A 102255-nucleotide genomic window follows, 5' to 3' on the forward strand; every position below is an offset into this window, starting at 1 on the left:
CATCGCATCGACCTGGTTGGCGAGTTGGTATCGCGCTGGCCTCCTATGCCTAAGGTTGCGGGTTCGATTCCGGGCCAGGTCGATGGCATTTAAGTATGCTTAAATGCGACAGGCTCATGTCAGTAGATTTACTGGCATGTAAAAGAATTCCTGCGGGACAAAATTCCGGCACATCCGGCGACGCTGATATAACCTCTGCAGTTGCGAGCGTCGTTAAATAAAACATAATATTTAACATTTACTTTCATCGCTGTCGATCAATTCAATTCAATTTATTAAGCCATTAAACATACAGTGATAGGCTTCGTCACAATACATACACGCGCGACATAACTTTTATCGAGTCAGAGGTTCGCCACTCTCTTCGTTCTCAGGAGAGAAACGCTGCTTAACCACATACTTCGCAAGCTGGGACTACCTTGCGTTTCTTGCTTAATACAAATACGCTGCATTAACCTTATCGTGAAACTTTTACTGGATTGTCTCGAAATTAATGCCTAAATGGAAATCATGTTACAGGGCTTCTTTAAGCCCTGAGGCATAACACAATCTTACGACAGGTTTCAACAGGCAAATTGGAGAAAACAGCTGCCTCCCACTACCGTACTTTGGATGGTTAACTGGAGTGACACAGAGTAGATTTAGCAAATGTAGTCCATTATTTATTTTATTTTTACTTCATATTTTTTTTCCTCTGCGCCAAAATAAATCGATAACAGAAAAACTACATGCAGGTACAGCACCGACTATTGCTTCCGTCACAGAATTTTCTTTCATTACATTAGACTGACACGTTGGCTGAAGATGTTTCACTTCAGGAACATATTCAAAATATTGACTCAGTAATGGCTGCAGTACACAGACCGAAGCTGGAGGACCAACACAGATTACAGATTTTCAACACATCAGCTCGGTTATGTAATGACAAAGGGAACACAATTCTCGTTTGGATTGGTTTCAAATGATTGAAAATTTAGAAATTTTGTCATAAGAATTGTTTTGCGTACATGTCAATAGCAGGGAAATATTTTAAATTCGTTCCCGATAACTCACTGCATTATTTGCCACTGATACATATAAATAATTGATCAATATATTACCAGTAACTCTGGTTTGGTCCATTGTATCAACGGAATTCCAGATATTACAACAATGTGAATCCTTCCATAGAATTTTTTTTTCTCATATTCGAATCTCAACTTGCTCTACGATTTTACAGACGTTGTAAATTTTCTCATTCTAATGTAGAGTAAATTTGTAATATCAAAGAGCTTATGGCAATTATAAAATTAAAAACAAAATCTAACAATTTAGCATACATACAGTACCTGCACAATTTAGTAGAACCACCTACAACTTTTCACACACATTACATTCAATGTAATTTTATAATTTGAAAAAGAATTTAATCATTTACACTTCCCTGGCTCTGAAGACATAATAGATTCATTGATCTTGATGTATTTAAATAACTGACTTCAACTTTTATTAAATATTTACCCAAGGTAATTTATTTTCGCTATAAAGTGCATATAACACGACTATTTCCCTAAGATGTTCAGCACTTCGGAATGATTTTCTCAACAATATGATTCAATTTACTAAAAGAGAGCTCTACAAACCACTAGGTATTATGTTAGAATGAGAGTAAAGTAAATAACACATTTTTCTTAACTCCAATGAGAAGGACAAGATACTTTCCTTCAAATTATGCAGGATTACATGTTTTTATCAGGAGCATTGATGGACGTCACCATACTCCGATAAAACGACGGGTTATTTTACGACGCTGTATCAACATCTAGGTTATTTAGCGTCTGAATAAAATGAAGGTGATAATGCCGGTGAAATGAGTCCAGGGTCCAGCACCGAAAGTTACCCAGCATTTGCTCGTATTGGGTTGAGGGAAAACCCCGGAAAAAAACCTCAACCAGGTAACTTGCCCCGACCGGGAATCGAACCCGGGCCACCTGGTTTCGCGGCCAGACGCGCTGACCGTTACTCCACAGGTGTGGACGATAAAACGAGTATTATGCATATTATATCTATATAATTATCTTACGGTATATATACATTTACTGCTTTCTTAGGAACTCACAGAAAATAACAATTATACATATATATATATATATATATATATATATATATATATATATATATTCCCAAGCATCTGAGTCTAAATACTCTTACACTAAAATCAACATCTAAACAGAAACTACCAAAGATAAAACAAACCCACACACAAATAAACAATACAACACTCTTACTATTCTTTCAGAAAATGAATGCATTTAATATAATATTAATACAGACAAAATGTATGGAATTTAATATATGTACAACTAGCTGAGAACAGGATATACATTTAAAACTATGTAAATTTGTATTGTCACTGTCTTCACGTAAATATGTTTATGATGTAAACATTCATTATTTAGTTCGATCGTATGGCAGCAAACCCTGGGCTAATTTTAGAATATCCGATAAGTTTTTTTACAATTTAAAATTAAAAATATCGGCACTGTAGGGAAGAGTGGTCCACCTTGAGACAGGAAGATTTGTTAATTTTTTTTTTACATTAATGTTTGCAGTGGATATTGACATTTATCTGTGAACAATGTTCGAGCATTATTACATTTTATAATTTATCTAAAAAATTTGTGCTAATTATGATTTTCAGATTACAAGCTGACTCGTACAAAGTGGCAAAATGTCTCGTAGTGGACCATGGTGTTCCACCTTGAGAAAGCGACAGTTCCACAATGAGACACTTTATTTTCTGATGGATTAATATAATTATGATATCAAAGAAGTGACATATATGACTTCTACAAACATCAGATGAGTATATATATATATATATATATATATATATATATATGCTATGTAGTCAGGTTATGTGTCAGGGAGTCAATGAACGTTACCAGCAAACTCGATGCTGCCTTTTTGTCTGACAAGTTGGTGGCTTTGGCAAAATCATTGTAATTTCAGTTTTATTAACCAATGCTTCATCTGGCACTTCTGGAATAATGAAACTGTTCCTATATTAGCACTTCTCCTTGGAAATGAAACACTGTAATTCTTAGTGCTACAAGAGAGCACTTTTCCAATACGAAATAAATGTTTCACACTACCTTGAAATTTTACGAGAACAAAGTCATTCACATCTGCTTCTTCGGTTGTTGGTCCATTGATGACAGATAATTTACAACTTCGAAATCACGTCCAGAAGATGAATGGTTAGAATTTGCTACATCTATCTCTTCAGAGGGATGATATATCTTCTGTGTAACTTTTTTCCTTCATCTTTACATTATTTTTTTTTCTGTTTTAATTCTTTCTCTGCCTTCTTTCCAGCTCGTTTTTATGGGAGTCTTCTTAAGATAGTATGCCAGTGTCTGGAATGGCAATCACATTTATCTCTTGCCCTATAAAATGCTTATTTTTTTTTTCTAGAACAAGTTTTACAGCATATTACATACTTTCAGCTGTGAAGGATCCTTTATTTTAATTTTGCGATTTTTAGCCATTTCTGAAACATCAAATACGTAATTGTACATAATTTATCGTATTAACGTGGTCCACAATGAGACAGCAATTTAGTAGTGCCTCATTCTGCCCCACAATACTTCTTACAATGTAACAGATCATGGTAAACTTCCTAAGACAACTAGGTGCTATTGATTACGGTAATTTGTAGCAAATGAATATGTACTTCACCTGTACTAAATCACATTTTTCTTACCTGACTGAACAGACAACTAGACACTTCAACTGCTGAGGCAAAAAATTCACGTACACACTGGAAAATGGCGAAATGATTACTAAGACGAGAATGTCGAAGGTGATCGATTCGATATCTTGAAAACTTACTACCTAATAGTTCATGTAGGTTGCCACAAGGGTGAGACACTTCTCGGCTAAACCATTCAGATTTTAGAGGGAATGTCTCATTGTGGAACATGTCTCATTCTGGACCACTCTCCCCTACTTCGAAGGATAAAAGTGTGATGAACTGCAGCATAACCTATAACCTAGATTCACTTTGCACATAATTTACATTCCTGAATGCAAGCGTATATGTGTAGCCTATATCAGTTTTCGTATTACTCCGGATTTTACACAGACAACGCATAAATTACGTCTGTCGTGCGTGAAGGCGTGTATGGTACTTTAACCTAGCTTTAAGCGCGAAACTTTTTCCACAGAAATCACATTTGAAAGGCCTTTCACCTGTGTGTAGGAATTCATGCTTTTTCAGATATCCAGATTCAGTAAAAGTCTTTCCGCATTGATCACATTCAAAATCTCTTTCGCATGTGTGTAAGCGTTTATGTCTTTTTCGACATGCCGCATCCGAAAAACTCTTTCCACATACATCGCATTTAAATGGCTTCTCGCCCGTGTGTAGGCGTGTATGTCTTTTGTGACTCCCTGCATCCGAAAATCTCTTTCCACACACATCACATATAAATTGTCTGTCGCCTGTGTGTAGGTGTAAGTGACTCTTTAGAAGTCGTGATTGCGAAAAACGTAATCCGCACACATCGCATTTGAATGTTTTGTCGCTGTGTATCAACGAATGTTTCTTTAGGTATACAGAGTGTGAGAAACACTTTCCACACAGATCACATTTGAATCGCCTCTCCACTGCGTGGATGCCAATGTGATGATTTAGATGACTCGAATGTGAGAAACACTTTCCACATATGTGGCATTGGAATGGCCTCTCCCCTGTGTGAATGCGAACGTGATCTTTTAGTAATCCTGATCGTGAGAAACACATTCCACAGACATCGCATTTGAACGGCCTTTCGCCTGTGTGTTGGCGCGCATGGATTTTGAGATGCGCTGCTTGCCAGAAACACTTTCCACATACATCGCATTTAGATTGTGTCCTGCCGGTGTGCAAACGTGAGTGTACTCTCAAGCCTCCGGAGCGCGAGAAACACTTCCCGCAGACATCGCATTTGAAAGGCCTTTCGCCTGTATGTGTGTTTACATGTTCTTTTAAATGACACGATTCAAAGAAACATTTTCCACACACATCGCATTTGTATGGCCTCTCCCCTGTGTGTATCCGGGAATGTTTAATTAGTTGAGAAGACACTAAGAAACACTTCTCACATACGTCGCATTTGAAAGGCCTTTCGCCTGTATGTGTGCGTTCATGTTCCTTTAAACGGCATGATTCGAAGAAACACTTTCCACACTCGTTGCATTTGTGTGGCCTCACCCCTGTGTGTATGCGGGAATGTTTTATTAGTTGTGCCGACACTGAGAAACACTTCCCACAGACATCGCATTTCCATGACTTTTTTAATGTATGAATTCGGAAATGACGTTTTAGAGATTGTGGCCTTGAAAACACCTTGTTACACGTATTACACTTGATAGAATCATGGCATATAACACCGGAACCATCAAGTCTGTTGCTGCCACTCTGTATTAATTTGCCATCACCAGCTATCTCGTCGCATTCTGACGATAGACTGCTCTGAACATTATCCGCAATGCTGAAAAGAAAATTGATCAATCTATACAGTCGTCAATGTGGTGAGAAAAATATACATCCATGCATATGAACATATAAATATCAAAGAGGAGACGGCCTCCACGTATGAAGGGTAGCTTCGAATATATTGAATAAGCAGTCGTGGACAGCTCATAAGGTGTGGGCCTCCAGCTTAAGGGTTGGGCAAAGGGCTAACAATCCATTATCGTAAAGAACAGCTTATTACGAAACCTCAACATAAGCCTCGGAATGGGACTGATTCTTTTCCACGACTACAGCACTGGAAGACCAGAGGGAAAAAGACCTTTGCGGACGCCGAGAAGTAGATGGAAAGATTTGAGGGAGGTGGGGTATGATCGTAGAGACTAGATTAACCTTAAATATTTGAGGAGAAAAATTCGCTCCGGGGATCGAACCCGGGTCCTTGGTTCTACGTACCAAGCACTCTAACCTCTGAGCTACGCCGAATTCAATCCACAGCACCGGACCGAACCTCCCTCCTTGAATGTTTCCCTTTTGGCCTGATTCCAAGTTCGGCATATATGTTGACGTAGTGTCCAATGTCAACTGCCATTATATTAGGAGCGCACTCAGATGAGTGACTTATTTGGCCGGGATTCCGCAGTTAAATGCACAGTAATCCGTACAGAAATATGCACTGCTAGCTATGAGAATATTAAAGATATTTTTATTAATTTGTCCGGCGTAGCTCAGTGGTTAGAGCGCTTGGTTCGATCCCCGGCACCGGAGCGAATTTTTCTCCTAAAATATTGTCAATATTACAGATATTATTCTGTAGGACAAATTAATAAAAATATCTTTAATATTCTCATAGCTAGCAGTGCATATGTCTGTACAGATTACTGTGCACTTAACTGCGGAATCCCGGCCAAATAAGTCACTCAACTGAGTGCGCTCCTAATATAATGGCAGTTGACATTGGACATATACGTCAACATATATGCCGAACTTGGAGTCAGGCCAAAAGGGAAACATTCAAGGAGGGAGGTTCGGTCCGGTGCTGTGGATTGAATTCGGCGTAGCTCAGTGGTTAGAGCGCTTGGTACGTAGAACCAAGGACCCGGGTTCGATCTCCGGCGCCGGAGCGAATTTTTCTCCTCACATATTGTCAATATTACATATATTATTCTGTAGGACAAATTAATAAAAATATCTTTAATAGATTAACCTTGCTCAGGATAGGGATCCATGGCGGTCTTATGAGAGGGCGGCAATGAACCTCTGCGTTCCTTAAAACTCATTTGTAAGTTGCAAGTAATATATTTCCTATGTACATTATCTCTGATGCGTTCAGTAATCAACATTAGTTGACTGCATGCATTGGCTACCATGTCGGCTACATATTGCTTGACTGAGACGCTACTCGTATAATAATTACAGAGTGGCTAGATTAGCAGAGAACCGGCAGAAAGCAGCATCTGCAGGGGATTGCTGTACAGTTTCGTAGAACTCTGTGATAGGCGGTGTAAATCACTGAAATGCACAGTATTCCTAAAGGTCAAGTATAGCTAAAATGACACACTAAAAAAGTCGGGATAATCTGGAACCAAACGCTTAGATTGACAATTTTTAATACTGTGAATATGAAAGTACAATTTATCCTCTTTAAGCAGCAATACTAAACAAAGGTTAAAAAATTCATTATCAGCCTCATTAATGCATTAAAAAGGCAGTTTTCTTGTTTAAAATAACTTTTATTCAATGCTGTGTTACTTTTTTTATTGCTCTTGAATGAATAAAGATAGAATCATTCTCAAATTTTACTTTTACTCAGAACACTTTCATTTATCTCTAAAGAATAGTTGTGTATGTTGATCAGTGCAGCAGTAATTAATACGTGAATGAGAATGGCTATTATGATATTATGTTTAATATAAAAGAAACTGACTACTTTGATCAGTTCCATAACTCAAAGTAACTTTGTACCTTTTGAAGGATGTTTTACAATTTCTCAGCCCTTGAGGGATGTTTGAATTGACATGATGGGATCTACAATACAATATAAGTTACAACTACTTTAACTAGGTAAGACTGAATTTAACCAACAGCATTCGTTTAAACTAGTTTTTATTAGTTGAGATTAGTTTTGACGGATTTTGGTGATTGTCAGTAAAACTTTTCACAAATAGATTGACAAATTAATTGTGGTAGTAGCCACAAAATAAAGAACTATGCTACTGAAAACCACAAGTTCTATTAGGAGAGTGATTTCCGATGTTTTGTTTCTTTTCGCTAAATGATTTTAACTTTTTAAATTCAACAGAACTCAGAGTGATTAGGCAGTCTGTCGAGAGTTGATCTCGGATTCCAAAAGTTGAATATTTCGATGAAAGACAGCAAATGTAAAGTAAATATGTACACCAACACACTGTGTAATCACAAATCGTGTTTATCCGACTTCTGAAGAACTATTTGAGTTAGAAAATTGAAACCTTTCGCTTTTGTGTGTTTCTTTTAATTGACGGTCATTCCAGAGAAGTTTCTAGGTTTAATTTTTGACACCCTGTAAATCACATAAATTTTTCCTAAAAACAAATGGGCTCACTATTCCGTCCCTGTTAACACCAAGCCACACTCCGATTCTTTGGTCGGGAAGTGGTTTCTCATGTAGTAGATTAAGTATTTCGGAATTCCAATATCGTCAGCTTTGTTACATATGCAATTAAGTTCAAGGAATCTTCAATTGAAAACAAAATGTGATTTGAACTAATTTCTCCATCTTGCACTTAAAGTCAAAATCCATTCACAAAATGTACATGTACTCCTAAATACATCATATCATTTAGTTTAAACTTTCCACCATGGTAAATAGTAGTAGTAGGGTTTAAAAAGGGCGCGTCAGCTACTATGGCTATTTGCGCCCTTATCTAAAAATCCTTCATAAAACAAAGACATAAATAATATAATAATCAGAGTGCTAAAGAAACTAAAAAGCGTTGTCACGGCAAAACGAGGTACACAAATGCGGTATCACAAGGTGATTTGTACAGAATCGTAAAAGTGAGCAATTCTAGGACCCTAGGTGGTATTCAAACGAACAAATAAATTAATAAAACTAAGGCCACCAGAGATAAATTATATATCAGATTTCAAAAACAATAAAATTTTATAAAATATTCGGATGTATAAAGTCCGAAATGTCAACAATATAAAATCAAATACAAAACAACAAATGTGACCTCCGGATGTAAAAGGCCCGGAGGATAAGTAAAACGGGTCAATAAAAGCTAAATCACCTTATCCAATCCTGTATTCGATAAAAATCTCAGAACTGCATTTGCACAATTAAAATCATTTCCAAGAGCATCACGTAATGTCGGCCGAATTCCATATTGCCTGTGGGCACGGTCATATTTTCTACAATGTAATACAAAATGTTCCACTGTAACTGGAACACGGCACATATCACACTCCGGCTGAGGCTCGCCACATAGGAGATGGCCATGTGTCAGATGACAGTGGCCAATCCTCAACCGGGTGAGTAAAATCTCCTCGTGTCGTGATGCTCTTGTGGACGAATCCCAAACTCGAACAGTATTCTTTATATTTCGTAATTTGTTTCCCTCTTGTGCAGACCGTTCGCCATGGTAAAGCTACTGGATTTTTAACGTAAGTAATTTCGTGTCCAACTTTGCGAAAATGTAGAAAAGTCTCATTACTTGAGAAATATGCTGAAGATAATGTTGCAGTAACATTCCCAGTAGCATTTTATGTTTGTGCTTCAGCACTGTACAATGTTTTCTTTGTAACTCATCATATACTTTTCCTGTTTCCCGAAATTTATAGAGAAACTTATGAATCATAGTATGACGTAGAATGCGTATATTTCGGTCATTTATTTTGAAATAATGTCGTGGCAGCACGAGAGGATTTTGTACAGACAAATGAATCGCAATTAAATACTGTTGGAGGATTGTGTAACTACAACAATTATATTCCATTCGAATTTTCTTAACAGACTATACAAATCAGTTAAGAAAGACAAGCATTCAGTCTATGCAGAGTTTAGGATTACACTGCATATGGCGTATCACCTTTGGTTGTTATCACTGTACCTCACGATGCCATCCATGACAGCAAGGAACAAGCCACCCGACCAGTGAATTCTCCATGCTCATTGGTAGACTTATAATCTAGTCATCCAGTTTAAAGGCCTTTGAAATTAACTATTGTGCTTCCCAGAATAAGCTATAGCGTTATATCGAGCAAGGACTAGTTCACGATTCTGTATACTGAATACTGATTAATGAATAGGAGATCCATAAAATGAGAGCTATTAATGAAAATTTGCTGAAAATAATTCTTATGGCACTTTCGAATTAACACTATCAGATTGTGAGCAGAAGGCACATCTTAGGACAGTATAGAGTGTGGAATGTAAAATACCAATAAAGACAAAAAACATATATAAGAAGAGTTTGTTTACCAGAAACAGCTAAATACTGAAATACGTAAATACATCATGAAGTAGTATAAATATGAAAATAGATAAATGTAGAGCTTATATGAAATAAGGAATTGAGAAATAATCCAAAATACAAGCAAGTGTATAGATTTGCATTTATAAATCACTAAACATTTCATTATTGTAACTAGAACAGAAAAATACTAAACCACAACTAAGAGTCTTCAGACTTAAGCTCCAGAGGAAGGAAGGTGAAGTAGAAGTACAGTAGAATTCCTTGTATCCAGCAACTGTGGGACAAAGCCAGTGGCGGATAACTGATTTTGCCGAATAATTGGAAACTATGTTTATAGGTTATGTAAAGACACACTGTACTGCACAAACATTTTTTTTTCACGTTCAAATTTAGTAATTTTTATATAGATATTTAAAAATTAAGTTTTGAAATACGTAGAATGTTAATTTTTAGTACTGAATAAGGTAATGTACATTAATCACTTCGTAATTATTGTAATACAGTAATACATACTACCGTAAAAATACTAAAAGTTTCCGCAACCTTATGACAACTTTAAATGGTGGTCATGTGAGTCATGTGACGTGAAGAGCAGTGTAGCCAATGTCGCAAATATGAAGACGATGAAGTAATGCTCGATGATTTGAGCATAAGAACATTTCGCTTGCATTTCGCGGAATTCATTGTGCAACAGCAGGGCTTAGCAGTAATAGCCATGATACTATTTATCACTCAAATAAAATTTTTGTGCGCTGTAGTGCGCCGCAGCTGGGTCTGGTAGAACTTTTGATCGGTGGAATAAATGATAAATATCATAATTATACCAAATAACCCTGCCATGAAACGTTATGATCAGGACGGTAATCAGTTCGCCGAGGTAATTAAGTGACAACACACATTCTTCTTCTTCTTATTATTTGGTATTACAGCCCAGGTGGGCCTTAACCTCCTCTATGGCTCCCTTCCATCCTTCTCTATCCATCGCCAACTCCCTCCAATTCCTTATTCCTAATCTATTCACATCCACTCGTACACAGTTCCACCATCTTGTTCTCGGTCTTCCTCATAATCTGTTCCATCTGGGTTGTTATTGAAGACAATCTTCACTTTCCTTGTTGTTTCCATCCTTGTGACGTGTCCCAACCATCTCAGTCTTTGACGTCTTATGTGCGCCTCCAAATCCGATTCCTTGTACAGTTCGTATATCTCATTATTATATCTGGCTCTCCATCCATCCACTGTTTCAATTGCTCCGAATATCCTTCTTAAGATTTTCCTCTCAAATACTGCTAGTTGTTTGCATGTATTTTTATTCAGAACCCATGTTTCTGTACCATATGTTATAATGGGTCTTATTAGGGTTTTGTAAATCTTGATTTTGATTTCTCTAGATATTATTTTATTTTTAACAATTGGTAAAAGTGAATAATATGCCCTGTTAGCCAGATTTATTCTTCTTTGTACCTCATTCCTTAGGTCATTATTTGCTGTCGACAACACACATTCCTACGTTAAAGACAGACATTTATTTAAAATAAACCAAATAATAGCGTCACACAGACTATATATATATGTGTCACAGCGTAATGTTAAACCCAACTGGTTACCTTACATGAATGGTAATTCCTCTTTGTTGGCATCCATCTTGTCGACTCCCCTCACTCATAACCAATACTTAACACACATATAATCGTTACACTGAAAATGGACACCCCTCACACGTCACACAACAATGAAAACCTCCATTTTGAATTCCGTACTCGTACAAAGTTTATTGGTGAAATCTCTAAGTAAAACGTTCCAGAATAAGGCAATAAAACTTCTAGTAGCCCGTGGTTGACTATTAGTTACATCACAGCTTGAGAGACCAGAACTGCAAATAAAATACCGATCGGTATTTAAACAGAGTTGACTGCCCGATAGTTAAGCAGAAAATCGCATCCAGTTCAATATAGGTAGCACATCAAATGACTGAGTATAACTTCCCGACCTCGGGAGTAAACGTTACCATCCTCTATCAGTCTTTCTTCCACGATCCAATCGTAGGTTCCCGCAACAACGTGTATGTAACTGAAACTGTCAACACACTCACGGTCTGCATGCTGCCCGCCACCAGACTTATTTCTTCCGCGATCCTATCGCAGGTTCCCACAACACGTTGGACTACACAGTTACTAGTAGACTTATCGAACCCGGTTTGATCCCCGGCCTACATAGGAGCTCGTGCCCATCACAACGCACATACTACCTCCAAGCCATCTCTCTAGCGTACTGACGCCACTAGCCACAAACAACCCGCTTCACAGACGAAATATAAACTGGCGACACCATCTTAACCAATCAGCAAGCACTATTATAAAATATTAACTGCTCCCTGGATCTTAACCAATTAGCAAATGTTATTATAAAATAATAACTGCTCCCCCGGTTTCAACTCATCACAGGTTATAGGAACAGAACCAGAGAATACGGAAAAACAGAAAGATGGAGAAGTAAGCCATCTATATAAAAGAAATAAGACTAGATCAGAAAGGAACAAACTACAGGCCATCTATGAAGAGTAAGAAGAACTAGAACAAACAGAGAAAGGCATAAGGACAGAAAAATGTAACAGAAATAGAAAGGAAAAGAAAGACGTGCTGAAATAAAACAGCACAGAAGGAACAGAGAATTTCATACTTTTCTCTTTAGACTCATCCAACACCCCTTCGAAACGGTTGAGTTCAAGTGGTAAATTTAAAGATATCGCCTCTGCACATTCTTTGCAAGGTCCAAGTGACAGCTTACCGATGCTACACAATATACTCCAGGAACATAACTTTTTTTTATCTATGTTTTCATGCGTGAACAATGTAAAGAGTAAACACAACATGCGGTGTGTGCGTTCCATGAAAACCACTCACATCTTCATTGAACTCTTCCCTTTCGCAGGAATGACTATTTTTTTTGGTCTAGCCAAAAGTGCCGTTGTTCTGGTATTGCCGGTTTTTTGGGTGCCAGATACGAGGGATATTACTGCACATCTTTTTAAAAATAATCACAAAACATTTATAGTACATTATGCAACGAGCCTATAATGATAGGAATTAAGAAGCGAGTATGGATGTTTATGAAATGAGCGCAAGCGAGTTTCATAATTTTCATACGAGCTTCTTAATTACCATTATAGGCGAGTTTCATACGCCTTTTTATGCTCGTCCATATTTCTAACTTGAAATTACCGGTATTCAGATGTATACATTTTATTTGTAGATATCTGACAAGATCGGAAGTGACCTTGTTCTAGGTCGTGAATTGTGAGATGTGCGCAGACGATTTTTTCCGAGGAACAATAATGTCATTGACCTTGATGTAATCCCATTAAACTTGATAATATTATAATATTATAACCTTGATTATTGAATTCGACATTGAAAAACGAGATGACAAATTGAATTTATTTGAATATTAGTTACAATTAACGCTAATTATTATAGTAACAGAACATAACCTTATGCGACAGTATAGGATTTCCAGCCTCCGTGACTTTTCGCTAATTCTCTTTCGATTGCATATCCGAGAATAATCGATACTTGCGGTTTTATAACAGTACAAAGCTGACTTGTCATTGGCTGAACACATGTAAGCTGTGTTATCATTGGCTGAAGATCTGTACTTTAATGAGTAGGTGTACTTTAATGACATGCATTAAAGGACAGCTACCAGGTGTATAATTAGTACATTTCGGCATGGTCGAGCATAAAATAATTAATATTCATAGCAACAATTATATCACGCTAATAGAACAGTTGGATGGCAGAATAGCCAAAAATAATATTCCAAATAGAAAAGAAAAATCCATTGTAAATGACCTAAAACAAAACTAATAATATGTCCTCATAACGAAATAAAAAATATAAAAATATAAATCATACTTATAATATGGTATGCCTGTAGAAAGTAACTGAACCTGTTCTTTTGTGTAAAACATGAATCAATGTCAATTTCTCTACAAGTTTTTACAAATAAAAATACATTTCATAACGTTTATTCCAATAAAATAAACTATATATAACAGATTTGAAATTACGAGTTGAAAAGGTATATGCAAGATAAAGTAAAATTGTTATGAAAATAGTTCTCCCTACTAATAATTTCTATTTAGTCAGTTTTCTCATTACTCAGAAATCATAAATGTCACGGCTGACGTGGTGATGAGGCAGTAGGACAAGTGGACAGCTTCAAATACCTGGGCTGTACTATAGGCAGTAACATGAGCTGCTGCCAAGATTGTCAAGAGGAGAATAGCAATAGCAAAGGAAGCTTTTAATAGAAAAGGGAGCATCTTCTGAGGACCTCTGGAAAAGAACTAAGGAAGAGACTAATGACGTGCTTTGTGTGGAGTGTAGAATTGTATGGGGGAGAAACATGGATATTACGACGAAATGAAGAGAAGCACTAGAATCATTTGTTATGTGGATATGGAGAAGGATGGAGCGTGTGAAATGGACCGGTAGAATAAGAAACGAATGTAATCTTCATCTTACGATCTTTGGTGACGTATATACGTCCGTTGATGTGCCATATTAATGAATTTAAATACTATTATAGTCACAATCATGCCATGGTATGTAAGAAAAATTACACAACCTCGAGTGGGAAGCGAACCTGCGACTTCCTGTCTCAGGTTCGATTCCCGCTCGAGGTTGTGTAATTTTTCTTTCATACCATGGCATGATTGTGACTATAAAAGGTAAAAGATAAAGGTATCCCCGTGACATGCCATGAAGGTACTTGGGGGCATGGAGGTAGAGCCCCATGCTTTCCATGACCTCGGCACTAGAATGAGGTGGTGTGGTCGGAACCACGCTCTGACCGCCTTTTACCCCCGGGAAAGACCTGGTAGTCAATTTTATAGAAGGCTGAGTGAACCTTGGGGCCATTCTGAAAGTTTGGCAACGAGAAAAAATCCTGTCACCACCTGGGATCGAACCCCGGACCTTCCAATCCGTAGCCAGTTGCTCTACCAACTGAGCTACCCGGCTGCCGATTGTGACTATAATAGTATTTAAATTCATTCAAGAAACGAAGCTGTGTTGGAAAGAGTGGATGAAGAAAGAATGATGTTGAAACTGATCAGGAAGAGAAGGAATTGCCTGGGTTACTGGTTGAGAAGAAACTGCCTACTGAAGGATGCACTGGAGGGAATGGTGAACGGGAAAATAGTTAAGGGCAGAAGATATCAAATGATAGACGACATTAAGACGTATGGATCATATGTGGAGACTGGGAGGGAGTCAGAAATTAGGAAAAACTGGAGAATGGTGTTTACAATGAAAGATCTGCCCTTGGGCAGGGCACTATGAATGAATGAATGAATTAGAAATGTAAGTCGTTTCGTCATATATATGAAACTGTGGAGGGCTGGAAGACAAAAGTAACACACTACACTTACCTCTTATTCAACAGTTCATCCTCCTCTGTGGATACTTCCGCCTTCAGTTCCTGCTGAACTCTGTCCAAATCGAGCGAGTGTTCCTAAGAAGGAGAGTAAATAAATAAGATAGCTTTAGTTGGTCGTTTAGTTCATTGGTTTCCTATCCCTGGGATTCCACGTTCATTTCTGAAGTGTCCAATCAAATTTTTCAGTAAGACAGTAATACCTTGCCTTGACTATCGAGCTGCTTCCCCCAAATTACTTTGAGTTATATCCTATATCCATCCTTAAATTCAGGTTTTTGCCTATACCGTATTACAACGCATAAGACACACCATTGAAAATATGTGCTTGTGGTTTATAAATATACTGATAATTAGGTAACCAGACTTTGCTACAATATCTGAGGTAAATAAACTGGTAAAGAAATGACTGCTCTCGATAACACATTCAGTATATACATATCAATCTTGAAAGTTTTATTTTCTCAAATGCACACTTTCTAATATGGTACGTTCTTGTTAGTTGAAATGTAGTAAAATCAGTAATAAAAATGCAACAGCAGCAGTATAAGGAGTAGGCGTATTAGTTACTTACAAATGGCTTTTAAGGGACCCGCTGGTTCATTACTGCCCACACGTAAGCCCGCCATCGGTCTCTATTCTGTGCAAGATTAATCCAGTCACTATCAACATACCCCACTTCCCTCAAATCCATTTTAACATTATCCTCCCATCTACGTCTCGGCCTCCCCAAAGGTATTTTTCCTCCGGTCTCCCAATTAACACTCTATATGTATTTCTGGATTCGCCCATGACCATCTCAAACGTCTAGATTTAATGTTCCTAATTATGTCAGCTGAAGAATACAATGCATGCAGTTCTGCATTGTGTAACTTCTGCGATTCTCCTGTAACTTCATCCCTCTTAGCCCCAAGTATTTTCCTGAGAACCATATTTTCAAACACCCTTAATCTCTGTTCCCCTCTCAAAGTGAGTGTCCAAGTTTCACACCCATACAGAACAACCAGTAATATAATTGTTTTATTAATTCTTACTTTCAGATATTTTGACAGCGGAACAGATGACAAAAACTTCTCAACCAAATAATAACACGCATTTCGCACATTTATTCTGCGTTTAATTTCTTCCCGAGTATCATTTATATTTGTTACTGTTGCTCCAAGATATTTGAATTTTGCCACCTCTTCAAAGGATAAATTTCCAGTTTTTTTATTTTCATTTCGTACAATATTCTAGCCACGAGACATAATCATATACTTCGTCTTTTCGGAATATACTCCCAAACCTATCATTTTACTTGGTTCAAGTAAAATTTCCTTGTTTTTCCTAACCGTTTGTGGATTTTCTCATAACATATTCACATCACACGCATAGACAAGAAGCTGATGTAACTTGTTCAATTCTAAACCCTCTCTGTTATCCTGAACTTTTCTAATGGCATATTCTTGAGCGAAGTTGAAACATACGAATGATTGTGCATCTCCTTAGCCCGCAGTGAATTGGAAAAGCATCAGATAGAAACTGGCCTATACGGACTCTGCTGTAAGTTTCACTGTGATTCAAGTCTTACACCAGACGCATGTCGCAGTATTATGCCCCTACGGGAATAACCGCCTGGGGTGCCCCACTCTACGCTGAACACAACAGCCAGACTACTCGGCTAACTCCGACCTCATGCACCAACCCGGAGCAATCCAAGACCGCATAGCTTCAGGGGACTTCTGGTTGGTTACACTGCGACACCCATTAGTCAGCGGTAACATGTTGGAGCATTATATCTGCCCTGGTGAGCAGGATCGTTCATTGGGACGTCTATATTGCTCTGGGCCCCCATTGGGGCTCTACGTGAGTGTAGTCGACCTCTGGTCTGGGCTCGGCATCTAACTTGCACATAGGGGCAGTATGAAGGGTCCACTATTGCTTCATTGCTGGGCGCCCTGTCAGGCCAGACAATTCGGATGTCATGCTTGAAACCGTGGGACAGGACCACAGAGATAGGAAAGATCCCTGCTGGTGAGACGGGAGTTATCTAAGAATATAGATATAATAACTAGAAGGGGAAAAAGGATGAAGCCTCACCAGACGTCCTTAACAAATCCCGTCATGGTGGCAGACGTGGCAAAAACTAACAGCGGGGATGGAGAGATGGAAATGTCTGTGATGCTGTGGTGGGTGTTCCTCATGCAATGGTGACTGGCGATGACAAATAGTGATGAGAAAGATGAGAGAATGAAAAGGGCTGGATGGTGATAATACGATAAATGTGCAGATAGGAATGAACGAAAGCCACCATTGCATCCCTCCAGTCACCATCTTAGAGGAACCCACCTCAACCAGAGCACAGTCATTGCCAGACAGTTGACAACATGAATATATTGTAAATTTAACATGAATCCTGCTCCTAAACATAGCAACTTTCTTCCAACTTAAGATAATTCCCTGTTATCTATCAAAAATATATGTCAGACAAATAAAATGACATCCGGATCCTAAATGTAATATCATTTCCCATCTTGACCAGTTCTCTGTTATATATGTTTATTTATTTTATTGGGTTCTTTTACGACGCTATATCAACATCTAGGTTATTTAGCGTCTGAATGATATGAAGGTGATAATGCCGGTGAAATGAGTCCGGGGTCCAGCACCGAAAGTTACCAAGCATTTGCTCGTATTGGGTTGAGGGAAAACCCCAGAAAAAACCTCAACCAAGTAACTTGCTCCAACCGGGCCACCTGGTTTTGCGGCCAGACGTGCTGACCGTTACTCCACAGGTGTGGACTATATGTGTATATATATATATATATATATATATATATATATATTTTAGTAGTATTATTTCACTTCAACTGAAATTAAAACAGTTTAAATGGAGCTAATATTGGAAAAATAGAGAAGAATGAGTTATAACCTAGCATTGTTGATGGTATGATGTACTAAAATATATTGCCGTTATATCTGTAGAGAGATAGTGAAACTCTCACCTCCCCTTCGTACTTCACCATTGGGATGTCCACAGTCATTGGATTATCCTCAATTTTTATCTCTGATGTGAGATCATAACTGTGGTCCAAGAATTCTGTCTTCATGCACGTCGCTCTCAGGTCCAAAAACTTCTTTTCCTACAAAATATAAGGACATCAATAATCAATAATTTCATTTAGCAATTTTAAAGGTACTTCATGTGTAACAGCCATCACTTTGGTCCAGAGTGGCAATATGTGGCTACTACTGCTAACACAGGTGAAAAATTACGCGAACTGGTCATTAAAAGCTACAAGAAATCACTGATGATAGCCTAGGCATTCCACCTTAAGGGGTTAGGTACAGTTTACAGTAGTAACATTTTTGGAAATATTCATCATTTTTTCCTCCATTACTGTATCTTAAGTATAATAATGAAAATTGGTATGAGTAAAACACTGTCCTTCTGCTATATGAAAAAAAAAATTTTCGATTAAAAAAAATATATATACAATTTTTTTTTTTCCTTTTTTTTTTTCAAAATTCAAAATGGTGGCAGTTCACTGTGCAGTGATGAAGTGTTTCCCTCATAACTCATAAACTTGTTAACTTTTTCATGTTGTCTCTCTGTTATTTTATTGCTGAAACTCATGTTTACAATATCATGCTCTTTCAACTACATTCCTTATTAAATAATATTTTTCTCTTATTTTGTATTAGAAGAAAATATTGATATTTGAAAAGTTTTCAAATGCATTTATTTTTTTTTTTCAGACAGTATATCAAAAGTAGAGAAGGGATTTTGTATCATATTGTACATATGACATGCATAAATGCACACAAAAAATTTCATCACAGAATGTTGGATAGTTCTTAAGTTATGAGGGAAACGTTTCATCACTGCACAGTGAACTGCCACTATTTTTTTTAAATCGTAAAAATATTTTATTCATATACCAGAAGGACATTGTTTTACACATACTAATTTTCATTATTGTAAGAGATACAGTAATGGAGAAAAAAAAAGTTGAATATTTCCAAAATTTTACTGCTGTAAGTTCTACCTAACCCCTTAAACAATTTTCATATTTTAATATGTGTAAAAGAGAGCGACTTATACACAGTGAGGGCAAATTTCGTTTCGAATTGGATAATTAATTTATTACATACTTAGGACTGGACCAAAGTGGAACTATAAATCATAAAAAAAGCAAATATCCAACCACATAGTTGTTCGGCATATAGCAGCTAATGGTCTTGACTTTCAAATACCTTCTTTGGTGAAGTGCTTTATGTAGAGTGTGGCATTGTATGGGGGCAGAAACCTGGATATTACAACGAAGTGATTAGAAACGACTTTGAAATATGGAAATGGAGAAGAATACGGCTTGTGAAATGGACAGAAAAAATAAGAAATTAAGCTGCACTAGACAGAATGGTTAAAAAAGGATAATGCTGAAACTGATCAGGTAGAGAAAAGGAAATTGGCTGCGTCACTGGCTAAGAAGAAACTACCTTACCCAGGCCGTTGCAACCTTGCTATTGACAGTTTTGATTTGAGTTGCTGAACTTACCTGCGAAAAAGATGAAGAACGCTGTGAGCCAGTCTTCTGAATCGATTGGAACGTAGCATTTTCTATCAGCTGCTATGTGCAGCACTGCTGTGTTGTCGGTTTGCTACTCATGCTGTCACATAGTGTTATTACCATGCGCGTAATTTATGTTAGTGTTATAATGTTTAAATAATAGGTAATTATGCAGAAGTACAGCAGCGATTTTGTTATTTTTGGTGGTTTGGTAGTGTTTAGTATTGAATTTCGTTTATTAGTACTTGCATATTATGCGTAGGTCAATTACGGATGAGGTAGAGTACATTTTTTTAATTATGAAGAAGAATAAAATTGAACATTTTTTTTTCTCGTTTAGAAGACTATGTTGTTGAGTGCATAATTTTTAATGTATTGTCATTTGATTGGCTGAAGCGTTGTGTGTTCTTTTTGGGTGATGTGTCTTCCGGTATGATTGGATGGTTGTGGTTAAGTTATAAAGCATTGTGTGTTGTTATTGGGTGATGATTTTTCGGGTATGATTGGATGGTTGTGGTGAAGTGATAGCTGTATGTTACGAGCTAGAATTTCTTTAAGTCATTGGCTGTATGATTGTAGTTTGTCATAGTTGATGCGTGTGTTATTCTCATCTTGTAGGTGGTCTATCGCTGTGAGTTGTAATGGATGTAGAATTTCGTTTTTTATCTGTATAGAGTTGAGAGAGAAGGATATTGAATACTATTTCGCATGATTTGCGAAGTGTGTTGCCATGAGTTGAGAGCAAATAAGACGGATCTGAACTTCCGTTGTGGGAGATTATACCGGAAGTATGCGAAACGGAAGAATGTTGGTCGTTGTGGTACCTTTCTGGCACGTAGTAAACTTAGTGTTATGGACATTTTTCGTTTGGTTGCGTCATTGGATATTTGAGAGAATAAATGTTTAAGTGTAAATATCTCATGGAAGAGAGAATGTGCGCATTCTTTAAAGCAGCTGCAAACCTCTATCCTCGGAATTATTAAGGTAATGTTCATCATGTTTGGCATTGTTTGACGAATTTGTGAAATTGATTCAGTCTTTGTGTGGCTATTTTGGTTAGGTTAGGTTAGGTTAGGTTAGGTTAGTTTAGGTTATTGCTGCTTATATTTGTCCTCTTGAAAAAGGAGTGAAAATTAAGGTTTTTGATAAAAAAAAATATTACATTAAGTTTTTGCGGTTTACGTTGTTTTCCTACTTTTGTTTTTAAGTTTTTTTAAAAAACGGGGTAAAAATGTAGGGTTTTGGGAAAGAATAAAATTTAAAATCGCTTCTGTAGCTGTTATGCATAATTACCAAACAATATGTAGTGCTGCTGTGAAATGCCGCAAAAAAAGAAAAGACGTCGTTCAGAAATGGTTATTCACGCGTACCTGGTGAGAATCCTTTGCGTGTACAGTCAAGATGTCAGAATTGGTGCGAATGACTCGTCAATTTCACGAACAGGAGAAGGAATCTGTCCGTATATACGGACGTTTCTTCATCTCTGCTGTTAATGTAACACAGCAGACATAAAAAGATTTAGATCTCTCTAATACTCTAAGAGGACAGGAATAAAGAACAGAGTTACATAATAATTATCATTTGATTTAATGGAGAAGAATAGCAAACACCGCGTAAGTTAAGTCAGTTGTGTAGAAAGTGGTCATTGCAGTAACGTCGCATCTCCCACTACCAAAATTACGCAAAGCTGTCAGGTGCAAGGTTACGAACGTCTGGGTATAATGAAGGACGCACTGGACGGAATGCTGAATGAGAAAAAAGTTTCTGGCCAAAAAAGATATCAGATGGTAGACAACATTATAAGATATGCGGATCAGACTCGGAGTTTAAGAGGAAAGCACAAAATATAGAAGCTTTGAGAATGCTGAGTTTGCAGTTAAGTACCTGCAGTTGAGTACCGTAAACTGGGGTAAAGAGGATCACATGTGGTAAAGTGGATCATATGTCTATTGTTAGATAAGTCAGAGCCACATGGTTCACACATGCAAAGAAAACTATTTTTAGTGGCACTTATAGAAAAAAGGTTTTCTTTTCATGTGTGATCCATGTGGCGCTGCCTTATCTAGGCAATACACATATGATCCACTTTACCACATGTGATCCTCTTTACCCCAGTTTACGGTACAAAACTATGAATGAATCAATGGTTTTCTGACGCTCTTACACAGACAAGTAAATAAAATATATGGTAATATTTTTCAATTTACCTCTGTTAAAGCCGTATTCTCCTCCATTTTGTATATGTTATCATGCTGTTGTAAGGCCAACGGGTCAACCTCAAGTTCCAACTTGATCAAATCCATCACAACTGAAAGAAGAAGAGGTTATGTATTACTGTGCAGAAACACTTACCAAGATCCTTATGAACTACTTTACAGATTTCAATTTCCAAACAAGTCCGACTCTAATAATGACCTAAACTGAGAATCACGTAAGTGTAGTTCCTAAAAGGCTAATTTGGCCATCTCTTCAGTGTTGCCAGATATCACCAAAGAGGGTTAAGTAAAGTCACAATGTAATGTAATGAAATATATTATTATTATTATTATTATTATTATTATTATTATTATTATTATTATTACAGTATTAACAATAACAATATCTTGCTTATTTACCACATTCGTATTTATATTGGGAGGTATTTTCTAAATGGTTCAATAATTTATGAAAGAGTAAATTTTCCTCCTGGACCCTTCGCGCATTATATTGATAATTAGTAGATTAGTATGATCTAGTTTATTGTAAAATGAATTTGTTCTGAGAACATGAAATTCACTGCTCCGACTAACAGTTTAAGATTCATAAACCTAACCTAAAAAATGTATTTTGTTTTATCACGTTAAATAATTAGTACGAATTCCGAAAACAGAATACCATTTTGAAATGTATACCCTACTTAAAATTTTTAAGTATGTACTTTAAGTTAAAATAATACTAAGTCGATACTATGCTAATTCAATCTTGGATATTTTAATAAAAATTTGTCCATTATGCACGTGCATGTTTCACACCAAGTAGGTCTATAAGTTGTATTTCATTTAATTACACTTATTGGAATATTGTTCAATTGAAATTACAACGAAACACAACTGAATTACGTATTGATATTAATACCGGTATTACTAAGTAATTATTAATTACGTTCAAATTTCACTAGCTTAGTTATAGACTACTTCCACTTCATCATTTTCCATTACTCTAAACCGAAATTATTGCTGCCAACATAAGAGTTAGAAAATAACAGCAAGTTCTATTTGTCAGAATCGAAATTCTAAACAAATTTGGTACAGTGAAAGAAAATTCAACCCGACATCTAGAAACTCACTATAATCCAAGGGAATTAAGTAAACTGATCTGAACTATACACAAAAATAGATAAAATATACTGTATTTAGTACCTTTATAACGAAAGATGCATTATTTCATTTTCTCTATAGACAGTAAATAATTTTCTAGAAATAGTGTACTTCATCTAAGCCACCAGGGTTATTATACGAACTGGGACTTTCGGTAGGAAGGAAGTTTTGTCATAAGTCATTTGTTTATACGAGTATGTCTCACACGCGGTTATTTATTAAGTCTATGGTCTCACAAGAAAACTGTTTAGATACATACCTGAGGAACATAAGGAATTTTACCGAGAGATTTGTGACTTGCCAGTGCGTGAACAAGTGGAAGACTAGTGAATATATGCAGTATGTTCATTAATATCAGCAGGAAGTTATGCGTTACTAATAACTCAGTTTGCAGAATATTATTTAGTTATGTGATTCCAAGATGATTTAAAGTGATATCTATGGAAATATTAACAGAATAATAAGGCAATACTGCTTTATTGTGAAATAAGTGCTGTTATGTGATCAGTAATCTAGACTTTGAGACATCTCTAGCAACACAAGGACGTTTAATAAAGTGAATTTGAACTGATTTATAACATTTACTATCCACTTTTGTTGTCTCAACATAGTATTTTTGTTTACTTGTATAAACAAGGAATAAATAAACAAATTATTTCAAGAAAATATCATAGCATTCAGAAAGGGCCTAAGTCCACCATATTTACTTAATTTTATAAAGAGAGAGAACATTCTAATATCACGTTGTCATGAAATAACATTGACAATGTTTGACACTATAATACGAGACTGTTTTCTGTCATTAGAGAGGGAGGCAAAGAAAGTTAAACAGTTTTTTTTTTCTCTCTCGAAAGTGAGGTACTTGGAGTCTGTATGGACCGATTCAATTATAAATATCTTCAATTCAAAATGATGTCTTGCACTTCAGAAAATGATAAATTCGTAGTTTTACATACCTATCCATGAAAAGTTTTAAGAATGTAAGAAAACTGACACAACTTTTATAGCAAAGAAATAAGAAAATTACAATATTCCCTTTTTCAGAAGCTGAATACCAAGTTTTAACAATGCCATATAAAACCGATATTACTGAAAATATCTGATGTGTAAGAAATAAATGACCGCTATTCACATTTGTAAAAAAAAATGAAAAGTACATTACTTCGTGCTTTTCTATTCACATTTGCAAGGAAAAAACAACATTACATCGTCACTTTCTACGGATTGCATAACTAGATTCTCAGTTACATGCTTCTAAAAATGTATTTTTCGTGCTTTCGTACAGGATGGATAAGTAAATGATGAGGTCACCAGACGTCCCAGTTTGGTCGGAATAGTTCTGGTTTTCAGAGTCATGTCCCTTTACCCCTTCCAGGTTCAGCTGGGATGCTTGGATGTTCCGGTTTACCCAAATAAAATGAAATGACCAATTATTTGTGATTGTAAATGTAATTGTTTAACTTTCAACACTAGTGAATAGTTACAAATATAGGCAGAGTTAGGACGTTAGCGTCAGGTTAAGTCGTGTCATGAAGTACCATTTGGTCAATGTGACCGTACTTATGTCCTGCCCACTATAGAGACATAGGCCAATTTTACACATATTTAGTATAACTTGTTGCTTCTTTGACAGGTTAGATTTGGTTAGTTTAGGTTTTTGTTATAGCCTACCTTACATATACGATTAGCGCAACATTGGCAGTGATAAAAGTGAAATATTCGTTCAGTGGGAGTTGGATACTCTACATTCATCTACCATTTTAAATGGGCGTAATAAAAAAAGACATGTCATGTAACAACGTTTCTCGCATTTCATCAAGTATACCCAATTATAAAAATGCGTCGCTAGTAAAATTCCTTCCATGTTAGATGTGTCACTCTTACATGTAATAATACAGCATGACATTGTTGAATCAGTGTTACAATCGTAACTCACAAGATAATCCGAGATTTCATAGCTCATAAGTTCATGCCCCTGTAAAAACAGAAGCATAAAGGAAGCATGAAGCAGTTGTGGATGTGTGTAGATATGGCCGATATTTCGCAAACCGATATTTTGTCACAGATAAACCTGTGACTGATGACGCGAAATATCTGTGAAAAAATATCGCTATCGAAATCCTGTCCGTATTCAGTATTCTGTGACTGATATTTCTATCACGAGATCGATTCAGTACTCTTATATTATCTCTTATGACAGTGAGTCTGTGACGTTCTCAAAACTTTCTCCTTTACGTCGTGGATTTGCGTATGCGCATGATACAGCAATTGGGCAGTGATATTTGCTTATTTTTTCGTGATATTTTGTTCAGTATTATTTTTTGCAAAGTGATGATTTGTTGAAAAGTTATTAGCGGCATAATAATAATAATATAATCATGAGTCTGACATTTCGTTTTTATGGTCAGTCTGTATATATGTTTTATAAATATTTTATGTATTTCCCGAGATCTTTACATTTTCATATAACTGTGAATTTATATTAACTTATACAGTATGTGTTTTCCACCCAATTTTTACGCAGTAAGAATACTTTTTAAGTTACACTTCTAATTACAAACAGAATAGTTGAAGCAGTCCACAACATTATTTTAATAACTTTACCTGTACTTCTCTCATTTATTTATGATCTAGTTTTAACGTATAGCTCTAACACAAACAGTGCATGGTAGTATTAATTAAAATAAATAAACTTAAAATATAATTATTTGTAATAAGTTCATTATGGTGTTTATGGTTATTAACTCTTAGGAAATCGCACAGTGCTTCCTAACATGGTTACTCTTGTGGGGTGTTTTTCCACCCCAATTAATAGGCCTAGTTAATGTTCTAAACTTGGTATTTAGTGATATTTGTCTAAATACTGATAAAATCATCAACTTGCAAGTAATTTTCAACTTTTAAATATAATATGGGGTAGTTAGCAAAAATTGATAATTTTATAAATTCCAAAATATCTGACATCTAGCAGACACAGCTCCATCAAATCGCTCTCATTGCCCTTGCACACTTTTAAAATAGGCCTACACTTACACATAAACGGGATAATTAATTACATTTGAAAATAAGGGGTATCAAACGTAAATCATGTTAATTCACTCTATGTCACTGAACGTTATGCTCTTCCAAGCTTTCGAAGCATTTCTCACAAACTGACAACAGTACCTATTGTATTTTTATTTTTTTATTTTATTTTAGTAGATTATTTTACGACGCTTTATCAACATCTTAGGTTATTTAGCGTCTGATAGAGATGAAGGTGATAATGCCGGTGAAATGAGTCCGGGGTCCAGCACCGAAAATTACCCAGAATTTGCTCATATTGGGTTAAAGGAAAATCCCGGAAAAACCTCAACGAGGTAACTTACTCCGACCGGGAATCGAACCCGGGCCACCTGGTTTCGCGGCTAGACGCGATATCTGTTATTCCACAGGTGTGGACACCTATAGTATTAAAACCGAACGAGACAAAACTGGCTAATATGGTGGACAACTTATTTGGCTAAACTAAAATTGAGGTAATTTCCTTCGTATTTCCCTTATACACCTTGCATATACGAATCTGTGACAGGTCAGGTGTGGTTAGTTTAAGCTTTTATTATGCCTAGACATATACGATCAACAACTAAACTAGCGCTGATGTAGTTCCCTTCGTACTCCGCGTATACACCTTGCATATACGAATCTGTGACAGGTTAGGTTTGCTTAGTTTAGGCTTTATGACTTGCATATACGATCAACTGCATCTCCACAAAACATCAAATTCAACGATTTTCACTTCCGAAATCACCAAAACTACCTCAGAGCTAGTTTAACCCGGTCAACTGCATCTCCACAAAAAATTTCCTTATAATTGCAACGATTTTCACGTCAGAAATTGCCGAAACTACTTCAGCCCTAGTTTCACCATCTTATTATAAATGATGTAGTGATTACACGATTTAAATAATAACAGCATTGGTTACCAGTACTACTTTATCTTGTGTAAAATCCTGTCTGAACAACTGTTTTGTTTTGTAATTATTTTCCAGTGTTATTTCGAATATTTATGTTTCGTTAATTTTTATTTTATGACTCAGTATTATAATGTTAATGCACGACTTAAAATAATGCATTCATTATATATTATACAATAAAAAGGATCAATTTTTAAAACGATTAGGATAATCACGTAACTTCAATTTCTCCATACCCAACTACATTTAAAAATTATGAACTGATTCAATATCTACAATATAACCTCTTGGTACATGACGTTAATTTTGACATTTATTTATTTGTTAGTGGTGCATGTAAGTAATAATTTATTTGTGAATTTTTCTCATATAAATCACTGATGTGTGGCGCGTATAGAGAAATCCTATTCACATTTCACTGCTCTTCAATATTTCCTGTTAATTTTTTATCGGTGTGACAAAATGTCGGTGTAATTAATGCATATTGTGCTTACTTAGCCATATAAAATATCGGTGTGACAAGATCACCTATGAAAGTCACAGAGATTTAATTGTCACAGATACTTGAAAAAATCGTTTAAGCTCATGTCTTGCCGTGTGTAAAATAATATTTGTACCTGATCGGCAAAATTACCGAGAGGGGATTGTTGCAGTAGTTACCTATTTGGTCCCAGTTTCGACTCTGAGGAATATGGTCACCTTATATAAGGTCGATTATATACCATTTCGACTATAAAAATACTAATTTTGCGAAAATGTTTATTAATATTGTAATTTAAAACCGGTCTCCTTAATCCCTTCTCAAAATGCTTAATTTGTACTTTTATACACATATCAAGCTAAACATTCATCGGTAAATATAGCTTCATTATAGGGCTACATTGAAACGACAAAATCGTTCCTTATTGAAAGTGAAAACAAATTTTGAATTGCGATATAAATCCGAAATAATTAGTTATGTCTTACACATTACAAATAAAATTCTTCACATTCATTAAAATAAAGTATATCATTGGGCGTATTTAAAGTTTAAAACCTCTGTGGGTGTCCATATTTGGCACTTATTGTTGGAATCCTGTTGCAGTGTGTTTCGTCGGCGACTGTTTACGTAATTGTTGCAAGTTAAAAATTAGGCAGGATACATTAGATTGGCGGATTACGCATGTGACTGTGATTTATTTCGGTGAAACGAGAGTTGATTGACTTCCGCCATAACTTATGTCCACTTATATACGTTTAAATACGCAACATCCCTTTCAATTATTCCACAATTATTGCACTTCTAGAAACGAATGTTGAACTACCTACCACGAACAAGAGGGCTTTAATATTATAGCACTATATAATAATCCATTTGGCCAAAACACATATGAGGCGTTCAGAGCACAAGGGAATCAAGTCACAAAAATAAACTTTTCAGAAAATTAGACTTAAAATCTTTATGCCTAGTTAATGACCCATTAAAGGTGAGCGTGATTTTAAACATCTGCACCATTGCGAAGATTGTGAGAACATGATTCTTTTATGCTCTGAAAGTAGCCTGCTAGCCTCATCTAAGGTAAGTACAGACGAAATATTTCCCAATTGACGGAGTGGACTTGATTCCCTTGTGCTCTGAATGTTCCATATATCTGATATCTGGACTCACACCAAGCACTACGATCAATACTGCCGTGAAAGAAAACCTTTGGCCAGGGTCGCGAAATTGGGAGATTCTCGCTAAATCTTGAGGTCTTAACCCTCAACCACCCAGACCTTTGCTGTTGGCCACACTGCTTATATCTCATTCCAAATTTAATTGTGCAACTGTGGTTCTTTGTAATTGTTAATTATTGTCGACGAAGATCTCTGTCATAGGGATTTGTTTGTAACTGTCTCTGAAAGTAATTTATTACAATAATATTGTTTCGGGCGGTCTTGCATACCATGTCTGGTACTCATTATGGCTAGTAAACCTGCTCCTTGTATGAAGTGAATGTGAATGTAAATAATCCTTGTCTTGTTCCCACGGCGCGTCAAGACGCGTGGCTTGGCAAATCTCGAGTGGACCACTTCTTCAGTTTAATTTCTTTCGTTGTTCTTTAATTTTAATTCTTTTTTGGTTAATGGAAATAATTTTCAGTAAAAATGAATAAAGTTTATGAATCGGACAGTGACGAGGAAGTAGACATTAATTTATGCAAATGTTGTTACAGTATCTACGAATAACTACTTCAAAAATAAAAATGTAAATAAATGAAAACTGAAATAATATATCGATGGGTGAGTCCACACCTGTGGAGTAACGGTCAGCGCGTCTGGCCGCGAAAGCAGGTGGCCCAGGTTCGATTCCCGGTCGGGGCAAGTTACCTGGCTGAGGGTTTTTCCAGGGTTTTCCCTCAACCCAATATGAGTAAATGCTGGGTAACTTTCGGTGCTGGACACCGGACTCATTTCACCGGCATTATCACTTTCATCTCATCCACACGCTAAATAACCTGAGATGTTGATAAAGCGTCGTAAAACAACCTACTAAAATAAAAAATCGATGGGTGATCGGCAGAACATCTTAAGCGCCACTTAAAAAAATGCTTTTTTTTTACGTAATGAAGAGGGATAACCATAATGCACAGCCTGACAAAAGACGTAAGCGAGTCTTTAATATCGAATGAGAAAACAAGACGTACAGTTAACTGTTTAAGAATTATTTTAGTGACCAACAAATCGTCTTAAGACATGCCCGGTTCCCAAATAATCATTGTATCTTTTGTTACCAAGTGGCTCATAAGACAAGAAATTCCGGCTCTTAAGATAAAAATGTATGGTTGTTAAGATATTTATTTCGGGTCCTATTCCTCGCAATAGACGATAATATAATCAACTTTTTTTTCTGTTTACACTTCATAGTAATTCATTACCGGTACAGAAATGATCAATCATTGTGAATTTAGTTTAATTTTACGTACAAGCACAATGGTATTAAAAACAGCGATAGAAACTATACAATAATGATTATTTAAACTCTTTTGCGCCTTTTCTCTTAACTAATTACTCAATGCAGGTTCTCTTGTCGTAATCACTGAACTCTATTGTTGTAACATACTGCGCACGAATAAAATCAGCACAGTAATTTGCTTACTATGCTGTTGGAATCAGTACAGTTTGTGACTAAAATGAGTAAAGAAGTAACTTTTCTAAGTAGAGGAAAATTCTTCGTCACTTTGTCTTGACAGAACAAGAAAACAAAACACCAGACGATCAAAGTCATTTGAATATGATAATAATCTTCATAGATGTGCAAATTAAAGTTTGTCAGAACTTGTCCCAGATGACTCTTCGCTACACCAGAGTTCAGTCAAATGATTTGAATTTTTTGCGGATAAGATGTTTTAACAAATAGCCATCGATATATAAAAACCTATGTTTCGTCTTTCCACATCATCAATAAGAACTATTACGAGTATTTAATAAGAAATTATCATAAACGCTTCTTATCCCTTGGTGTGTAAACAGTGTGCAAAAATAATGCCATTTTGTCGTACGCGAACCATTCTGGCTTGTATAATTCGATAGTTCCAGCCCCACTTCTTGTACTTCTATCTATCTGTCTGTCTGTCTGTCTGTCTGTCTGTCTGTCTGTCTGTCTGTCTGTCTGTCTGTCTGTCTATCTATCTATCTATCTATCTATCTATCTATCTATCTATCTATCTATCTATCTATCTATCTATCTATCTATCTATCTATCTATCTATCTATCTATCTATCTATCTATCTATCTATCTATCTATCTATCTATCTATCTATCTATCTATCTATCTATCTATCTATCTATCTATCTATCTATCTATCTATCTATCTATCTATCTATCTATCTATCTATCTATCTATCTATCTATCTATCTATCTATCTATCTATCTATCTATCTATCTATCTATCTATCTATCTATCTATCTATCTATCTATCTATCTATCTATCTATCTATCTATCTATCTATCTATCTATCTATCTATCTATCTATCTATCTATCTATCTATCTATCTATCTATCTATCTATCTATCTATCTATCTATTTTTGACTTTCATCGCCAATTTCCTGTAAGTACCCATCAGATGTTCCTTCTTCTTTTTTTTTTTTTTGGCTCTTTCAAAGAACACTCAATGCTTGCTTAAATTAATTTGAATTCGTTTCCAAGCATCATAAACCTGGTTCCTATCGTTACGGTGTTGGTTTTGTGGATCCCATATTCGCTACACAATCTACAACAGGCCGTCGGAACGGGTGCACGAGCCGCACTCAGGCCTGTCGTCCGTCGATCCACAAGCCTTTGATGTCCGAGTATTTACCGACATTTCACGGGAAAGGTCGAGCCACCTCGCGCAATAACGCGTCTTTACGTTCCCATGGCGCGAGGATTGACAAACTTCAGACCAGGTTGGACAAGCCACACGCCGTGGGAACAGGGCTTTACGGATACAACACTCGAGAGGTCTGGGACGCAATACCAAGGAATCTGATAGTGTCAGACCCGGCTAAAGTCTATACAGAGGTAGCTTGAGCTCCATGTTGCTGATTTTATATCACCATACCAGAAAGGTGGAGGACATCCACTATGAAAGTGATGTACAAAGGGAAGGGTGACGTAGGGGATATGAACGCATACAGAGGAATCGCCCTAGGATGCACTGCTTTCAAGGTCTTCAGCAAACTCCTCACCAAGAAACTAACAGAGTTGACTGATAACAGGATACCAGAGGAACAATTCGGCTTTAGACAGGGACGATCAACGCTCCAAGCTGTGCAGTGCCTACTAAACGAGATAGTAGAGGTGCTCAAACATCAGAAAGGAAGAGTGATATGCACTTTCGTGGATTTCACCAAAGCCTTCGACCTACTAGACCGTGGAAAAATGATACAAAAGCTAGCCGATACCATAGGAGCAACGCACTATATCACCACATTAATAAAGGACATCCTATCCACAAACTACGTGCAAGTGAACGACAACCTAGCTACATCCAAACCCATAAAACAGAACATCAGCATCCTACAGGGGGATCCCTTAAGCCCATTGCTCTTCAATCTAGCCACCATGGACGCCATCAAGGCTGTGACAAAGGATAAGGTAAAAGTTTTCGTGTACGCAGACGACATGACAATTCTCTCCGAATCGCAAAGTTACCTCCAAGAAGCCTTCAACGACCTTGCAAAGTGGGCAACCGAAACCGGCCTGAGAATAAATGAGACCAAAACGGTAACAATGGTTTTCAGGAGGGGAGGCAGAACAACACCAAAAGACACCATTTATTATAATGAAACCCCCCTATCATGCGTCAATCACTTTTGCTACCTCGGCATCACCCTGCAGCCGCAAGGAACAACGTTCACAAAGCACGTGAAGGAGAAATCTAGAAGTGCCATAGTAGCCATGAGTGACATACGGAGCCTGAATAAACTGTCCCTGAACACAGCACTCGCTCTCTTCAAAATGAAAATACTGCCAATATTGTCCTACGGAATAGAACTCACATGGCCACACCTCACAGAAGGGAACATAGCAGAACTGGAGAAAGTCAAAGCGGTCTATCTAAAACGCTTACTATGCCTGTCGCCATCAACCCCATCGAGGCTGGTTTATGAATTAACCAGGGAGCCCTTCCTGATCGAAGAATTAAGAATCCAATACCTGTTACCAGCTACCAGAGCGAGCACAGCATTTCTACAGAAGTGCAAAGAGAAGAAAGAAGACATCTGGCCTGAATTTTACAGCACCGAAGCGATGACATCTGATCTCTGGACTCATGGATACTACGAGCTGAGACATCTAGTGACAAGAATGGCTGTACATGGTTTCCATCACAAAGTCTGCAGCAGTGCACACTACCACTCACCAGATGGAAGCTGCGTGTGTCTACTGTGCAAGAAATCCTGTGAAAGATACCATATCCTATGGTGCACCGAAAGAACGAAATCATTGATTTCATACAGTGAAGACAGCGCCCGTAGGGAAAAGCCCTAAAACTCTTTCTCTTTGCACGAATGTGCGCTTTCTCTTCTTTATTATATCATCTGCTGATCAGTCTTGCGGCACGGCATCCCAGATCTCAAAAAACACGTGTTCAGTGCTCGAGGGCATTGTCTGCAACTAAAGGCACTTCCATGTGAAAGATAGAAGCGATCCTTGGAGTATTTCTAATTGAAAACATCTGTACTGCAGTAGCGGCTCGCCGTAAAAATAATATGTGAAGTGCTGTTCGCATACACAAATGCATAAACAGTTTTACCAATATAATGAATACGCCTACTATTCGTAAACTGCGTGCAATTTTAATAGTTCTAGAACACATGCAAACAGGAAAATTAATTTAGTTCAGGACTCACTCAATTTCTTGCATACCAAGTCAATCCTCCTATCTTTTAAAGCAGCAAACCTGTAGATGATGTTTTCATAAAATGTCTGAGGGTGGACAGTATATCTCTATGCAAAGGTATGGAGCTAATGATGAAAGTCTCTCCTGTGATGTAGCATTCCGAGTGAAATTTTCCATCTCTTCAAACAGAAAAGCTTCTTTCATCGAAAGATTTTTTTAAAGTTACTTTATACAACTTTTCTATATTCTTAGCTCTTTTTAAAACAAAGAACAAATGGAATTGTAGGTCGTCCAGAATTTAAAACATCTTCTTTATCCTCATATTTAAGTGTACAAAACGGCATTTCTAATAAATTACAAACCGTGTCATTTTCGGGATACATATTTCACACCGATTTATCAATATTTTCTATGGACTAGTACCTAAGTATTTGTATAATTAACGTTCGTATTTACTTTCAAATACAAAACTGGCAAGCTCATGAGTTCATGAGAAGAAATAATACACGCTGCGGAAAACAACTTTTAAACTCTACGAATGTATGTGCGGTGTATTCCTGATAAAATAACATTAATTTACCGCTGCAGGGGTGGCTGCTTGGACACAAGGAATGAGAATACTATTCTCGAGTCAGGTAGTAGATACTCTAAAATTTCACAGCCCTTAAACAATAGCCTCCGGCCTTGGAGACCAGCTTCAACCCTTCTCTACCGTTAGATCTGCAAACTGGTTACTCCACCTACAAGTCTTGACAGTTCTCCCTAACTGAAAGACTCAGAAACGCACTTCACTCAAACAATCTTTCTTTAGTGCGTGACGTCACGTTACCATGGCAACCGAGTGCTGTATGAGAATGGGAGCCCAAATAATTTCACCTCTACAGTATTGTAAGTTCCAATAGACACCGCTCGGCGCTCGTAACAGTTGACTTCTATTCAGCGGACGGTTACAGGTACTATTTCTCTGATGGGCGATCATAACAGTACAAGTCAAAAAACCTTATTTTACAGGAGAGCAAAAAAACTGTTTAACATCGTAAATGATTTTGAAGATACTGTTATGTGCATCAGAGAATGCGGCGTTCTACAGCAGGTTTTGACTTGTACTCTTTTTACCAGACATAGATATCGAGCTGATGATGACAAAACTGTACATATCTCAATTTCGCCAAAAATTGACTTGTACTCTTATGATCGCCCATCAAAGATTTATACAACTAAACACTATTGATAACGACTGGCAAAAAAAAAAAAAAACTTTTTATTTTAGAATGTGGTACCGGTAATAACTAGAATTAATTAGTAATACGAGATAAAATTGTGTTTTACGCGTAAATAGGTGAAGTCGCACTTCACCTACTTCACCTGAATAACCGCCCCTGCTGTACTGCAATAGAGGACTGGCCGAAAGTTGCATGCATGTGCGTAAATAAGGCGGACAATTTGTAGGAATGACTGATGCATTGTGTGCGAATAATGTGCAGGTATTAAATTTAAAATCTTTTACCGCATTTTTTTATCATTCATAAAATTGTATGTAACAGAATTTATCGTAACACTGAAAGAATTCCATGAGCAAAATCAATGGAAATAAAACCTAATACATTTATGTTTTATTTAACGACGATCGCAACGGCCGAGGTTATATCAGCGTCACTAGTGTACCGGAATTTTGTCCCGCACTTCTTTTACATTCCAGTAAATCTACTGACACGAGCCTGTCGCATTTAAGCATAAGGGGCCAGGATCGAACCCGCAACCTCGAGAACGGAAGGCCAGCGCTATACCAACTACGCCACGCAGATCAAATCTAATACAATATTCGAAAGAAAGAGTGTAGGTGGATTGTTACTGTTTCAATGCGTGTCATTATGAATGGTGAAAACATTTATTTTCTTTAGAATTTATGGAAACTAACACTGACCTAATGAACTTTGCAATATACCATGTGTGTGCGTGTGTGTGTGTGTGTATTAACACTACAACTGGATATGGGCTACACTCGGTGGCAGTGATATACAGGATGATCCGTTTGGGTATGGATAAAATAAAAAGACCGTAAAACATTTACTACTGAACTTTATTTTTTGAAACTTTGTACATACAACATTGAAAGATGGGAGATTCCTCAGAGCTCAACATGACCTCCATTACGCACCCTACTCAACTCATAACGGTGATGAAATTCAGCCCATGTCCGTTATAACATAAGATGCGTGATTTGTTGGAAAGGTTGAGTAATTTTTAATCTCGGATCATGAATGTTCCTGGGTTTCTGTGAACAGACAATGCCTTTAACAAAACCCACACGAAGAAGTCAGGAAGGGTTAGATCTATGGAGTTTTGGGACCAAGCAAAGAGATAGCTGCTTCTCATACAGGGTTTCGCCTGCGACCTCCTGCATGTTTTTTTTTTAAACACAGAACCTGTTTCTACAAATGTTCGATACCACAACATTATGGAATCGTATTTACGTAGGTACATTACACGTCGCACACCATACTCACGTCGAAATTCCCTTTAAACTCTTTTAACACTCTCAAATTTAGCATACCAAATAACACATTGTGGCCGCTGTTGATCTGTAGTTGTCATTTTAATCATCTACAATTTTCATTTGTCCTTTCAGATTATGCATTGTTCAGTGTCATATAGGAAACTCCCATCTTTTAATCATAATATAATCGGCAAGAAATTTTTCCAACTATCATAATACTGTAGCTTTATAATAATAAATTTATATTAACCATACTCAAACGTATCTGACTGTATAATATACAATAATAACATTAAAATAATTAGAGTAATAAAATTATAATAATTACAGCAATAAAAAATAAAATAAACGTAAATTTAATTCCAACTATAAATAAATAGATGCAATAAAGCTAGGACTATAAATAAAGATTATGCTATAAGAGTTTACGTCCAGAATATTTTACCCTGGAAAGACTCATCATGCCATGTTTCAGCTGTGAGCAGTATGGAATGAAGACCATGGTTGTCGCAAGAAAGATAAAGAAGGTAAGCTTGTGAATTCTAAATGAGGCAGTAGAACAAGTAAAAGCTTCAAGTACTTGGGGTAAACTATAAGCAGTAACAAGAGCTACAGCAAGGATATCAAAAGGAGAATAGCAATGGCAAAGGAAGCTTTTAATAAAAAAGGAACATCTTTTGCGGACCTCTAGAAAAAGAACTAAGGAAGAGACTAGCGAATTGCTTTGCGTGGAATGCGACATTGTATGGGGCAGAAACATGGACATTACGACAAAGTGAAGAGAAACGAATAGAGGCATTTGAAATGTGGATATGGAGAAGGATGGAGCATGTGAATTGGACAGACAGAATAAGAAATGAAGTTGTGTTGGAAAGAGTGAATGAAGAAAGAATGGTGCTGAAACTGATCAGAAAGAAAAAAAGAAATTGGTTGGATCACTGGCTGAGAAGAAACTATATACTGAAGGATGCACTGGAAGAAATAGTGAATGGGAGAAGAGTTCGGGGTAGAAGAAAATATCAGATGATAGACGACATTAAGATATGTGGATCATATGCGGAGACTAAGAGGAAGGCAAAAAATAGGAATGATTGGAGAATACTGAGTTTGCAGTGAAAGACCTGACCATGGTACATGTATGTATATATGCCATAATAACGCCTACTATTAATAAAGTAAACGCAACTTAGAAATATTTCTATTAAACCCAACTATTTTCAACTTCAGTAATTATAAGTCACATTAATTAATTACATATCAACTTAATTAATTATATGACGACTTAGATAATTACACTGCAGCAACAATTAAAGTTTCAGTCTAATCGTCTTAACCTTTCCCTGAATCACCATGGAAGTTTGCCGCAAGTAGCTGTTCCAGTCTATTATTGTGCGGTCAAAGAAGGAAAATTTTGCCACGTCCGTTCTTTGCTTTCTGCATTTAAACTTATTAACATGATCAGCCCTGCCTAAGTGTGATTGTATCACTAATCTACCAATGACGTCTGTCCATGCTTTGTGTTCCATTTGTACGTTAAAGAATGCGGTCAGTCGCATTTTTCGTCTCCTTGATTTTAACAATTCCCACCCTAAGTCTTTTATTATCTCTTTGCCATGTCCCTTTCCCATTTTGATATATTTTGCTGCCCTGCATTGAACCTTTTCTATTGAATCAATTTGGTTTTGTCTGTAGGGATCCCGATCTACTGCTCCATACTTCATTATTGAACGAACGAGAGTTTTGTATGCTAATTCTTTTGACCTTCAGTTAGCTTTCTTAAGAATACGCATAGAAATGTAGTGCTTTCCAGCCTTTCCTTGTAAAATTAGTGACTTGTTCTTGCCAACCCAGGTATTTACAAGTGTTCAGTTGTGGCACTGATGTACCATTCAGTTGATAGTTGAGACAAATTTCTTTATGTCTTCTGTAGAGAAGGATATTGACTTACTTTTATTCACATTGATTCTTATATTATTTTCTGTCGTCCAGGTTTCAATAATATTAAGATTGTTTTGTAAGGCGGCGATATCGGATTCATCATTAATTTTTAGATATATTATACAGTCGACCGCGAATAACCTTATCTGAGAAATAGTATTTCTTGAGCAACGCCTGATGTTACAGTTCCTAGTTCCGATATTTATTTTCCTAATTTGAACTTTTGGATCCTGTTTTCTAGGAATTTATACATCCATCTTACTGTTCGATTATCTATTGGAAGCCTGCTTATTTTCTCTAAAAGTTTTTCGTGAGCCACTACGTCAAAAGCTTTAGCAAAATCGATCACAACTCCATCTATTCTTCCCTCTCGCCATCAACTTTATTGGATAAATCTTGTATTAAGGATGTGTTTTGACTTTCGCAAGAGTATCCTGGTCTGAAGCCATGTTGGTTTTTGTTCAGGCATTTGTTATTTTATAAAATATTGCCATTATTTTGGAGGGGCGGCCTCAGTAGCGTAGTTGGTATTGCGCTGGCCTTCTGCGCTCGAGGTTGCGGGTTCGATCCCGGCCCAGGTCGATAGCATTTAAGCGTGTTTAACAGCGATAGGCTCATGTCAGTAGATTTACTGACATGTAAAATAACTCGTGCGGGAAAAAATTCCGGCACACCGGCGACGCTAATATAACGTCTGCAGTTGCGAGCGTCGTTAAATAAACCATAATTTAGTTTTAAATGATGTAGCAGGAAACGATGTGAGACCGACAGGTCTGTAATTGTTCGCATCGATTTGTCTCCTGCTTTATGTATGGGGATTATGAAAGCCGATTTCCAGTCGTCTGGTGTACTACAATTATTTGAGATATTAAAAATTTGCATTAACTACGGTATCATGTCTTCACCTCCTAACTTTATAATTTCTGTCGGAATATCGTCTGGAACGCGCGATTTTCGATTTTGTAGTGTTTTTTTTTCTTCTTAAATTGTCTGACATATCGAGATCCGGCCATTTAATCCATGAATATTTCACACATGGGACAATTCACCCAAGAAAATTCATCCAAGAATATTAATCCAAAGATATTTCGCCCAACATATTCCATTCTTACCCTCACTCTAGGTACAGTCGCCCAACAATATTCCTATATCCATATCCATGGTAATATAGTAATATTTCTATTTTGTGAGCTTATACAGTTTTAAATTTGCAGTTGCTCATAAATCAAGTCTAATGGGCACCAGGGAGAAATTATACAAAGTGAAAGGAATGGAATGATTTTGGTCAACAGAGGTTACCTATACAACTTGCACTCAAATTTAATTTGTTAATCAAATATTTTTAATAAGAAGTGGAACATCCACAGTAAAATTTTTAATATTTACTACCTTATTGTCATTAGGTGGACTAAGTTTAGAATTTATTGTTTTGATATTATTTTTAATGTTATGTCATTTAAATATTTTTAATAACGAATCTACTGGATACAGAAAAAAAATTAAACAAATAATACAGCATAAAAATAGCAACTTCACCTCAATGTGTTAAAGTAATTACAGTACTTATTTTTTTGGCTACCAAATAGAATCACTTACTAGCAACCTGCAATAATTTCCTTCCTCTTGTTCATATAACTGTTCATGTTTATGAGAAAAACATTCAGTATGCAATCAATGTTAATGCAAAGACGTTGTTAATCACTAGCATTGATCACTGTACCTGATCAGGTTATGAGCTAAAATCATTCTGCCTGTACAGATATTCTGAAAGTGATATTGAGGTGTACAGGCAGAAGGTATTAAGTGCACATTTTTCACATTTTTGGACTTAATACCTTTTCCTTGTAAGCCCACGATATGATTTACGTATCTATATGATACAATTTTCATACAGTATTCATTGTTTGCAGTTGTGTTTATTCTACGCACAAGACATGCACTGGAATTATGTGATCCCCTTATCACAGACTGTTCAACAACTGTAGTCCACCACAAGAGTCTAGCCCCTGCGATATTACTGTGGCTCCAAGCATGCGTCATGCGTGCTACCGGCTGCGCGTGAGAGAAGACTCGAGCAGCAGCTGCGAGAATAGGGAAGCAGATTCTCAGAGTGAAAGAAGAGTTATACGAGTATAAATAATAATAATAATAATAATAATAATAATAATAATAATAATAATAATAATAATAATAATAATAATGAAGGCAGGTTGAAATATAGAATAGTAGTTTCAAGACACGAACATGAACATACCTGATTTAACCAAATCCAAATGTGGACTTGGCTTACTGCAGATGTTTCGATTCCTCCTCTCCGGTACCATGAAAAGTCATTTAAAGATACTCCACTTGAGTTCAAATTTTTACTGCACCGTTTAAACATACTATGAGCACTTAACTCAGTTTGATACTATATAATAAAATACACTACTACAAGATTACACTATCATATATAGGCACCGTGCAAGGGTCTGGAAATCGTACTGGTGGCGCCGCGCAATGTCTCAGTTCCTAATTAACTACAGGCTAGCATTCATTCACTAGTTATGTGTGATATAGAAATTACATGCGGCTTTCTGCCGATAAAAAGTTGTAATATTAATAATAGGTTCGTTCATTCATAGTGTTCTGACCAAGGACAGGTCTTTCACTGCAAACCCAGCATTCTCCAGTTTTTACGTATTTAATAGACGCAGTGGAAAGTTCAGTACTTTTAGAGGAGTGTAAAAATGTAACTACAGAGTTCCTGAAATATCAGTGTAGTTGTTTGGCATTTAAATCAGATTTCAGACCATTGAATGAGGCGGAATAGTCATATTACGAAAACATTGATATACTTACATTTGATGTCATGACGTGTGTAATATTTATATGTGTATAGTGTCTCTATAAATTACGTATTTTAATGTGATTTAATTCTAGAAGTAGTCTTTTTTATGTTATGTTTTATTTAACGAGTAGTTTCTACTTCTTCAGCTGTTAATCTGTTATCATGCAGATACGGTAAAGTAACAACAATGATCCCTTTATCGGAGAGGTTTGTTTTTATTCCGGGAAAACCTGACTTCATCACCACCTTCTAATAGAATACTACATCAGCTGTTATGAATGTGTCACTCGATCTGCCACCGTAGCATTTAGATTTGAAGGCCACCATTTGATCCACGTTACGTGGCGTTTCACTTTAACTTCAGTACAATCAGTTGTCACTCTGCATTTTGAGTAGTGTACTTTCTTTGCAATATTGCGGGCATTGTTTCCTGAATACTTTTTCTGCTAGGCCAAAACACAAAACTACAGTAACCAACAGCAATAAAGTGGTGGTAAAAATACATCATAATTATAGTTGTCCGATGAACTCCGAACATCACCCTCATAGCAGAATACGATAATTCAGTTTTCAATTTAATTTGAAAATATGAGTAGACGATTTTCTTCACTAATCTTACTGTATGATTGTGTTTCAATTGGCAGCAATTTTAACAATATAGTCAAAACCACAAAATGTCACTCCCACTAAGTCTGGTAGTTCTGTCTCATCTCTTTTTGAAGAATAATCTTGGAAACTTTGCATTTCATTAAACATATCATCTGTTCCTGAACTCTTGCCATAACATTTCTTATGTGATTTCAGTTCGGGACGTAATGGAATAGACACTTGAGTAGACAATTCTCACAATTCAATTGTGAAAGAAAAACCAAAATCACTCAGAATGGCTTCATTTACTTCTGCCTGTATGGCTGGGTATTTCATTTTTCGAAATAACACTTGTTGAGCATTCACCTTCCGTAATACTTAAATTTTCATCTTTTCTTCTCCTTTTTGCGTCTCTTTCATACCTTTTCTAAGCTAGTTGAGATGAGGCAACCTTTTTCTTTAATCTTTTGGAAAAATACTGGGAACAGTATGTTAGTTTTGGGAGTGTCCTGCTCTCTGTCCCAATAAAATGAATACCGCAAATTCTTATTGCGAGTGTTGGTTCCCAAGGTGAGCCATTAGCACTTGAAGTCAAGGATTAAATATCGATATGAATAAATTTAAAAATAAATATATATTATTGTTTCTAATATTATACATTATATATATACATATATATAAAGAACTCGGCAATTATGTACTATGTTTTTTTTTTTTTTACTTTTAAATATAATCGCATATACAGCATTGGAATTGAAATTACAAATTCCCGTCGTTGTTAACTTAATGATTATTTATAAACATAATATAACATATACATTCTATCTTTTACATTAATATATAATAATACTATGATTATTTACAAGCAGTGCAGCCTACTTACTTTCGTCTGCGCTTGGATCCACAATTAACATCGTTCCGCTTCAGTTTTCTGTTTTGGAAATGAATATTCCTATAAGAATTACTGCACCCAACAACACAGTAATTTGTGTTACCTTTCCGCTTTTTAGGATTATCCATATTTCTAATCATTTAACCTGAGACGTTAATGTACATTCATACGCTTCAAGCATAACTCTATCGCTGCTGTCCTGCAGTTAGTAACAACAGTCGCCACCAGAGGAGCTCGCACGGTGCCTATAGGCCCTACAATTAAATTGGAGACAAGTTTATTAAACGGATCTGCCACATCAATTTTCTTGAATTAATGAAACAGCGATGTTCTGAATCTCTGTATCATTAGGTTTCGCCATGACATTGCTTTTCTTCTCTTTTCTTTTTTTTTTCGTAGAAAATAACCGTCTTTGAGGAACTATATTTCCTTTATGTGGTAGATTTGATTTGCATGGTCTTATATGGTCGCATCCTTTTTTAGAATGAACAGCATCTAAGGTAGCTTTCAGTGATGTCATATGTCGTTTATAAACTTAAAGTTCGTTTCCTGTTGTTATTTCCTTAATTACATTTAGCATTTCATCTGCCAGTTTTTCTTTCTGGCTTTCTAAATCGAGAGAGAAATGTGGAATGTCTTTCTTCGTAAACTCTTCTATAATATTGCCTTTCTCACCAGCGTCATTTTCATCGATGTGAATAAACAAATCATCTTCAATATCGTCATTGCTATAATTTCTTCCTTCATTATTTTCTGAAACATTGAGACAAACATCCTGAAGCTGATTCTGACTGATTTTGTAAAAGCAAATACTATGAATATGTTTGCACATATTCCATTTAATACTGGAATCTTATGCATGTGCAGGTGTACTGATGAATGCATGCTTTACATTCTTCGCATACTAATTTGCACTTGCACTGCACATTATTTTCTCGTACAAGATACATCTGCTTTACGTCAGAAGACGACGGTATATTCCAACAATGTTCTTCTTTTATTATGAGGTCAGTGTTGAGACGAAGGCTTGACTTAGTCGGCTTCTAAGGTCTTTAAGCTTACTTGTGACCTTACCTTTCGTGAGAACAATTAATCTGTCATACAGCTTATCTCTCACGAAGGTCATTAAAGCATTAATTGCTTTGTCCAAACGTTTTACATTTTTACCATGTAAATATATATACTTCAATGTCCTGTGCATTCTTCCAATATGCATGTTGGTGTTAAGGCCACTATTTACTCTGTAACAATAAGCCCATGATGTTACATTCTTCAAATAGTTTTCACGAAAATAAGCAGCAAATTCAGCTGTTTCCGGATCATCAATCAATCGTTTCATTACGATTGGAACCTTCATGTTAAACACTTCAACGTCTCATTCTTGCATCAGTGTCATTATTTTGTAGACTTCAATTTGTTTTTCTCTTCCTTTTACATTTGAAACGTTCTTTCTCCATGCCCTATCTACGTGCCACGAACAGATAAGTCTCATTATTGGTTGATCCATTATTAAAGACCAAGCATTGAAGAATGACTCTGCCATGTCGGACATAAATACACTGGGATTTATTTTTCCAACTTCTTCTCTTATGTAATCAAAAAACACAGTAAGAACATACTGGTCACTTCGATTAGATATGAGAATGGCACAAGGAAATCCCTGTCTCATATCGTCTAGTACAAGAAGTGTTATCAATTCGAAACCGTAACTGTTAATTCCATGTGTTCTGTCAATACAGATGCAATAGTTTCCATACTTTTTAAGACTTCTCGCTGTGCATTGTTCATAATAATTAACACAAAGTCATTGGCCTAAAAACCCGATGTTTATCATTTAATGTGTCTTGCGGTTTATAAAATAGCACACAAGAATTATCACTAGAGTTCATTTCATTTACCCAAGCTTCGACACTAGCAGGGGCGATTTCTCAGAGCATGCTATGCTTGCTGCGCAAGCCCAATATTTTCGTTGAATGTGTATTTCTGGAAATGGGATTACGTATATTAAAATTTCTTTTGATTTTTGGAACATTTTACATAGGCGTCATACCATCCGCAGGTTACACACCGCCAGTATCGCAACGCTTGCTCGTTTCTCGGAACTACAGGAAAGACGTAGAAATAGCGAGAATATGATGCGCGCGCAAATGCCTTCCTTCTTAGTCCGTCCTAGGCGCACATGCTTCTGTTATGCATTGTTTGAAGCTCTGGTCCGAGAGCTACACCAACAACTATTTAACGTTACACAGAGCAGTATTGACAGCGGGAATGTGCTGTGATTTGCGAGTGCAATGTAATTGTATGAGCGGAATGCATGTGTTAGCTGCTGCATGTATTATTAATTCTTAAACATTAATTTGAAGTATTGCAATGGGTTCGGAATTGTGTTTATTGAAACCTTATCATTAAATCCATTTTCCCGAAGGACTATTCAAGAGAAGACAGACATTATAGAGAATATGTGCGCTCGTTCATTGCAGCTCAATACAACAATATGCATTGGTTGGCAGGGTCGAAAAAACTAAATAAACTGTTTTGTTGGCCATGTTTGTTATATTATATCGAACTTCTACATCTGATAAGTGAATATGATCCATGACTCATAATTTTTAGTAGGTTATTTTACGACTCTTTATCAACATCTCAGGTTATTTAGCGTCTGAATGAGGTGATGATGATAATGCCGGTGAAATGATTCCGGGGTCCAACACCGAAAGTTACCCAGCATTTGCTCATATTGGGTTGAGGGGAAACCACGGAAAAATCCTCAACCAGGTAACTTGCCCCGACCGGGAATCGAACCCGGGCCACCTGGTTTCGCGGCTAGACGCGCTAACCGTTACTCCACTGGTGTGGGCCTTGACTCATAATGGTTTCATAATTATAAAATAAATTATTTATGTGGGTCTGGTTATTTTTATTAATTATGAATTATTATATCCTTCCATCTTCCCCTATGAATAAAAGAGCAAGCCTAACTTTCGTGACTAGCATTCGCTCCTGGACACTAGTGCCATCATTGCTGTGTCTCACAGACGAGGAACATAGATTGTAGCAGTGTTCAATATTATATAAGTCTTTGTTTGTTAGAAGATGAATACGACCTAATTTATTATTTGACAAAGAATCCCGGACTTTGTCCAGTATGGCGTCAAACGAAATGTTATTGGCTATATCTGAGGCCAAACTTCTCCTTTCTAAATCTGTAAGATTCAAATGAGCTATATCATTTTCATGGCCGACATGTGTGAGTATGTAGTCAATTTTATAGGCTCCATCTTCACACTCAAGTACCTTCATGCCCGCAGGGCAGATGCCATTTATCTTATTGCTTCCCTGAGTTTTCGCGTGCCTAATCCTTTTACTCTCAGAGCAGAAATATCCTGATCGATGACAGGCATAATAATGTCTGATTGTATTGTCAGCTCCACGGTGTGAACCACGTTTTTTTTTACGTACTTTGACAATGTTTGCTTTTCAACATCTTCTTTCCATTCAAAAAAACTTTCTAATGACGAAAACTCCTGATGTTCTGGCTTAATTGAAACAATGTGTTCTAATTCCAAGTGTTCATGTAAACTTTTCTGCACAGCAGTTGTGAAAGCGCACAGAGCACATTTCAATGTGTTTTCATGAATGTATCCAGCCCCGTGAAATTTTCTTTCATGGTATTTTAAAGTGTACTGATTATTAAACTGTTTATCACAACTTTCACACTTGTGTGCATAGGACTTTTGGCTCTTTTTCAGCGGAGCGATATCACCTAATTTAACAGGGTGTTCTTTTGACATGTGTTTCCTAAGGTTTTTGTTATAGTCATAGCTATTCCCACATTCCGAACAGATATATTGCTTAGGCATGTTAAGTATCGTAGTATTGGCATCTAGACACTTACAAACTATTATAAAACAACAAACACATATTTACAACACATGTAATATCTTCTAAATCACTGCAGGAAACAACAAATCACGACAATAATACGACTACCACAAACTGTTCGAAACATACTATATCTAAACACTTGTAGGCTATATAAAATAACAGACGAGTTATATATTTACAACACACGTAATTTTTACTAAAACACTGTAGAAAACAAACTACGATGTTTTCGAGGCGCGAAACAATAAGACGATATTTTAGAGGCGCGAAACAATAAAACTACCACAAACTGTCGGAAACATTCGTTCGGAGACGTTCGTCTTATTCCGGTGATATTCATGTCCTTGGAGCCATAGTAATATCGCAGGGGCTAGACTCTTGTTAGTCCATCCTCGTTTTAACATTATATTGATATAACAGCTTACATAAGCATTTTGTTGATTTTTTAATTTTAAATTTTAATCACATACGATTTTATAATTGTATTTTATAACTAATGTTTGCAACTTCTGTAGTCTTAATAGTGTTATATACTACAGTAGATCACATAAATGCACATTCAAACTCCTATGTATTCTACGACATAATGTGTACAAATAACTTTTAGTTATTTTGTTTCAAAGATAAGCATGGACGGACCTTGTTGAACCCAGTTTTATATAACTGCTTATCGGCTTCAACATGGTTTTTAAATTGTAGGGTTCAGTTATGAATTTCCTGATTTCTTTTTTACGAAACAGAATTACCACAAGTATCGCAGTAGAATATTGTAGGGCCAGTATGATTTGACTGTATGACATTTTGAATTTACCTCACGAGAGAAAAACAATCGACAGACACGACTTCGAAAGGTCCTGAACTTTTAAGTAACAGGAGTGTAAGAAATATCTACCATACACATCGCATTACAAAATTTTCTTGTCAATGTATTTAAGGACACGTTTTTTACTGGCATGTTTGAGTACATGATTACTTAAGCTTATCAGCAAAACATTCTCACAAACATCATATATGAAAGGCTTCTATCCTATGTACATGCGCATATGGCATCTTAAATCACTTAACCGCAGGACACAATTATTACACTTACTACAAACATCACATTTAAAACGTTTTTCGCCTGTGTGGCAATGTTCATGCCTTTTTGGGTTATTCCTCAGCAACAAACACTTATCACAAATATGATATTTGTAAAGCTTATCTCCCGTATGCAGGTGTTAATGATCTTTTGTGCTATGTGAACGTGATACCAGCGAATAGGGATTATAAAGATTGGACACTGAGCGAATTTTCCTGTGTTTTGTTTCTCTGTGCGCCGGCGTTTAGTTCCACTTTCAAGCGCTAGAGGTTAGTGTAATCGAGCATACGCTAAGATAATAATTGAGAATAGAGTTGGGACACAGGATCCAAACATTGCCTACCTTATTGCATAATTAAGTAACGCTTTGCTTCAGATAAATTCAAGTTAACAGCTTTTCCTTATTTCTCAGTGGCATACTAGTTGTAATAATAATTTGTTATATTTTATATATAATAAATTATATTATAAAATGATATAAGGCATTATAAAATTGTGTATCAAATTCATTTAATATATGTATACACTATAATATAGGAATATGGTTTTACTTCTCATAGGAGTTTTGTTTTTCCATTTTCAGCGCTATCAAATCATTACATATTTTAATTGTTGTTGGGGTCAACGTCTCAACTCTCATTATAAAGCAACTCTAGAGACTAGACATTACAATTAATGACGGATTATTTCATTGATCCAATTTATTTTGAGTACATAATGTACCTAGATGTATTAATTGTATGTGTTATATTTCCGGTGTGTCGACTGCTGGCTGGTGTGATGTCAGTGCCAACTCCTGGGAGAAAGCAGAAACTCACGCTCAAACTGGTTTGAAAGTCATTGAAATCAGTCCTGCTACATCAAAGGTACCGACGCGAAGTGTCCATACTGTATAATCCCTATTCGCTGGTGATACCACAATCCAAACTCCTGAAAGAGTACTCTATTGTGTGCAGGCGTTTACATCTTTTTAGGTTAGTCAGATCAGGAAACTCCACAAACTTACTTCAAAGGTTTCTCGCCTGTGTGCCGGTGTTCATGGCCTTTTAGGCTCCTAAACTGCGAGAATCGCTTACCACAAACATCGCATTTGAAAGGTTTCTCGCCTGTGTGTAGACGTACATGCCTTTTTACGTTACTGGACATTGAAAAACGCTTACCACAAACATCGCATTTGAAAGGCTTTTCGTCTGTGTGCCGGCGTTCATGGTTTTTTAAATTACCCGAATGCGAAAAACGTATACCACACACATCACACTTGAAAGGCTTCTCGCCTGTGTGCAGACGTTCATGGACTTTTACGCTATATGACTGGGAGAAATACATACCACAAACACCGCATTTGAAAGGTTTCTTGCCTGCGTGCTGGCGTTCGTGACCTTTTAAGCTTCTAGACTGCGAGAAACACTTACCGCAAACACCGCATTTGAAAGGTTTCTCGCCTGTGTGCCAGCGATCATGAACTTTCAGATTACTCCAATCCGAGAAACACTTACCACAAACATTACATTTGAAAGGTTTCTCGCCTGTGTGCAGCAGTTCATGCCTTTTTTGGCTACTCGACTCCGAGAAACATTTACCACAAATGTCACATTTGAAAGGTTTCTCGCCTGTGTGTACACGTTCATGTCTTTTTAGGCTACTCGACTGCGAGAAATATTTACCACAAACATCACAGTTGAAAGATTTGTGAACTGCGTGCAAACATTCATGGCTCTTTTGGCTACTCGAATTTGAGAAACACTTACCACAAACATTACATTTGAAAGGTTTCTCGCCTGTGTGCAGTCGTTCATGTCTTTTTTGGCTACTCGACTCGGAGAAACATTTACCACAAGTATCACATTTGAAAGGCTTCTCGCCTGTGTGTACACGTTCATGTCTTTTTAGGCTACTCGACTCCGAGAAACATTTACCACAAACATCACAGTTGAAAGATTTGTCAACTGCGTGCAAACATTCATGTCTCTTTTGGCTACTCGAATTTGAGAAACATTTACCACAAACATCGCACTTGAAAAGTTTCTTGCCTCTGTGCCTTTGGATTTTTGTCGAATTCGCTTCGAAGTCTAATTGCTTCTGATCGTGTGTCCGCACAGATATTTCCGAAGAAACTACAATGTTGATATTCTCACACACAGTCACGTTCTCTTCAAGTGCAATAATGTCGAATTCAGATGGTACAGTCCTTTCACTGGTAACTGCAATTCTGACGAAAATATAAACATGAGTTTATAAAACAGTTGCAAGAAATATACATTCAGTTAATGAATATTCAAACCAAAATAAACCTATTTCACCCAGAGATAAATTACCATTAGAGATACATCCTTGTAAATAATGTAACGTTTGATGTATAAAAACTGTTTCAATATTTTGTTTGTTATTGATCTATACAACAAAATTTATGAGGAAATATGACGTCTGTCAAATCTTAGTTGGCTTCTTTCCTTACAAAACCTCTGTGTCGAAAGTCAGATGACTTTGGGCACATTTATTATTTTTAAACACAGAATATTAAAATCAAAGTTAAAGAAAAGATTGCAGGTTATTAAAGCAATTGAAATTCCATTTTAACTTTTTTTACCTAGTTATTTAAAGACGCTGTGTCAAATACTAGGTTATTTGGCGTCGATGGGATTGATTATAATATGAGGTGAGGATTCGACATAAATTACCTTATGACTAGGAAAAACGTCTGAAAAAAACCCAACGAGATAATCAGCCCCAGCCTAGGTCGATGGCATTTAAGTGTGCTTAAATGCGACAGGCTCATGTCAGTAGATTTACTGGCATGTAAAAGAACTCCTGCGGGACAAAATTACGGCACATCCGGCGACGATGATATAACCTCTGCACTTGCGAGCGTCGTTAAATAAACCAATAACATTTAACATTCAGTCCCAACGGACTCGAAGCCGCGCCCGAGCGCAAATACGAATCGGCAGGCACGCGAGCTATGGCGTTGGCTAAATTATCTGTTTCAACCCATATGTATAATCAGCGAGGGAAGTGAGACGGTATGCGACGATATGGAATACCGCCACTGGTTTCTATGGCCAGAAAACATACTGTTAGTGGAAAATGACATACTGTCACTGAAAAAATTTGATCGTAAAAATTTATTTATACATTTCTTCACAGCAAATCTAAACCATAGCCTTCTGGAACTGTATTCAGTGTGTATTTAGACGCACTTATTTGATAAACTCAATCCCTGGAATGCTTGCAACGGTAGCATTTCAAGTATAGAAGGCTATGATCTGTAGCTTCTGGTGGCCATTGTTGCCAATTTAGTAACTGTCATTTTTTGTTGTTCTTTTTATTAATAATTAAGTAAGGCACTTTGAAGCCTTAACATTATTTTAAATGATGTCTCAATGGATATTTATAAAACAATCTAGTAAATAACTGAAGTAACTTGAAATTATTTTATTAAGAAATTTAATGTGTTGCGTAAGCTTCAAAGATTCCCGTTACTGACTGCACGAAACAATTTATTGTATACATCATTCATGTCTATGTTGTAAGGTAGAGGGTATGTTTTTTTTTTTAAATCGAGGTATGCCAGAGGAAAATCTTGGGGTAGCACACCACCTCTGGTTTGTTTCCCACTTCCCTATTTTCTTGATAGACTCAAACGTGAAGTGTGAATATAATGGCTGATTATATTGATGCATTATTCAGACAAAGTCCTTCCGAAACTGCTTTTCGACAGTCAAGAGAACGGAAATTTCAAACAAAATGAACTCTCTACGTGAAGAGTCACACATCACACTTACCTTTCGGTGAAAACTTTGTTCTCCTCTACCGTTATTTCCACCTTTTGCTCTTCATTCACTGTGACCAAGGCACTCTGCTCTTCCTAAGAATAGACAGCAAATAACACAATTTACAATGGGTTCATGCCATGTCAACGTGTCTCATATGTAAAATAATTATTTTCCATAAAGAGCCTATTCATGTATGTTAAAATACTCTACGCTGTCCAGGAGACATGGATATATAGCATTTAAAAATAAAAATGTACATTTTACCATAAACAGCACAATTAAACTTTTAATCGAGTGATAACTTCAATCGTGGTTTTCTTTCCTATGTTAGCTATAGTAGGAGTTCATGGATCTAGCAAAAGAAAGAACATATTTTTTTAGTTAGTTATTTAACCGCACTGTACCAACTACGAGGTTGTTTAGCGTCGATAAGAATGGTGAGAGCGAGATGGATTCGCCATAGATTGCCTGGCATCCACCTTACGGTTGGGGAAAACATCGAAAAAACCCAACCAGGTAATCAGCCCATGCGGGGATCGAACCCGCACCCGAACGCAACTTTAGACTGGCAGGCAAGCGCCTTCACCGACTGAACCACTCTGGTGGCAGAAGGAACATTTATCGATGGAGGAAGCTTCTACCATAATTAAAATGGTGAAACAATCAAGAGTATAAATAAGCGTGGACAGTAAAATCAAACAGTAAAATTTTGTGGCCACACGCACGCACGCACACACACACACACGTATTTTAACTATTTTGTCACACTCGTAACATGTTATGAATATTCTGCATAACCTTCGTCAAACGTAAATCCAAGTTTAAAAAGGTAGGCCTAATTTTGTTCTAAAAACCTTACAGATGCAGAAAGAAAGTCTTAATCTTTCAAAACTTGCCAATTAGCAGAGTTACTGAATGAACTACATGTATGCGGAATATCACTGGAAAAAGTTTGTCACACCTGTAAAAATTAGTCTTCCCTTATCCCTTTTCTTAAATAAAAGATAAGGAGTTCAAATTATGCATCAACAACTAGGTAACTAAAGGTATATACCGTAGTTTTTTCAACTGCTTATAACAGACGTCTCAATAGGGCCTCCTCGGAGCACTTCCTCCTCTCTCTATTTTTTCCATGTAAAAGTGGAACAAGATGCGGGAGCAGTTCGTGTATCTCTGGATTACGTCATTGACCGCGACGTTTGAATAAACATCTGCAACCGCTACGATGTTGTGTCCATCTCCGAGGAAAGGATGTCCTTATTACCGCAAATGTATGAAGAAATATAAGCTTTCATAAGGAAAGCGAAATTGTGGGAGTCGCAAGTTTCAGGGTAATTGTTACCACTTTATGAATCTAAAATTTGTTACCTGATTTGAATCAAGACCAGTGCAAGAAATATAATGAAGTACTGAATGACTTGAGAAAAGAATTTGAGACCAGATTTAAGATTGTTTGTGACTTTCTAAGATGCTTTGGTTATTTTTAATTATTGAAAACATCACGAACTATATTATTTAACTATTATTGTAATTAATATATTAATATTGATGTATCGTAAGAATACGTACTTTAACAACCACAAGTTTAATTGTAATTTTATTATTATTTAATTGAATTTTATTTCATTAAATATAGTGTAAACTTAAAAAAAAGAAGAGATACCAAAAACCATTTACTAGAAATGAAGTATTTTTCTTGTTAGTCAACTGTCCGAAGATAGGTCTGAACCTCACAAGTGATACCAACAAGACACCACTTAAAGACAACTAGGCCAGGAGGTAATGGGGTAGGGGGGCCAGTTCCTTGTGCTTAAATAATTACGTAACATGTATGGTTCTTCATGCTTCAGATATTTTATTTTTACTCATTGATATATCATTAGAAAATAAATTTATTATTATTATTGCAGCCTACTCAACAAATTTTATTCCTTCCGAAAACAACCGTCTATTGTCACAGTAAAACTCAAAACTACAGCTTTGTAGCATTTCTCCCACGACAGTTACAACTTAGCTCACTCATGCTTGTAATATGAATCAACGATCGGCTGTCTTCGGGTATTGCGCTTATCTCTTCTGCTGACTACACTATCTACATTTGCTCTCTGTAACAACTTTCATCAGTTGGCCTTGAGATGCCTGGCCTACAATATAAGAAATTGTCAATCTTATGTCATTTAGTGAATATAACTACATATTTGTCACAGCCGTAACAACTGAATGGCCCATTACCGAAAGAGCACACAGAACTGCATTTATATCCTATTGGGTTCTAATACAATTTTAGCTAACGAAAGACAATTTTTTTGGCAAATTTTTCATCGGTTACTTCTTTTCCTTTAGAATAAAGATTTAATTACCCCAATGTAGGAAGAATTACAAAGGTCGACAAATTTTTACTTTCTGTCTGGGGTTTGCATGAAAATATTATTTTCTGATTAAATCGATTGCCCTGATTACGAAACTGATGTCTGTTTCTCTACATCACGTCAGGTTTTTGCACATTCATCATCATCTGTACCCAACGGAATTGTAAATCAATTACAAGAAAATGAAGGCAGAATGGAACAGTTGAAATGGTAAAAAGGCAACGAGGGACATATGTGATATTACAAGAAACATAACTATGGTGAAATGGACTATATATGGAGGATTATCGCCGCCTACAGACACAACATATACGTGTAATATACACAATAAGAAGTTTGAAACTTACTAGGCTGACGTATTACTTCCATTGAAGTTTGCCTATGAATGAATGCCTGATGCCTTTCTTTTTTGGTGTCGCTTCTCTTTCACGTGAGATACACCAGCAGTAGTCAGACATCATGTTTATGCCCCAACGACTTTAATAACGATGTTCGAAAGTTTTAAGTTCCTGATGGAACCGTTCACCATATTCCTCAGATGAGTCAGCCACATTGTGCTGAAAATTGTCTAGGTGTGACATAAGTTTTAGACTCTCCTTGCATCCTAACTATTTACACTTCTGCAGCATATTGTGAAGAATGGCGCATCAGGAAGTGTGCGCGCGCATCTAGCGAGAACAAGAAGCGGGGAAGGAGGAACTCCAGGTGACAGGGCGGAGAGAAGAGAGGAAGAAAACGCCTAGAAGCGGATTGTTCTCGAACGGCCAGAAGCCGCGCGACATGAAATTCTCTGGAATGTCTGTGATGTATAAATAAGACCATCAACTGTCGAAAGTCAGTCAGTCTTCAAGCGAGCGAGCGAGCTAGGAAGTCAGTCTTCGAGAGCAGCAGCAGCCAGTGAACCGCAGCTGGGAGAACTGAAGACAAGGATTAATGTAATGTCTTTAATTCACATAATGTTGCAATTTATATAAAATTTTCTCGGGAACACACATGTACATAATTCATTACATTCCCTAGAGCACACACAGTCAAAGCACACATATTCTTCTACAAGTTAGACCTCACGCACAGTCAATGTCCTGACTCACTTTTATGCGAGCACACACATGTTACAAGTTAGACCCCATGCAGTCAGTGTGTTGACCCAGTTCCATGTATACACACGTCACAACTTTACACACTGTTACTGCGTTCATTCGCCTTTAGTTTATCATCAGCTGACAAATATAGCATATATTTTTTCTTTAACACTGTTTCCAAGATCTTCTCTGTTTGCAATATTCGTCTTTTAACCTTTCACGATCTACAGCCATTTGCATCCATATTCCTTTTCTTTCTTCTTCGTCTCCGTTAGGTATTACATACTTGTTTCCTAACTTCAGAAGAAAACCTTACTTTCTTTACGATATCCATGTGTATACAAGTACAGAATGTTTTATACAAATTTTGTGCACAGCTTATATACATATTTACAACATGTGACTTATACGAAATATAAAAAAAAATACATGAAAATTATAGTAAGGCCCGTCCATCACTATAACAACGAGCTAACATTCCTCACACAGTACCCGCATTCCCAAGACATCTACGGCCATGCGCCAACGTGTTTATACCATCTGGCAAAATATGTCGCATGTCATCACGACAATCCAGTGTTTTTTTATTAACACAGATAGTATAAACATTATGACGGTCTGACACTATTAACCGATTCTTAATATATGTGGTATCTCCTTCCTTCAGGCAATTTATACAGTCCTTGAAATGAATGTGATTTTGAATAACGTTCTTCTTAATGCCTTTCAGTTTCTTTATAGAAGAGGTTCCAAAATTTAGGGCGTACATTTTTGCTCGTAATCCTACAAATGATTCAATATTCTTGCCAGCAGTCTCATCTTTCATCATTCCTAAAGTTCCTTTATTCACAAGCGACAATAGTGGATGATCTGTAGGATACACACTTGTATTCAGGTATTTTGCAATGTTCTTCAGATCTTCATATAAATGTTGGGTTTCAATTGAATAAATAAACGAGTCGGTGTCCATATGCTATTATTTTATTCCATCGTGATAGAAGGGTTTCATGATCGAATAGTGAAAATTACATATGAGAGTCTTAGCCATATCCAAAATCGCTATCCCCACATACATGCTTTATCAAACATCAATTTCGTCTTCGCGAGATGAACACCGACAAGATTTTCGTCATAAATAGTTCGATCAACAAAATTTATTTTAGAAATTCATTTCTCAAGGGTTTTTGCATTTGAAACAAGACGAAAATCTATTCTTTTTCTAATGTTCTCCATGGTTTTGCCAAAAACTGCATTAGTCATTAACTTAAAGAAATCCTTTTCAAAATTATTAGTGGCCGCTTTTCTTTTTTCATTATTTAGGTCGATGTATTTCTTAAGCCATGGAGACTGGCTAAACTCAATCGCTTCATGAATTTTGAGGAGCTTAAGGCCATGTTCAAGTGCCTGCTTCAACGATTTCACTTTCTTTTCTAAGGTAGTGTTTAAGTTCTTCACTTTACTATCGCGCGGACATTTCATTTCAGCGTAGAACAGAAGATCGGAATGTAATGTATGCAAACTATCTGGATATTCCAAGTCTACTTCCAAAATATAACCTTTCTCACTTGTATCTGACACGGACGTTACGTCCAGTGTCTCAATATCTTCATTCGATAACCACTTGAAATTATCAAATGGACGATACTGAGACACTGCCCATCCATACAGATTATCGGCATCGACGTAGTGTAAATAACTATGCGGTATGATCGCGTTACACTCGCTACACCGATCGTTATTGGAAGCGGCATATCGAGTAACACTTTGACAAATATCACCTCGGACGCCGCTCTCTATAAGCATTATCATGTCCACATCAGTTAGAAGCGAGAGTGGAACTTCTGTGTGTTTTAATATTGGCGTTCTAAGTCTATGGGACAATCATATGAGAAGGCCCTGTGATTGGTGACACCGTCATATGAGAAGGTCCTGGGATTGGTGACGCAGACGGTTCTCGAACGACGTCATGCTGTGACGGTAACACAAGTGAAGGATTTGCCTGTAACATTTATAAAACAAATAATTATTGAAAAATATAAAAAAAAATTAATAAATGTAAATCATTCAGTATTACGGTATATGGTACATACACGTGCACCATGTGCGGCAGACTTGTTGTCCTTCAAGTATCTCACGCTCTTGAAGGACGCTTTCACAGGTCGCAAGGAAAGTTGTCACTATTGTGCACCTCCCGAGTATGACGTCGCAGGTTTGATAATGTTGTAAACACCCTGCGACATACGTTGCACTGGAATTCCGTGTTACTCTCATGTTTGTCACGGCAGAGTTTCTTCAAATCTTTGTTATGTCCATAAGTAGCACCACACAACTCGCAAAGGAATCGCTGACACTCCATCTTGGACGTAGTTGATGATATTATGACCTGCGATTCAAACAGTGTCGTTATAAATATACAGAACTCCTGCTGCGAGACCTCCTGCGTGCACGGTCTGTATCCGATGTTAGGGAAAAGGCATTGAGACCTGTTGGAAGTGCCTCGAGAAGAAAGGCTTCCAGTCGAGTCCGCCATATTGGGAGTGTCGCGAGAAACGCGGGCAAAATTTGTGGCACGCTCTTAAGTTTGACCGTGCCGCTACAAAAGTTACAGAGTATTGTGAGATACGCTAGAGGTAAGGTCGGTCATATTTGGAGCAGGGGCGGCCCGCCCCTATGTGCTACAATGCTACAGCACAGTGATCATTTTTGCTAAAATAATGTATTTGTAATAACATAGTATCTGATCAGTCATTTAACAATTTCCCGTGGTTATATTCACGACGCATTATCGAGTGTTTAGTCTTCGCTCTTCGCTCTTTGGTGCCTCAGGGAGTTCGTTGTGCTACTCTGGACTTTGTATGAAAATGTAGACATTTATGTGCATGTGCGAAGCTGAAATCACTGCTCTGATTGGCTATTTTTACGCGAGAAAGTGCTGTAGTCAGCTTCAGCACAACACAGCTTGGAGATTGCAAAAGTAAAGCGTAACGAAAGAATGCTTGTTTGTGGAAGAACTCGGAACTATTTACAATGTATTTGGTAATTCAAATATCGGACTGCTGCTGCCATCTACCTGTAGGCCTATGAGGTTCCTCCTGATTCAGCTAGCAAGCGACGGAAAATGGAATCCTACAAAATTGAAGCCAACGAAGTATGTGACTGTGTAATTCAGAAAAATACTCACCGTTTCCAGTCTTTAAGCTACCTAGACGCAACAAAATTGTTAAACAGCAAAATTTTTGAGAATTTTTCGTATAAATTTCGTGAACGCGAACTTGAAGTTGCTGTCAACAGCTATACTATACTGAACAAAAGTGTGTTAAAGACACACCTTGGAGTTATATACGGAAAACCCGACTTCCAAAATATAGATGTCTGTTTAATTGTTACAATACATAGTCTCCAACAATTTACAGGATCCATTCGTGAAGTAACGAAGTTGTTAAATATTTTGGTTACAACACCAATGACCGCTGCTGAGCCAGGAAGATGTTTTTCTTGCTTGAAACGCATAAAAATGGTTTTTAAGGAACACTATGTCCAAGGATCGTCTCACTGCTCTTGCAATACTGTCAATAGAAAAGAGTATGAAGTCCAAGATGGAGGGGCTTAACACCAGGATAATTGACAAGTTCTGCAGTAGGAAAGAACGTCGTATGGACTTCATATTTCGTCACTAGGCGAGTCTCAAATTAAGATAAATACATATAAGTGTATATAGTAGGCAGATATATAGATTGTAGCACACTCATTATTAGACCACCAGCCGCTACTGATTTGGAGTACTCAATCTTGGGAGTGCCGCCATATTGGAAGTCCTTGGAGAAGAAAGTCATTCGCGAGAAAATAGTAGACAGCAGTCCAATAGTAGGACTTGTCAGAACTTGAATACTCAGCGTGTGTTTCATTAAGAATAGCCCGCGCTCTCGTTAGCGATGCCGCACGGATCCGCTGATGGCAGCCATCTTTTTTCGAACTTGTCACAACTTGCATTTTGAATGTGGACAGCGGCCATATTCGCCGGACTTGTCAGAACTTACATGCTCAGCGCTCAGTGACGTCACACGGATCCGCCTATGGCCGCCATCTTTTACGAACTGGACACAAGTTTCATTTCGAGTGTAGACAGCAGCCATATCGGTAGGACTTGTCAGAACTTGCGTGTGGTCCAAGTTTCATTTGAATTACGCTCTCGTACTTACCACGGATCCGCCGATGACGGCCATCTTTTTCCGAAATTGTCAAAACTTGCACGCTCGGCGTGGTCCAGGTAAAATTCGAAATAAACCGCGCTCTCTTTAGTGACGTCATACGGATCCGCCATTTCGTCGGAATTGTATCAACTTGCGTGCTCAGTGTGTTATCCAGACACGCGCTCTCGTACGTCGCCCGGATCCGCCGATGACGGCCATCTTTTTTCCGAATTTGTCAAAACTTGCATGCTTGGCGTGGTCGCAGGTATCCGCCAGCAGCATTTATCTTCGGAGTGCCTCGAGAAAACCACTCCGAATCGAGTACGCCATTTTGTGAGAGCCAACGATGGAGGAATGTCCCGAGAAAACATCTACGCCATATTGCGAGTGCCTGGAGAAAACATTTACGCCATCTTGGCAATGCCTCGAGAAAATCTGAGCGTCGTATTGGTAGTGCCACGAGAATAAACTAACAAAATATTGGATTTAGGATTATTTTACATTAACATTTACTTACGCCGCTTTTGCGAAACAGTCCCGCCATCTTGGGAGGGCCACGCTGGACGCCATATTGGCATTATAACGGAAAAATTACTTTTATTCGACTTAGATCGCTTTTGCGTAAAATGTACTTGCGCCGGTATTGCATCCATGTATTGGGAGTGCTTTCAGAAATACAGTGCCGCCATATTGGAAGTGCCTCGAGAAAAACAATGCCGTCATCTTGGAAGTGCCTCCAGAATCGCTGGACGCCATATTGGCATTATAACGGAATTTTTTTCGACTTAGATCGCTTTTGCATAAAGTGTACTTACGCCGCTATTGCACTAAGAAAATGCATATGGCGTCACACGGATCCTCTGGGATCCGATCCGCGGGGGGTCTACCTCGGGGGGTCCCGCACCCCCCTCCCCCTTGACCACTGGTCAGTTGAGTGCACAACCTTGGGTGCCAACCATGAAGCTCGAATTTCGTCTTCCCGCGCTTCCCCTCGCACTAAGGCATGCGGAACTCCCGAGGCAACCAGATCTTGCAACACAGCGCCACAATATTTTATTCCTGTCTAGCTCCATAATTTTTGCCAGGCAATATCATGAACTACATATACTATTATACTAAAGCTCCAGTACACAGGGATTACTTTGCAATGAATACAAGGATCATTACAGTTTAGAGATAAAAATTGGTTAGAAATTTCGTTCAAACGTTTCGTCTAATTGAAAATTTTCCCGACATTTTTAACTTAGTTGGAGTTTACCCACAATAATTTCAAGATAATTCAAACACTTTATGTCTATTCCTAGTAATTTTAAGATTGGTACATTCAAATTTTTAATTTCACGTTTCTTTACATGTATTAAAATGAAATCCACTTGACAGAGTAAATATAATAAACAATAGCTTCTTGTATCCTGTACCTTTTCGATCGTATAAGAACAATTTGCAAAATTTAAAACCTATTCTGGAATTCACCCAAAATTAGCTCGTAATTTATTGCAAAGTTACAAAATATCTTTTCTCTATGGGCAACCTAATGTTCTACGCAAATATTTCAAAACGATGGGTGAAAAATAAATGCAGACAGGGAATAACGAATGTACCTACATCTAAAGCAAAATCAATTATTTGGAAACTGTAAAAAGTATTGAGAATTTTAGACAAAGACACAGACAACAAAAAGAAGTCGTGACCTTAATTATTAAAATATATTATCAAATAAACTGTAGGGATGTGTAGCTTGGCAGTCATTAAGAGTAAGTCTTACAAGCAGTTTGGTTTTCAAATTTGTAGCCTAAAACGAGACAAGAATTCATCATTAGAGTTCTCTGCAACAAGACATAACTTGTAATAATATATAGTAATGAGATATTTTTATCTCTGTCATAGCCTGGAAGGCACTGCAAGTACTATTCAAAGGAAGTAATTAATCCGTTACAATGATAACACAAGATAAACACACAAAGTGTAATCTCTGTGCTGCACTCACCTCAGGTTCACGTTTCACGACAGGGTACAAAATTGGTATCGAAACTTCCTCTAATTTTATTCCACATATGGGATCAGGGCTCTGGTTCACATATTCCTCTTTTATACCAGTCACATGCTCATCCAAGGAAATCCGTTCCTGCAATACAAAGAGACTTCTTAAATGAGAATTTATTACACGGTGTTAGAAGACGACTTCTAACGTTACAAGTTTCTCTCTACGTGTTTGTATGCCACAGCTTGACTGCAGCCCGCAACACTATGATGATTAGGACCAGGATTCATATGAAGAGTCCACTGCAAGAATGATGGATGTCATTTGGAATACATTTTTCAGGAGAAACAATTGAAAGTTTGAAATGCTTACTGCTCAAACGATGAAAGAGTAATGGAACGGAGAAAAATTCTCTCCGGTGCCGGGATTTGAACCCAGGTTTTCAGCTCTACGTGCTGATGCTTTATCCACTAAGCCACGCCGGAAACCCACCCCAGCGTCTGACAGAATCGTCTCAGATTAAGTTCCAACTCTTGGGTTCCCTCTAGTGGCCGCCCTCTGCACTACGTCATAGATGTCTATGAATGTAGGACTGAAGTCCACACTTGTGCTGAGGTGCACTCGTTATGAGTGACTAGTTGGCCGGGATCCCACGGAATAAGCGCCGTCTTAAGAGAGAGAATTTTTTTCCGTTCCATTACTCTTTCATCATATGATGACTCAGAATATCTGCATGGAAATATCATATGTACTTCGTGATTTAAGACGGCGCTTATTCCGTCGGATCCCGGCCAACTAGTCACTCATAACGAGTGCACCTCAGCACATATGTGGACTTCAGTCCTACGTTCATAGACATCTGTGACACAGTGCAGAGGGCGGCCACTAGAGGGAACCCAAGAGTTGGAACTTAATCTGAGAAGATTCTGTCCGATGCCGGGGTGGGTATCCGGTGTGGCTTAGTGGATAAAGTATCAGCACGTAGAGCTGAAAACCTGGGTTCAAATCCCGGTGCCGGAGAGAATTTTTCTCCGTTCCATTATTCTTTCATCATATGATGACACAGAATATCTGCAAGGAAATATCATATATACTTCGGTATATTAAATAATATATGTGATATGCGTAAATCACTTCGTGATTAAGACGGCGCTTATTCCGTCGGATCCCGGCCAACTAGTCACTCATAACGAGTGCACCTCAGCACATGTGTGGACTTCAGTCCTACGTTCATAGACATCTATGACGCAGTGCAGAGGGCGGCCACTAGAGGGAACCCAAGAGTTGGAACTTAATCTGAGACGATTCTGTCCGACGCCGGGGTGGGTATCTGGTGTGGCTTAGTGGATAAGCATCAGCATGTAGAGCTGAAAACCCGGGTTCAAATCCCGGCACCGGAGAGAATTTTTCTCCATTCCATTACTCTTTCATCGTATGATGACGCAGAATATCTGCATGGAAATATCATATGTACTTCGGTACATTAAATAATATATATTAGTGCTCAAAGCTTAACTGTGATTTTCCGATTATTACTGGACAATGACTATCAGTGTTAATGCCATATAACTCTCTATGTACATTCTCTATGTCTTAAGCTATGCACTGACAGTCTTGGTTCATTTTCGACAAGAAAGTGACAGTCTTGGTTCATTTTCGAAATGAAAGTGACATCCATCATTATTGCAGTGGACTCTTAAAATGCAAATGCAAATTTTTCATGCAAAATTTTTTTTTGAACATGTGAACATCTGTGATGATGAATACGAAAAGTTAATCCTGCATATTTATTTGCACATTTCGGTCATTCCTTCATATGATATACTACTGTGCATATATTGTAGCATATTTTAAGATTGTGTTGCATTAAATCCAAAATTTGCATAGTTTTGTAAAAAAAAAAAACTAATACGCTTCTGGATTGTTCTGTTGACAGCAGGTAATTTTTTTTTTCTTCATTGTTCTATATACACTTTCAACACATATAATCACTGATTAACTTTACAACTTCTTTACTGTGTTAACATTTTAAGAAATTACTCGGCTCACTAGTTTCTAAGTGTTATTCTTCATTGTCCAAAGCCTAGGCCAGGGAATTTCTTAAAAAGTTAATACAGTACAGAACATGTAAAGTTTATCGGTAATATTTTCTCGTTCACTGTACCGGATGGCTAGACAGTTCTTGTGTATGAAGTGAAGCTGTAGAAAAACCAAAACCAGCACTTCCTGTTTTAGTTATATTGAAATGCTGCAAGAAAAGAAGTATTCCCAAACATTCGAGCAGCAAAAGGTACATGTTCCAACAACTATAGGAAAACTTTGCACAAACCACAAGTAAATGGATACAAGTGGCCAGTCAGACGGCCAGATAGGAGTTATGATCCAATGAGATTGTCTTGTAGTCTGCAATGCCGACCCACATATTTACACCGAAACTGACTTGATTGCCTTAATCTGAGTGTATAGACCTCAAGTTCCATATTATCTGAAAATGCTCGTTAGAGCATCCTCTATTTTCTGTTTAACTCTAGCCCACTTTTATTGAATCACCTGGTAAAACTTATTTTACGATTTGTTTTTATTTTCACATTGATTTCGCCAGTGGTACATTTAATATTTGTAATAAGTTTAAATTTTGTATATTAACATTGATTTCTATACAGTTTCTACTGTCAAACTAAGCTGTATACTCTTTTCTTTTGCTAACTGATGCTGTCTCCAAATTTATCAAAAATATTTCTTCCCTTCCTCATTAGAATGTATTTGAATCAATCCATTTCAGTAGTTGATAAATCAAAATACGGTGGAGACGAAATGTTCCCTTCTCTCAAAACGAAATGGGTATAACATTATCAGTCTTTCACACCCAGATGCATACCAAAGTAAGACACCAGGGAAGAATATATCAAGTAGAATGGCATTCCAATAATGATGGAGCCACTACCGAACATATCATAACACGTCATCAATCTTGGAGTAATAATAATGTGGTAGATAATCCCCTAAAGCAATAATGGATAAATAGAAAAAGAAATTCTCCACTGAACTTAGTAACTGATTTACGTAAAGAGTAATTTTTTGGTTGGAAATAAATCCCGAAAAGACAAAGTATACGATTATGTCTCGTGACGAGAATACTGTACGAAATGGAAATATAAAAATTTGGAAATGTACCTTTTGAAGAGGTGGAGAAGTTCAAATATCTTTGAGCAACAGTAACAAATATAAATGATACTCAGGAGGAAATTAAACACAGAATAAATATGGAAATGCCTGTTATTATTCGGTTGAGAAGCTTTTATCATCTAGTCTGCTGTCAAAAGATTTGAAAGTTAGAATTTATAAAACAGTTATATTACCGGTTGTTCTTTATGATTGTGAAACTTAGATTCTCACTTTGAGAGAGGAACATAGGTTAAGGGTATTTGAGAATAAGGTGCTTAGGAAAATATTTGGGGCTAAAAGGGATGAAGTTACAGGAGAATGGAGAAAGTTACACAACACAGAACTGCACGCATTGTATTCTTCACCTGACATAATTAGGAACATTAAATCCAGATGTTTGAGATGGGCAGGGTATGTAGCACGTATGGGCGAATCCAAAAATACATATAGAGTGTTAGTTGGGAGGCCGGAGGGAAAAAGACCTTTAGGGCGGCCGAGACGTAGATGGGAAAATAATATTAAAATGGATTTGAGGGAGGTGGGATAAATGTTATGTTTTATTTAACGAAGCTCAATACATAAACAAAATATACTCAAAACTCCAATACACACTAGAACTTGAAAACAATAAATCCATAAATTTCCTAGACATCACCATAACAAAAGTTGACAACAAACATACCTTCAAAATATACAGAAAACCAACCACCACCACCACCACCACCACACACATACACAACACATCTAATCACCCCGCACAACACAAACATGCTGCATTCAGGACAATGGTACACAGTTTACTCAACATACCCATGAGCCAACAACACTACAATGAAGAAGTGAACACAATCAAGTACATAGCACAAGAAAATGGTTACAACCCAAACATAATAGACAACATCATAAGGAAGACAAAACAAAAACACACAAAACACAACACAAACACAAGAACACAAGAAATACATCACACTAACATACGAAAACAAAAACACACACAAGATCGCATCCTCATTCAGAAAACAGAAATACAACATAACATACAGAACAGAAAACACACTACAAAGACATCTCAACACACAAACAACACAAATAAATAAATACAACCATACAGGCGTCTACAAACTCACATGAAATAGTTGCGACAGTTTCTACATTGGACAGACAGGCAGATCATTCCAAACTCGATACAAAGCACACATTAAAGCAATAACCAGAGGACACAATACATCTACATATGCCGAACACATAACCAATGCTAACACATAACCACACATACAATAACATAAATAGAGACATGGAAATCCTACACATACAACCCAAAAACCAAATACTCAACACACTAGAACAATATGAAATATATAGACACACTAAAACACACCCTAACCAAATCCTCAACACACAGATCAGTTTTAGAACACACACACTATTTGACTCGACTCTTCATCACACGAACGCACCCACACAACAGGCAGCGAAGTTGAGATAACACCGAGACACAGAAGGCTCTGAGGATGGTGTCAAGTAGCATCGAAACAGCTGTAAGCCGCACATGCTTACATAATTAACACGAGTAAGATTGCCATTTAATCAATTATTTATATTCAAGCGTTAAAAGTAGTGTACGAAAGATTCAACATGGATAAAAATTTTAGTTATCTCGTTTACCAAATTTCATATGAAGAAGAAAAAGATTGAATGAGAAAACTACTAAATTCAACAAAGCAATGGGGATAATTAATCAGATATTCAAACCAACCTTAGTACAAGAACACACGCGCACCAGAATTTATAAAACATTGGCCAGACCTACACTCTGTTTCCGTAGTGAAGCTTGGACGATTCGTAATATTGATTCACAAAGATTAACGGCGGCAGAAATGAGATTTATGCGTCGTACAGCGGGATACACGAGAATGGATCACATGAGAAATTTTGACATTATGAAAGAACTGGGGATTGAACCGATTACGGAATACCTACAGAAATACAGACAAAACTGGAGATCACATGTCATCAGAATGCCTCGATCTAAAATTCCACGCCTAATTTTAAATTACCATCCTGTGGGCAAGAGATTCTTGGGCAGACCATTCAAGCGTTGGCAGGAGACCGTAATGGGCCACTAGGCCCAATACAAGCAAGGATGATGATGATGATGACGATGATGAAATTCACAAAATGTATATTACTAGTATATATGGTTAATAATAACATGTTTAAATTGCATCCCTCTTTGATAAGTGGGTTTCATTTTATTAATATCTTAATAAATTATTGTATTGCTTTATATAAGAAGTCCCTTGAGCCACAATTTACATTATTTTTAATTGATATTCACTTATACGATTCTTTATATTACATTGAAACAAACATTACTATTGTAATTTTATGTAGGCCTACAGTGGAAGGATAAATTACAAGCAATTGTTTATAACTATTAATTTTCTATTTTATAAATAATTTACTGATTAATTTTACAGCAAAACCCTATAGTAAGCAATATTTCAGTAGCCTATAGTGTCCCCTTAAATGCGGAAGCCGGAGAGTTTGCACGAGGAATGCAGTTGGAAATGTTTAGATTTATTATCATTTGTTACTTGTAATTTATTAAGTTTTCTCAAAACTATCCCATAACTAATTTTATGGGTCACTATGTTCTTGTCCACAACCTTCAATTCAACATTAGAGTTCTCTGCAACGACATAACATGTAATAGTAAATACTGTTGATTCTTTCTCTATTTCCATCATAAATTGAAAGGCACTACAAGTATTGTTGTAAAGAGGTAGTGTCCGTTACAATCAATACATAAGATAAATACTGGAAGAACACGCTTTGCATTCTTTGTGCTCCACTCACCTCAGGTTCACGTTTCAATACAGTGGACGAAATTGACACCGGATCATCCTCAACCTTCACCTCAGATGTGACAGCATGTCCCTGGTCCACATATTCCTCGGAGTAATAGGACATCATTGCGTAGGACTATGTACAACACACTGTCGGTCGTGGAATTGTCTCATGCAGTACCTCCATCATTATGTTATACAGGGGTTCGGCCGGTCAAGGCTGTCTAACTTCCAGATGGCCGTGATGAGACAGATTGTCAATCAAAATTCAAGGCTTCATCCTTAATTGTTATTAATTTTACTATTATTAGTTTTGTACTATAATGTTGCTGATTAATTGAATGAAGCTATTGCATCCACCCCCCACTGTAAACGAATATTACAACATTTTATCACTGCCAATGCGAAATACCTTGAACATGAGATTGGACTAATAGATAATATCGGATGTGATCAATTTCAGAGCTGTATGCCTACCCAGCCCACCCCAAATACTTACGGTACCTTAGTTATATACCAAATTCGTTCTGCGTGAATGAAGAACACCGCCATATATTATATCTTAAATGTGACGTAATTTGAGAGAGGGATTAAGGGAGTCTTCAGTGTCGCCAACAATTGTCACAATACTACACACTTGATCTAACCTAACTTAATCTCTGACATTGCTACACATTTAATCTAACCTAACATAACCTCTGACAATATTGCACACCTAATCTAACCTCTCACATATTACTACACAACAACCGTAACGTAGCCAAAACCATACATAATACACACCTAATCTAACTTATCCTTTAATCTAACCTAACATAACCTCTGACAATATTACACACCTAATCTAACCTCTCACATAATACTACACAGTGTTGCCAACACATAAATTGTATCCCCGTCAGTAGAGCACTTGGAAATCCGTCAGAATCCGTCAACATTAAAAAAATATAGAGAGAGAGAGAGAGAGAGAGAGCAAATTATAACAAAACTTATTTACAAATCCTGATTAAAATAATAATTCGTCACCATTTAACTTGATTACGAGGAAATCTGAAACAGGGGATTCTTAAACATAGCACGGAACAGGCAAGGCTGGTCAAATAAAAAGTAAAATATCCCAAAAATTAAACAATTAAAAATTACAGTAGCTAAAAATGTCAAAAGACAATGTAAACCTAATTTCCGCCAAAAAAATCCGTCACCCGTCAAAGCCATTTTTTTCCCGTCCGCTACGTTGAATTTCCGTCAATTTTGACGGAATTTCCGTCCAGTTGGCAACACTGATACTACACACCTACCGTAACTATACATAATACATACCTAATCTAACCTATTTTAATTTGTCACATAATACTACACATGTGCATTAACATTCCTCACGATAATATCATGTAATTGGAAAACGTTGCCATGTCTGCTATACGCTGTTTCCAGAGCCACCTAATGAAATAAGTGGGACATGATGGCGGGGAGAGATTATAGAGACTCTCTCTCCACTGCTCATATTTACATAATTGCATTTGGTTAATTAATTGTTTATGTTTTGTGCAATAATCAATGTGTTAATGTAGTGATAATTCCATATACAAAAATTCAAATGTGTTGTGGCTGTGATAAGTGTTGAAAAGTGGTTTACAGAGTCACATTGGCAGTGATAAAATTGTGCGATATTCATTTACAGTGGCGGGTGGATGCTCTAACTTTAATGTCTTTAAGGATGAAGGGTTATTACGATGAGGAATATTGTGGTTTTACCTCGTAGCTAAGGGATATATAGACGCAGATAGCTGAAAATACCTTGTTTCAGATCACTCTTTCTTAAGCCGAGACTGAGATTTTGCACAATATGAAAATCACAAGCTTAAGTGCGACTGTCAGGTACCATTATATCTAATAAAAGTAAGGTAAATGTGGGAATAATTGACCATGTGTTAGTAGTTGACCATTTCGAAGGAAAAATGTTAAAATAAGTTTGAATGTGGTTTAAAAATTTAAACAATAGCGCGAAAGTACGCTTCTGCCATCTGGTGGTAAACACTCAAAACGCTGCGCAAAAGAATTGCATTCTGATCTAAGATGGCTAACACTGAATCTTAACCTGCCGTTCTGTTGTCTTGTTTTTGAAGTTTTCTTCCAGAATTTGCTAAGGAGACATTGCAAATAATGCTAATTCTGAACGGTAAATACATTATATTTCAATGTTAAATAATTATACATCAAAATAGGCATGTTTTATATTAATTAAGAGATATTTATCGTCTGTTTACTGTACACCGGAAGTTAGTTAGGGAAGTGGTCAAGTAATGAATAAAAAATTTACAAATTTTCAATAATTGATCACCCTGGTCAATTACTCAGTGATATCATTCTTTGTTTAAACTCTTCATAATTGTCCCGTTTATTGTTTAATAGTATACCAAAACGTTTTATATAATTTTTAATGTAATTGGTTAGATTCATCTAATAGATGACCAGGTGGTCAACTACTAGAACAATGCTGTGTCAACTTCTGAATCTATTTTGTTTGTATTGCTACATATCAATTATGCCTCCCATAAAAGGCCACTTCCGCAATTATACAGAGGAGACGATGAGGGAAGCTATCAATGATGTACGACCTAACAATACTCCAATCCGGACAGCAGCAAAAAAATATGGAGTACCAAGAATTACACTGAAATATAAAGTGGAAGGCAAATCACCCATAGAAAGAAAAATGGGACCCCAAACCATCCTAAGTCTTGAGGAAGAAACCATTCTTGCGAACTGGGTCTTAAAAATGGCAGAAGCAGGGTTTCCCGTAACTGTGAAGCAACTTCAGGATAGTGTTCAACGTTTCATGACCGACTTTAAGAGAGAGAATCCCTTTGTTGACAATCGTCCAGGAAGAACATGGATCCAAGGCTTTCTGCGGAGAAATAGCAATATATATCAACGAATAAGCCAGAACCTGACAGTGTCTCGGGCATCAGTGACAGGCTGGTTTGCAGAAGTAGAAGATTACTTAAAAGCAAATAATCTATTCCAAGTACTGATGGACCCCTCGCGACTCTTCAATTGTGACGAGACAGCATTTTTTCTTAATCCGAAAGGAAACAAAGTCCTTCCAAGAAAAGGAAATAAGACAATTTACCAACAAGTCAATTCGGATGAAAAGGAGTGTCTCACAGTGCTTATTACTGGAAGTGCCAATGGTAGTGTTGTAACTCCTTTAGTGGTCTACAAATATGAGCGTCTCCCTCCTGAAATAACACTTAATTTTCCTTCTAATTGGGCACTTGGAAAAAGTGATTCGGGGTGGATGCAGTCTGAATTATTTTACGAATTCTTGGCAAACTTCTCCCACTCTTGGTTAAAAATAAATAATGTAACACTTCCTGTTATATTATTTGTAGATGGACATGTTTCACATTTGAGTCTGCATACGAGTCAGTTCTGCGACCAACCATTTAGACAACCCCATTTTGAAAAAAAAAAAAAAAAAAGATTTTGCAAAACTGCTGAAAGAAGTTGTAGATAAGCATGTTACTCATTCTGTGTTGGCCAGTGGCTTCCGCAAATGTGGACTCTATCCTTGGGATCCGACAATACCTAGAGTTTCAGGACATGAAAGTTGCAGTGCCAGGCAAAAGAATGATGTGCAGAATGACTTTCATGAACGTTTGAAATACATCAAGCAGGAATTCCAATTTCTGAATAACGGTATTGGAAAAGAAAAATTGGAATTATTTGAGCGATCTGCATATGATTGGGAAGGAGATCCTTCTGACCGATCACTTTTTCTGTTGTGGAAGAAAACTGAATCGGAACTTAAAAGTCTGAGCACTACATCTGAACAAACTGTTTTCAATGACAACACTCTTGAAGAGGATGCGGATACAACTGTTTCCAGACCAATCAATATACTTCAGGGAAGTGTAACACTCGAACAGTATACTCCAAACGTCACTCCCATAGTTGAAGGCAGTGACGAAACCGTCATTACAGGACCAATGGATGAAGAGGAAGAAGATACAACCACCTGTGGACCATTGTGTGTATCAATGACTAGTGCAACTTCTGAATTCATTGCTTCAAATGATTCCATTACTGTCCCCAATTCAACGAATATACTGATAGATGCTCTGAAAGACACTTCCATGGTTGAAGACAATGAAGATGTCGCCATTCCAAGACCATCAAATGTACCATCTCCATTTAAAAAGTATATGTTCTGTCCCACTGTTGACAAGAAAAAACCACAGAAGAAAAAGCCAAAAGAAAGATTACCTGCTATAGTGTCTGGAGTACTTGGCCGAAAGTATTTCCAAAATAAAATGAACAAAAAGAATGATATAGAAAGATTGAGAAAAGAAAGAGCAGCTTAAAGAGAGAGAAAGAAGGAAGAGAAAATGAAAGAGAATGAGAGAAAAACAAAGAAGAAGGAAAGTAAACTGAGAGTGAAGAAACAGAAATGGCATGAAGAGTCAGATTCAGAATCATCTATTTCCAGTCCTGATCTGAGTGATGGTGAAGGTTCTGACTGGAACAAAGTTTCTTCTGACGAAAATGATACAATTACTCTGGAAAAAAATGATTTCGTAATTGTGGAATATGAGGGGAGCTATTTTCCAGGGAAAATAGTGGAAATTGTGGCCGATGGTTATGAGATAGTCACTGTGGTTAAGAGCGGTCTTTCTTCTTACCGGTGGCCTGATAAAGAAGATAAGCTTACTTACACGAGGGAGCAGATAAAAAAGAAAATCCATTGTCCAAACTTGTGTACTCGCCGTGGCTCATACCTTATACCAAAAATGAACATCTACTCATCATTTTGTATGTAAGAAAATGTTGTAATGTTGTGTGTTTACTACAGGAATACTTACTCGTTTTAAATGTGTCTTTGATGTGTTATAATTACTGTAATAAAATAAATACTTTATGATCATTGCTGTCGTTTTCCTCTCCATGTACATATGGTCAACCACTAAAACAATAGATGGTCAAATAGCAAAAAAAAAAAAAAAAAAAAAAAAAAAATTTACATGGTCAATTACTAACATAACATTGTGTTTTGAAAAAACCGCTAGAGAAACTAGAAAAAAAAAAGTACTTGTGAAACATTTATCAACCATGTGCTGGCAGAAAGTGTGGCAAGTAATTTGGGCTATAAGCATTATATAATTGACTAATATTTACAAGGGTATAAGAGCCTATATAATTTTTTCCTTAAAAGGTCAACCACTGGTACATTTACACACATTTAATCTAACCTAACATAACCTCTGACAATATTGCACACCTAATCTAACCTCTCACATAATACTACACAACAACCGTAACATAACGAAAACTATACATAATACACACCTAATCTAACCTAACATAACCTCTGACAATATTACACACCTAATCTAACCTCTCACATAATACTACACACCTACCGTAACTATACATAATACATACCTAATTTAACCTATTTTAACTTGTCACATAATATTACACACTTGCATTAACATTCCTCAAGATAGTATCATTTAATTTGAAAACGTTGCCATGTCTGCTATATGCTGTTTCCAGAGCCACCTAATGAAACAAGTGGAACATGATGGCGAGGACAGATTATAGAGACTCTCTCTCCACTGCTCATATTTACATAATTGCATTTGATTAATTGTTTATGTTTTGTGCAATAATCAATGTGTTAATGTAGTGATAATTCCATATACAAAAATTCAAATGTGTTGTGGCAGTGATAAGTGTTGAAAATTGGTTTACAGAGTTACAATGGCAGTGATAAAATTGTGCGATATTCATTTACAGTGGCGGGTGGATACTCTAACTTTAAAGTCTTTAAGGATGAAGGGTTATTACGATGAGGAATATTGTGGTTTTACCTCGTAGCTAAGGGATATATGACGCAGATAGCTGAAAATACCTTGTTTCAGATTACTCTTTCTTATGCCGAGACTGAGATTGTGCACAATACGATAATCACAACCTTAAGTGAGACTGTCAGGTACCATTATATCTAATAAAAGTAATTACTATTTCATAAAATATTGACCATATGTACATTGTGAGTATCTCACTTGTCTGAGATCTATGACTTTAAAAGTGCTCCTCAAGACACTCTTGCAACAACTAAATTTAAGATGTCGAAAATTCAATGGGTAAGAATAACGAAGGACAAGCCTGGCATAGTGATGACTCGAAGAACATTTCAGTTTTGAACAGTGGACGGAGAGTGTTGTTTTCAAAAAAAAAAAAAAAAAAAAAAAAAAAAGTGAATTTGAACAACAATGTCTCCTCTCTGAAGCCTTTAATTGTAAGCCTCTCAGCAAACTTTCAACTGGAAAGACCTTTTTATGAATTCATAATACGATATTATTTCAAAAATAAAATATTTGACGGAATAATGGTTCTCTTATGAAAGGTTTACTTCAATTAATTTATACTTTTCATTATTTTAAGGAAAGTTTATTCTTGTTTGAATAATTATAGATTTCAATTTTTGTATTTAAGGGTTGATGGAGTCCCATATTCACATTGATTCATTTTGTTCCACTCATTGTAATTAGTACAGTAGGCCTATAGTTCACATAGCCCATTATATTTCGCAGACTTGTAGCACTAAACCTCATTTCACCCTTTTTGATAATTCATCATATTTTCATTGTCTGCTGGACCCCGGACTCATTTCACCGGCATTATCACCTTCATCTCATTCAAACGCTAAATAACCAAAGATGTTGATAAAGCGTCGTAAAATAACCTACTAAAAAAAATTTCATTGTCATGACTGCGTACAAATAAGAAACAAAGTGATAATATAATTATGGTTACTTTAATAAAATTATGACAATACATTGTATGCCTGAAAAAGTGTTTATGATTTACAATAAAGGAAACGACAATCCATATGTATGTGAATAGTGATATATGAAGTCGATATTATGCATTCTGATGTTACTGGTGCATAATTGATCGTTGGTGTTCTCTCATGAGTACAAGATATGACAGAATATTTAATACAATTCATGTCATAATCTAGTCAGATAGACGTAGTATCATACTGAAAGGAATTCTACTGAATTTTTCAGTTAGACTCGATGGATGAAGATTTCAAGTTACAGCCTCCTTACAAGAAAAAATACGAGGAGGAAATAGCTGTATGATGAAATCAGAGTGAATCAACCTTCATATTCCCGGAAGTTTCCTCATTAATTACGAATGCTCACCTTTCAATGTACCTACGTATTTGAAAGGTATTACCATTCTCAGTTTACTGTGGACAAAGGCTAAAAGTTTCTTGCTTGTGCTAAGATCCATGTAGTTTTATCTTATAGGACTGAGAGAAATACATACCACTAAAATCGCAATACAAAATCTTTTCGTCTGCATGTTGGAAATCATCTGAAATAATTTTCTAAAAGAAACACTTTTCACAGACATCAAATTTGAAATGGTTCTCGCCTACAAGCGTTCATGGGTTTTAGGCTACCTGACGGGGAGAAACACAAACCACTGTAATCGCATTAGAAACCTTTGTTACCAATACCTGAGTATACCTACTAGAGAAACATATTTGGCAACCATCGCATTTAGAAGTTTACTCGCTACTAACTGTTCATGGCTTTTTACACTACTCAACTCAGAGAATCGCTCAACACGAACATCGCATTTGAAAGGTTTATCGCCTCTGTGCTGGCATCTATCTAGGTAACACTGCGTAACAAATCTTAATTTTTTTTTCTTGCGTTGGACATGTGGTACATGTTTCGTATATAATTTGGACCTCATGAATACGAATATGACAGTAAAAACAGTTGTTGGTTATGGATTTTCAGAAATTTTCGAGTTTATACCTATTCAAAATACTGCTTTATATAATGATAATAAGTTCAATATTCACTGTTCAGAAGATTATAGCTTCCTTTTTCTGCATTTTCTATTATGCAGGGCATCACGTACATCACGAGCTAAAGTTCAACAATAGTCAGATAGTCTGCTAGCATATTGGTAGGTATTCCACTGTTAGTTTTATGTCTGGCGCAAAATGACCAGTGTACCGTAAAACGGGCTAACTTTGGTCACTTTGTAAGTTTTTTTTTATTAATTTGAATGTGAAGATGATAACTAATAGCCATATTTAAATTCGAGACCATTCTCCATGATCTGTTATGTATAATCCCATGAAAAGATAACTGCCATGTAACATTTTGTTTGCTATATTAAATTTTTAATTGTGGACGAAGTTTTCCAAGAAATGGGGTAACTTCGGCCACCAACGAAATATTATTAAAATTCGAAGTTAAACACGCCTGTCGTTACTTCGGCCACTTGAAAATGTATAGGAAAACGTGTAAATTGTTTTGGATTTAAAGATTTATTGGGAAATTAAATAAACAAGTGATTTAAAATCTAAATTTATTGAAATAGTAAATTAGAACAAAATCACCTAAACACCATACAACATGGATCCAGCTGTCTTTGCTGTAAGATTTTATTATATGTATATATATATATATATATATATATATATATATATATAGTAAATTTTATTAGTAACAACAATGTAATTTATTCGTCACAACAATAATTCCTTTTTACAATTCACCTTAAACGCTCTCGTCAACAATTGGATCTTCACTCAACACAGTATTCGTTATAGCACTCCACCGACGACAATGACAATTTACTTGGACTATTACGCACAACAATGAACTGTTAATCTTAACTAATATTTACAAAGCACTATTTACAAATCAGAACTATCAGTTCTCAGTTCACAGTTCTTCTATCTCAGTCACTCGAGTTCAGAGTATCTCGAACCACAGACCTTCAGAGACAGTTCACTGTACTCGAACTCGGGTCCCTCCAACTGCGGCCCCTGCACTCGAACTCAGGTCCCTCCAACTGCGGTCCACTGCACTCGAACTCAGGCCTTCGGATGCTGACGCAGATGCGGACGCACACTCGAGTCGAACTCCGGCTGGCTTGCTTGATCTGGCTTACTCACTGACTGAATAACTGAAAAACTCTAAAACTGCTGTCGTTCTTTCGCGTCCGTAATTTATAACTACAGCGACGTAGCCTCGAAAGTTCGAATTCGCGAGTCTTCCATTTCGACGGATTTCTCGGCCTCTCTAGGCAAGCAGAAGATGCGCGCGCAAACTCTCTCCAATCTCTCGCCGCGTTGGCCCTCTCCCCTCTCAGCCGCGCGCCATTCCAAAGTGCTCCGCGCGATCTTCTCTCTTGCGGGACGCTGGTCGTGAGTTCGAATCTCACGTCGCTGTCACAATATATATATAACAAACAGGAATGCACTTTAGGCCCTCAACGCTGCCTGTTATGCCCTGGAAAATGTATCTTCCACGCCCTACAGGAAGCTGCATTTTGAATTTTCTCACAATTTGATGTTTGTTTATTGTACACACATCCTCGATGTCAGGAAAGACAAAGATGAGATTTTTCCCTGCTTTTTTTCTCAAGCACTTGATGACACAAGTGTCAGCAGCTTCTAAAATCTCAACTGCGTAGAATCTTTGGGTCTTATCAGCATCGCTAAAAAATTGCACAAGAACAAAGTCCCCTACTTCATATGAATCTGGCAGTGCAGTGGAGGTCTCAGCATCTGTCTCAGCCAAACTACAAGAAATCTCAATTTCAATCAATTTCACTTCATCTGAGGTAGAAGCAATTTGTTGGAGCTCCACTTCAGTTCGGATGATGCCCTTAACAGACACACTCCTTCCAGGTTTTATGTTGATTCGCTTGCCCTTGAATTTCGTATTTTTTTTCTCACCCAAGCGTGCTGTTTTGAGGAATTCCGTGAATGAGTCACTCCAAGATTTCTCTCAACTGCCTTTTTTTTGGGAATCGGGGAGTTTCTTCAGCACAGCCTCCCTGTTCACAGGGTAGATTCCTGTTGATAGGAATCCAGATTTAAAGTTTTTTCCCAATCTTTCAAGATCAATACCTTCAATTGCTCTCTTCAATATCATGGGAAATTCAATTTTAGGCCATGTGCCCCGGTTCTTTTTCCACTCATCAAGCGCCTTTCTCTACGCAACCTTTAATGGGTGGAAGACAGCAACATCGAGGGGGTTGGATCAGATGTGTGGAGTTCGGGGGCTGTCGCACAGCCTGATTACCTCCAGTGAAAGGTGACTGGAAAGATTATATCCGATTATGATTTTCTTTCCAGTCAATCTTCTCATGTAAGAAAGGCGTAACTTCAGGAACCAATCCTCAAAAATATCCAGATCAAACCACACACTATCATTTCTGTTATAATGGGATCCGTCGATGCCACTCTCAGTCCAGCCTTGGTATACAGTAAGTGTTTTGCCTTATACAGCACATATGGCGCAAGAAGATCTCCAGATGCTGTTCCTGTCATCATGACAGAAACTCCACTTTTGGACATGTCTGTTATTCTTTCTGGATGTTTCGTCCCTCTTTTCACAATGACCTTCACTTTCCCAGGGTCATCAACAAAATTAGTTTCATCATAATTGATGATGTTCTGAGGGGGAACACATTCCAGGGACTTCTCCAAGTTATCAAAATATTCATTAATATCAACAGACCCAACAGAAGCTCTGGCACGTTTAATGTTTTCCGAAAACCGAGATGAAAGATTTTGATGCCTCTGTAAAAATCCTCTAACCCAGTCTTCTCCAGGCAAATTTTCTTTGAAAAGGGACACAGTTTTTCCTTCTCTATTCAAGTAGTTTTGTACTACCATTCTCATGTCCTTTCGTGTCAAAAGAAATCCCCATGAAGCACATTGGGAAAGTCCATGTACAAGAGCATCTTCTTCCTAATGAAATACATTATAAAGTTAGGCCTAATGTTTTAAGCCTATGTTTTTGAACAGGCAGTTAAGTATGTCACGAAACTTAAACATTTCAGATATCACTGTCGAAATCACAATAGTAATATGCACATTAGCTAACCTCTGCAGAAAGGACGTAAGGATGCCCGGTTTTCCCTGTATGAATCTCCTTCATTCTTTTTGGAGGGTTGTTCTTGGAACAGCATACTTTTCGGAGGCCTGGCGTATTGAAATTTTGCCTTTCCGAATCTTTTCCAGAGCATTCTGTAGCCATACGGAGTTATAATTGCAATACGCGCGACCTCCAAACTTTTTTCTTTTGTGTTCTAGGCATGGCCGAAGTTACCCTGAAAAGTCACGTCCTCCATTAAACACAAATTGTTATGTAAGTATATTTTATGATATTCTTATTGAATTTGGTATTCCCAAGAAACTAGTTCGATTAATTAAAATGTGTCTCAGTGAAACATACAGCAGAATCCGTGTAGGTCAGTTTCTATCTGATGCTTTTCCAATTCACTGCGGGCTAAAGCAGGGGGATGCACTATCACCTTTACTTTTTAACTTCGCGCTAGAATATGCCATTAGGAAAGTTCAGGATAACAGGCAGGGTTTGGAATTGAACGGGTTACATCAGCTTCTTGTCTATGCGGATGACGTGAATATGTTAGGAGAAAATACCCAAACGATTAGGGAAAACACGGAAATTTTACTTGAAGCAAGTAGAGCGATCGGTTTGGAAGTAAATCCCGAAAAGACAAAGTATATTATTATGTCTCGTGACCAGAATATTGTACGAAATGGAAATATAAAAATTGGAGATTTATCCTTCGAAGAGGTGGAAAAATTCAAATATCTTGGAGCAACAGTAACAAATATAAATGACACTCGGGAGGAAATTAAACGCAGAATAAATATGGGAAATGCGTGTTATTATTCGGTTGAGAAGCTCTTATCATCCAGTCTGCTGTCCAAAAATCTGAAAGTTAGAATTTATAAAACAGTTATATTACCGGTTCTTCTGTATGGTTGTGAAACTTGGACTCTCACTCTGAGAGAGGAACATAGGTTAAGGGTGTTTGAGAATAAGGTGCTTAGGAAAATATTTGGGGCTAAGCGGGATGAAGTTACAGGAGAATGGAGAAAGTTACACAACACAGAACTGCACGCATTGTATTCTTCACCTGACATAATTAGGAACATTAAATCCAGACGTTTGAGATGGGCAGGGCATGTAGCACGTATGGGCGAATCCAGAAATGCATATAGAGTGTTAGTTGGGAGACCGGAGGGAAAAAGACCTTTAGGGAGGCCGAGACGTAGATGGGAGGATAATATTAAAATGGATTTGAGGGAGGTGGGGTATGATGATAGAGACTGGATTAATCTTGTACAGGATAGGGACCGCTGGCGGGCTTATGTGAGGGCGGCAATGAACCTTCGGGTTCCTTAAAAGCCATTTGTAAGTAATTAAGTAAGTATATTTTATATGTATATATGTTAAGTGATACTTAGCCAATAATTCAGTGAATGAGATACTGGTTTTCAAAATCAAGATATAGCTGTGCAGTAGTTTGTTTTCATACTTCCACGCTACGTTATTCAGCACTGACTGGGAATCAGCTGCCACTGTACTGTAGTTTTCGCGCGAGGAGGCAAGTAAGTGAAAGAGGATGCCAGAGACTTCTATCCAGTAAACATTACAACTTTCAAAATAGTTAAACTATCAGTTCACTAGATGGCAACAACAAAAACAGATTGGAACAACATAATGGCCGAAATTTGCCTAGGTGGCAGAAATTAGCCCATTTTACAGTAAATCTATGAAATGTGTTAAGTTTAATTCCAACAGCACTCCTGCGTAAACTAACTTTAGAGGAAGGTTGAAAAAAAATATAACTCCTTTTATAGTTGTAGGCTTATATTTCTCACCTCAATTTAAACATTTCACACTGTGCAGTGGTCATAAAAAATGAATTACTCCTTACATGCCAGCGTCCTGGACTGTCCATTCCACCTGTATAAGAATTTGAGGCTCCTAACACCAGGACAATTTTTGTCTCAATTATATGATCCACTATTTCGAAATTTATATTTAAAAGCGTAATGTAGGATGTATATATAGTATGTTGTAATATAAATGTTGGTAAGTGAGATTTACGGAAACCAGGGAAAGTTCGAAAAGACGAGAATAGGTCCAATCTTTTCAATTTCCGAGTTCTGTAATACACTTTACACATGTAATGTATTACATACTGCATATTTTTTACACGATGGATGAACTGGATTATTTTTTATTTTAACTAATATATTACACGTTTCACGACTATTTATATCAACTGAATTATATGATGATAGAGATTAGAAGATAAATCTCGTATATTGTTGTTATGGCAATACGTTTGTATCAGTGGCGGCTCGTGATAAAATATTATGTGTGTTCACAATTTTGTGGTTCCAAAATCGAAGAGAATTTGCAATCGTACGTTTAGTCTAATATGAACTGTCATGATTCCAATGTTTGACTATCGAAAAAAAAACCGTATATAAATTCAAAACAACATATAATAATAATAATAATAATAATAATAATAATAATAATAATAATAATGAAACTCAGTCTTTTTATTTCCAATTTTTCTTGGTAAGCCAGTTTACCCAGTTCTTTACTGTTCAAAATTACTTGAACAGAGTTCATTGTTTACGTTTGTTAAAAATGAATACATACCACGGTCTCGTTATTTACAAACGCGTGTGTTCAGTAATATATTTTGATTCACAACACACTGATACACTATAGCCTATACCAGTACTGTAATCCCACTCACATAGATTACTATAAATACATGCCAGTAAATATTATTCTTAAATATTATACACTGCCATACAGATACTTAAATTCATACCACCGCCACAGTCAGCCAGCACGTGTTTGAAAGCCAAACCATGCTATTATGCTAACACTGAAGTATAGTAATTCACAAACTACACTCTCGTAGCAGCACTGTACACGTAAGTAAACGTTCCTACAGTCAGATGCTGACATCTACATCCTCGAGATATAGCACGTGAACGATAGGCATCGATGGACCTGACATCTGTAGGATAGATACTCATCATGTTCACTTAACACTTTGTGCTCTTGACGAGTCATAAGCGGCTAGCTAAAGACAATTTTCTCCCGCGCATGCATGAAATTCCTGTAACCAACTCGAAAAGAGCACGGCTTGTACGTGAACGGATGTTGCCAAGTTTACATAAGAAGTTTATGCAAGATGCGGGAAGTTTAAAATACTCGATTCTGATATTATACATCCCTACTACGTCAATACGGTATCAACTAATAAAACTAGTCGTGCATTAATGGAAACAAGGTGTTCACGTGCTCTTGTGCTCTTATTGACGCACCGCCACTGGTTTGTATTGTTGTCCATGTCGCCATATTTTGAAAGGCATAAAAGCAATTCAATTTGTTATTTATTCTCTAATTATTATGCAAAATTATGGATGACGTGTGCAATGATGTAGAAATCGAAGAGGATTGGATTACTGATGTGCCCGGTTATTACCGAACAGATCTAAACAGAGATATGACCTGGTATATACTACATTCTGTAAATGGTTAAACGAAAAAGTTGTGAATTTAATGAGAAGAATGTATTGGCGTATACTATTCTTTGGGATGAATTCACTTACGGCACTAGTGCTTTTGGTCAGTATTTCAGCATTGAGATTTATTTTGTTTCCATAGCAACTAGATTACATGCAACTTACGATGCACATCAACTATATCAGTAAATACTAAATATTAGTTACATTGTGCAAAACCAAATATACTTTACACTCTTTGAAACGTTTCATTTGTATTTTTAAAGATTCTCAAGAGTTTTAAATGCAAGCCTCCTGAAAAGCAAAAAGAGTATAGGTATATTTTTGCTGTCCACGTAGGTACTTTTTATATCAGCTCTGGCTGTATGTGCACGTTCATTCTTTTTCTCATTACTACTGTATATTACGAAAAATTATTTCCACGTTTATCACAACTGAATGGCTTGTCACATGTATACGCATCCTTACCCTTTCAAATTATCCGATTCCGAACATTCTTTCCATATTATATACATATATCCCAATTGAATGTCTTTTCCCCTGTGTGTACCACTGTATACCTTTTTTAGAGTACAGGATTGCGAAAATTTCTTTCCACATATATCCCAACTGAATATCTTTTCCCCTGTGTACCAGTGTATACCTTTTTTAGAGTACAAGATTGCGAAAATTTCTTTCCACATATATCCCAACTGAATATCTTTTCCCCTGTGTACCAGCGTATACCTTTTTAGAGTACAAGATTGCGAAAATTTCTTTCCACATATATCCCAACTGAATATCTTTTCCCCTGTGTACCACTGTATACCTTTTTTAGAGTACAAGATTGCGACAATTTCTTTCCACATATATCCCAACTGAATATCTTTTCCCCTGTGTACCAGTGTATACTTTTTAAGTAAAAGATTCCAAAAATTCTTTCCACATACATCACAACTGAATGTCTTCTACACTATGTGTAAGTGTGAATGTCTTTTTAGATTTCCTGATTGAGAAAATTTCTTTCCACATATATCACAACTGAATTCCTTCTCCAGTGTGTGTAAGAGTGAATGCCTTTTTAGATTACCTGATTGAGAAAATTTCTTTCCACATATATCACAACTGAATACCTTCTCCTGTGTGTGTAAGAGTGAATGCCTTTTTAGATTACTAGATTTCGAAAATTTCCTTCCACATATATCACAACTGAATTCCTTCTTCACTGTGTGTAAGAGTGAATGCCTTTTTAGACTATCAGATTTCGAAAATTTCTTCCCACATATGTCACAACAAAATACCTTCTTCCTTGTGTGTACGGTTGCATGCCTTTTTAGATTACCAGATTCAGAAAATTTCTTTCCACATATATCGCAACTGAATTTCTTTTCCTCTGTGTGTAAGAGTGCATGCTTTTTTAGACTAACAGATCCCCAAAATTTCTTTCCGCATATATCACAACTGAATGCCTTCTCACCTGTGTGTACGACACCATGACTTTTTAGACTACCAGATCCTGAAAATTTCTTTCCGCATATATCACAACTGAACGCCTTCTCGCTTGTGTGTACCAGTGCATGCTTTTTTAGAGTACAAGATTGTGAAAATTTCTTTCCACATATATCACAACTGAATTCTTTCTCTCCTGTGTGTATGAATGCATGCTTTCTCAGGGTACCAGATTGCGAAAATTTCTTTCCACATAAATCACAACTGAATGCCTTCTCTTCTGTATGTAAAAGTGCGTGCTCTTTTAGACTACCAGATTGCGAAAATCTCTTTGCACATATATCACAACTGAATGCCTTTTCTTCTGTGTGTACGAGAACATGCCTTTTTAGACTACCAGATTGCGAAAATTTCTTTCCACATACATCACAACTAAATGCCTTCTCCCCTGTGTGTACGCGTACATGCTTTTTTAGATTACCAGATTCCGAAAATTTCTTTCCACATATATCACAACAAAATGCCTTCTTCCCTGTGTGTACAGATGTATTATGCTTTTTTAGGTTACCAGGTACCGTAAATTTCTTTCCACATATATCACAACTGAATGCCTTCTCCCCTGTGTGTAAGAGTATATGTCTTTTAAGAATACCAGATTGCGAAAATTTCTTTCCACATATACCACAATTGAATGCCTTCTCCCCTGTGTGTACGAGTGAATGCCTTTTCAGACTACCAGATTCCGAAAATTTCTTTCCACATGTATCACAATCAAATGCCTTCTCGCCTGTGTGTATACGTTTATGTTTTTTTACACTGCTCGACTCCGTAAATGTCTTCCCACATATATCACAAGCGAATATCTTCTGGCCTGCGTGTACACGTGCATGCCTTTTCAGATCATTCGATTTGGAACATTTCTTTCCACATAAATGACTACACAATGACTTCTCCCCCGTGTCAATGCAGGCGTGTCTTTTGAGATGGTCCAACTGCAAACAATCCTTTCCACAAACATTGCAAGTGAATGGGCTCTTGAGCGTGTGTGAAAGAGCATGGCTTTTGAGGCTTGCAGAGTCCAGAAACCACTTTTCGCAAACATCACATCTGAATGTCTTCTCACCTATATTCACGCATTCATCTTCTGTAATACTGTCGCTGGAAGCTGGCTCTCCAATGCTGTGAAGAAAATGTGCTCTTAGTTCGAGCAATAAAGGTTAAAGCAGAATAAAGCACGAATAACAAGACTACATCCAATACAAATATATTATACTTAGTAATGAGAAAGTAATGCCGAAAAATATTTGAAAGTATACAATTTATAGTTGTTTAGTTAATTATTTTACGACGCTTTATTAACTGTTATGGTTACCTAGCTTCTGAGTGAGATAAAGTTGATCTAGCAAGATGAGTCCAGAGTTCGGCGCCGAATGTTAGCCAGCATTTGCCCTTAATGTAATCACGTAAAGCCCGGAAAAACCTCAACCAGATAATTGTTTTCGGCATATGTATGGTAAGACTTTCCTGTGTTAAATTTCAACGTACCTCGTTTACATGTTTCGACCTATTTAAGGGTCATCTTCAGAACTGGTCGTTCTTGGTCTTGGCGCCACTTGTTCTGTTTCCTGTGAGGGTGTGTTCCTGTGGTATAGTGTAGAGTCAAAGAGTGTATGTGTTTTGAAGTTGAGAATTTCGTTGGGGTGTGTTTTCGTGTGTTTGTATATTTCATATTGTTCTAGTGTGTTTAGTTTCTGGCTTTTTGGTTGGATGTGTAGTATTTCCATGTCTGTGTTGATGTCTCTTGTGGGTGTGGTTAGCATTTTTGATGTGTTCTGCATATGTGGCGGTGTTTTGTAATTTTGTTATGGCTATGATGTGTTCTTTGTAACGTGTTTGAAACGATCTGCCTGTCTGTCCTATGTAGAAGTTGTTGCAGGTGTTACATTTGAGTTTGTACACGCCTGTGTGATTGTATTTGTTTGCTTGTGTTGTTTGTGTGTTGAGGTGTTTTTGTAGAATGAAATTTAACACAGGAAAGTCTTACCATACATATTCCGAAGAGATACAGTGTAAAAAGTTGTGTAATCAAGATGTACAGATAATTGTCTCAACCAGGACTTGAATCCCGGTGCACTAGTTTCGTAGTCATATGCGCTGTTTCTTCACAGCGGTGGACCGTAAACAGTGTTAAATTCTAACAATACATCAATATCATAACAGTAGTCTACTACTGACGCATTTGAGTTATAAGATGTGGCTACCGCATTTGTATTTGTGTCAATGATTTATTTTTGTTTAGAATATGGATCTATAATATGAAAAGTAATTAATGAAGTGCATGCAATCATTTTCTTTTCAAGCCAAATTCCGACAATAATTCCAACTCACATCAAAATTCCTCAATGTGGTTTCCTCGAAGCTTATTCCGAAATCGTATTTGCAAATCAATCGAGTGGCAGCACATGATAGAGTTGTGCCAAGATAATTCTAAGAGGCCACATCACATGCACAATTTTGGATCACTCATGCCTGTAGCGAGGGCAGGTATCAACATTCTGCAAACTCTCACAAGTTACATTGTTTCATGGCTTCACTATGCACAACATTAGCATATGTCTCAACACACAACTCAATTTCAAAACACATATACTCTTTGACTCTACACTACGAACGCACCCACACAGGAAACAAGAGCCACCAAGACCAACAACGACCAGTTCCGAAGATGACCGAAAATAGGTCGAAACATGTTAACAAGGTACTTTAAAATTTAACACAAGAAAGTTCTTATCATACATATTCCAAATAGTTTTTTTTTTGCAATATCAATTCTTGTTTTTCCTTGCTTGAATAACATTTTACGTAAATCATTAGTATTATTATTGCATCAATAACTACAGTAGCCTATAATAATAATAATAATAATAATAATAATAATAATAATAATAATAATAATAATAATAATAATGTCTGAAAGTAGAAGACACTGGTAGTTCACTTTCACAATTAAAACGAATTAGAGAGAACGAAATCTGAAGGAAAAACACGTAATTGAAGACCTTAAGTCTTCAATATGAAATTTAGAAGTGAGGTTATGTCTGTGCGATACTTAAGAATGAAACAATATGTTTCTTCCTTTCAGGTATTTTTAATTTAACAAATCCAGACTTAGGAGAAACAAAATTGTAAATTTAATTACATCAGACTGAAAATCTGTATATTATTATTTAACAAGTCATCAATAACTCTCAAATAAAACTGAAATATGCTTGGCATGTTTATAATCTTCGCACTCCATGAGTAATGCAAAAGTAACTAAAGAATTTTCACGATACACAGTGTTTAGTAATGGAACTATTTCATCATTGCGAGGCGAACCTAGTGGCAGAAATTGTAATAACGCTCCAAGACGCACATCTCGTAAGCACAGAGCCCGTGGATACGGATTCTGGAAAGCAACGCTCCTAACGCACTCTATTAACTGTTCAGTCGCCATTGGTAAAATGAATGCGGGACGCAGGAAAACGCTGCTTGCAGCGAACTGCAAGTAGCACGCTGCAGTCCCGCCACCTAGCCGGGATTGTGTCACTGCGGTGTGAATGGATTCATATCCTGCTGTACTCACAATAATTCGCGTCGATTTCGCATTCGCTACTGCTCCCGCGTCAATGTGCGCAGACCTTAAGTCTTCAATATGAAATTTAGAAGTGAGGTTATGTCTGTGCGATACTTAAGAATGAAACAATATGTTTCTTCCTATCAGGTATTTTTCTTTGCATCCAAAGCAACAGCAGTAGTTCGCCATCACTGTGGCTATAATCGGTATATAACTTATCTTATTTTGAATACATTTCATCAATGAATCAGAAGCAAGAACACACGTATAAAAACGCTACAGAATCGTCTGCAGTATACCAAAGTCACGTGACTTATATTTTCAATGTTGATACCCTGCGCAGTACACTAAGAGCACTTCATCTATATACTTACTCTATGGAACGGACAGAAAAAGGAGACAGATAAACACACAAAGAGAGACAGAGAGTGACCGAGACATACAGAAAGACAAACAAATAGAGACACACAGGCAGATATAGATAGACATGACAATTCAGATCAGAATATTGAGTCCTTCATTTGAACAACAATCATGTTGGAACTAATTACAAATTTCTATTCTCTGTCATTATTATTTAAATACAGCAGTGAAACCAACAATGTAGTAAAGGCTCACACACTTCACTCACCTCTCTGTAAAGACTTCATCCTCATCTTCAGTTACTTCCAGTTTGACTTCCTCCTTCACTTTATTTAACTCACGTGCCTCCTCCTGCAAAATATTTCGTAAAACAAAATTATACGACAACAATAGTTCAAGAATCATGCACCGCAGTTTATACTGTACTAGTAGCTTGTGCAGCAAATGCTGCAAACTAAGTTCTTTAGACGTTCAAATAAAAATTTTTCAGATTTATTTGCAATGAAAAATACCAGACATTTTGAAAGTTATTTGCTTCCATAATAATGAAACATACTCCCACTGAATGGTTTTTTTATGTCAAATACTTTTTCTTGAACCTATCCATCTTCAGGTTTTGAGTTTCAACTCGAACGCAAGTAAAAATGTCAGGACGATCAGTGGGTTTTTCATGTGGGAGTAAAGCAATAGCTATTTCAGGTCATTGTGGATTGTAGGTGAAAGTTAAAGGGAGTCAAGTTTGCTAAGCTTTCGTACAATAAACATTGCTGCTGCATGTAGAGCTTGAAATGTAGAGGGTAAAATCATTTTATCCTGCTAAGAGATCTTGCTGAAATGATCGGGAGACTACAAAATTTTCTAGGCCTCTTATTTTATCAGTACCGGTAAGTAATATCGTCTTTCCTTAGGAATTGTAATTTTTGCGTTCCCTCGAGCCAATACTGAATCTACACCACACCGCCATTAACTATATGAAAAAGACCTAACCCCATTTGATTAATAACTATAAAATATTTGATTTTAATAACAATATTATCATCTTACGCAAATTTTGTAGTTTATATATTAACATCATGGCATTAACTATAATAATTAATTTCTAGTGATAATAATGTCATCAAACCACGTCAGGTTTTGTAGATTTTAATATCCAATACACAGCTGTACTCAGAAAATTACGCACCACAGAATCAGACCTGTAAATCATTTTTAATAAGTCTTGAAGCTTTTAATAACCAATTGAATTTGAGCTCTAAATATGTCAGCAATCCTGCAGGTCATGGCCTTCTTGTAATAGCCTATTGTTTATTGTAGCGTGTATTTTGTTTTATTTTGAAATGTAATTAGTTCTCAAAACTGACGAAAGATGGATTTTGGAAAATAGGAAAATTATGTAGGAAAACTGACATTGCACTGTAAAATACAATTTTTCTGAAAAACTTTGGGTTCCAAGCTTCAAAATGAGGGATCATTTATTAAAATCCGTTCAGCGTTGTCCCGTAATTTCCATTACCAGTTCAAATTATACATACATATATATATATATATATATATATATATATATATATATATATATATATATATATAGATGCTGTAGACTTGATTTCAAATCCCACTTCATCCAGTGAAAAGTTCAAACAATGTCGGTGAGAAGTGCGAAAGAATTAAAAAAATACAAAGATAAAACATGACACTTTGTAAGAATCATACCATTTATAATAAAAACTGCATAAACAATAAGTCAATTCGAAGAGTTAATAAGAATGAGACTAGAATATTATTCTCAAATGGTCATAGATTAGTAGGATTCAGGAAGATCTAGTTGACAATTAATTGATCGAACTATTACAGTAAAATTGGTAATGCAAAATTTTTCGTAGGGAAGTTTGGAGCTAGTTCAGATATTTCTGGACTTACAGCAAGCATACAACTAAGCTAAGCAAATGAAGGTTCCTAAAACTGTAAACGAATTTGCAAACCCTGGGTTAATGTAAACAAAAACGGACGAAATTATCTCACGTGTGAATATTCAGGGGGGCACTCTCGCCCAGTATTATGCACAGTTATTTTACTTACAGCCTCTTATATTTTTATTTTTTCAAAGTCTGGTTTGATATTATTGTTCGCAATCCAGTTTATTGGTTTACTGCAGGAGTTTAGACTAGATGACATGATTAATGGTCCTCCCCTTGTAACAGTCAGTGTGAGGTTGCTACTGTAGAATGGCAGATGAAAGCAACATAACTCTGAAGATGTCTTTGTGAACTGTGAAGTTCATGCGTATTTATCGTGAACTAACTGGTCGCAAGAAATACATAGCAATCATGTGGAGCTTAGCTATCGAAGGTATTTAAAAAGAAATATTACATGAAATCTAATTAACTGTATTTCCTACACCAGACATAAAATAAAAGTTTACTCAGCTAGCCCCAGAGTAATTGAGATTGTCCCCCTCTATACTGGGCTAACCATTAAATTAGAAGTAAGCCTGGTAAAAATTATCAGTGGTGGTTAAAAATTCAAAATGGGTATAATTTAGTGGTTCAGCATCGCAGACTCTACCAGCAAAATTGGGTGGAGAAAATTCACGAAGGACTACAGGATGAAGAAATGGACAGTATAAGAGCAAAAATCGTACCCTAAGGCCTTTTCATAAAAGTACTACTATTAGCAGCTACTGATTAGGAGTGTAAAAATTAGCAATTAGCAATGTGGAAAATTCTGTTTCATAAACAAAACTGTACACTCCTAAAAATTCTATACTACTTTTAGCAGTTAGTAGTGTGACCTCATTCAAAAAGTATGTGACACATATAAACCATGTCCTGCTTAGATGGATCGAGAAATAAATGCTTACCACTTAAAACCAGATAAAGATATTGTTGAGATTTACATCTGACAAAATAGAGAAACTGTCCAAGTTTACGCAACAAAGTCTGAAAACAGCTGCATGCGTAACTTTGGTTTGTTTGTCTTAAAACAAGCCTGGCGTCATTCTGTAGGAGAACACGCCATGGTCAACATGTGGACACCACAACAGAAAGTTCAGTGCGTGCTATGGCTAGCAGAAGAAAAATCTGTTATGCTAGTACAACGCAGAGTTCGTAGTACACCAGCAGGTGGATCGGAAGACGAGGAGCCATTGCCTGGCCAATCAGGTCACCCAACCTGATCCCCTTGGACCTTTTTTCTGAGGTTTGTGAAGGATGTTGAGTACCAAAGAGGCAGAGCTAACACTTTGGAGGAACTGAGACAACGCATCACAAATGCAGCTGCGCTAGTGACTCCACAAATGGCACAGAACAATTGGCGAGAAGTTGAATACTGTTCAGATGTCTGCAGAGTAACTCAAGGCGCACACATCGAATTGCATTCAGCATTCTCCGAAACTCGGAGACTTTTAAATCAAGTTATGTTAAAAGTTATGTTAATAAACCATTATTTACACTTGAAATTATCACTTATTTCTCGATCCCTCTAAGCGACCAGTTAGTTCATGATAAATACGCATGAACTTCACAGTTCACAAAGACATCTTCAGAGTTATGTATATATACAGAATGAGTCGTAATTGTGTACTATAAAGTAGTGCAGAGTATTCTATACTAAAAATGAAACACATTTTTATATAGACTTATGGTCGTGATCACTTAATTATGGAGATAATGACTGGAACAGTTGGGAAAGACAACAGCTACTTTTCTGACAGTGTTGCTTAATGACATAGTTATTTACATTGTCTATGAAGCATTCATTGTAACCGTGAATAATCATAAAAATTGGAAAAATCACTTACATTAAATTAGCAGTGATAAATTCAACAACAGCAATCAGTATTTTCAACAATGACTAAGATACCATACCAAAACATTGGTAATTTCGATTTCAGATTCCTAGTGTTGAAAAGCCTGTCTTTGATAATCTTTGTAATTGCATTACCAACGATACAACTGAAACATAGTGGTCATCTAAATACCCTATTTCTCGTCTGTAATACAATAACCGTTATTAGGATAATTTTAAACACCATTATTTTCCATTTCAACAAAATATTTGAGTGTATCGCTTTTTTTTTCTAGCCAGTGTATATATATCCAAAATTATTGTCTCTGTTGGATTTGGTAACCTCTTCTATGCACTGAATTTATAAAATTATTATTACACTATAATAACTCGATATGTCAAAATGAAAAATAAAAGAGATAGCCCTGAAACACAGTATAAGGAAAGATTCTGAAGATAAAAATGTAATTACTGCAGTCCACCAAGTTCAATAAATTTACAAACAATTTCATCTACATCTTCGGGTCATCGTACAAGTTCCTTAAAGAGTAAATACTTCATTTATACTGTTCACCATACTTTTAATTATTCTGCATATAAATGATTTTGAAACTGCAACAAATTGGTGCTATGGCGTTAGAGCCCTACTCCTTGAAGTATTACGCTTTAAAAATTGTTCAAAGATATTGAACAATCAACTAAATTTATTAGAAGTTAGGCGGAATATTTCATTGTGTTCATGTCTCTGCTATAAAATCATAATATATTCCAGCTCTGACATTCTTCGATATCTAAGAAATATAATTTGTTCGTTAGTAGATGAGGGCTGCATTTCTATAAAATTATTTTCAAAAGAAATATATTGTATTACTCATAAATATATTCTTGTCCTCACTTTTATCAGTCTCTATTAACAGATAAAATAGAATACTAATTAGCAGTATAAACTGCATTCACCTCAATTTCACTCTTCACGATGGGAAAGTCAATTGGCACAGGAGTTTCATCAAATGTTACCTCAGATTTCAGATCACAGCTTTTGTCCACATATTCACTCTTTAATTGAGTCATTTGCAGGTCTAATACATTTTCTTCCTGCAACACACAAATCGTAATAATTATGTAATATATCATATGCAGATGTTCATGAAACACTTGTGACAAATCTTAAGGTTTGTTCCAACGACAGTCAGGAACCATCCGTAATTATCGTGAACATACGCAGTACACAAAAAGCGTTCCAACACAATCCGAACCAGTCCTGATGTACTGCAGTCGGGCGTTCCAAACAAAGGGTTTGTAATACTTACTAGAGACCCATACCCGTGAGTGGCAGGCAAGAAAAATGTCACAAATTGAATCGGCTAGCATCCGCCATTAAAGGGAGTGTTTGTGGCGCGAAATTCGAAAACAGTACCACAATACATTGATGTAGCCTGTCGATAGACACTGTTTTAAACATCTTTTACCAAGAATGGGTCGTGATGAAATAAAGATGAATGGCAGAGGAGCGCTGTATTTATTGAAGTATTATATGATTCATCTTTGGCGATATTATAAAAAAATAAATTCAATCACCCATATATACTCGGGATAAGTAAGTGAAATAATGAATAATGGCAATACCAACATGAATTGTCAGTATTACCAGTATTGTTTAAGGCCATAATAATAGATATCTACTGTAATATTTAAAATAATCTATATTTTAGTCTTTTCATGCAAAGGAAGAGGAGGGTATATGGTGCTTAGAAAATGTTCAATGGTGAAATATGAGATCATCAAAATTCGGGAAACCTGATTTAAAACATAACTAGAATAAATTTTTATCTTAAACAATATGTTAATTGTATAGCTATCAGTACAGGCTTTTTAATGCAGTAGTATTGATAGGCCTAGTAGTAGTCATATAATAGAGGCCTAGTAGTAGTGGTATTAGTAGGCCTAGTAGTAATGGTAATAGTAGGCCTAGTAGTAGTGGTATTAGTAGGCCTAGTAGTAATGGTAATAGTAGGCCTAGTAGTAGTGGTATTAGTAGGCCTAGTAGTATTGGTAATAGTAGGCCTAGTAGTAGTGGTAATAGTAGGCCTAGTAGTAATGGTAATAGTAGGCCTAGTAGTAGTAGTAATAGTAGGCCTAGTAGTAGTGGTATTAGTAGGCCTAGTAGTAGTGGTATTAGTAGGCCTAGTAGTAGTGGTAATAGTAGGCCTAGTAGTAGTGGTATTAGTAGGCCTAGTAGTAATGGTAATAGTAGGCCTAGTAGTAGTGATATTAGTAGGCCTAGTAGTAATGGTAATAGTAGGCCTAGTAGTAGTGGTAATAGTAGGCCTAGTAGTAATGGTAATAGTAGGCCTAGTAGTAGTAGTAATAGTAGGCCTAGTAGTAGTGGTATTAGTAGGCCTAGTAGTAATGGTAATAGTAGGCCTAGTAGTAGTGGTATTAGTAGGCCTAGTAGTAATGGTAATAGTAGGCCTAGTAGTAGTAGTAATAGTAGCCCTAGTAGTAGTGGTATTAGTAGGCCTAGTAGTAATGGTAATAGTAGGCCTAGTAGTAGTGGTATTAGTAGGCCTAGTAGTAATGGTAATAGTAGGCCTAGTAGTAGTGGTATTAGTAGGCCTAGTAGTAATGGTAATAGTAGGCCTAGTAGTAATGGTAATAGTAGGCCTAGTAGTAATGGTAATAGTAGGCCTAGTAGTAGTAGTAATAGTAGGCCTAGTAGTAGTGGTATTAGTAGGCCTAGTAGTAGTGGTATTAGTAGGCCTAGTAGTAATGGTGATAGTAGGCCTAGTAGTAGTGGTATTAGTAGGCCTAGTAGTAATGGTAATAGTAGGCCTAGTAGTAATGGTAATAGTAGGCCTAGTAGTAATGGTAATAGTAGGCCTAGTAGTAGTAGTAATAGTAGGCCTAGTAGTAGTGGTATTAGTAGGCCTAGTAGTAATGGTAATAGTAGGCCTAGTAGTAGTGGTAATAGTAGGCCTAGTAGTAGTGGTATTAGTAGGCCTAGTAGTAATGGTAATAGTAGGCCTAGTAGTAGTGGTAATAGTAGGCCTAGTAGTAGTGGTATTAGTAGGCCTAGTAGTAGTGGTATTAGTAGGCCTAGTAGTAATGGTAATAGTAGGCCTAGTAGTAGTGGTATTAGTAGGCCTAGTAGTAATGGTAATAGTAGGCCTAGTAGTAATGGTAATAGTAGGCCTAGTAGTAATGGTAATAGTAGGCCTAGTAGTAGTAGTAATAGTAGGCCTAGTAGTAGTGGTATTAGTAGGCCTAGTAGTAGTGGTATTAGTAGGCCTAGTAGTAATGGTAATAGTAGGCCTAGTAGTAGTGGTAATAGTAGGCCTAGTAGTAGTGGTATTAGTAGGCCTAGTGGTAATGGTAATAGTAGGCCTAGTAGTAGTGGTAATAGTAGGCCTAGTAGTAGTGGTATTAGTAGGCCTAGTAGTAATGGTAATAGTAGGCCTAGTAGTAGTGGTAATAGTAGGCCTAGTAGTAGTGGTATTAGTAGGCCTAGTAGTAATGGTAATAGTAGGCCTAGTAGTAGTGGTAATAGTAGGCCTAGTAGTAGTGGTATTAGTAGGCCTAGTAGTAATGGTAATAGTAGGCCTAGTAGTAGTGGTAATAGTAGGCCTAGTAGTAATGGTAATAGGCCTAGTAGTAGTAGTAATAGTAGGCCTAGTAGTAGTGGTATTAGTAGGCCTAGTAGTAATGGTAATAGTAGGCCTAGTAGTAGTGGTATTAAATAGGCCTAGTAGTAATGGTAATAGTAGGCCTAGTAGTAGTGGTATTAGTAGGCCTAGTAGTAATGGTAATAGTAGGTCTAGTAGTAGTGGTATTAGTAGGCCTAGTAGTAATGATGGCAAGGCAAGTGGTGGTGGTGGTGGCGGCAGTGGTGGTGGTGGTGGTGGTGATGGCGGCGGCGGTGGTGGTGGTGGTGGTGGTGGTGATGGTGGTGGTGGTGCTGGTGGCGGTGGTGGTGGTGGTGGTGGTGGAGGTAGTGGTGGCGGTGGCGGTGGTGGTGGTGGTGGTGGTGGTGGTGGTGGCGGTGGTGGTGGTGGTGGTGGTGATGGCGGCGGCGGTGGTGGTGGTGGTGGTGGTGGCGGTGGTGGCGGTGGTGGTGGTGGTGGCGGTGCTGGTGGCGGTGGTGGTGGTGGTGGTGGTGGTGGTGGAGGTAGTGGTGGCGGTGGCGGTGGTGGTGGTGGTGGCGGTGGTGGCGGTGGCGGTGGTGGTGGTGGTGGCGGTGCTGGTGGCGGTGGTGGTGGTGGTGGCAGTGGTGGCGGTGGTGGTGATGGTGGTGGTGGTGGCGGCGGCAGCGGTGGTGGTGGTGGTAAATTTGTGGCCATCAGCTATATTTTCACGAATAAACTAGAAGTACCAACCGGAAATTACATGATATCATTTAGTCTGAAACAAAACAGTTTTATATAGATACTGTCTGCTATTATAATCCACTGTAATATGATGGCACCTAACCCTTACATACAGTGTTGAAATCAACCCTATAAACCTGATTAATGTGTTTCTGGAGAAACTTTATCCAAGGAATGTTCCGACATTCTGTAAACACATTGAAAGGTGGAACTGCATTTAGAACATTTTTCCAAATATTAAGATATGCATGCTTTCCTGAGCATCCTACAGTAGTAAGCTATGTTACAACAATTATTTGCGGATCAGTATTTCACCATTTTTTTATAACTTCCCTTCAAGTGTACTTATATTTATTCATACTCCTCAAATAAACATGAACTGCTTGCACTCCCGGCGAAGCATCAACTCTCTTTAATGACGGTCGAACACCGGTTCAAATTTGTACGCTACACTAGCGCCATTGGGGTCTCTAGTTATATATTACAAACTCTTTGGTTCCAACAAACTTTGGCACGGGTTCAGAACGGTCAGAAGTAGTGATTGAGGCATATACAGAAGAGTATGCGAGACGCGCATGCGCATAAGCTCACCAACGTCTCCTGGATATTGAAGAAGGACATGGCCGCTGTTCACATCAATGAGGTTAAGATGATTTTATTTTTTTTTTATTTTAGTAGGTTATTTTACGACGCTTTATCAACATCTTAGGTTATTTAGCGTCTGAATGAGATGAAGGTTAAAATGCCAGTGAAATGAGTCCCGGGTCCAGCACCGAAAACTACCCAACATTTGCTCATGGTTAAGATGAAAAGTGACAGTGCAGACGAATAATAAAACTAGAGATTTAATTTAAATTTTCGCCAAAAAAGAAAAGGAATGGAAATTATTTGGTTATTGAAATAGTTAATTGCAATTTCAACATGCAGCTTTGATTAAAAGTATAATAAATAACGTACATAAATTAAAAATAAAAAAAATAACTATTTTTAGATGAGAATCCCCCAGTATACGACATTGAATTATCGGAATTCTTGCCTTTCATATTTTTTGTCATATTTTTATAAAAAATGATCGAAATTCTATTTTCTGCAATTAGAATTAGCTGCAAAACGATAATAATTAAGCATCTCGTTCTTAGCAAAGATGATCACAGTTATAGCATCTCTGGATTTAGTACATAACGATCTGCGAAAGTGTTCCAAAAGCGTCCATAGCAGATGCTCAACTATTGCATGCATATAAGATGATACAGGAACCGTACATGAACAGCTGATCCATGAATCGCTTGTTGGAACGAACCTTTAATGATTCTTCACACTATTATCAAATCCTGATGTCAACGAAAGCACGTAACCACACTCCAGAATCAGAATTGAAATAATTTGTATGAAAAGCATTGTCCAGAATGATTTTATTGTTCATAATCCTGTGCGTTGGTTTGTTGTAGGTATTGGATGGGAACACTATTAATAAATTGTCTCCAAGTAACAGCCAGTGTGAGAATGCTACTGCAGAATGGAAGAGGATGGAAAAAAAGCTATCAAGTAGTCTCTGTGATTTGTGACATTCATGCATAGTTACAAACAACTGGTCCCAAGAAATATCCGGAGTTTGGTTAAGAAACTAATTTAAAAATAAAAAGAAAAACAGATACAATTAAGGTTATTTCTTAAACAAACCACCAATTTGGCGACCTACCATGGGATTAACTAAGAGCAACCTCCATTCCATACTGTATTAAAGGTAGATATGGTAAAAATTATGAGGGAGGATGAAATCATCAAAATGTTTATGCTCGACCATGCCGAAATGTAGTAATTATACACCTGGTAGCACACCTTTTTGCATGTCATTAAAGTACACCTACTCATTAAAGGTCAGGTCTTTCAGCCAATGACGACTCAGGTTACAACTGTTCAGCCAATGAAAAGTCAGCTTTCTACCGTTATAAAACCGCAAGTATCGATTATTCTCGGATATGCAATCGAAAGAGAATTAGCGAAAAGTCACGGAGGCTGGAAATCCAATACTGTCGCAGAAGGTTATGTTCTGTTACTATAATAAGTAGCGTTAATTGTAAAAAATATTCAAATAAATTCAATTTGTCATCTCGTTTTTCAATGTCTAATTTAATTTCAATGTTATCTCTGTAGGTTCTTATGGCCTAGCAAGGTCAATGTGAACATCTGTTCCTCGGAAAAAATCAATACTTTCGCGTTCCGCACATCTCACAACATACGGGACATTGGTCAAGGTCAGATACAAAGAAAATTAATAATATTAAGTTAGAAATATGGTCGAGCATAAAAAGTCGTATGAAAATCGCCTATAATGGTAATTAAGAACCTCGTATGAAAATTATGAAACTAGCTTGCGCTCGTTTCATAAATATCCACACTCGCTTCTTAATTACCTTCATTATAGGCTCGTTGCATAATGTACTATTATGATTTAGTGAACGTTCAGCATTGCAGTTTCTATGAAAAATTGGGATGGAAAAGTTTCAAGAAAGATAAGGAGTGAAGATATGGACAGTATGAGTGCAAAAATCGTATCCCCTGGTCACCTGAATCTAGGAGTCATATCAGCCAGTACATTAGAGAGGAAGAACTACCGTCCCACTCACTTCATAAACTGTACTCACCTCAACTTCACTCTTCACGACGGGAAAGTCAACTCGCAAAGGAGTTTCATCAAATGTCATCTCGGTTTGTACATCATAGCTGCGGTCCAAACATTCTCTCTTTATTCCTGTCACTTGTAGAGCTAATACATTTCCTTCCTGCATCACACAAAACATAATAATTATTAATTATATCATATGTAGTTGTTCACGAAAAACCAGTGGCTGTTTAATATCTATCGGACGCGCTTCCGAACAGGGTCAGCAGTATTTCCTCGAAGGTTAGAGCCCAGTTTAGGTGTGTGTGTGTATTAATCGAAAATTAGGGGCTAGAAAATATTGAGAATAGGACGCATGTTTATATGACATTTTTTCGATTAATACACACACACCTAAACTGGGCTCTAACCTTAGAGGAAATGCCGCTGCCCCTGTTCGGAAGCGCGCCCTATCTATTCACTCTATTATAAAACCTGATGTCAATGAACGCATGTGCACAAACTCCAGAGTCACTAGTGACATACCGTAATTTGTAAGAAAAACCTCGTAATGCAGCTTTATATGATATTGTTTTGTTCAAGTAGATGCTTAACTTTCTTTTTCTATTTCCACATAAATATATTTCATTTCTGAATGACTGTTAGGTTATTACAGAAAAGGTATGCCGAGAAATGTGAAACATGGTTTAAAATGAGCTGCTGCATTACAGGTTCCATTTCAGAGTAATCATTGGCAGTAAATAGCAGAGTTGTTCTCTTAGATATTGACCTGAGCAGTCTCATATCTCTTATTACGAGGGGGATCCAGGAAATAACGACCGTTCGCGCATACCCGCCACGCAGCTGACTCTCCTTCCTTGTTTGAAGGTCAACTGTCTTCCTTAACATGTATTCTCATAATGTTGTGAGTACTGGTTGCAACAAGTCGCCATTGTGCATTTTGTGTTACTTCAAAATGAACGACGTGATTGATAATCCCGCCGACTGTGAGGTGAGGAGTGTGATTCGATTTTTGAATGCCCGACATTTGAAACCTGCAGAAATTTACCGGCAATTGAAAGAAGTGTATGGTGATACTGTAATGAATGAAAGAAATGTGAGAAAATGGTGCGAAATGTTCAACAATGGGCGAACAAATGTCCACAATGAAACTCGACCTGGACGCCCATCACTCATCACAGAAGACCTGTAGACTAAAGTGAACGAAAGAATCTTGCAAGACAGGCACACATCACTCGACGAATTGCATATTGCCTCTCCTGACATTTCTCGTTCTTTGCTTGGTGAAATTGTGTCGCAACATCTTAGCTACCTCAAAATCTGTGCACGATGGGTTCCACGGCACCTGAGTGACCAACACAAAACTCAGAGAATGGCCTCAGCATTGACACTCTTGATGCGATATCACACAGATGGAGAAGCCTTTCTTGATCAAATTGTGACTGGTGATGACACCTGGTGTCTCACAACACCCCAGAGACCAAGCACCAATCACGTCAGTGGCATCATCTCTCATCACCCAAGGAACCGAGAAAATTCAAACAGACTCTCTCAACACAAAAAGTCATGGCTACTGTCTTTTGGGATCGCAAATGTGTTCTTTTGCTGTATTTCATGCCAAAAGGCACTACGATCAATGCAAATCGTTATTGTGAGACTTTACGAAAACTACGGCGAGCCATCCAAAACAAGAGGCGAGGAATGCTTTCAAGAGGAGTTGTGCTTCTTCACGACAACGCCCGCCCGCACACTGCTGCTTCAACTCGAGAATTGCTGGATCAATTCGGTTGGGAAATCTTTGATCGTCCGCCCTATAGTCCAGACCGTGCTCCTAGCGATTTTCACCTTTTCACTAAGCTGAAAGACTTTCTGGATGGTACGCGTTTTGGAAGTGATGAAGAGTTGAAGAAGACAGTGAACACCTGGCTTAATGAATTGGCGGCAGAGGAGTATAACACGGGAATTCTAAAGCTAGTGAACAGATACGACAAATGTTAAAATGTAGGTGGTGATTATGTAGAGAAGTAAAGGAAGCTTCAGTTATGTAACAGACTTTGTTTTTTCAAATAAATATATATATTTTTTTAATTATTACAACAAAACGGTCGTTATTTCCTGGATCCCCCTCGTATAATACTAGAGCAAGACAAGTTCGAATGGAGGCTATTTAATCTGTAACTCAAAGCTATGAACACGGTAAGAAATAAATCAGTGCTACGTTTTAAGCAGCAACATCTCCTTGCTGATGAAACTAACAGCAGGCCACCACAAACAATATATTCTTCCAGTTTAGGAACTGATGTGTCAGGCAGAATAGACGATGAGTCTTCATCAGGTAGAAATTTTGTCATGAAACTTTAACCACTGTATGATACCGCAGTCCACCAGCATTCTGATGAGTTTGAACAACTACAACAGGAGGCGAAATCTGGTTCCGCGGACCGCGGCAGGGCAGAACATCATGATAACTGTAAGATAGTGCACCATCACGTGAGGTCAGCAGTCAGCTGATCGGCCTTCTCCCTGTGTGGGCTGTCGCGCTCAGAGTCATTCTAGAATCCTTTTTCCGCCACACGATAAGCTATATTTTTATAAATGCCATATTAAGAAAATTAATAGCAATTAATAATCACTCTCAATATATCATACCCCAGATAAAGGTTTCTGCTCTTCTATATCTGTGTTATTACTTCTTTCTAATGCCAGAGGGTCGATCTCACGTTCCATCTTGATAACTTCCATCACAACTGAAAAAAAAAAAATCATAACAAATTAAAATTGACATGCAGTATGTCAAGCTACTTTGATATACTTAGGCCGTGTCTCAAAGCTACATTTTGAGCTGAAGTGAACTAGATTGTTGACATCAAAAGTTATGATCAAAAGTACCGGTACATAGTGCATAGCAATCAAGTCCGTAGTAGCTAGTAAACGAAAATGTTTGCTCGATTGTTGACTTGTCCACTAAACAAACATGGATACCTCATCAGCAATTGGGGTTATGAAATCTGAAAATGCTTTGGAAGTGAAGTAATGTAAATATAATGTAGAATAACACGTTAACTTTGAACACTGACATTGTTAGTACCTTCTGTACAATGTTTTAAATACTATTGTAATATATTAAGCCCTCCTCTTTTCCACATAATTCGTAATGAAACTGCGTTAGGACACTGCCTTCTTAATCCAGTGCTGCGCCGTGATGTCATGGTTTTTTAAAAATAGCCTATAAAGAAGGCCATGTTTCAAGCATACATTTCCAAGCTCCCTAGTGTGCAGTTTACAAGTCACCTAGTTGCTAGTCACTAGTGTGTAGTATGGACTTGAGCTTTGAGACACGGCCTTACTAAAATGTGAAATAATAATTTCACATCTCCGTAGTACAGACATGAACGGCCATATATACGCACGTTCATTCTATCGATGTTACAGCAGGCATAGGCCTACTTAGCTTACAAAAAATCTATTATTAAATCCTGATATCAACGAACGCATGTACACACTCAGTAGTGACATAATTCGTACGAAAAGCCTCGTAACGCAGCCTATAACCCTTAACTGGTACAGAACAAAAAATCACATAACTGGTACAGTGGGGTCCGTAAGACCGCTGTATGTTAACAACAATGTAGCCTACTTATAATTTAACATTATGAAACAGCGTCAACTATTACACTGTATTAATAGAACAATTACAATATAATGAAAAAACTTATGTAAAAAAAATTATGGTTTTTCACTCTTTAAACACTTTGTCTCTTTTGAATAGGTTAAACACAATCAGGCATTTTCAGCGCAAACTCTACATAGTTCTTTTTTTTAACACTGGAGACAAATTGGACATTGACATTTGTAGCAAAGTTATTCTGTATGATTAAACGAGCGTTGAGCGACTTCTGCCGATTTTGGAAGACACCGACGCACTTAGGTTAGGTTAGTTTCGGCTTTTATTATCCCGTCAAGATGAAGGTGAAAGCGATTGAGTGTGATTTTTTGTTTTCTATGTTGGCAGTTCAAGTGCATTGGTGTCTGTTCCAAAATCGGCGAAAGTCGCTCAACGCTCGTTTCACCATGCTTTCATATCAATAGCATTGGTTGCATGTATAAACTACACCGGTAATGTCTTATCTTGACATTTTTCGTGCACCGTTAGAATTTTTACATTTGTTCATGTTACTAGAATATCAATTATTTCGTTCGTGAACCATAAACCCCATACATCCTGTGGTTTTGGATTATAATCAAGAGCTTTAACTGGTTGCCGCAAACCCGGAAGTTGTAAGATAATAATATTATATCTGATTCGAACATTCTTTGGTGGTGGGATTTTGTTCCATTCAAAACTGTTCTTTCCACGGAGTGAAGAGCTAAAATTTTGTCCTAGATTTTCCAACACTCAATTTCCGCCTCATCACTATCACTCGCTTCAAATTCTGAATCAGAACTATGCTCACTTTCAATAAAAAATGTGGAATCTATTATTTCGTCATCACTGTCAAAAATGTCACAGTCCCCTGAATCTTCTATTGTCCGATTTACAAAGATGGACCCGCCTTTTCTGACATTTTCAATGAATGGGTGGATGGATTGATGAATGAATATTAACAAAATCAACTCTGAATACTGCAGCTTGTACATATACCAATCGGAAGAAAAACACTTAAAATTAGCCTATATCCATATGAATATAAAATTATTGCCCCTCCCTATACGAAGAAATAAATAATGACTCACCCAACAATATTAGTAACGCAAGTGGAATGCGCGATCGGTGAGACTGAAGCACAACAAATCAATCAATAACACAAACAAGCACAAGAAGGTAAATGAGTGCACATGTCTGTAGCTTCACATGCGGAAAAATATCTCCTTGGATATGCACCCCACATCCGTGAGACCTCACTGTACCAACTGAGGGATAC

The 102255-nt window shown here is 37.0% G+C and overlaps 2 protein-coding genes across 5 annotated transcripts; both read right to left on the bottom strand.

The window, feature by feature from the left end:
• Positions 1-2247: 2247 nt before the first annotated feature.
• LOC138693382 (zinc finger protein 83-like) lies at positions 2248-29661 on the bottom strand. Of its 2 annotated transcripts, XR_011330297.1 has the most exons (6): positions 28567-29661; positions 22154-22254; positions 18381-18518; positions 15392-15474; positions 3746-5516; positions 2249-3532 (listed from the first exon to the last, which is right to left on the bottom strand). XR_011330297.1 is itself a non-coding variant. In XM_069817303.1 (5 exons), exons 2-5 carry the CDS (start codon positions 22247-22249, stop codon positions 4139-4141), a joined length of 1695 nt encoding a protein of 564 aa, XP_069673404.1. In that variant the 5' UTR covers positions 22250-22254; positions 28567-29661; the 3' UTR covers positions 2248-4138. The 2 variants fall into 2 exon arrangements, 1 of the variants encoding a protein (XP_069673404.1); XM_069817303.1 differs by having other exon boundaries at positions 2248-5516.
• A 12862-nt stretch (positions 29662-42523) lies between these two features.
• LOC138693227 (zinc finger protein ZFP2-like) lies at positions 42524-100089 on the bottom strand. 3 transcript variants are annotated; one of them, XM_069817024.1, is made up of 7 exons: positions 99983-100089; positions 97356-97493; positions 91304-91441; positions 86832-86914; positions 60718-60855; positions 51099-51181; positions 42526-49525 (listed from the first exon to the last, which is right to left on the bottom strand). In XM_069817024.1, the coding sequence occupies exons 1-5, from the start codon at positions 100073-100075 to the stop codon at positions 60828-60830; spliced, it is 480 nt and encodes a 159-aa protein (XP_069673125.1). In that variant the 5' UTR covers positions 100076-100089; the 3' UTR covers positions 42526-49525; positions 51099-51181; positions 60718-60827. The 3 variants fall into 3 exon arrangements, with proteins under 3 accessions (XP_069673124.1, XP_069673125.1, XP_069673123.1); XM_069817022.1 differs by lacking the exons at positions 42526-49525; positions 51099-51181; positions 60718-60855 and adding an exon at positions 80152-83763; XM_069817023.1 differs by lacking the exons at positions 86832-86914; positions 91304-91441; positions 97356-97493; positions 99983-100089 and adding an exon at positions 66736-67246 and having other exon boundaries at positions 42524-49525.
• Positions 100090-102255: the final 2166 nt, after the last annotated feature.

Source organism: Periplaneta americana, chromosome 17 (genome assembly GCF_040183065.1).
Source record: "Periplaneta americana isolate PAMFEO1 chromosome 17, P.americana_PAMFEO1_priV1, whole genome shotgun sequence".
NCBI lineage: Eukaryota > Metazoa > Arthropoda > Insecta > Blattodea > Blattidae > Periplaneta > Periplaneta americana.

Bases quoted from the DNA above. Each gene is read 5' to 3' on its own strand.
- LOC138693382 (XM_069817303.1), bottom strand. From the start codon at position 22,249: ATGGATTTGATCAAGTTGGAACTTGAGGTTGACCCGTTGGCCTTACAA. The intron at 15,475-18,380 runs GTGAGAGTTTCA...TCTCCTTCTTAG, and splicing joins TGGTGAAGTACGAAGGGGAG to GAACACTCGCTCGATTTGGA. The intron at 5,517-15,391 runs GTAAGTGTAGTG...TTTTCTTTTCAG, and splicing joins GATGAACTGTTGAATAAGAG to CATTGCGGATAATGTTCAGA.
- LOC138693227 (XM_069817022.1), bottom strand. From the start codon at position 100,075: ATGGAAGTTATCAAGATGGAACGTGAGATCGACCCTCTGGCATTAGAA. The intron at 91,442-97,355 runs GTGAGTACAGTT...TGTGTGTTGCAG, and splicing joins TCGTGAAGAGTGAAGTTGAG to GAAGAAAATGTATTAGACCT. The intron at 83,764-86,831 runs GTGAGTGAAGTG...TTTTCTTCACAG, and splicing joins GATGAAGTCTTTACAGAGAG to CATTGGAGAGCCAGCTTCCA.